The 110,843-nt window shown below is 43.6% G+C and overlaps 1 protein-coding gene across 1 annotated transcript; it reads left to right on the forward strand.

The window, feature by feature from the left end:
• Window positions 1-18,612: 18,612 nt before the first annotated feature.
• MBOAT1 (membrane bound glycerophospholipid O-acyltransferase 1) lies at window positions 18,613-83,797 on the forward strand. The gene is made up of 13 exons (XM_082479206.1): window positions 18,613-18,765; window positions 47,055-47,200; window positions 47,726-47,803; window positions 51,879-51,974; window positions 61,440-61,495; window positions 63,701-63,755; window positions 66,488-66,671; window positions 68,290-68,482; window positions 71,553-71,656; window positions 74,444-74,508; window positions 75,897-76,029; window positions 77,223-77,374; window positions 83,302-83,797. The coding sequence occupies exons 1-13, from the start codon at window positions 18,676-18,678 to the stop codon at window positions 83,432-83,434; spliced, it is 1,485 nt and encodes a 494-aa protein (XP_082335332.1). The 5' UTR covers window positions 18,613-18,675; the 3' UTR covers window positions 83,435-83,797.
• Window positions 83,798-110,843: the final 27,046 nt, after the last annotated feature.

Genomic DNA, 110,843 nt, shown 5'->3' on the forward strand with positions numbered 1-110,843 from the left:
ATTCATCTGATTTTGCAGCATTTCTAAGCTTGTGAGACAGATGGGAAACCTTAGGAGCTTGGAAACTTTGGAGACTGTTGCCCTGAGATTAGTGAGATTTTCATGAACTAGTCAACAACTTCATCAATATTGTATCAAATGTTCTGTCTCTTTGCATTCCAGGAAACACCATGGCTAAATATGCAATCTCTCAGAGATACAAGAAACCTCGCTTTTGAGGTAAAGGGCAGCAAAGACAACAGGATAATTGCGTACTCCTGATTTACCGAATGGGGCAGCACTACTGAAATACACAAAAAGCCTGTGGAGTGTTATAAAATGTGCTGCTTGAAGATTGCTTTCTTGATCTAAGGACTGCCAAAAGTCTCTGAAAGGATGCCATGCTGCAGAACAAAGAGCCAAGTATTGTGTGCGTGTGCTTGACATGTTCACATGCTGCTGATGGAGGATACTGGTGTTAAATTAGCAGAGAGTTGTAGAAGCAGAGAAGGCTTCTTACGCAGGTGGTTATGACCTGGTTATGCAGGTCAGTCCCCTGCTTGAAGCTGAACTATTTTCTGACTAGATCAAGTCAGATGGGACCTTGAAATGGAAGTGTCATGACAGACAGCAAGAACAATCCCCTGATTATCAGCTCCCCAATAACCAATTTGAGATTTTGTTTTTCTTCCAGATGCACTGGTCATAACCTTACCCATGCACACTTCCTCAGTTCACTGACAACTCTCTATTCTCTTCCAATTTATAAAGCCCTACTCACCTACCAAAAAAACTCCATGCAAAATAACAATAATCAAGCAAAAAGATATATATCCAAGTCTTCTCAACTGTTGCTCAGAATCCCCTTCTATCTATCGCCAGTCTACAATTGTTTTAAGTTATTGTGTACTTAGGGAAGCAAGAGTTGCTACTGAGAAAATACTTACAAACCTAATAACTAAGTGCAGTCAAGCTTTTTTAATAGCTAGGTTTCCGTAGTGGTGCTTATTTAGGCTGATTGTGATTTAAGGTTAAAAAAATCAGCTGTGCTAGTACAAGTATGAGGTCAGTGAGTAATCTGGTGAATACTGATGTCACAGGAATACCAGCAGAGTACGTTAATAAAGTCAACACTGAGCAATACAGCTTGCTTTTGCCTGCCATTGAGGCTCTCTGTCTAAAGCAGAGCTGTCTGTTTAAAGAGACTCTTCTTGTGCTCATTGAAATTATAACAACAACTTAAAACTGTTATTTCATCTGCTCACTTCCAGGCATCTGAAGATAGTCTTCGATAATGTTAAAATGAAGTTACCCTTCATACAGAGTTAACTGGTTACATCAAACCGATGCACAAGCATTAACGGTTTAAATTGGGATGTAAATGAAAGGAATAGCAGAAGTAACCTTGCTGTTAGCAGGCAGGGAATGGGATGCAGGCTAAGGAACAAAAATCACCCTCTGTTTCTGAGTTTCAATATTTCCACATCTTTTGTTTCAACAAGACCCATTTAGGTTCAGACGATGCATATCTTGAGATCTTTTGGCACCAGGTGTGCAACGTTAACCACCCGAGCAGGGTACATTCAGAAAGCAAGGGTTGGAAGGTGTTGGGAAGGGAGGTGTTTTTTCTTCTTTTTCCTTCCCTGTCCTGTGGAGGGGTGGTTGGTGGGGGAGGTGGGCCCAAAGAATGTAGGACACGGTGTGGGGGTGGATTAATTCAGTGTTCTGTACTCATAAACTCTTCTGTTGAGTAATTCTTTCCCCTGATTTTTGTCTAACTCACAGTTTTGCTGAGGAAGAGCTTAAGTTTTTTGTGCTACTGAATCATGTGGCATTGCACCTTAATACCTCTAGGTCTGAATTTAAAAAAATCGCCTAATTTGTGCCTTTTTCTGTAAGAAAGAGAGAAATAAACAGACACTTAGAAGCAAAAATCTCAAGTGAGGTGATCTGTCCAGAGACTTATGTGTTATTAAGAAATTGAAGAGCATCAGGGAACACTTCTGGTCATGGATTTATTTATTTATTTATTAACTTTTAAATTATTAGAACAGTTGCTGGCATGGTTTTGTCCAGTCTAACTACCATTCTCCCAAAACAGTTCTGGGCATAGTTCAGGAGTGGCTGTGGGCCCAGGACCATTCCTGGTAAATCACTTAAATGTGGCCACCCTGTTTTGGAGGATATTATAGGCTCCTAAATTTCACTGATATATCCTACTAGTTCACCCAATGACTTGTGTTTGATTAGAATACTAAACTGCAGTTCCTCGAAAGAAATTAAAATTTGATTTTAGTATAAAAAGAGATGGAACATTCCCCACTTCTTTTGAGAATTTTTTCCTCTTAATCATTTGAGCTTACTGACTGTTTCAAAGTACATGGCTCCAATTTCCAGACACTGATTATTATTTTTTTTCTATTAGCCTATGGTCATTCAGTACCTCCTTCTTCAGAAGATACATCTGTAATAAAACCTGATTTTTATAACAGATTGTGTTTTTCAGGTCTCTGTTCATAAGGCATTTTCTACGGTTCTATAATAAATAGTGCTGCTCTCTTCTGTATCAACACCCATTTTCAACATCCTTTTAAATAAGGATAGCTAATGCAGTTATGCAGACTTCTAATGTAGTCTTAGTTCTCAACTCCCTTCTGCATTATTTTCTAAGCCAAGCCAATTCGCAGCATTGCGCTTGGAGACTTTGCGCAGCTATAGTCTCCTGCAATTCCTCCCAAAGTCACAGCAGTCCATGGCAGACCACAGCCTATGCTGTAGGCAGAGCCTCTGTCTCTTGTGCAATTGTATGTTTGGCTACAATTTGTTTGAAAAGGTTCAGGTCATCCCAGAATGACTCAGATCACTGTGTACAAGTGCCTGTCGGCCCAAGTAACTCTAATTAGGCAAATCTGTGTTGTCCACAAATGTTATGGGAAGTGATATTTACAGCCTTGAAACAATTTTACTATGTTCATTTAATAACAACCACAAATATAATACAGATGCCAGATTAACAAGGCCCTGCAAAAGTATCTTTCTGTCAACAGCAATTAATTGACCTTTATTTCCTATTTTTTTAAATTTATTTAATTTTTATCCTACATTGGTTTGCTATCTCTTCATCCATTTTCCATTTATTAAACATTTCTTTGAATACGATCTATTTTGGTGTTAATATGGGATTTTTTTCTTTAAAAAAAAATATTCAGCATATATTTAAGGAGCTGCTACAAATCATGCTTAGTGATGACATTCAGGTTTCAGCATCATATTCTTTGGGACAGGTTTCTGTGAGTATGAAGTGGTTCCTCAAAACTAGAACTGAGCCACTTTCACTGTAAACTACAGGGGACAACATCAAAATGGAGCTATCTGGCAATGAAAATAGTATTTGAATATGCAGATAGTGTGGAGAAGCTTTTGCCTGTCAAATTCTGTATTCTCACCAAAGTCTTTTATAAAGTATCCATCTAATTCTAAAATGCAATGTATTAGAGAGAAAAAAAAACAAAACAGTTTAACCTAATTAGCAGTTGATGAATGTGACTTCCTGTAAATCTGGAATAAAGTCTGATTGTAAGTCTGGAGTAAAGTAGAAGTTAAAACTTTTATCCTCATCTGTTCTGATATATCAAACACAGAGCAGAGCCCTCCATGAAGTTCAAGGTTCTCAAGTTTCCTTAGGCCAAAGACATACACATAGTTTATAGAGTCAAAATAAACAATTAACACAGCTTTGAGAAAACAGCAAATCCATTTCTATTTGTTATTAGCTCAGCTGCTCAATTATTTGCTTCTCAGCATGCCTGCTAACCATCTAGAAGTTTCTGCCGTTATACTCTTGACATATACTCCTATAACATACAACATTCACTTCTAACTATTTACAATAGACTTTCCTCTTTAAACTTTAGCTGTTAAATAGGTTCTTGGAATATTTGCTTGGAATAATAAGCAATAAGTATTTTCAAATAAGTATTTTCTTGCTTTCCCTGTTCACAGTCTTGAATTCAGAAATGAAGTTCAAGTGCAAAAAGCCTTTCAGTTTTACTTTTCAGCAGTAAATAACTGCTGAAAGTTACAGAACTTTGCACTGTGTAGAATGCAAGCCAAACACAATCTTCAAGTATAGTCACATATTTAGGAAATAATTGCTGCATTTCCTTATACCTATGAAGCAGTAGCTGGGTTTTTCTTGTGCTCAGCCCTCTCAGGCTGAGGAACCCCAAAGATGGTGCCGGAAAATTGAAAGGTATTCAGTGATGCACAGGTCAGCCTCAGGCACATCCTGCAGAGGTAAAGGATCATTTGTTTATTTACAAGGAATATTCTTGCCAGTAAAACTACTGCAATTTGCAGATGGCAATGAGTATGTTATGCAACAAAGAGTTAGTACCTACCGAAAGGACCCCGCTTTTAGGACAGTGTGATTTTTGGATCCACAACTTGTTCAGAAACCTTAGTGAGCTGGAGTAACTTGACATCACCAAAAAATTTTTAATCATGTAATGGTTTTCATTTTCTTGTTTTCTTTCCATTACATCCCTTGGGAATATTAGGATTATCTGTGTGTTTTGCACTCTTTACCATATCCAAAAATGAAGATGGATGCTGTATCTGCAGGGATCTTAAATCAACAAATTTGGACTTTGTGATAGAATTTTTTTTTTTTATTTCATGACACTGGCATGTGTGAGAAACCAAAGGAACAGTTTGAGCAGGCAGTCAGTTCCTAATTATCTGCACGCAACCGGAGTTGAATTAAGCAGAGGCAAATTAGAATGGAAGTTGCAACATTAGGTCATGTTTTACCATCCTGTACTGCACAGGCTAGTTTTAGCCTTCCAAAAGTCTAGTGTAAAACTCTGGGATGCTGTTACCAACCTGCCCTTCCACTCCCATGCCCACAAAAACCTTGCAGGAGGAAAAAATACTGTGCAAAGCTGTTTTGCCAATGCGGAGAGGACAAATAGCTTTGCTTTTCTTTCCACCCCCGGTGTCAAATCTGCAGTGTAAGGCCATGTGGAAAAGCTGGCAAATCCAATGCAAAGGGGAAGCAGGGACTGCTGAGCAAGGAGACTCAGAGTTAATTTACTTTCAGCAGTATTAATTCTCTATTGCACCCTGTTGTTTTCTTCTGCATGTCACAGGAGTCAGAGTGCCTTGTAGGGAAAGTCAGGCCATGACAGCACAGTCACTGAATAAGCTCCTCTGTGGTGGCTGAGGAGAGGGCTTTGCATACATGGGGGTTTGGGACTGGAGTCCTGAGTGTTGCTCTTTTTCAGATACTGTCCCACTACATCTTCATTTCACTGATCCCACAGCCTGGGTGTGGAGAAGATCCTTCCTGTTGGTAGACACAGTAGAGCAGTGGAGCCAGAATCACTCTTGGTCTTTCTCAAGACAAACAACACTTGGATGCATCCCTCTATTTACATGTAAATGTAAACTGCAATCCTCCACGGTTTGAATTTAAATCAGAATCATTAAATTGCTCGGTTTCAGGACATCAGGGAGCTCTCCCTAAAAATGTCTGGCCAGGACCCTAAAATCAGTAGTGGCATTTGAAAAAAACCACATAGCTAGAATATATGTCGTCCATAATGGCACTCAGCAGTGAGCGAGAGCAGCGATCTATAGGATTTACCTGCAGCCTAGCTAGAGAAGGCAAATTCAGGTTAGATCTGAAGCCTAAATGTATCCCCATAGGGATAACTCAGGGAAGCAGCAGACTTCAATGGAAACTACCGGAGTTCAATAACCATGTAATGGCAATCTCCCTTACTGTCAACCTTGGCTGTGCATGGGATGGAAAAGGAGATCTTTCATTAACTGTATAGGAGGCTGTCACTACAGCAGATCTGTATCATACTCTGTCAAGTAGAATGCAATTTGTCAGTTCCTGTGTAGCAAATTATGATGATATCAATTTAAAATCATGTTTGCAAGCAGTCAGCTGGCAAGCGCATTGTATACTGGCCCATCTGTTACCACAGTAATTGGGTCATCCACTTCAGAAGCAGATATCTTGCCCATGTAGTGACAGAAGCAATGACCTCATATGAAGAAAGCCTGTATTGGACCAGGGATTCTAACAGTGGGATAGAAGGAAGAGAATATTCCTATAGAACCAACTGGAAACAGCAGACTCCCATTAGGCACGCGTTCAACTGAGGCTCTGGAGCAGGTCTAACTGCTCCTCAGAAATGATGCTGAAGGAAAACAAGGAAAAAGTTAACACTACAGAGGGGACTGCAACCTACCTAAAGAGAGGGTTGCCAGGACTAGCTGTCTTCCTGTCCAGCACTATAGACCACCAGCTTCATTACTTGTGCAAAGTAATTACAACTGCTCCAGCCAAGTCAGCCTCAACGAAGACATGGCTGAAGTGCTTCTATGCAAATGCACAGAGTATGGGGAACAAACAGGAGGAGCTAGAGATGTGTGCACGCCTCCAAGGCTACGATCTCATTGGCATCGTAGAAACATGGTGGGATGACTCCTACAACTGGAGTGTTGGCATGGCAGGCTGCAGGCTTTTCAGGAGAGACAGGCAAGGGAAATGAGGAGGTGGTGTTGCCTTATATGTCAAGGAGCAGCTGGAATGCATGGAGCTCAGCCTAGGGATGGATAAAGAGCCAACTGAGAGCCTATGGGTCAGGATTAAAGGGAAATCGGGAACAGGGGACATTACAGGGGGAGTCTGCTACAGGCCATCTGACCAAGAAGACCGAGCGGATGAAGCCCTCCATAGACAGATAGGGGCAGCATCACGTTCAGAGACCCTGGTCCTCATGGGTGACTTCAACCACCCTGACATCTATTGAAAGGGTAACACAGCCAGGCATAGGCAATCCAGGAGGTTCTTGGATTGCACTGACAACAACTTCCTTCTCCAAATGGTTGAGGAACCAACAAGGAGAGGAGCTATGCTGGACCTTGTCCTTACCAATAAGGAGGGGCTGGTAGACAGTGTCAAACTCAAGGGTAGCCTGCGTTGTAGTGACCATGAAATGGTCAAGTTCGAGATCCGCGAGGCAGTGAGGAAGGTGCGCAGCAGGCTGACCACCCTGGAGTTTGGGAGAGGTGACTTTGGCCTCTTGAAGAATATGCTTGGTATTGTGCCATGGGATGAAGCACTGGAGGGAAGAAGGGCCCAAGACAGTTGGTTAATATTCAAGGGTCACCTCCTCCAAGCTCAGGAGCAATGCATCCCTACAGAGAGGGAGGCAGGCAGAAAAGCCAGGAGGCCTGCATGGATGAACAAGGAGCTCCTGGACATGATCAAAAGGAAAAAGGAGGCCTATAGGGAGTGGAAACAGGGGCAGGCAGCCTGGGAGGAATACAGAGGAATAGTTCGGGCAGCCAGGGATCAGGTTAGACAAGCTAAAGCCCAGATAGAACTAAATCTGGCCAGGGACATTGAGACAACCAAAAAATCCTTCTTTAAGTATGTCAGTGAGAAAAGAAAGACGAGGGAAGATGTGAGCCCTCTCCGGAAGGAAATGCAAGAACTGGTTACCCAGGAGAGAGACAGAGCTGAGGTACTCAGTGACTTTTTTGCCTCAGTCTTCACTGCCAAGGACTGCAGCCACACTTCCCATGACACAAAATGCAAAGGTGAGGTTTGGGAAAATGAAGAACCGCCCACTGTAGGTGAAGATCAAGTGCGAGACCACCTGAGGAACCTGAAGGTGCACAAGTCCATGGAAGCGTTTGAGATACATCCGCGGGTCCTGAGGGAACTGGCAGATGAAGTCGCTAAGCCATTAGCCATCATATTTGAGAAGTCGAGGCGGTCTGGGAGGTTCCTGCCGACTGGAGGAGGGGAAGCATAACCCCTATTTTCAAAAAGGGAAATAAGGAAGACCTCAGGCACTACAGGCCAGTCAGTCTCACCTCTGTGCCTGGCAAGATCATGGAGCAGATCCTCCTGGAAAATCTGCTAAGGCACACAGAAAACAAGGAGGTGATTGGTGACAGCCAGCATGGCTTCACCAAGGGCAAGTCATGCCTGACAAATTTGGTGGCCTTCTACAAAGGGCTTACAGCAGCAGGGACAGGGGACAAGGGAAGAGCAACTGATGTCATCTACCTGGACCCGTGCAAAGCATTCAACACCGTCCCACATGATATCCTGGTCTCTAAATTGGAGAGACATGGATTCGACAAATGGACCACTAGGTGGATAAAGAACTGGCTGGATGGTTGCACTCAAAGAGTTGTGGTCAATGGTTCGATGTCCAAGTGGAGACCAGTGACGAGTGGCGTTCCTCAGGGGTCGGTACTGGGACCTGTACTGTTCAACATCTTTGTCAGCAACATGGACAGTGGGGTTGAGCACACCCTCAGCAAGTTTGCCGATGATACCAAGCTGTTTGGCAAGGTAGACACCCTGGAGGGGAGGGATGCCTTCCAGATGGACCTGGACAGGCTGCAGAGGTGGGCCCAAGCCAACCTCATGCAGTTCAACAAGGCCAAGTGCAAGGTCCTACATCTGGGTCGGGGCAATCCCAAGCACAAATACAGGCTGGGCGGGGAATGGCTGGAGAGCAGCCCTGAGGAGAAGGACCTGGGGTTGCTGATTGACGAGAAGCTCAACATGAGGCAGCAATGTGCGATCACAGCCCAGAAGGCCAAGTATATCCTGGGCTACATCAAAAGAAGTGTGGCCAGCAGGTCAAAGGCTGTGATTCTGCCCCTCTACTCCACTCTCATGAGATGCCACCTGGAGTACTGCATCCAGCTCGGGAGTCCCCAACATAAGAAGGACATGGACCTGCTGGAGCGCGTCCAGAGGAGGGTCATGAGGATGATCCAAGGGCTGGAGCACCTCTCCTATGAGGAGAGGCTGAAAGAGTTGGGACTGTTCAGCCTGGAGAAGGTTCTGGGTAGATCTTATTGCGGCCTTCCAGTACCTAAAGGGGGCCTACAGGAGAGCTGGGGAAGGACTTTTGACTAGGGCATGTAGTGATAGGACGAGGGGGAATGGCTTTAAACTGGAAGAGGGTAGGTTTAGATTAAACATTAGGAAGAAATTTTTCACTTTGAGGGTGGTGAGTCACTGGAACAGGTTGCTCAGAGAAGTTTGTTGAGGCCCCATCCCTGGAGGTGTTCAAGGTCAGGCTGGACATGGCCTTGGGCAACCTGGTCCTAGTGGGAGGTGTCCCTGCCTATGGCAGAGGGGTTAGAACTCGATGATCTTTAAGGTCCTTTCCAACCTAAACTATTCTATGGTTCTATGATTCAGCACCCTTCTATTAACACCAGGTACTGCCTATGTGAAAGAATGAAACTGGGAAGGTACTGGTGTATATTAAATTTTTAGGTTGGCAATTTTAATTTGGAGCTTCCTTTTTAATAGAAGTTAATAACAGAGTTGGTTTCTGATTTAAAGATAATCAGGTTTCTGTTTACAAAACCTACAAAGTTACAACTTCTATTTTACCTGTTCATGACAGGAGAATCAGGTCTTCCTTGACATTAAGTATTCATTTTTCCCCTTCTCTCTCTGTCTCTCAGGACAATTATCCATCAGAATAACTTTGCTAGGATTATACCTCTTCTCTATTCCTAACAATTTTAAAAGCTGGAGTACCTGCCTTCCTTAAAGCTAGGCTCTAGTCTGAACATGAAACAGTTGTTACAAAAAGCTTATGTTCCCTCATTAGAGTGGATTTTTTTTTTTTCAGTCTTTAAGCCCTGAACCTTTTAAGTTTCTCTTCTGAGACAAGCTCCATTACTAGGTGTACAGAATGAGTTTTTGAGAGTTCAGGTGTTCATGGTGCCTTGGCCACATCTGCAGTACAAAGTCAGGTAAGAGATTTTTGTAGTGAAACTCAACATCTTCTCACTGACACAGATGTACTGAAAATATGTACAACAAATTGAGAAACTGAGCAAAACTTGCCCCCAAATGTAAGGGAAGCATCTGATAGCTGAGTTAGAGATTAAGACCAAAAATACAAACATATTATCCGAATGAAGTCCAAAACTGATTCAGTGGAAAGAAAGCTAAAGTAGGAAGACAAAAGGAAAGTTGAATCCTAAAATGAAGCTTCATACATCGTATCTCCCACTAGTTCAGACTTTGTGACCACTAGGGTCACTACTGGCCTTATAGCCAGGGAATCTCCACTGCCAGCAATGGGTGAGTGGAACTTTCAGCTATCTCAGCCATTTCCATCACTTCTTTCACACTGGACTTTAAAATTCTCCAAAATAGTTAAGTGTCATCACTTGAACAAGACAACAGTTGCCGAAACTCATTAATGTTTGACTTAATCTAGCAGACTGCATCACTGCCGATCAATCCATTTCTTAGATGAGTGCCTGTAAAACATGCAGTGCAAAACATCCAGCAAAGACAAGCTCATCACTTTTCTGCCAGCTTGGGTAAAGGGCTTGCTGGTGGTGGTGAGGGAGCTGACTTTTGAAAGAGTAGCTAAATGGTAGGACTAAGGCAGACATTGCAGAGGCAAACATCTTTTCATTACATGGTGAGATCATGTTATCCGTGTAACATGATCCACGTATCCATGTAACCCTCAGTGCAAATGATCTTTGTGTACTCTTCTGTTGCACTGTTCTGATGGCACTTGGAGGCCCAGTTTTCCATGCATCTGCATCATCTTATCCTTGTGGGAAATGCATGCTGTGTTATGAGATTGGTCTAGTTGGACCACTAATAAAACTAAACACTTATTTGGTTGCCTGGCTTTACAGTAGGGCAGATGATTATATTTTATTTTCTTGCACTGCTAAGAAACCTGGAATTTGTTCACATACAGTCACTTAATACTGTAGGCATGGTAGTTTCTCTGAGCAGCTGCTGAGGCTGACAATGCTCAACTTCATCTAAATTGTTTTCCTTAACCAGGTCTCCTTTTTCCTACAGAAGCAGCCTCACACTTATGGGACAGCCAGAAGGTGTGCCAACAGTAAGTTCATCAAATATCTGCTGACAGATGTGATTCACAGGAGACTTAGAAGGTGAAGGTCTCAGTTTCTCTTCCTTGTAGTATCCACAACCTTTCTTTGATGATCCTGGCTTGAGGCAGTGACACGAACCGATCCACACAGGAGGGTCTGTTAAGGCACTGCCTTTAAAACAAACATCATCAATGTTTTACAGATCAGCCAGCAGGGGTCCTGCCTTTGCCAGTGATGAAAATACACTTAAAGGTCTCATTGTTAATTGGGTCATGTTCTTTCTGGTGGAGCTTATGGGGCATTGAATTCAGTCCTTTTCCCCATGCATATAAATATTATACTCATAATAATAATCACAGCAGTAATACATTTATTATGTTTATTATCACTGCACGAAGCAGCTGTATTCATGGAGGAAGACCCTATTTTGCTGGATGTTACACAAGCCCAGAATAAAGCAGGCGGCCCCAGCTGAAGGGGCTAATGATCTAAGTAGGAGGCAGGATTCAAAGCTGGATATAGACCAGCTGGCATAGGAGGCCAAGGAAACAATAAGACAGCACTAATCAGTGAATATGCTGTGATCTCAGCATAACAACCCTCTGTTGACAAGCTTTCAGTGGAAAAGCGTCGTCGTCGTGTCCCCCTCCACCTCCCCGCTTGAAACAATAAGAAAAAAAAGTTTTAAGAAGTAATTAAAAAGAGGATAGTATATTAATCTTGCATGTTTATTGGGGTCAACTCCTAATTGTAGAAGGGCAAGTTCAGAAAAAAAACCCAGGAGTGCTTGTTTGAAAATCTAACATAAGGGCAACGCTTGTCTTACGGTGGATGGACAGACAATGGGAACCTAGAAAAGGAAGAATGACACAAGACGGAGCAAAACAGAATATGCAAAAATAGGAGTGATATGTTCAAAGCGGTGAATTTGGGAAATACACTTTGCAGTAGCATTCTGATCGGACAAGTGTAAATTTACCAATGCTGCAGGAAAAAAAAAAACGTTTCAGTAATCAAAACAAGAGACAATGAGAGGCTGGATGAGATTTTAGCTGAGCATGCGTTGACTAGATCTCTACAGATACTCACTCAAATAGAGTAATGAAGTACTAATTTAAAGTAGAAAAAGGCAATTTCTATGAAACAAACAGATTTGAAAATCTTTACAATCCAGAATTTCTTGTATTTACATAATAAATATATTGGTCATCTTAAATCAGCTTCAAATCATACTTACCCGTAATTTCTTTTTTCCTTTGGACATTAATTGAAAAAGTCATGACTATCCACAACTAGAATACTCATACACACAATTAGACCTCTTTAACAGCGTACTGTAGGACAAAGTGTTCAGTTAGCCCTAGTGTTACTAGATATCTTATTCAGGCTACACATGTTGCAGAGCAGTGGAGTTAGCTAACTGTTATTTGATAGCAGTAGTGGACAAAAAACTTTGTAGATCTTGGCTTTCTAAATCCATGCAACAGTACTGAATGATTCCTGGAATGTAATTTAATCTTTTCCATGAGACTTTTAACTACAATTGAAAGGACTTTTTTGCTTATACAAGTTTAATTTTTCTTTATGTAAAATTGTAGTATTACACCTACAGCTTTAAAACCACTAGAATAACTTTCTGCTAACTGTAAGTCTTGACTGGTTTCAACATATTTTTTTTTCTCTGCCTATTATATTTACTGCAAAAAGTATTTCTGGGAAACAATTATGATATAAGGAATTGGAACTATTTGTCTAACTTTCTGGCAAAGTTAAAATGACTTTTCTCTGTGTTGTACAGTTTCCCCTCTAGATGGTAGAAGAGAACAAACTCTAAGGTACTTGCACTGTGAAGACTGGGATGATACAACAGAAAAACAAGTTGCCAGTGAAGTACAATGCAAAGAAGCTGGAAAGTCATGCTATATTAAGTTATCTTTGTGTTCTGTTTTCATTTAACACAGGTAAGAAGAGTTATGCTGGATACACTGATGGTTCCTAGTAAACTTAAACCTGGAATTTTGAAGGAATGTTACTATCAAAAACTTTTGTGCACTACAATTTGCCTTTACGACTGCTCCGCAAATCCTTTCTTAAGAATACAAACATAATTATTTAAATAGTTTTTCAATATAAAATATTATTTCAATACTCCTGGACATCTTCCATTTTCTTTATAAAATCCTTCCCTTGATTTCCTTAAATGTAATTGAATTGAAATCTCCACATGTCCAATAGTTACTGCCTGGGTCCTGAACTATTTCCATGAACCTTTACCTTTTTCATATTAGTTATGAGTAATTCTTATTAAACTTCAATTTTTGCAATTTCTCATTTTGTAAATCACTAAATGCCCTTCCACAGTTTTAGTTTCAAGCTGTATTACGCAGTCTTCTATATCTAAAAGTGAATGAAGAAGAGTAGACCTCACTAAAAGATCTGATATAAACCATCTTCTTTTGAATTCACTAGTAAATGGAAAAAAGAATTCTTCTATATTTACACATGCCTGCCATATGACCACTGGTTTTATTAAAGTCAAGAGATCCCTCTCAGCAGCATGAAAAGAAACAAGGCTGCAAAATTATCTCAAGGCTACACACAGGTGGCCTCATATCGGTAGAACAAATCACAAGCTATGAAGTATATATAAACCTCTGTTCATTGTCTTCCACTGTCTTTAATTTTGCATCAATAGATCCTGATTCTAATTCACTATTATTTTAAAATATTAAAATTCATTATCCAATGATCTCTGAAGCCTCCTTCAGCAGATAACGTTCTCTTTTGATACTGTTGAAGGCCATCAGTGCTACAACTTTACAGCCATGCAGATGTACAGATGTTACCTAGAAAAAAATTTCCAACCACTTTCTCAGTTGCTCAGCTTTGTTTCTTGCAATATTGTGTATCTTCTAGACCTGCAGTTCATCCACAGGCCACCATGGCCCCTCTGCCTAAGTTTCCAATGTCAAAAGGAATCAGGATTTAAAAACAAACCCATTCCCCTTCATTTTGAAGCAAAAGGAGCACAGGAATAATTTATAGCTCACCTCTGATGAGTTTCATTCACACAGATACTTTATGGGCACTTTCACATCTTTATTTCCTTAACTGCGGAATCAAATTCTTGGTTTCTCCCTCCTTTCCCCCTTTTCCAACCTTTTCTGGATTCTTCCAAAATTAGTATTGGCAAGGCCAGAGTTTAAAATACCTGTGCAATGATAAAAGGGACTTTTTAGTATCAGAGTAAAATTTCTATTGGTAAGATCATTCTAGTTGTCTTTGAACGTTGCTACGCTGTGCTTGGGTGCTGCGCTGGCAACCTTCATTCCTGCATTTCCTAACTATTAAATTACTGTCTCTGTGACTTCTCCACATTGTCCAGTGAACTGTCTTCTACTGTTTAAATCATAAAACAAAACCTTCCACTGAAGAGTAACACTCACCATATGGAACCATATCAATCAGGCAGGATCAGAAAATCACAGAGCGGGACTCCCATATGCAAACAGGTAGAAGCTGCAGAGCAAATGATGAAATGAGTAGACACCCAGGTAACGATGATATAATGGGGAAACTATAGCCATTGTACAGAAGTTATACATCACAAATCCATTAGCATTCTCTGAACACTGAGGGTGATCCTGTCAAGAAAGTATATTTGTATTTCCAGATTACTGGGGGTAAGGTTCTGCACCCACAGAAATAAAGTAATCAGAATAGTAGGGAATAGTCCCTCCTGGGAATAAATAATGCATGAGAATAAAAGTTGAATTGGAAATTAATACAAAGGAATCTGTCCTGTTGAACACATTAAGTTTTTAGAAAAGGACATGAGAAGACAAAGTTAGCAAGGATATGAAATAATCCAGGATAATCAAAGTTTCGTTATAGAGTTGCAACACATCAACAGATACAACTTCCACAGACCACATTCTTGTATTGTGGGGCAATTTAAAGACTGTTGATACTTAGTATTGATAAATGTAAACAGGAAAAAGCAACTCTTGATTATACATACACGTTAGGCTGGGGATGATGTTAGGAATTTTCGGTAAAGGACTACAGAACAAAACATTATGTTAACACATAAATCTACAGTGTCTCCCTTTCAAAAATAGAAACAGAAAAGGGTGAAAAGGAAGAACAAAGATAGCAATGACTTCCATATAATGAGAAATTACTAGACTCCTCAGTGAGAACAAGAGACAACCCAGGGTATACAAAGTTATGAATAGCATGGGGGAGGTGATTAAGCAATGATTACTCACTTATTTCTCACAGCACAAGAACAAGACAGCACCCAATGAAATTACAAGGCAGCTGCTTTAAGACAAATCAAAGGAAGTAGTTTTTCATATAGCACATAATTAAATAGCAGAACTCATGGGATATTGTGGTGGTAAAAAATATAAGTGAATTCAAAAATATTAGACATGTAACATAGGCCCATCAGTGGCTATTTAACATGATATTCCAGATGAAATTTCCATCTTGGGAAGTCCTGATGGCTAGAAGCTGGGAGAGTACAAAGTAAAAGGACTGCTCTGTATTTGCCATGTTTCTTGCATACCTTGCCTAAGCATCCACAATTGTCACTGTCAGAGAAAAGAGACCTAAATAACCTTTTGGTCTGACAGGTTATGGGTACTTTTACACCTTGTAGGTGGTCTTGCCAGTGGAGAAGGGGGCAACAGACAGTGACATACAATTTCCACGTGCAAATTAGTTTATAAATCAAATACGGCAGTGACACAAAGATACTCAGAATGGGTCCCTTCAAGCATGGTATGGTGTAGGAGAGCATTCTAGTCTAAGTGCAGTGTATCATGAATGTATCTTTGCTGAGCCAGTTTGGATCCAGCAGTGAGCTCAGTTGGATTTAGCCCTTTCAAATATCCCTTGGCACTATGCAGTGCCAGTTCAAGTGTCTCTTGTAACAGAGCTCCCCCTTCCAGGAGCACAGACTCTGCATAACGCACTGTGTTGCTGGCTCCATGCATCTGTACTACCCTGTAACCAAGCTAGAAAAGCTCCCCCAGAAGGATGTGCACCAAAGACTGCATTAAGGAGACATTAAACCAAGCTCTCCTGCTGACAGCTCAGGTTTGGAGGCAGAATCTACTTTCTCCTTGTTTTGGGATTATACCAGTGTTCCATGACTATAAGCTGACAGTATTTTGCTTATGTATTTCAAAGCTGCTCGATAAACAGGAAGAGGAGCACTGAAATCCTCAAATAGTAGTTTTCAACAATAATTTTTCTTTCCTCCCCTGTTGCCACTCTCAGCTTTTCCTGTCTCTCTCCCCAGTGCTTTCTCCTTAATATTATCTTGCCTTTCTTCTCAAACTTCTGTCCCACCCCCTTCTCACTAATACACTTCCCTCACCAATTCTGTCCTCCTAACCATAGCTCGCTTTGCTTCTGTTCCTTTATATCTGTAGCCAACTTTGCTCTAGTTCCCATCACCGGGCTTCTTGTGGTAACCCACTTCAGAATCGCCATCTTCCTCCTTCTTGTGCTCTCGCTCCTGGCTTTCTCCCTCTGTCCTTTTCTCCTTCCAGCTGTTTTCCGGAGCAGCTGTTTCCACCACCGCACAAAGCCCAGATGGCTGAGTACTGACTATAGAGAGACAGTCGTGTGGTATCCCACTCTACCCCTGGAGTGGCAGAAATAGATGGAGTCCAGTTACATGGCAGAAATGTGGAGGGCTGAAGAACTCTTATGGTCTTCAGAGATGTTATATGCTGACCCCCTAAGTCTCCACATGGATTATGTGTGGCTTTTTCCCCAGAATTCTGGCAGTTGGTTACTCTTGAGTAGTTTCACAAAGACAATGAAAGGCATTCCCTTGATTCCAGGAAAACTACCACATCTAAACTCGAACTCACTGTCCCAGAGGTACAAGATTTCCACAGTGAAAAAAAATCTTTGAGAATATCTGTAACGTGTGTGTAATAAATCTTTTTTATTCTGTTCCCAAAAGCAGGTCAATGGTTTTAGCCGAAGCTCAACAAGCAGCCCACTTGTGGTGGACACAGCCCATGGAAAGTTCCATCCAGATTGTTTTAGGCTGGCAATTTTAAACAACTGGAAAGAGGGACTTCTAATGGAAAATGTTAGGAACTCTTACGCATGGCTACCCATTCCTTCCAAACCGCTTACTTTCTCTATTTAGAGTGTGTGTATGTATATATATTTTTATATATATTCAGACTGCCACCACTAAAACAATACTATTAAGACAACATTGTTGCTGTAAAACTCCTTCCCTACTGAACAATTTTTGCCTGTGTTTTCCAGCACAGCACTCACTTGCATAGTATAAGCAGGATACTTTGAACACAGCATGCTATGGTTTTAAGCCACAACTACAGTTTCAGCTTCCAGAGTCAGCAATTATTTGAAGAAGAGAAAATGATGGGCCTATTAAAGAGACTGAAACCGAGCCCGTGCAAAACCTTTAGGGTATTTCAGGTTCTAAGCATGTCAGCAGCACGAGCTGAACAGAAAGCTTTGCAACGTTGCCCGAGCTCTCCTTGCAACACAATACTACATTGTCCAGGGCCAGCGTAAGAACCCTCCTCCTGCAGATAGATGATCTTGGCAGAAGTACCTTTTTAACGGCCGTATTTCACTTACAAGATAAACATATCACTTAAAACTCCTACTCCTTTTTCTTTTTCTTTTTTTTTTTTTCCCCCCTATCAAGGAAATGTTGCCATTTCCCCAAATCACATGCATCGTAGTTTCCAGAGATGCGAACCACAGGCTGAATGCTTGGTGACTCTCCGTTAAAAAAACGTTAGTACTTTTACGAGCAATGACCGAAAACAACCTACCTGTGTTAATAAAAAAAAAAAATTAAAAAATTATAAAACTTCTTACAACTGTTCGGGTTATGAAACTCCAGCTCCCCCCTGCTCGGGGCAGGTGTGAACCGGCACCTCGGCCCCGCTGGTGTCAGGAGGGAGTTAATGCTTCTGAGAAGCAGCTGGGGCAGGGGCACCACGCCGAGCTGCCACCGTCGGCCCCGTCCGTGGCTGACTGGCGGCCCGCCCGGCGCACCGTCAACCCGTCCCGCTGCCACTGCAGGCGGATGCCGCCCGCACCGGGCCCACTCGCTGCCGCCGCCCGCACCGGGCCCACTCGCCCACCACGCCCCGTGTGCCAGCCCCGCGCGCGCTCCGCTCCTCCCGCCACCGGCCCCGGCCCCGGCCACCGAGGCGTTAACCGCTCCGCCCCGCTTCCGCCCCCGCCCCGGGGCTGCCGGGGAACCCCCCGGAGAGGAGTTGTGGAGGGGACGCGCAGGATGTTTTTCACTTCCCGTAACAAACACGCCGCTGCTGCGGCGGAGGCGGGGGGGGGTGAGGGCTCCCTCAGGACAGAGCAGTTGCCTTTCAAATTCGAATCCGGCCGTTATAACGGGCCACCCCCGCGCCCGCCACCTGCACTACTCTTCCCTTCCCCCACCCCCCCGCCTCAGCTTCTCCCGGCGGCGACGGGAGGCGGCAGGTGAGGCCCCGGGGATGGATACTGCTCCCGGCTCCCCGCCCGCGGCGCCCGCCCCGCCCCCGGCCGTTGGCGGCGGCCCAGCCCGGCCCCGCCCCGCCGAGCGCCCCCTGCGGCCCGGCGGCCGGCGCGGCGCGGTGGGGCGCGGCGGGGCGGCGGCGGCCGGCTCACCCGGAGCGGAGCGGAGCGAGCCGGGCCGGGGGGTGTGTGGCCGGTGGGCGGCGGCGGCGGTGGTGGTGGTGGGGATGCAGCATGGCCGAGCCGCCCGGCGCCCCGCACCGCACCACCGGCTCCACCTTGCTGCACCCGCTGAGCGGGCTGCTGGGCATCCCGCTGGACCAGGTGAGGCTGCGCGTAGGGAAAGGGGGTGCCGAGGCGTGTGAGGAGGGCGCGCTTCTCTGGCAGTAGACGAGTATACCGTCGCTGTCACGCTTTGCATCTGCCAAAGAGCCCCGGAGGGGGGGGGGGGGCACCGTCCACCGCGGAAAACCTTGGGGTGGAAAGGGGTTTCGGCGAGGGAAGAGGAAGGCGCACGGCGGGGGCGGGCTGGGGTTGAGCCGCGCGGCTTTGCCGGGCTGGCTGGTTGCCGGTTACCGGGAGACCCCTCTGATTTTTCCCGGCAATGCCTGGCGCTCTTCGTCCTCTTGCAAGAAGTCTGCTGCTGGGTGCTGTGAGTCAGGGTGTCGAGGTAACTGTGGCGAAGTTTGAAAGGTTGGAGTAGCTCAGGTGCTTGTCCACCTCTGGTGAGGTGTTTGGGGGACGGGCACTGCGCGGGAGGGCGGCCGCAGCGTGCCTCCTAAGGAGTCATTACATTCGGGCACTGCTCCGGTGGCTACGGGTCTGTGGAAAGGCGGCACAGAAGTCTCTTTCAGCCTGGTGCGAGTGCCTGATGGCACTGCAGAGCACATGCGTGGAGATGCGTGAAGCGCGCAGGCCGGCGCACGAGAAAGCACTCTTATGGGCGAGCGAGTTCGTGTGAAATGCTTAACAGCTTACTGTATTTTTGGCTGTGGAGTTGTCTGGTTCCTTGTAGCCTCTCAGTTAAGCTGACCCCTAACAGGCAGATAACGTCCTTCCCGCACCGCCACCTTTTATTGCCTCTCAAGCCCGCGCGCACCTGCTGCCTCCCTGCGTTCTGTCAGCAAGGAGGAAGTTCGGTCTGGAAGTTTGCGCTGATCTCCACCGAACTGCTGGGAGGTTGAGCTGTGCTCCAAGAAAGCAGGGCAGCAGAGACGTGCTGGTAAAAATCAACAGAAGATTTGAGATTTATTTGCTTTCTTATGTTTGCAGAGTGGCCGGTGCTATGTGTCATTTTTTACTACTGTTTGTTTTTGAAGTTGAGTAAGAAATATGTCACTTTATAGATTAAACCCCTACATCTAACCATGCCAGTTTTTGCCTTTTATAAGAGAAGACAGGTTTTGATGCAAAAAAGAGATCTGTTGCTCAACGCTAAAACAGTCAAACAGTAAAGGCCTATAATTATCTATAAGCTATTAATTTAGGAGAAGGCACATGAATAGCGATAGTTTCTTTTTTGAGGTATTCTGTGCCATGATTGACGAATACGGGAGCACCAAAGGAACCAGGAATAGCAAACATTTACCATTCCAGCTTGTTTGTGATGCCATGGCATATGTACAGTGTTAGGCTGACTGGGTCACCGAACAATGAAGACTTGACAGACTGCAGTTTTTCTTTCTAAGCTTTCCAAAACTTGTCCTTCCATTCAGCCAAGGTGATACAAAGACGATGTATCCTGGGCTGCATCAAAAGAAGTGTGGCCAGCAGATCAAAGGAGGTGATTCTGCCCCTCTACTCCACTCTTGTGAGACCCCACCTGGAGTACTGCATCCAGCTCTGGAGTCCCCAACATAAGAAGGACCTGCTGGAGCGCGTCCAGAGGAGGGCCACGAGGATGATCTGAGGGCTGGAGCACCTCTCCTATGAGGAGAGGCTGAAAGAGTTGGGGCTGTTCAGCCTGCAGAAGAGAAGGCTCCGCGGAGATCTTATTGTGGCCTTCCAGTACCTAAAGGGGGCCTACAGGAGAGCTGGGGAAGGACTTTTGACTAGGGCATGTAGCGATAGGATGAGGGGGAATGGATTTAAACTAGAAGAGGGAGGTTTAGATTAAACATTAGGAAGAAGTTTTTCACTTTGAGGGTGGTGAGTCACTGGAACAGGTTGCCCAGAGAGGTTGTGGGTGCCCCATCCCTGGAGGTGTTTAAGGCCAGGCTGCATGTGGCCTTGGGCAACCTGGTCCTAGTGGGAGGTGTCCCTGCCTGTGGCAGAGGGGTTGGAACTCGATGATCTTCAAGGTCCTTTCCAACCTAAACCATTCTATGTTTCTATGATGTTGTCCATGGAGAAAATTCTCCCTGTGCTCTTCTGGGGCCTGAGGATGCTTCACTGCATCTGTTTACATGCTGTGTTCATCCCAGGACCCCAGTCTCATGGGTGCTGATGGTGGGCGCCTGCATGCCTGGTGGTTTGCATCTTAAGCCCAGACCAGTAAGCAGGGGAGGCATGCCTCAGGGTTGGTGGTGTGGCTGGGCTGTGCATGTGCAGGCATAAGCGCTGTCCCTGCAAATGACCCCACTGGCTCCAGCAGCTCTGAGCAGTGCTGGGCTGAGAGGAAACCCCCTTGCTGGGGTTCATCTCAGAACTGCAGCAAAGCTGTGCTGAAATGCAGCTTTCCTCACCTGAAAATCATCTCCTGCCCCCCCCCCCCCCCGATTAATTGTCCCTGTGAGATTATGCTATCAGCCGTTTAAAAAAGTCTCCCCCTCTTTCCTCACTGCAATGTCCTGGACCATGCCAAATAGTGATTGGGATGCCCTAATCAGCAATTTCTGCTGCCCTGAAGTAGGAAATACCCAGATCACTGCGTGGAAGCATTGTGCCACCGCTGTCCCCTCAAATGACATGAGTTTCATCTCCAGCCTGCAGTGCTTATGACCCCAGAAACAAAATAATAACACTTTCAACACTTTCACAGAGTTCTTTTGCCAGGTGGGTTGGTTACCTTCCTTATTAGAATGAGAGGTGGCTTTTGCTGAGGGGGAATAGAAAAGTTCAGTTGCTCCTCTGCACGGAACGGAGCTCTGTATATGAAAGACTATTTTGCTAGATACGAATCCCATGTGTAGCAGGGACTGGTTTTATACCAGTCCCTTATTGCAATGCTAACAGGCTCTCTATGCCTTCCATGTGGTGGCTAGGCTGCAACAGGGGAGATAATCTCTGGTTTGTTGCTGTATGTCAGCGTCCTCATGCTTGGCCTGTTGGATCGTGACAGCCTAAATCTCTCTCTGGTCTGTGTGGCTGGTGGTTGCCCATGGCTGGCCCTGAGCTTTCAGAAATGCTGAGAAGTGCCCAGAGAGTGAGAGACAAAGGCACACAGGTAGAGTTTAGACCCTCCAGATCACTGTGGTACGTGAAAGCTACGTGTGTCCGCCTCTGTTCAGTGCAGGAAGGACTTGTCCCTTCTTTTATAGAGATGGTTTTCCATGAGGTCTGTGCTATGAGAGAGATTTCAGTCAATGAGAAAGACAAGAAAAAAAGTTGAGCTGCTGGTCTGAAGAATAAATGTCATAATCTTTACCCTTTCATAGCAGTGGCAGAAAAGCTGGACCAATGGTAGGTGGAAAATGTTTTGTCATCTAATAAGCAGCTGTTGTATCACTCACCATAGGAAGCATGGATGAATATGAAAATGTCACTTTTCACATTGGTGGTTTTCTTAATTTTAAAAAATTACAACTTAGGTTTAAAAACAGTGCAGAATTACAGAGTGCAATTCCTAGTTGCGCTGTGTACCTGGCAGACTGTCACATTTTATTTAGTAGACAGTGTACTGCATGAAAACATTGAGATGTTTTCTGCTTTAGATGCTAAAATAATCCTGATTTCTCAGTGTGTGTTTGTGTGTCTCTTTAATGGATGAGTTATCTTTGAATTTAGCATTGAAATATTATTTTTTAAGAAGTGCTATATTCAGTAACAAAATTAATGAGCTTGAAAGAGGATGAAAAGACTCTCTGTGTTCAATTCATCATCATGTCCCAGGAAAGCAGACTTTGAAGTTTAGCTGACTTGGGTTCTAAAAATATCTGTCTAGGTCAATGACACACCTCCAGCAGCATTTGGAAAAGAGTTTTGGGTTGTTTTTTTTCTTGTCACATGCCCCAAATCGCTGATTCTGGAATGTCATCCATCCAGTATACTTATACAGTAAGGGTTGGCAAAGTATGTATTTTTTTGTCATATATGCCTGAAATCACCAATTTTGAGACATCATCCTCTAGCATAAATCAGTGAGATATGGTAAGTTAAAGATTAAACTTTTAATAGTGTAATTTCTGTAAATAGAGTGCATGTGTGTGTAAATACAGTGAAGAAATACGTATAGTATTTAAAAGTATATTAAAAGTAAGTTTAATGACATTGTTTATCCACATGGAGTTTTTACTTCCTAAGCCCTGGGCATCTCTAGAAGTAATTCAGATTAAAAGGGTTAAGACATTTAATTAAAAAAAGTTTCACTTCTTAAGGTTATTTTGCAGTACCTTTGATATCCGAGGTTACCTATTGCCTTAGAAGTAGCAGTCCAAATGCAAATCCTCAACTGCTGTACCACAAACCTTACATTTTAACAGGCTTTACCCTAACTTTTGTTAGACAGTACTAAGTTTGTTGATTGTCAGGGTAATACGTTCTGTGTTCAAGGGCTCTCTCTCTCTCTCAAAAAAAAAAAAAGAGTAATATGAGCATCTTCTCATGTTTATATCAGAGGGCTTTTAAATTAACTTAAGTGTTTTCATTGATGAGGCCAGACGTGTTTCCACAAAGGGGAAAAAATGTCCACATAAACTTAATTTTGGATGCTTACGGGACATGCCTCTGAATCTTGGGATAGTTGAAGTATTAGAGATGTCCTCCTACTATTCCTTCAGTTTGAATAGCTCTCTGCCCAAAGCATGCTGGTGAATTGGTTTTGAAAGGAGAAAGAAAAGAAAAAAGTATATGTATGTTTTTTCCTTTTGCCAAAAATCAACATGAATTCTGATCCCCAGATCAGGGGTTGTTTGTTCACATTTTTCAGCTCTTTTGCTGTTCAACTTCAGTTTTCCTTCTACACCTTCTGGTTTAGCTAGTCAGCAGATTTGTTAGTCCCAAGCCTCTTTGCATGGTTTTTCTAATCCACTTTTTGGGCAACGAGAAGCCAAATAAAAAATTAGCTTTCTAGGAACTCAACAGACTTAGGCTGGGAACTTTAAGGTTCCTTTAATGGTCATCAGTAGGGGCATTAGAAGAGGTAATGCTGAAGGAAAAAAAAAAAAATTGTTAGATATTGAAATGAGATAAATAAAGATGGAAGTTCATTGAAGACATAATTGTGAGTAGTATCTTGTTTTTACCTGAAAGAAGCTACTCTAAGGCAACAGCAACAGTCGTCCATGTTTGGTATGAACTATGCTACATTTTTATTCCCTAATGCCAGTCATTCTGCAGTTGAAAATTCAGTGTTTTCATTTTGAATTGCAGCAGTACTTGTCAGACTTAATGACTCCCTGCCTGACACCCTCAACTGCAAAAAATAACACTGTGTAACTTTTAGTTATTTGAGAAACAGTAAGCAAAAATGAAATTTGAAATCGACATCTTAAAACACGTTTATGGAGAGATATTACTTAGGTTGCCAAAACCAACTTCAGTTTTGATATTTTCTGACTTTTGAGTAGACAGATTTTGTAAAACTATCATCCTTAAGAGAAATCATTATCTTTTTACTACAATGCCATGAAGGACATAGCACTCAATTTAAAGAACAGAGGCATAGTCTTGCTGACCCTGTTTTAGGTCCCCAGTTAAACAGGTGCCTGCAAGCAGAGCAGTTCATAGTGCTCGTGGGCTGCACGGCTTCTCTGTGCATTTAGAACAAATCCACTCTCTAACTTGTTGCACCCACTTGTACAGCATCGAAAATTCTGTATGTTCTTGAGACAGAGGTATAGTACTTTCCAAAGATTAAGGCTGTCTCCAGAGCATTTCTTTCTGTTCAGGTCAGCTATTACTGCAGAACTGCAGTAATACACATTTTCATCTGCCTTGGAAACATATGCTGCCTTTTTCAACGTGTTCTCACTCAGTTTGGCACTGCAGTCTTGATCCTCATGGCTGATGGTTTGGTATTATGGGTGTAAATATTTCCACATCCCTCATGCCTTGAAAACAAAGTCTGTCCTATTAAGTTTTTCATTTGGCAAGGGACAAAAGTGCAACTGGAATCAGCCACTTGCAATTTTCCCCCTTTTAAGCAGTTTCCTTCTCATTTGTGTTAAATGAGATTCGGAAAAATAAACGTTAAAGTGCTGCATAAAGTTTCCTGAAACCTTCTCTGCACATTAATTACACCAGCACTGATTTAGTGGTGCTCTGCAGCTATTTTGAGACAATATAAAGTAGTGACGAAGACCCTTGGGCTCCAGCCTAGGGGTCTAGGCACCAAGCACAGAGCTGGCTCTGTGCTTTCAGGGGAGCCCCTAATGCTTAGGATTTACTACGTGTTGGCCAGCCTGGCACAATATTTAATGCCCTTGTGCTCCTTGGCTCCTGTTACCATTCACGAGAATGGGCAGCTCTCGAGGTAGACTTGCCAAACTGCAAGTGGTGCTAGTAATCCCTGGGCAGGGGAGGCTGCAGTACTGGGCTTGGCATCAGTGCAGAGGTGAATCCGGCCTTCTGCACTTGTCCAAAACTAAGTAAAAAGTCTGATGTCAACGGGCTGTGTTTCTCTTTAGAGTGAAAAAATCACTCTGTATGTGACCTAGTAGTTACAGGTAACCTTGAGGGTACCAAACCTCATCTCCTGGATGCTCAGGTAGTCTAGTGACTGTTCTTAAGGAGGGCTTCCTTAAACTCAGGCTTGCTCTTAAAAGTACAGCCTGTTGCATAAATTTCTACTGTCCTTTACTAATAGTGGGAGCGTTTATGTTAACATGTAGTTTGGATCAGGAGTGTGCTTTGGGAATGAATCTCTGGACTGTCCCCACTTAGCGCATTTTGTACATGAAGTGGCCCCAGAGCATCTGTGCAGGGTACCTTTCTGAGAATATGGAGCTGAAGGATGTGCCCCAGGAACCTGCAGTGCTTCGAATGCTACAGGGAACATAGCCGGCAGCACCAGATTCAGCTCCTCTGAAGTGAGACCCTCCAGACAGCAAGTTATGTCAATGTGAACTCCTCATCTTCAGCTGTTTTGCTCTTCAGACCCACTTCTGCTGTGCTGCACTACCTGGTAAGATAGCCATAGTGGAAATCTCTGACCTTCATTTGGTGGTTTCTTCAGAGCATAGCACTGGTCAGGCTTGTTTGGTCACTTCTGACAATGTGGAATCCAGTCTGTTCTGCATGGGGCTCAGCTGGGTCAGCCTGTCCTGTCCTGTTTCTGCCAATGGGAAGAATGGCACGTGGAGAAAAACGGCCAAGGGGAAGCCTTTCGGGTGGTCCCTCCCCAGAGCAAGGTGGGATTTGATCATTCTTCTTCTTATGATCTCGATTGGAAATGTTCATTTTCACCAGTCCTTTTTTCCCTGGCTTAAGGCATTTTAAACAGCTTTTGCAGAATCATAGGTGAGCACAAAAACAAAAGCACAAGCTATAGTTTCTGATATAAATGGGGTTTTTTTAGAACTTTTCTGGGGGACTATTTACAGTATGTTGTATCCTTAATGGAGTTGGGTGGGAAATAATTTTTTTACTGTGTTTTGGGCTTCCCTCATGATAAGAAAATTTCAAGCTTAAAAAAAAAAAAGAAATGTCAATAATGTGAGAAAGAAACCTCTTCCAAACATATTTTCGAATCAAATAAATTGAAACAACACCTGAGTGTGTGTATCTGCCTGATGAGTCCCAGACAAAAATCTGGCAATCCTATGGAATAGCGACTTTAAAGGTTATTTGTCAGTATCAGATTATATTCTGTGGTCTTCAGGTTCAGTGAGTGAGTCAGGCTGGGGATGTCTGGGAGGGAAAAAGGAGGCAAGAAAATACTCCTTTAGATCAGTCTTTTGGATTGCACACAGAATACTGAAAAACTAAAAATTTCAGGCCAAGAAAGAAACTTCAGCTGTTGGCTGTTGTGCACAGAATGAGCGTTTGCTTCTTCTACAGGCCCTGGTCTTGTGACAAAAGCTCTAATTGGACTTGAGCAATTTCTTCGTTTGTGGTTTCTTGTTCAAGTGCAGTTTGGCACTGGTATGCAGATAGGGCAGGAATGGGGAAGGCAAAATGACAAGGGAAAACCCAAGACGTTTGAGGACCCCCTGCTCCCGACATTTCTCAAATAACTTTCATGCTTGTTTTCATGCTTATGTATCAGTTTGATTTAAAACTTTTTTTTTTTAAAGGACCACTGAGTAGAAAAGATTTAATTATTAACTCTTATTCCTAGCTTAAATGACATTATAAACTGGTGAAAGTAGGTTTTTTCCTGTTATCAGTGCAAGGGAGTGTTAAAGAGTAGTACAGTATTGACTTTGTTTATCTCATGTGCGCACGCACAGAGGGGAGGTTCAAATCACTGACTCCTGCGATTTTCACTAAGTATTTATACCAGCAAATTCCAGCTGATAGATCAATGATTTATCTATTTGAGAGAAAGTTTTAGAATTACTTTGTCCACTCACAAGCAGAGTTTAAGTTGTCTTACATTTATACTTCTTACACTGCAGGATTTCTCAGGGTGTTTTGCCAACTGTGCTGTGTTGAACGTGAAAAACAAGTGTAGACAAAAGGTTTGGACGTAGTGACTAGGAAGTTAAAGGACTTACTCTTTGAATTAAATCCGGTTTTTGATGGTGGCGTTACACATCCACAGTGAGTTGTAGTCACTGTTAGCACCCACAGCTGTTTATGCCTTTGTGTGTATGTTTGTGTTTATGCTAATTCTCTTGAGGCAAAAAATTGTGGTCTGTAGTTGCCACAGCAACAATAACACTGCACTCAGTGTATGAGTGGGGTTTTCCTATTTTATACAAGTGTGTTGAAAGTGTAGGCATATTGCTGTGGTACCTTGTGAAATATGATAGACTCTTAAGAAAGGAAACGTTTGTTTTTTATTTAGACAATGTAACTTTGATTTAGTGTTACCTTTATTGCTACTTCTCTGCTAGGGTGCTAGTTCCCAATTGCAAACATAACATTGCAGAGAGGAAAATGGGCTCAGCAGTTTGGAGAAAGAAAGTTTTAGAGATGTTCTGCTGATGCTAACGAGCAAATAAAATGAGGATTAGAACAAAGAATGGTCCGGGGCAGAGGGAAATGTGTGACATAGTTATATTTTTGTCCCATTGTAGTTGCTCTTGTAAATCGAAAGATGACTAGCTCTTTGCTGTGAAACCAGAATGAAAATATGAACAAGATAAAAGAGGAAAAATTACAGGGCAGACTTCTTAAACATGCAAAAGCAAAGTGAAGGAATTGGATTTTTTGCTTTAGAAATGTGACTACTAAGAGGGATCATGGTGAAAGTATACGTGAGCAGCATAAATGAAATAATCTAGGACTTCTTCCTTTTTTCTCCCAGTGTTTCTCTGTGTGAAGAGAAAAATGTGATAACATTGGAAGGCTGCAGATTCAATGGCGATTAAAATGAAGGTCTTTTTCATGCAGTCCAGAACTGAACTGTGAAACCCATTTCAACAGGAGGCTGCTAAGGCCAAAAACTCGGCCAGAGACAGTGAGGACTTGGATGTTTATATGAAAAACATGAGTATTCAGAGTAAGATACTTAATAGCTTAAAAGGGAAAGCTTTTGGAAGTATATATTCTTTTGCTGGATCCTTTCGGGGCCTGTCCCCTCTGCAGGCGCCGGTTTCTGGCAGCTCTGCCTCTGGTGTTGCTGATGCTTTTGGGATCCCAAGTTGCTTCTGGCAGTCCCAAGGATGACTGCTCCCATTATGGGTGAGTGGGTCTGCTAGAGTTGTCATCTCTTCCCAGGGCTTGACTCTACACTGGATTTATTGCTTGAGTTTCTTCATATGGTGATATGGCAGGAAGCAGCAGATCTCTGTAGGGAAGATCAGCCAACACCCAAGAGAGTTTGCTTCTCCAGCATCCCACTTTCAAGGAGCCCAAGCTACAGCTATCCTTCTACCAGTTTATATAGAAAGTAATTGACCCTTTATATACTTTGCGATGTAATTCCTTCTTGCTTATCCTCTTACTTGTCTGGTCTGATTTTTAACTCTTGAGGTTGTTTATTTTTTTGTCCGTATGCTGAGCAGTTCCCCTCTGTTCAGTTCATGCTGCATATCTTTAACGCTATATTTGAGGGTTTCGTCATCTGCACATTCTCTTTGAAGAGGCTACACCAGCAGGTGACTGGTGTGGTCTGCCTTCATCCTTTGGTAGGGTTCTGAAGTCCCGATCAGTAGTCCGTTATCTAACTGTTTATCAATCATACATTTTACGTGCACCATTACCTCAATTGCCTAACTGTTTCAGTCAGGCTTCCTGTTTTTTTGGCCTGGATAGAATTGAGTCAGGGTTTAAATGATTATTAGGAGAAAATTCATTCTGTATCTGCCTCCTCTTTTTCCTTTTTCTCTGACACTTCAGTTTTTGACCATAGTCACTAATAAGGGCAACATACCAGACCAGTTTAGAAGACCCTAAATGGCAGGAGTCCCTGTGTTTCATGTGTCTAGGATTGGGTCTTTGCAATTGCTTGGACTGTTTCTACCTACGAGATGGTGGCCTCATTTATTTGCTGGCAGGTGGAACTACTGTCTTGTGCCCTGGAGAGACTTTGAGCAGTCAATATGGACCCAGGTCCCTGGTCATCCCCTTCCAAGTCTGCTCTCCCTGGTGTGGTATAAAGTACATGCTGCTAGTTGCTCGGGTGTCTTCCCCAGCGTCAGGGAAGCTGATACGCTACCACTCTGCACTTTAGTGCTACAGTAACAGTGGGAAAAAGTCCATCTGCATTTTGACATATCTTATGTTTGCTGAAAATCAAATCTGAAATGCTGTATCAAAGTGCTTCTGAGATAGCCAGATGTTAGTTGTATAAAACCTTGTGATAGAGAGAGAGATGGAAATAAATTTTGCAAGCCAGCTGTGCGGATCATGCAATGTCCTAATTCTTTTAAAGCATGTTTTTTTAGGCTGTATGTGTAAAGGGCTTGTTTGAAAGGGAAGTTACAATTATTTACGCAACTTAAAGGATTGTTGAATTTCTTTTCCCTGGCTATGTTCAAGTTCATAGGGTATTTTGAGAAGAACTCACTTGGAGTTTCTGGAATTTTGTTGCTGTATTTTGTTTCTTGGACAATAATTTGCCTGTCGCTGCATAGTAGGAGCATCACTGTAATCATTCTAAAATGTAAGGGCATTCTTTTCTTTTTTCCCAAACTGTTAAAGGGGAAAAAAAAAAAAGATTTATTCCTGTTGTCTAATGATTGGTGTCCTTTGTAAAGGAAAGCAAGTTAAGTTTATGCTCTTGCTGACTCGTAAGCATGGCAAGAATACACCGGGGAAAAAAATATAATACTGTGGCTAAGTAACACAAACGTGGGTGTTTTTTTTCCTCCTGATATGGCAGTTATCTTTAGAAAATATCAGTGTTATAACCCAAGGTTCTGCTGTACTGTATGCAAATAGTAGTATGGAACTCTAATGGGGGATATATGAAAAAAGCATCATGCTTTTAATGAGGCAAGGAAATTAAATCTTTTTTACTCAAATATACTGTAGTGCCAATGAAATTAATTTATAGCAAAATCCAAGTGTCTTTTCTCTTTTTTTTTGTTGTTTACTTTACATTTCTTTATGCTTATTCATCAACTGATACTTGCTTATGCTGTGTGTTTTCCTGTTAGTTTTTGTTTTGATTTGGTTGCTAAGTTTGAAAACTAGGATTTTATATTTTTTTTTGGAGGGGGTAACCCCTGGAATTCATTCAGGGCATGACTTTTTGGAAAGGTACTAATGATTTCCAGATATTTTAGTTTAGTGACGGTTGAGATGTTTGACTTGCGCCAAGTCCTGAGTGCTTGTCATCTCCAAGTTACTTGTGTCTGAAGTTAAGTGCCTAAAATTAGACATGCTCCAAAGTTTAGCTTCCAGAGATATTTGCTGTAGATGTAAGATGCTTGTAAAACAGGCATAACTAAACAGCTGGGGCTACGTTCTTGTCTTCTTGTGTGGTTCAAGATCAAAAATAAATGAGCATGAAGTGAGCGTGCTACAAATTCTGAGCAGAAATAAGGAAGGAAAACCCAGCCACAACAGGATATTGTCACTGTACACGTTTTATTGGTGGCTTCTCTTCCTGCCACAGTTTTGAAGGGATTAAAAATAAGTCTGCAGCCCACATGAATGAAGGTTAGATAAACATATTTGATATTAAACAGCATAAACCAATAATTTTACTTTTGAACTATAGAACAATAGGGAAGGACAATATTTTATGACTGTGAAATCTCATGATTGTGAAAGCGAGTATCTGAAGTTGGCAGTTACAGAGGCTTGCTAATTCTACACAGTCACTGTTATAGCAAAGGAATGAAACAAAGATAATTGTGCTTGAACTGGAAAAAAAAAAAACACAAAACAAAACATATGCATCTTTTTTCTTAATTTTTTAGCCTATCTCGAAAATTTGCTTGCCAGCAGAATCAAGGGCCACGGTGGAAATGGGGGACTCTGCAAGCAACCGCAGAATATAAAATCTTAATTGTTTATGGAAACAAAGAGAGTGAGTTACTAACTGTTATGTTTGCAAAGGTAATTGCCAAAATAAAAGCTGAAAGTGTCATTTTCCCAGTCAAATAAATGGCTTTGATTAAAGTTTACTATTAAAAAAGGAGGTTCTGCATATATTCTCTCCACTTGTGCCATGCTTTTTTTTTTCTCTTGTGAAAAAACTCTCAGTTGTGCATCTGCACGGGTTAAGCTGACTGAAAAGTAACTCTACAAAGCAAAAACATCTGAGCAGATTCACTACAGATTTTCCCTGGCGCTTACTGATGGCTTCCCAAAATCTTTGTGTATCCTCTTCTTCCTGTGAGGGAGTTCCATGTTGAAAGGTAGCTGGGAATATCTTCTGTACCTCTTTTAGCAAATTCTGTGGCTTTGTAGTGTTGGAAAGTGTATGGTGGCACCATGAGATCTGTGCCCTATATTTTGCTAGGTTGGAGCATGGGCAGAAGAACATAGATCTTCACCTCTCCATGTTGATGGACCCTGAAGTGATGTTTTTAAGCTCAACTGAAAGCATTTTCTTTGTTATTCACAAGGGTTTTCCTTCCCTTCTTCTGCAAGTGCTGTTACTGGGTGTTTTGGAGATGCAAAACTGCTTAGACAAGGAAGAGGACAGGAACTGAGGTTTGAAGCACCTGCTTGCAGAAGCAGGAAACCAAGTGTGTTTAACTACACCCATCGCATAGGAACATTGTTACCCTAAAACTCTTCCACACACATATCTGGCAGTAGGTATACTAGTTGTTTTTTTTTTTTTTTTCAGAAGTGCCTCCTGGTTGGCACTCTTTTTTGTTTGTTTTTCTCTCTTCTCCCCAGCTCTATTTCAGGCACTCGAAGTGGGCTTAGTTTCTTGCAGAGTACCAGTTTCTGGAATATGACACCAGTTTGTGTGGAAGGGTGCTGAGGGTGCTGGTAGTTCCACAGGTGAGCTCACCTGGTAAGAGAAGCTCAGGCATGGTCTCTGCCTGCCAGAAAGCCGTGTCCTCAGCACTTGCCAGAGTAGATGCAGCAACACAGACATTGCTCCCTCGGAAACACACAGGCACCTCAGGCTGCAGGGAGTGCCACAGCTTTGCACAGCTAGGAAGGGGTAGCAGTAATAACGGCTGTGTGAGGTGTGAGCAAGTGGATGATCTGCTGAGCCTGGTGGCAGAGCTCAGGGACGAAGTTGAGAGACTAAGGAATATCAGGGAGAGTGAGAAAGAAATAGACTTGGTGGACCCAGGCCTTGAGCTCCTTGAAAGAGAGACTGGGCCAGATACCAGGAAAAAAAAAGATCACAGGAATATCATCTTGCCCTGTAGGGCTGAAAGCACGGAAGGCAGTGGCCTATCGGAAAATGGTGAATAGAGGTGAGTCTCTGCTAGGCGTAGCAAGCGAACCCCCTCCTTCCCCACCTCCTCTCCCCTTGTACTACTGTACAACAGGTATGAGGCCCTGGGCACAGTAGAACAGCCAAAGGACAATGAGGTTGACAGTCCAAATACATCAGAGGAGCCACCAAGACCGGAAAGGCCTACTCACTGCATTAAGACTACCTCTACAAGGAAGAAAAGGAGGCTTATAGTCATGGAGGACTCAGCTCTGAGGGGGACAGAGGGTCTGATATGTAGGGCAGACCCCACTCTCGGGGAAGTCTGCTGCCTCCCTGGGGCATGGGTCAGGGACATCACAAAGAGACTCCCTAGCGTGGTGTGGCCCTTGGATTACTACCCACTGCTTCTGTTCCATGTAGGGGGCGACGAAAGTGCAAATTGAAGTGCAAAAATGATTAAAAGAGATATCAGGGCCATGGGACAGTCACTAGGGGGATCTGGAGCACAGGTTATTTTTTCGTCCCTACTTCCAGTTGCAGGCAATGACATTGAAAGAAACAGACGAGCTCAGTCTGTTAATATGTGGCTCCGTGGCTGGTGTCACTGCCACAGTTTGGGGTTTTTTGACAATGGAATGGCCTATGCAGCACCAGACCTGCTGGCAGCAGACAGGAGTTGTCTCACACAAAGGGGGAGAAGGTTTTTTGCCCAAAAGTTAGCAGGGCTTTATACTAGACTTGACGGGGGAAGAGGGTATTATCGTGTTTGCCTGTGACCAGCCAAGTGATGTTGTACCAAGGATAGAGGAATGGGGTGCTAGTCAAGGCCTGCAGCCGTTTGCTCAGAAATGTGCTGGCTATGCTGCAGCATGCTTAAAGTCATACGTAGATGAGCCAGGAGCTCCTGGACCAACAGGAGCCAATGGGGAGACACCTTTAATACACGACAAAGGAATTACAACTGCTCCAGCCAAGTCAGCCTCAACGAAGACATGGCTGAAGTGTCTCTATGCAAATGCACAGAGTATGGGGAACAAACAGGAGGAGCTAGAGATGTGTGCACGCCTCCAAGGCTGTGATCTCATTGGCATTGTAGAAACATGGTGGGATGACTCCTACAACTGGAGTGTTGGCATGGCAGACTGCAGGCTTTTCAGGAGAGACAGGCAAGGGAAATGAGGAGGTGGTGTTGCCTTATATGTCAACGAGCAGCTGGAATGCATGGAGCTCAGCCTAGGGATGGATAAAGAGCCAGTTGAGAGCCTATGGGTCAGGATTAAAGGGAAATTGGGAACAGGGGACATTACAGGGGGTTCTGCTAGAGGCCACCCAACCAAGAAGACTGAGCGGATGAAGCCCTCCATAGACAGATAGGGGCAGCATCACGTTCAGAGACCCTGGTCCTCATGGGTGACTTCAACCACCCCGACATCTGTTGGAAGGGTAACACAGCCAGGCATAGGCAATCCAGGAGGTTCTTGGATTGCATTGACAACAACTTCCTTCTCCAAATGGTTGAGGAGCCAATAGGAGAGGAGCTATGCTGGACCTTGTCCTTATCAACAAGGAGGGGCTGGTAGACAGTGTCAAACTCAAGGGTAGCCTGCGTTGTAGTGACCATGAAATGGTCAAGTTCGAGATCCGTGAGGCAGCGAGGAAGGTGTGCAGCAGGCTGACCACCCTGGAGTTTGGGAGAGCTGACTTTGGCCTCTTGAAGAATCTGCTTGGTGTGGTGCCATGGGATGAAGCGCTGGAGGGAAGAAGGGCCAAAGACAGTTGGTTAATATTCAAGGGTCACCTCCTCCAAGCTCAGTAGCGATGCATTCCTACAAAGAGGGAGGCAGGCAGAAAAGCCAGGAGGCCTGCATGGATGAACAAGGAGCTCCTGGACATGATCAGAAGGAAAAGGAGGCCTATAGGGAGTGGAAACAGGGGTTGGTAGCATGGGAGGAATACAGAGGAATAGTTCGGGCAGCCAGGGATCAAGTTAGACAAGCCAAAGCCCAGATAGAACTAAATCTGGCCAGGGACATTGAGACAACCAAAAAATCCTTCTTTAAGTATGTCAGTGAGAAAAGAAAGACGAGGGAAGATGTGAGCCCTCTCCAGAAGGAAAAGTAAGAACTGGTTACCCGGGAGAGAGACAGAGCTGAGGTACTCAGTGACTTTTTTGCCTCAGTCTTCACTGGCAAGGACTGCAGCCACACTTCCCATGACACAAAATGCAAAGGTGAGGTTTGGGAAAATGAAGAACCGCCCACTGTAGGTGAAGATCAAGTGCGAGACTACCTGAGGAACCTGAAGGTGCACAATTCCATGGGAGCGTTTGAGATACATCCGTGGGTCCTGAGGGAACTGGCAGATGAAGTCGCTAAGCCATTAGCCATCATATTTGAGAAGTCGAGGCGGTCTGGGAGGTTCCTGCCGACTGGAGAAGGGGAAGCATAACCCCTATTTTCAAAAAGGGAAATAAGGAAGACCTTGGGCACTACAGGCCAGTCAGTCTCACCTCTGTGCCTGGCAAGATCATGGAGCAGATCCTCCTGGAAAATCTGCTAAGGCACACAGAAAACAAGGAGGTGATTGGTGACAGCCAGCATGGCTTCACCAAGGGCAAGTCATGCCTGACAAATGTGGTGGCCTTCTACAAAGGGCTTACAGCAGCAGTGGACAAGGGAAGAGCAACTGATGTCATCTACCTGGACTTGTGCGAAGTGTTTGACACCATCTCACACGATATCCTGGTCTCTAAATTGGAGAGACATGGATTTGACAAGTGGACCACTAGGTGGATAAAGAACTGGCTGGACCGTCGCACTCAGAGTTGTGGTCAATGGTTCGATGTCCAAGTGGAGACCAGTGACGAGTGGCGTTCCTCAGGGGTCAGTACTGGGACCTGTACTGTTCAACGTCTTTGTTGGTGACATGGACAGTGGGGTAGAGTGCACCCTCAGCAAGTTTGCTGATGAAACCATGGTGTTTGGCGAGGTGGACACTCTGGAGGGGAGTTATGCCTTCCAGATGGACCTGGACAGAGGTGGGCCCAAGCCAACCTCATGAAGTTCAGCAAGGCCAAGTGCAAGGTCTTACATCTGGGTTGGGCAAGCACAAATAGAGGCTGGGTGGGGAATTGCTGGAGAGCAGCCCTGAGGAGAAGGACCTGGGGTTGCTGATTGACGAGAAGCTCAACATGAGGCAGCAATGTGCGATCACAGCCCAGAAGGCCAAGTATATCCTGGGCTGCATCAGAAGAAGTTGGCCAGCATGTCATAGGAGGTGATTCTGCCCCTCTACTCCACTCTCATGAGACGCCACCTGGAGTACTGCATCCAGCTCTGGAGTCCCCAACATAAGAAGGACATGGACCTGCTGGAGCGCGTCCAGAGGAGGGTCATGAGGATGATCCGAGGGCTGGAGCACCTCTCCTATGAGTAGAGGCTGAAAGAGTTGGGACTGTTCAGCCTGGAGAAGGTTCTGGGTAGATCTTATTGTGGCCTTCCAGTACCTAAAGGGGGCCTACAGGAGAGCTGAGAGGGCATGTAGTGATAGGACGAGGGGGAATGGCTTTAAACTGGAAGAGGGCAGGTTTAGATTAAACATTAGGTAGAAGTTTTTCACTTTGAGGGTGGTGAGTCACTGGAACAGGTTGCTCAGAGAAGTTGTGGGTGCCCCATCCCTGGAGGTGTTTAAGGCCAGGCTGGTTGTGGCCTTGGGCAACCTGGTCCTAGTGGGAGCTGTCCCTGCCTGTGGGAGTTGTCCCTGCCTATGGCAGGGGGGTTGGGACTCAGTGATCTTCAAGGTTGTTTCCAACCTAAACAATTATATGTTTCTATGATTCTGTGATTTTACGGTGTCTTTAAGTGGTAAACCAAAAAATGGAGCAGCAGGAACTGTGGGTAATTTTTGAAAATTTCATCTCTTATAACCAAATGGAAGTCCACTTTCATAGTCCAGAGTTGTCTTTTTGCTTCTGTTAAAGTTCATGCGTTTGGTATGGCTACCGTTCATCTTTGCCAGACTGCAGTGTGCTTTTCTACATCGAAATTTTCTCATCTAGATTACTCATATAGTAGAAGTACCTGCTTTAGGCTTGTGGTTTAGGATTAGATGAATTGCAACGTAGAATTGCTTTTCTTCCCCATCAACAATAAGAGAAATTTAGATGAACTAGCTCAGGTATTGACATCGGTGTTAGGGCAGATAAATTCTATCCCTTCCTCTAGCAAAGTCTGTGCATAAATTTTTAAAGCATGTCCTAATACACTAATTTTTACAGTGCTCTTGTTTTAAGCTACTATGAGCATGACAGTGTTCAAATACAGGATGTTCCAGATTTTCGATATGTAAGGGCCTAATAAATTGTTATATAATACCATTGTGATGTCTGAAAGGTTTAGTCTTCGATCAAGCCACTTAATTCCAAGGATAATGTTCCTAAATTTAATAGAGTGATGACAGTTTCTACAATAGGGGGAAAAACCCCCAACTTTCTTTTGGTTTAGACTGACTTGTGAAGTTGGCAGGTTTTTTTTCCCTTACTGATGTTTTTTTCTTTCTGTTGTGTGCACTTACTGGGATATCACTGGGATAATGTGAACAAAACTGCTCTCTTTGTATTGGTGTGTATTTTTAAGGACCACTGACATTTTTCTATAGAAAAGGAACTGAAAATAGAATTGCACAGACGTTGCAACAGCAATAATGGGGCAAGTTATTTTAGATGTGCCAGTTCGCATTCTAGTGAAGGATTGCACTTTAAGCCTACTGTTTTATTTTTAAATTGGTGAATATGTGCAGGCGTAAGGCCTTCTTCTGGCCTGGAAGTTAAGCATGTTTCTGAACTGGGACTTTAGAAACATTGTTATAAACATCCTGCCATTCCTACATTAGTGCAACTCCCATTGGTATTTGGAGAATATAGTTTACATTGAATATACGTACATATGTCTGTATTGTCTCCCTTCTTTGCATTTTGAATAAATGCACTATGTACTTATATCAGTTACATAAACAAAGTGAAAAGGTGCTTGACTTGCTGTGCTGTGGTGTAAGTTTTTGAAAACCAAACCTTTAAATCTGTGGGGAAAAAAAAAATGCAGATCTGTGTTGATGCTACTCTTAGTACTGCTACGTTGAAGTTATTTACTGAAGAATACAAAAGTAGAAACCAGACTGAAATCTCTGGAGCAGTTAGTGCTTGAGGCTGGTGAACTTGGGCTGGGTCATGCCTGATGAAACCTGTCTTGGTCCTGCTTCCTGACCCGCTGTCTGTGGTGGATGAGGTGGTGGTGTTAGAGAGCAGGGGCTTGGCAATGCTCTTGAGAGGTTGTGTGAAGATAATTGTTTGAGGTTTGGGAGCACTTGTCAGGTCTGAAAAGACCAGTTGGGAACAATACCTGTTATCCAAGAATTCATTTCTGAGAAGAAGAGGGGTTACTGGCGTATTTAACTAATGATTATGAAAACTAAGGATCCAAGCTACAGATAGTTGCCTGAGCCCTACAGTTGGCAAAGAAAGGGGGGGAAACAGTGCTGTGGTGTCCCTGGCACAGGAGATTCCTAGGGACTTTCAGAGGAGGCTTTGCAGGCACTTAAGTCTCAGCTTTGTTGTATTTTACTCTCCTGGAGTTGTTGTTTTCCTTGTTGGTATTCATCTTCACTTCATCATCTGCCTCCTAACTTTACAAATGCTTAAATTGGGTCTTCTGAGTGGACCCTGCGAGCAGAGATGGAGTGATGGAGTAATGTGATAAGGTCAGTCTGTTCCCTCTGCATCAGTATGAATCTATACATAAGCAAGGAGGGTAGGCGGTACAAGATGCCATCTTTCCTACAAGAAGTACAAGATCTCAGTGACTTCCTACTTTCTGTGGAAGCCTTTGGAAGAGCAAGGCTGGTATTCCTGGTGTTTTGGTTTTTTTTTTCTGTCAAGATTCCTGTTTGGATAATGACATTTCATTCCTTTTTTTCCGTTTCTCATTAAAATATCCTCTGTAGTCTGACCTGCCGGCTGCAGTTCTGCTTTTAGCCATGTCTGCTGTGTTATACCGTGTGATAGTATACCTGCACAGAGGTATCTCAAATTAATCTTTTTAAAGTACTCTTTTTTGGGTTAAAGGTACTGTAATTAGTGTGCTACCTCACTGCAGAGTAGTCTGAAGAAATGAGGCAGCTCTCCTAACAACCTAAAGGCATTCTGGTTTAAAAAAACCCACACAAATGACTAAAGGCTCCAGCTTGTTTGATTTTACTGCTGCTTCTAGTACAGGTAGGAATTAGTGCTGGCTATCTCAGGTACAAAGGAATTTTATCATGCTATGTTTTGGCATTACTCACTGAGAGAACCGTAATTATTGAGTTACAGGTAGTGGCAGGACATCGCTGCACATAAATGATCACTACTTAAACATCTGTTCGACATACAGAGTCATTACAGTTCAATGTAAGAGCTGTTGACAGCAAGCTAAAGCTTTTTTTGGATCAGGTCCACACGTTAAATTTATCAGCCGTCAAAGGTAAACGTATGGGTGTGTGACTTAGCATTATGATGTAGATTTGACTTCTCAAGCTTATTTTAGACTTAAATGTTTTTCTTTTAAAATTTGTGATGACTCAGAGTGTAATCTGCTCTATAGCTATATTTATGTGTGTCCTGCTGGTGATTATTCTGCTAGTGGCTTCACAGAGGTAATCCAGAAAGAACATCTGTTTCAAGTTTATAGTCTAAATCATGGAAGGATATTTGACCCCGTAAGTAGGAAAACAGCAGAATTTACCCAGGAAAACAGCACAACAGGCCAAAATACTGTCAATTTGGCGTATTCTACTTTACCAACTCCGTATTCCACATGCAACAGCAACAAAAAAGCCAGGGCTAATGAGAACTTAGTGCCGCTTCTGAAGAGGACAGTAATCTTAAATTAGTCATGCATATACACTTCCCTCTGTCTCCCATAACAGAAATTCTATTTTCAAACTTTTGCTTCTGCCCCCTCAAAATCTTCCATGGGACCCCAACCACACAAAGTCAGAGAAATGAGTAGTTTCAGTATAATATTGGAGATGTGACTTTTCAGTAGTTGTGTCAGTATTTCCCCAGTGTAAATTAATGTCTCCTCTCTGATCCGTGCTGTTTGCAATTCACAGTGCTTGGATATAGACATAAAATGCAGCATCTTGCAAGTGACAGTCAATTCTGATTTCTTCACAAATGGCCATTTGTGCTGGCTGTTGGTGCACTGAGTTCTGTGCAAAGCGATACCACTGTGGGCAGGGGAGCTGCACAGATGATGCTATGGGAATACTACTTTGTGGAAGCCTAAGTCAAAATTCTAGCAGTGGGAAAGTTGACATGGTTTCTGTGATATTGCCCTCTTTTTGGAGGTGTTTGCCACCTTCCTGTGTAGAGTTAAGTGATCTCTGCAGAGAATATTTGTCCTTATGGTTCATAAAAATAGTCTGTAAGATCAAAATATTTTGAAAAATTTCAGTTAAGTATCAGATATCTTTGAGATGATCTGATTAAAGAGTACTCCATCTCTCAGTCTTAACACACCCATTTTAAATATCACAATTTGGATGTTACGAAATGCTATCATAACAGCAGGTCTATTTTTTAACATCAAAGTAGAAATGTCTCCAACAAAGTGAACTTAAACATGTTATTTGCCAGGTGTTTTTGGTTATAAGTGCAAAATAATCTTTTAAACAGAGGAAACAAGTTATTGCACTTCTGTAGTTCTTGATTTATTCTTTGCAAGAAAGACACTGTCCTGGAAGGTGGGTCTGGTCTCTGGTAAAGCGGAATGTTTTATTATGGCATCCCTTTTCCAAAATACTGCCCGAGCACTGTTGGACTCCACAGACAGTGATTTGACTTGAGAAGGAGTTGGTGTTGCTCTCAGGAATTTCTATTAACATGGTTCTTTATGCTTTTCCAAATACTGAAAGCAGCTGTCTGGTGATCTGTGGTAAATTAGTGAATAGAGGAGAAATTCTAATTTGCCAGATAAAAACCCTGTAGCGGTTTGCTAAACTAATGCTCAGTAGCTCATTAGTAGATAGCAGCAAATCTGCTGAGTATCTTGACCATGGGCTATGACTTCATCTTTATACTGAGCCACTGTGGGAGGCCTCTGGTTGTACACTTTCTTTTGTTCAGCAGATGAAATGTAGATTTAAAGCCTTATTCTCTCATTCATCTGATAAGCGCAAGGCCTGGAATAAAAGTAGAGGTATCTTCTGCCATATCTGTAATCTGAGGACAGTCTGCATCATCTGCTGCCTGTTGAAGCAGGCGTGGACCTGGATGCTAGCTGGGAATATTCTGGCAGCACAGCTGTGCCATAACACTTGTACCTCTGTCTGTGAACATGTGGGAATGTGCAACATGCCTGCTTTTTGACCAAAGGTGTGTGTTGTGGGGGACACATCAGCGCCTTGTCATCAAACAAGTGACAAATTAGCAGTGTGATTTCTCATAGTGATTTTCATAGTGAATGAATTATAGCATTAATAGGAATTTTGCTTACAGAGGGCTGTCCAGTTGGGGTAATGGACTTAATTGCCATTTGGAGTTTGGGGAGAACTGTGTGGTCAATTTGTTATATCCTCCTAGATTTTTGGAAAGTGAGATCAGTTTTTCTGCTAGTATAAGGGAGGAAAAAAGTAGTAAAGGAAAAGCAAAGTATTTTTGTGGTCAAAATAGAATGCAGGATATTTCTTCCTGGTAGTTGACAATAAGGAAAATGTTAAAAGCACTAAAATAACAGACTACATGCTTAATCTTACTTATTATCTCTCCCTAGAGTATGATCTAGTAACCCTCAAATGTCTTAATATTACCATTTCTTTAAATAGGGAGATTTGCAGATGTGAGGCTTTGTGGGATAAGGGGAATTGAAAATTCCTGAAGCAGGTAGTTAGCAGCCTACCATGAACTATGGTGAGTGGGCACCAAGACTATTTGTGATGATTTGGTGGAAGGGTATAAAGCCAGGTTTTGCTGCTTCTTGTATTTTGTTTCCCATCCCAAGAACTTCTAGCTGGGAAAAGCACTTTCCACTTTCTCCTCGTAAGATTTTTGTGGGTTTTTTTCAGTCATTTTCCAGTGCACCAAACAACACGTTTACCTGTCTCCTTGTGGAAATGCACTATAGCTCTATGACTTTCCTGTTAGAGGAGTTTGACAAATTGCTACCTTTTTTTTTTTTTTTTAACCACCACCATGGAGCCAGTTTGCCCCTAGAACAAATGGTGATAATTGTTCCCACTCAGTGTTATTGGCAGTAGGCTCGTGTCCTCCAAATGCTGAGATTTTGAGACATGGATATTTAATACCAGGTGTTGGAACTTTTATTTTGCAACCTGCCAACTGGCTGTTGCCCTTAAAAGTACTCACCCACAGATGGTTAATGGGACCCAGTAAAAGACAGAGGAAAAAGTTTTATAGTTTTCCTCTGAGAATGGTTATGAAGAGATGACTTTTCCATGTAATGTGCCCTGCCTGTTGATGGAGATGACTGAAAAGATGACTCCAGACGCCTAGGAGTTAGTGTTTCCCCTTCCTACAGTACCACTCCAACATTTGCCAAATTAGTTTCACCTTACTAAAAATGGGAAAAGATGCAAAGGCTCGAGGCAGATGGAATTTATGTACTTTGAGGGCTTTGATTTGGGCATAATAGTATAGGGGTATCTTGAAACCATTATTTTTGGTTATTCTTGTGTCAGCATCCTAGGTGCTTGGTCCGTTGGTTTGACCTGATTGCTAGCTTTGTATAAAACTCAAATTTGCAGTCTAAACATCACTTTGAGTTATTGCTACTACAGAATTTGAATGGATAAAGGGAGGAACTTCCTTTTATTTTTTTTTTCTTGTTCATATCTGGTGTTTACATGCTCTGGATCCATCTGGCTTTTTAAAGTCCAGACTATTAGATATTAAAAGATTCCTTAACCAGACAACAATAACCATCAACCCAGTTGGGCTGGAGCTGTTCCAGGTTTTCTCTCCCTCCAAAAGTGCAGATATCTTGTTTCTGCATTGCAAGGCTGCCTTCAGCTGGCTGTGACTCAGATACATGTCTTCCAGATGTCGTTGCGGGATACTGTGATGAGACTGCCTTTCTGTCTTCCAGTATTTAATTATGGAAGATAGTATCTTGTTTTGGCAACATATCATGTGCTCTGATTCCTAATTTTATTACATCTTGCTAGGTCATGGAAGAAAATGACTGTAAAAAGCAAAGGTGTTTCTTTTCTGCTAGCAAAGTTGAAACCATATGTGAAAAAACTAATTGATAGATGTGACTAGCTAAAAACATGGGTTAAATGACTTATAACGGTGGGTCGGAATGAGAAGTATTAATTCTTGTATAATTTCTTTTTTATTTCTGGGTTATTTTTGTGTGGACACCATTCATCAATGTTCAAAAGCCTTCAATTTACTATTTGCAAAGTGTTTTTAGCAACAGTGGAAATAACCAAAAGGGTTATACCCTTTTTTCTTTGGGAAGGGAAGGCAGGAAAGTGTGACTGTTGCTTCACTTGTGATGCAGTACAACATTTCTTAAAATCTTAGGGATCTATTTACTTAGGCACCTTAAATATGTACAGTGAAGAATGAAATGAATGTTAAAGAGAATGCAGTAAAGTCACTGTCAGATGAACTGGCAGTCTTCGTGTGTATGCCTGTGAATGCTGCATGTGTTTAAAATGTTACATATAAATAACTAAATATAGGTGGTAGTCCTATGAAAAGCTGTGATATCCCTCTATTACTTTGTGCAGAACAGACCAGATCTGGTCTGGTACCAAAGTTAAAGTTTTAAATACAGAGTTCAGACTGCCAGGCAGAACAAATTTTCTCAGCATTTAGAAAGGAGCTCCCCAGTTTTACTGGTGTCTTGACATTTGTCTTACATTTCTCAAACCCAAGAAACAAACAACATCTCCCTCTCTTTGTGACAGGTTATAGTTAAAAGATTTGGCCTGTTTTATCCATGCTTTTGGCTTGGCTCAGGTAAAAGCAGAAGGGATTGATCTACAGAAGTATTCTGCAATTGCTTAGCACCTCTATAAGTCAGTCTTGCAGTAAACTATGTGCTGGACCTTGCAGTGAGCTCTGCACAGCTAAGTTTGATCTTCAGACTGAACCCCACAGAAATCAGAGGTGACCTTGGTGCATTCAGATTTTAAGTGCAGGCTTATAGGTGGAAAGATCAAAGAAGTATTCTCCAATACTGTTCCACAATGTTTTTGTCCAACAGGTACCAAATACCTCGTGGATGACAGAAAGGCTTTATCAGTAATTCTTGTATTTACCTGGCTTTTTTGTCCATTGGCATACCTCTCCCAACCCTTCTGCTGATGAATCCTTTAAAACCGATCATGTTGTCTGTAATGTGTATACACACACAAAAAAAAACCCTGAAAGCCTTAATGGTAGGTAAAGAAAAATAAATGAAGCATATTATGTTTAGGGGCAGTGCTGTCTGTCAGAAGAACTCGGCCATGGAGGAGAAGAACCTGGAAAGCTGCTGAAGAGCTATGGTGGCTACAGTTCAGAAGGGAGGACAAAGGCAAAAGCAGGAATGTCCTCAGCCAGTGAGAAAGAGACTTCTCTTTCTACATTTCAGACTGTATTTTTGTTTTATATCTGGGAGTCGATCTCCCAAGCAATGTATTGGGTGCAGCCTTCTCACTTCATTTATGGTATTGTGGTAGGTAATGTTCAAATGACACTCAAGAATCCTGATGTGTGTTTGTGCCTCTTCGACACCATCACTGTCATTTATGGATCCTGAAAAGGGAGGTTAATCTTTAGGTTTTTGAATCATATCTGTAACTTTTAATGTTGTGTTGTAGCCATTGCTCTGTAAGGTACTTACGAGCTTAATTCAGGACAAAAAGGGTAAATTAGTATTCTGAGATTATTGCTTGCTGAGTACATTGGGTCTGTGATGTTTGGCTGCTCTGCAGAAACAACCCTTGTAAATTGAAAGCTGATTGAAATGTAAGGCTAGCGTGTACTTCTGCTTTTATTCTGGTACAAGGTTTTACCCCAACTCTTGCAGAAACAGCACAGAGGATAAATGGTCTTGGTTAATTTGCCCAACAAAATGATGATGTGATAGTGACATGGTTGGTGTACCCATGATAACTTTAATCCAAGTAGCACAGGTGGTACATGCTCAGAGGAACTGATAGCATAGGCAAGCAACAGTGTATGGATGCAAGGCTGCTGTGCTGTCGTATATTGTATGTTAGCTTATGACAAAATTGCTGCTGCTTGCTTTCTGCTGCTGCTGGCATCACCTGCCCTAACTATGTAAATGCTATCACAAGTGTGTCTGCCATGGGATCTTGCACTTTCATTTTGCTGTGTGTGTGAACCTGTGAAGTCCCAGCATCTTTAACATCTCAAACTGAAGATACAAGAACTGGATGAAGGTAAAAAGCAAACGCTTGCTTATCTTGTTGGTTTTTACCGGTGTACAGCTTCCATGAGTGACACTGCACAGAAGGGGGTATTGTCTTTTAAACAATCAGCCACATCAGGTTTCTTGGAGTCTCTGCACTTTCCTTCTTTATACTGAATCAGAGGGGCTCTGCATGCCACGACGTTGAGCTGCACTGGATGTACTAGTATGACCCTAAGTGAGTGCAGGCTGAGGTGGGATTTAGGTTCACTGAATTGTCATTGATGAATTTGCATCCATCAGTCTTCGGAACTTGCTTTTAAAGGATGCAATCAGAGCAGCCCTGCGGGGGATGTCCTCTCTTCAGCCATTTCTGTGTTACCTCTGGCTGTGGAAGGAGGGGAGGGAGGGAGGAGTTAGTGTTTTGGGTTTAACTGTATGGTAGTAGACCAGATGAGAGTTTGGAATTTGTACTACAGCATCTGGGTTTTGTGAAACCAGTGCAATTTTGTTCTCTTACTTTTTCTGTCTTGCACGGAAAGTAAGAATTGTCTTACTTTAGTAAAGTGTAAAGTATTGTCATAATAAGACATTGCTAATTACTTGCTTTTTGGGTATAGTTCTATGATAAAGTCTGTTATAAATGCTAATTGCTTACAAGAAAAAGAAATAAATTGATATTCTCTGCTCCAAAGTACTAAAATCCAGCATATCTAAGTACTTAAATTATTGAGTTATTCTGTTGCATGGCTGCCTGCATCACTGAAATAAAGGAACTGCAGCAATGTAGGCAACAAACCTTTAATAAAAGCATTTGCTTGAACAGCACCCTGTTGGATATAGTCCACCAGAATAAAAGCAGTTTGGGGCTGTAGTGTCTTGTTAAACACATTGTAAATGTTTTTGACATGAAGCCTGGCTGAATCCAACCACCTCTGGGCAGCCAGCATGTCAGAGCATTTCCGAGTGAGATATATCATCCTGTCCTGGACTGATAGCTTCGGATAATCCTCTAACCCAAGTGATTGCTTAAATGTTGCAGCCTATTTAGTTTTGCTCAGTCTAGGATGACTTGCTGCTGGAGAGGTCAGGGTGATTTTTTTTTTTTTTTCTTAAATGACTGCAGCTGAATAAATGAATTTAACTCCAGCTGTCTAGGGTCCAGGTTGGTCTTACGGATGTCGTATCCTAATGCTGTATTGCTCTGTTAGAGACAGCTCCTGAGCTCTGTTGTTCCTCTGACTTCTTGGATTTTTACTGAGGCTGCCAAAGATATGGTGACTGGAAGAAGACAGCTTGGTGTTGGTTTTGCTCTGAGGACGCTGAAGCTTTTGCTTCTTGTCCTTGTGTCTGATAGGAGTAGGCTCTAGTCATGACTGATTGCCCTCCACACATACCTGTCTTGTGCTCCCACTGTCATTGCTACCTCCTTACAATAGGATCAGACCACTTCCCATGCTCTATAAAGACAAGCAGTAGCCAAAGAACAATTGAGAAGCGTTTTCCTTTGGCTGTCCACGTGATGGTAGAACAAAGTTGTTTTCTTTGCACTCTGGAACTGCAAAAAAATGGTAAGTTGAAAGGCCTGCTTGGAGGATGCTGTGGAATGGAGCATTTCAGCTAAGAAGGCTGTTGCTGTTCAGTTATTGCTTGTGAAACATCACATCAAGATTGTTGATTTTGCCCTTTTTTGGGGTTTGTGGAGAAAGTCAGGCACTGGAGCAATGCTTCAGAGTCCCAGTCTGCTTCAGGGCCTCTGCCTCCCACCAAGAGGACAGAGAAGGGGGTGATGTCCTCTGCACCTGGGTTGGGCTGTGGAGCAGAGCCCTGCCCCAGGAAGAGCGAGAACTGCCCAGAGCCCGCCCGTACCACGGGTAGCTGGAGCCTGCTCTTCCTCCTTTCTGAGTGTTTGGGTAGTTACATGCTTGTTTAATCCCTTCTGTTGTTGGCCAAGGAAAGTTACCGCTTGGGCTCACAAGTGAGAATGCTAAGAAACAAAGGATTCATTGGTGTCACTATTTCGGCCCCCTTCTCCTGGTCCCACTCTTTATTGTTCTGAGAATGGGGAGACTCCTTCCCCCCCTCCAAGAATCACAACCATTTTTTGTTTTGTTTGTCTTTTACAGATCAATTTTGTAGCCTGTCAACTGTTTGCACTTTTGGCTGCGTTTTGGTTTCGTATTTACTTGGGTCCCAGTCATGCCAGCTCTGCTGTTCGCCATGCATTTGCCACCCTCTTTGGAATATACTTTGCTGTCTTCTGCTTTGGGTGGTGAGTATTTAGTCACCATGTAGACAAGGCATGGGTAAAAATATTTCTAAACTTCATATCAGCTTTTCTGGATTACATCTTTTTAGTCTTAAGGCACTTTCTGTGTTATCCTAAAAAAAAATTCATAACCAGCATAACCATCCCAAACTCTCAAAGTAAAATGACCCATGAAAGTATTTTTAAGTGAAGTGTTTAATCTGTGATGTTTGTTCTGGACGTTAAAGCCACACCAGTCTGCTGTGAAGATACCTCTTTTTGGAAAAGATACATCCACTTTGAATGTGCACTTTGAGCTAGGCTGCTGTTTCTCTCAAACAAACACATTGACATATCTTGTCAATAAGTATTAATTTATGTTGGATATTCATGCTATAAAGATGTCATTGTGATAATCCATGTTTACTGATACCCTGATATGACATTGCATTTATGTCTTTTGCATGGAAAAATATTACCTTGCTCTGAACTGCCAGCCCTTCCAGGTCACATAGAAATTATCTAAATACTAACTTTGTTGTCTTCAAGGTATTCCATTCATCTTTTTGTCCTGGTGATGATGAACTATGGCATTATGAATATGGCAAGTATTCCCAACATCCACAGGTGAGCTGATGTGGCTGCAAGTCTGGGGCTGCCCTTCTGACAACTTCTCTCCTTTCATGGAGAAGCACGAGGGTTTTTTTAGGACCACCTTCTCTTCTTTCCTGCTTGCCTTTCCCAGTTACTTGCAGAAGCTTTGTTCATTCAATCACGGAAGCAGCTGTAATCTCAATTTGTGGTTTTTGCATTGATATATTGCATTTTCCTATGAAATTGCTGGCCTCAAAAGTTGGCTTTTGCAGGCTTAATAATTTATGCCTAAACTTCTGGTTTCTTAAACATAATGAGGTCATATTCTCCTTGGTCTTGTGTCCTTAAGGATCGCTTTTGATAATCCTTTATAATGTGTTTTCCCCCTTGCTGTTTGGCCTTTAGGTATTTTCCACTTATTCTTGAATTAGGTAGTTCAAATAAGGTCACTGTGGCAGCTTAACTTAGTGATCTACGAAATTAAGTCTTGCATTTGGTACTAGGCTTTGAGCTTGAAAAGGTAGAAAGTACCAGAAATGTCATTTCTTTGGAACAGAAGCTTATGGCATCATCATGAGAAGTTCTTGACCATGGAATCTCTTTTCTCTTTGCAAATATCTTAGAGGAAGGAAGACACCTAGACTCCTTCATCAAAGTGCTTTATCAAATGAGTGCTTTCATGGCCAAAACACAAAAAACGCTTTCATATGAAAATGAAAACTACATGGTAGTTATATCTGCTTCTTTCACGACTAGGAGGAGAGGGAGTTCACATGGAAGAACTCCTCTGCTCAGTCACTGAGCCTTCTTGTATGGGTACCATACTTTCTGTTAGAGTTCAGCATGTGGGAGTTATTTTAAAATTGTGTAGGTGGAGTCGTTTGCTTCCCATCAATCTGCACAAATAGGAATCTTTACTTATAAAACTGCTACTTTATAGCAGGCTAGAAGGACGAGCTGGCAGTTCTTTCTACTACTTTACTTTTGTGTTGGTCTCCTTAATAGCATGTGGTTAATGCTGTGGTTTGGTTTGGGTGTGTTGCAGGTGATTTTTGTCTCTACACTGTGTGGCTGTTTCTGTAGCTGCTTTTGAATGCTCATATCCACATCAGTCTGGGCTGGGGAATGGAAACACTTTCTTCGCTGGTCTTCAGGGCCAGGGCTGTCTGAGGATCTGATGCTCAGATAATCATCTCCCCTTCTTTATCACTTCCTGGGGCAGCCCCTCTCTAATATCCTAATGAGAACCATCACTTATGATTTCTCTAGGATTGTTTAGAAACGTGAACCATAAACAACAGGCCTGTCTATAGCAGTCACTAGCATTTTCCACCAGCAAGGTAGGTATTAATCAAGGAAGTTTTTTCCACCCCCTCACAGAGTGCAAAGCCTGGAAGTCCAGAGGTAATTAAAAAAAAAAAAAAGTAACTGGGCAATGTTTATGAAAGAAATGCCATCTAGAGACCAGGAGGAAAAGGTGCTAAAAATGTGTATTACTTGTCTCCTGATCATTGTCCCTGCCTGTCGCTTGGGAGAAATACAGGAGTTACTGATTCTAGATCAGAGGAACCAAGTCTACAGAGGGAATCATCCAATACCTACTTACGTCTTCCCAGAGAAGTTGAGGTGGTGGTAGGGAAATGGGCACAGGTTCAACAGGAAACCCGCTCACTCTTATTGTTTGACCAATTAGTCACAATGGGAAAAATAGCTGTATACTGCAACATAAATTAAGCTAGTTCATATAATGTCGCCCACTGCTGTGAGATAGTCATGTTTGATTTGAGTCAATGTGAAATAGCAATCCAAAATGCCGAAAAACCTTAGGAGGGCTGGGAGGATTGGGTTAGGACTTTTCTGTATTCCACTAGCTATAGCAGTGTGATTCAAAGTACATCCACATTATTAATTTTGGCAAAATAGCTGTGTATTCAAGCAGCTTGAGAATAAGCTTGAAAAATGCTAGTTTAAGGGCTAGACCTGTTCTTACTGACGGCTTGTAAGAGCACTGGATCCTTCGTACTAGGGCTCTAAGACTTGGCTTCCCTCCCCAAACACAAGTGGAATTGAACAAATGAAATAAAGAAACTACATAGTGTAACCTGCATGCTCCTTTCCCTGGTTATTTTCTGCTAGTTTGCTCTCTGGTGAAGCTGCCAGCCTTCAAGACCTATAAATGGACAAACTAATCCAGCATCAGAAATGCTCCCAGCTGCAGCAGCAATTCAGTATATCTCTCCCTGCTCGCCCCCCTTTCAATCTAGGTGATTTAAGCATTGAGGCTTATTTTAGCTGCTTTATCCTGTCTATCACCATTACATATCTGAGCTGGGTGACTTGGCTTTGGAGGGATGCTTGCCATTCTCCACTGATGAGAGGGAGTCCAAGGACCTCACTGAGGCTGGACTGGATGCCTGACCCAGATAAAATAAGACAAATTCTTTTCTAAATCTGAAGAAGCTGTCATGTCCCCTCAGTCTGCCTTTCATCCAGCTGTTTGCTGTGGGCCACGTGACCTGCAGGTTGCCTTGCAATCCATCAGTGTCACTCAGACTGCAGTATATTAGTCCCCAGGGAGGAAAAACTCATTTCTTTTAATGCCAGCCATGGTTTGACAAAGGCCTGGCTCATTTTCAGTCAGTTGCTGACTGTTCCTCTTGTCTGATTTCACCTTTAGTTCCCCACCATGATCAATCCTCCCATGGGTCTGGGGGGATGCTGCTTGGCAACGTGTGCTTACCAGCCTGCCTGACCTCCTGTGGCTCAGCTCTGCTGGGTGTGCAGGATGTGCAGTCTCATTCTGTAGTCTGTACATCTTTGCATCTTCTCCCCCAGGTGGCTAACTTCTCCTGATGCAGGGGACACCAGTAGACATGGTCCTGAGCTGTCTGTGTGATGAGAGTCTTTCATTCTGGTGTCCCAGCTTTCCATTGTACTGTCTAGTTTGCTTCATGTGTCAGTCTGTTTCCAAATATCCATCCGCTTCTTACCTCCCCAGTATCCTCTTCCTTGCTCAGGTAAATACAGGGAGAAGTTAGTAGTATGAAAGGCTGCATCTGCCCCACCTAGACACTGCAACACTTCCAGTCCTCAGACTGTTCAACTCTTAAGATAGAAAGAGTCATGCTACTGCCCTGCCTAATATAATTTTGTGATCATCTTGAAAACCAAAAGTTGTCACACTCCACTTAAGGAATGCTTCTTTGGTCAGACTTGATGATCTTAAAGGTCCTTTCCAACCTAAACGATTCTATGATTCTTCTGGAGTATGGTGTATTTCGGCATGTAGAGCTGAAAAGGTTAGGCTACATGTCATTATCTGCCTTTATCAAAAATCAGAAGAGAGAAGGAGCCAGGCTCTTTTCAATGGTTCCCAGTGACAGGACGAGGGGCAATGGGCACAAGTTAGAACACAGGAAGTTCCGTTCAAATACACGGAAACACTTCTTTACGGTGAGGGTGAGAGAGCACTGGCACAGGCTGCCCAGGGGGGTTGTGGAGTCCCCTTCTCTGGAGATTTTCAAGACCCGCCTGGATGCAGTCCTGAGTAATGTGCTCTAGGCAATCCGGCTTTAGCCGGGGAGTTGGACTAGATGATCTCTAGAGGTCCCTTCCAACTCTGAAACTCCGTGATTCCGTGAAAATACCTTAAACTTGAAATATTTTAGTTTCTGGTAGTTCTGAGAAAGAGTTGTACGTGTAAATAAAGAACATTTACAGATAAAAAAACAGTGGATAACTTCAGTGATGCACGTACAGTATCATCTGGTTTCAAATACTTGAGCCAGACAGAAATTTCAAAATAATATGTGAGGGTGGGAACTCTGAAATTGAAATGCACAACTTGAAGTGATTCTATTTCTTCTTTTTCTCTTTTCCCACCCCCAGTGTGAGGAGACACCTCCGTAATGCTTCAGCTGGGTACACAAAACCATCAGTCCTCTTTGAAAATTTCTGCCACATCTTGTAACATAGCTTCAGACTTGTTAACAACCTAATTTGCAAAATTCAAACTCTTCTCCTGAACAAGCCTAAACCCAATTTGAGTGATTCTGGTTCTTGTTGGTACTTGTGTTGGTAACTATGTTTTCTGTGTTATGTTTTTTAGGTACTCCTTTGTTGTAGCTATGGGATACCTCACGTTGTGCCACATAAGCCGAATATACATATTTCATTATGGTATTCTCACTACAGATTTTTCCGGGTGAGTGAGTCTGCAAGCTGAGTCCTGTGTCAATTACTATTAGTTCAATTCAGTACGTTTTAAGAATAATTTTTATGTTATCTGTTGAGCATCTGCAATTTTGTTTCCTTTAAGTTTTTTCTAAGACTTTTTTTTAAAGAAAAAGGAGTTTCCTTTAAAGAAAGGAATAAAGACCGTGTTTTTTTTGTTGTTGTTGTTTTGCATTGACTTCTCTTTTCTGCTGTTTTCATGCTAGGCACTGTCTGGTTAGGAAGGCAGAGCTTAGTTAGCTAGACTTCCACTTAAAGCAGCAGCCTGGAAGGATGAGTATACACAGTCAGTCGCTTGTGTTGGAGTAGTGTTTAATAGCCCTGGCCAGCAGCACGACTGGTCGGCTAGTGCTCTGGTCCCTGGTGGTCTGCCCTGAGAGGTGGGGTGGGCAGGTCTCCTCCCACCTTCCTAGGCACAGCCAGTGGCTCCCGATCATCCTGTCCCTCTGTTATGATTTATCGTGATGCGCCAACTGGGAAGGTGTTTCCCACCCCAGGCACTGCAGTGGGTGAGAAAGGAGGACTTGGGCAGGGGGAGCTGGGAGGTGGATGAGTGGGTAACCTGGGCAAAGAGACATGAGATCAGCTTTCACTCTCAACCGGTCTTATGGGTTCTCTCACAGGGACAGGTTGTGGCTGCTGTTTAAATAGCGCGACTTTTTATATGCCATGCATTTCTGTGGAACGGTGTTTCTCATACACACTGTAGTCTCTATTTGATTTCACTGAAGCTGTAGAGGATGCTTTGCAAAAATATAGACAGCTTACTCTATATACTTTGATTATGAAAGGAAAGTATACTTATACAGAATTTAGAAACAGTGTGCCAATCTGTATCCCACTTGTTTAATTGAATGTCTTGAATACAGAGTAATTAGTAACTTATTATGAAAAGCCTCTGTAAACTGGCACAGTAAGTTACAGATGCCTCTTCCAAACCTCTATCTTCTTGTAGGCAACTGGAGTTTTTTGCTGTCTGTGTGCATGTGTCTCTGTGTGAGGTGGTGATGGATTGAAGCATTTAATTAAATTGGAGGGGGGAAGTTCTTCTGAGACTTCTGAGTTTTCTTATTAGAGCAGGGGGCAGAAATGGGAGCTCATACATTTAAAGAAATTTAGTTCTATGATTTTTTGCGCAGTTCTTTTAATACACAAAAGCGTGTCCTGAAAGAGCATGACATACCAAGAAGCCTATAAATGGGATTGGAATGCTATAGCTCTGTGTGTCTGTGAGACAGAGAGAGAAATAGGAGAGAGCATTCTTTTCTGAATAGTGTGTTCAGAAATGCACTGTGAGGCGTATTAGCTGTCTCCTCTGAAGACATTTAATAAAGATCCAGCTGAGACTGGGGGTGGAAGAAGAGGAACGGTGGTTGTTTATATTATAGACTAGATAGCATTTTCTGCTCTTTTGATGAAAAGGGAGCTACTCTTATTTAATGATGAGTTTGAGGATAATAATGGTACTGAAAGAATAATACCTGAATTTACTGTGTTATTTGATTTTGTTCTGATGCTTCAAGATATAAACGAATTCCTAAACTTCAGTCAAACATAAAACTGCCAAGTAGTAGATAACCGGAAAATGTAGTATGGATATGAACTACATCTTCACGGTATATTTAAAAACTAAGAATAAATAAAAATATTGTAGTGGTATTAATAAAAATTTACTATCCAAATGGCTCAAACCCAGGTCAGCCTCATAAACCTGTCAAAATCTGTTTTCCTCAGCTTTATGCATGTACCTAAACAGACGTGATGACCCAGAGAGACAAAAATATACTCCCTGACAACAGTTTTACCATGTATGAAGAGCAACTGGACCTCCTCTTGCTTGTTCTCCCATGTTTGATGGTTCCACATCTATTGCATGGGGTAATAGGGAAGCATTCAAACAGGCTCCAGGCTGGAAGGATGGCCTTAGAGTTCTCCCTCAGGACTTCAGAAATAACTGAGACAGAATCGATGGAGCAACGTCCATCTCCCTCCAGCCTCGCATCCTTTTGGGCAAACATGGCTGGAGATACACACTGAGAAGGCAAAACAAAACCACTAGATTTGAGGGAATCTTTAAGAGGGAACAAAAAGTCTGTCATCTTCTGTCTTGTATTTGAGATCTCAGTATCCCATAAGTCTCTGGTGCTAGCCGATTGCAAGGAGGACGTTTTAATCCACAGCACATAGGCATGTAGCCAGTTCTAGTGCCATCAGCTTTCCAGTGTCGGTTCCATAAAGTGACAAGCCCAATGTTAAATGAGTGTTTCCCAATGTCAGTGCTAAAAGCCGGCATACCTCATTTGCTGTCTTGACCTGCTTTGTGCACTTAACAGTTTGCATGCATAACCCTTTTGATGTGTGCTTGCAAATGTATTTTTTTGTTCTTTAGTAATGGTTGTGCTATTTGTTTAGAGTCCCACCATTTTGAGAACACAGTTTATAAAAGGGAGGTAGAGATGGATGAAGAGCAAGGTAGCTTTTGAGTCATGTCTTAAGTAAAATAGAAAATCAAACTGTGACTCACTATTTCAGGGTTAAGAAGTAAGGAAACTTGTTCTGTATTGATGACTAGTTAATTCTTCTAACTCATGCAAAGGGTAGGTTTGGTCACTGACTCCCACAACCAAAACTGTACTCAAGCTGCTTGCAGCAATTGCTTGATTTAAGAGTGTTTCATGTATCGCATAGTACTTAGGTGAAAAATCCGTTTTTTAAACTATGAGCCAGGTTTTAATGAAAACCAGTTCCAATTTACTACACTTTAATTCTAATTGCTTTTTAAAAATTGTATATATATTTTATCAAAGTTCTTTCATTTGTATTATTTCACGAAAATGTGGTGACATAATTTGGGAATTTTCCCCTGACTAGTTTCTCAAATAAAACTATTCATTTTTGAACACTAATTGTAAAATAACTGAATGCCGTGCTTCTCCCTTAATTCAAATTCTCTCTGTTTGAGAGAAACACGCATATTTTATTTTGCTTGGTTTGCCATGGCATTTATACATTGTACCTAGGAATACTAAATCCTAACTCTTTCTCTCTCTTTTTCTCTCTTATTTCTTCTTCTTTATGCTAAGCGGATTATGCTGGTAAGTTGCCTGGTTTCTATACAACTTTATAAAAATGGTAATACTAACATAGTTTGGGTTCTTTTTTTCTTTGTATCACTGGCTTAGACCAAGTATAGTAATATCATGGCTTTAGGGAGAAATAGTTTAAAACAAATCAAGGGATCTTGATTGGGATTTTTGGAAACTAGTAATAGGTATGGTTTCAATCTAGCAAGCTACGTGAACAATTGCCATATGCATATAATCATCTGGATGGAATTCAGAGGAGCTCCTCATCCATATGAATTTGTGTCTGCTTTAATCTTCTGCTTGATTAAGACCATAGAGCTTTTTGGTTTCCTCTTTCAATTCTTGCAGTGTCTGAGCAAAATTTCTGAATATTGCAGCTCATTTGGTTAGGGAACGACTGTGCATATGTGAGTTTCTTGGTGCCATTCCTTACAGAAAAGAAACTCAGTTTGTGAAAATCATCACACACTGGCATTACTTTCAATGTTCTGTTGGTCTTAAAGAGACCTGAGCTGAATTGTCAGGGAGACTCAAGCAGTTTTCCTCCCTACAGATGTCAAATCTGTACCTCTTGTAAAAGTGTTTTGGTGGGCATCACTGTCCAGAAAGAATGGGCATCTTTACATGTTCCCTCTATCCCAAATGCAGAATAGAAGCAGCATTCGCAGCAAACTGCTTAGAAAGGGATAGTCCTTGAAAGTTCCCTCTCAAAAAGCCATATAAGCAGATACTTTAGTAAGAAGTGTCACTTCAGGCAGTGAATTTTTGTTGGGTGATTAGTGCTTTGTTATTGGGTTTTCCCCTCTCAGTGGCTTAGTATCAACCACAAAATAAAGGAATGAAGGTACAACAGCTGTTTTTTACAAGGAAAATACGTTTGTTGATGGAAGCAAACGTAGGTGTACTCTGTTACTGTGTTAAAACATAATCCAGAAATACTAACTGATCCTGCATGTTCAGTTGGTTGTTTTTATTTTCTTGTCTTTTAAATGTATGAAGTGCAATACGTTGCCTGCAGTGTATGTTCCAGCAGCTCTGGGTAACTTTGGTCCACAGCAGGTCCCCAGGGGCAGTACAGCACCGCACGTGCAGGGTGCATAAGGGGAAGTCAGTCAGTTCTCCGTGCCTGCTCACTGCTTGGCTGCTCCGCTGGGCTTTTGTCCACTTGAAACTGCACTGAGATCACTTACCAGTGGTTACACAGAAGCCCTGCGAGAGCTGCAGTGTGGGAATTAGCCAGAATTCAAGCAGGCAGTCGCTACTAGAGAGCTCCACAGATCTAGTGCATCCCAGAAGCATTCTCCAGAAGTAAATACTCTTTTAAGTGAAATGCTTCTATCATGAAGGCATAAGAAACGCTCTTTGGGAGCTTTCACCAAAAAACCCACATGAATTGAAGTTGCTTTGGAGGCATGATCTTGTTTAGTGAAGTATTTTTCCTCTGTGTGCTTCAGCACTTCTCTGTTTTGCTGTCAAAAGCAGAAGTAACAACCTGCTGCCAGTGAAGCCGTTGTGGCATCTCTGGCTCTGTAATCCCCTCGGCAGCATGTTTAATGTCGTAGCAGAGTGTGACTGTGTGAACTTCTCATCGTAGCTTCAGGGCTAAAGAGATAAACCTGAAATAAACGTTTGCTGTTTTGCACTCTTGTCTGCAATGAGCCTTTTGACTCCACCTCTTCTCTTAGTGAAATCAGGTCAGTGGAAACTATTTCTTGCAAGCGTGTGCCAGACTCCTCCATGGGATTACCAAAGGTCAGGCAGAGTCTGCTTGGTAAACGTCTTTTCTCTCATAAGCATCGAAGCATACTCAGTGCAGAAGCCTGTGATATGGGGGGGGAAGGGGGGGGGAATCCCCACAGCAGGCTACAAACTGATGCTGACATCTTTAGTTCCACTGGCCTGTGCCTCTGGGCTAATTTGTTTCACTGGGACAAGCCGTGTTTAAAAATGACATTTAACTGGTATGTTTTCATTTGGAAGGTTTAATTAGGGAGGGTAAAACCCTCTGTTCAGCGTTCTCTGTAAACTGTTTTATCTTTGTTGTCTTGTTTATATTTCAAGGCATCTAACTTAAGGTAAAGACAGTTTTGGGTTTGTTTTTTTATTTGTTGGCATTTCCTATTTCATACTGACTTCCAGGGGCAATTTCTTGATGTTTTGTTTTGGTTTTTCTTTTTTTTTTTCTTAAATTAGAAGTTGGTAACTACAGTTTAAGTGTAGGAGGTACGGTGCAGCTACAACCTGAGATTAAAATTGTAGCCAATATATAAAACATAGAGGGAAGGCAAAAAGTCACACCACAGGTAAATTGAATTATGTGTTTCTGTGCTAGTTTGTAACTGTAGTGCTTAGTAGGACGGGTGAAGAGGAGAGGATGTGGAATCACCACTCTGCATGACTTCAAGTCATTTAGGCTTTTTAAATGTGTTTTATTTCAAATGCTTCCTTCCTAGGGGTAGGTCTTCATGTTTCATCTGTAAATGCAAGTATAGTAGCTAGATTGTCTTTTTAAATTCAACCAAATATTTTGCCCCACTCCAATAATCTGTGCATCTCAAAATTTGGGAGAAAGAAAGATTATTGGAAGTTTTATAGTTTTGTTAATGTCCTTTCTTGTTTGTAGCACTACTGATTTTTTTACAGTAGAGTCTAAGATTTAAAATATTATCATGTTGGAAACAGTTGACTATATGTGATATAATGCTGTATTGACAATTCAATACTCTGGTTTTGCTGTTTTTTAATAATCAAAATTCACTAGTGTATTGAGGAAATTATGAAACTATTTTTCCCCCTAAATTAAATGTATTTTTCTTACCTAATATTTAATATTTCGAGACTTGCATCCTCACGCATTGCTCTGCAATTATGGGGGAACGGAGGACTATTTTTATTCTGAAGAAACAAAAACATTCTTAGACTTGCTCTGTGTGTGTGCGTGATGAGGAGAGATTGGTGAGTCCCCAGGGAGGAGTGGGACAGACACAGACACAGTGGGTGTGCAGAAGGTGGGGGGGCCTCCACATCCCAAAGGGGTGCCAGAAGGAGGGAGAGCTCCAGTACTGCCATTGTTTTGTTGTGCCCTTTCCTGCGGCGAAGGCTTGGTTTCCCAGTGAGATCAAGTCAGTGTGGGTAGATGGGTGAGGGAGCAGGAAGTTGCTCCCTGTTCACCTGAAACCTTGCTTACCCTTTGCGTGAAGCACTTAATGATATCTGATACTGATCTTGTGAAAGATTTAGAGGGTGTCATCCTGTTGCCACTGTACAGCAGGTTTCCACCTTCCCGGGTAGGGTATAAAAGAGAGATGTAAATGTGTAATGTGATGGTGGCAGGAGGGAGAACTGAAGGTATCTCGGATGCAATTTGTGGGTCTCCCTCCCACCCATGGTGTCAGCAGCAGCATTGTTGTGCTCCATGTCTCCTCTGGAGTTAGGATTTGAGGGAGGCAGACCATCCCTCTTTTCTGATTAAAATGCACGAGAGGCTGACTTGTTCTGCTGGGTTACAATGTGCCATCAATGAGGCGATGAATTCCTAATATAGATGAAAAGAACCTCTCTCTTCTCTGTGTTTATACATTGTATGACTTTAGTGCAGACTGCACTTCTGTTTCCCTTGGTTAATCAGCACATCGGGATTGTTTGCATTTTGGTTCTCTCTGGTTTACGGTGGGAGGCCCAATTTTCTAAGACAAGTGTCTAAACTTAGGCACTTAAAGGCATACGGTTTTGGCTCTGAGCCTGAGGTTTAAAGTTACCCACTTCAATATTGGCATAAAGCGCTTGCCATAAGAAACATATGCAACAAATTGAACCAATTTGAAACAAGTGTTAATATACAGCCATAAAACTAAAAGGTCAAGCACTGACAAAATAAAAATCTGTGTTTTGCAGTAGAACTGCTGGATTGCTGACAACCTCTGTCTTTCTTAAGGATTAAAAAAATCTGCTTTTTCATATGCTTAAAGGATTGGGATTTATGTATCTTTGAAAGCAAAGCTAAACTTTGTCTGAATGGGAAAATACTTTGAGGAATAGGATGTTGAAGATAATGGTGAAAACAGCTTATAAATAGCTTTTCTTGAAAGATGAATTGGAATAAAAAATGGAATGACTATTTCAAAACATTGGAGTTGCCTGAAAGGTGAAAAGTCATTGTTGAATTGAACCACTCCTTAGCTGTAATCAGTGGTCTAGATGACCCAAGGAGAGCTGCTCTACAAACCATTATGTTACAGTTGTATTCCAGACCTGTGTATATCTAAGCTTGTTCTCGATTTTATGTGCAAGCTTTTTTACTGACATTTCAAGTAGAGACTGCTGAAACCATAAAAATAGTTTCTGATTAAGAAATTGGCCGATACTGCATGTTCTCTCTTTTGGGGCAGAAAATGCAAATTACCCACGTAGAATTACATGCAGACTCTTGAAAAAGATCAGCTATATTTAGCATTAAAGAAAAGACCACTTAGGATGGATGTCTTTTTCCAGAATTCTTGTGTTTACCATGTTTAGCATATTAATTATCTTGAAAATCAGTTTGATTTGTCATAGTGGGATAATCAGATTGCAAACAGTTTATCTTAGCCATTGGATTTATATTTGATTGCAACCAGTAGCTTGATTTTAGTCACGAATGATTCAGAATATCTTGAAAATCTCAGCAGAACATGAATATTTGACTGTTATTTTAGACAGAGATATCATTGAATGTAACTTTTGCTCTTTTTTCTTATCTTGAGAAATCGGTGGGAAAAATGCAGTGCTCAAACTAAAAAAAAAGCCTTCAACTTTTTTACTTTCATTGGATTCAAGAAAATATATTACAATATTTAAAGTGAATAGCCATAATATTTGAAGTAATCATCTACATATCTTTAAAAAGTTCCACATGCCAGTCAAACTCTGTAAATAGCATGTACACAAACTTGGGTTTTAATTTCCACGTTGAAGACAACATTTGTGTTCAAGCAGAAACATCTGTATGGTTTATGTTAATAATTTATCACCAAATCGAGAAACAATCCATTGTATGAATCCTCAGAGAAGACAAATCTCTTCTGTGGAACTGGTTTTACATATAATCATCACAAATAAAGGTTAGAAAATAATGACGTATCCTCATCACCCATTACAACCTCCTAGCTATTGCAGTTGTGAAGGTCTTGTAAGTAGTGTGAGATCTGGGCACCATGCTGGTGTCCCCAGTGGCGGAGAGACAGGGAGAGGCAGCATTAGCAGGTGCTTGTCCCTCACTTTGCTTGCCATGGGTCCTTCCAGATTACAGATGTTCAGTGCCGGGTTTTGTGTTTAGGGCTCCACAGCCCTTAGAGGCTGTATGTGAACCACAATTAGCCCTGGAACCTCTTCCTATGAGGGACTGCTTAGTTGTCCCCATGGTTTTCCCCACATCTTTCTTCTTACATACCTCTGAATTCTCCTGGCTGTCCCCTTTACTCTCGTGGGGACCAGCTCCTGATGCCAGCAAGCTGAGTTTTACCTTTTTTTTGGTTCCTTAGCTACAGCATCTCACCTTTGCCTACAGTGCTAAGAAGCTCTGTAAAGCTGGATGCAGGAAGTATAAGCAGCTCTATTGAACATAGTGGCTATTCCTGTGCTGCTTGTTTGGTTGGCCCCAAAACTGGTAGGTTGTCGTAGCCTGTAAGTGTGGCTCAGGTACAGCTAGCTCATGTTTTGGGGAGGCTCCAGATCCCACATGCCCAAACACCCCTATTTGGGTGGTACATCTTGGACAGGCTGTCCACAAGGCAGTTACGTGGCCAAGCAGCAAGTGGGAAATCTGCTGTGCTGACAGCTATTCTGATATTTGCACATAGTCCTAATTGATAGGGCTATTCATGTAGGGAAATAAGCATGTGTATGTGCAGAGTTGACATTTTTATAGGGCACTGAGGAGACAGACAATAGGAGAGAAACAGTAAGGAGAGCCAGAGTTATGTTACAGCAGCATTGCTGTATTCTAGTGTTGTGTCGTACGGGGCTTGAATTTGGTCTTTGCCTGAAAGGAAGCTCAGTGGACTGCAGAAGCTGGTATTTCATAGTAGTGTGATTTCTTCTGAATTACAATTTGCACCGCTGCAGGATGGGGAGACATTAAATAAGGCTTTGTGCGCACTTAGCAATTAAAAATTCCAGTGCAAGTTACTGTGGGGTTGTTTTGAACCCAGGCAATTGTCTTATGCCTGAGTTCCTCCTTCAGTTTTAATTGGATGTTTTCCACTTGTTGCTAATACAGTTATGCCTTTTAAAGGGATAAAGACATTCAGTAGGAAAGTTGGGAGTAATTTGTTTTACAAGACATGTAACTGTTGTTCCTGTCTTTGTTATAGTCCGCTGATGATAATTACACAGAAGATCACAACACTTGCATGCCAGTTACATGACGGTAAGAAAAGGAATCTCTTCCCATGTCCTGAAGACAGCCTTTTTATTCCAGCACATTCTGTGGTTGAGTTATGGAGTGGATGAATGTAGTTCAGCAAGTTGCTCCAAATGAAGAAGAAAAATGCTTTGTGGAGGAAAACGAGAAACTTCAAGTTTTGATCAGTTCCCTAGGATCAAACTGTTTTTGCAGTAACGAAGACAACTGGTTTTGCCTTTGGGGGCTCTGCTTCCTTGGGGCCCAATTTGGATTTTAGCTAGTACCAGTATCCACTGTTCAGATGCTACAGTACGTTTCCATTAAGCTATCTGAAGCTGTTCTTGAGTTGTATCGAGTTGTATTTGATACATTAATGTCATTTATGCCATTAATGTCAGTGTAGCAAAAATATGCTATCACTGATATATTCAGTGATAATATACTCCATGAGTTGCGAGAGATGGAATTCAATAGCTTTTTCCCAGTGCAGGGACAAGCACAGTTGCAAACAAAATAGCATTGTCTTCAGTCTTGTGCTGCGCTGTGACAAAGAGCAGTATTATTTCCCAGTAAAATGCCCATGTCTAGTGCAGTGCAAAGGCTAGAAATGTCAATTGTCATCAGTACCGTTATTGCTCATGTCTCCTGATGTTGCAGTGTGAACTACTGATGGTCCGAGGCCCATTGCATTATAAGCTGTGGGTGACAAAATAAGTAGCCTGCTATAGAGTTGTTATGATCTAAGGTGCACACCACAGAGTGCAGGGTCTGGCATTGTTCGCAAGCCAAGTTTACACAAGTGGGTCTAATGCTTTTAGCTGGCTATAATGGGCGCAGCTTGAAGCTCAGCTAATTGACCTTGTCATTGACATTCATGTTGCTGGGGCTTCTCTGCTTCTGTTATTTAAACTAGCCAGCTCAGGTATCATTGTGTGCCACAGTGGTGTGCAGCCTAGATGCACACCTAGGATGTTGAAGGTAAACGAACAGGCAGAAAGGAAAAGATAGCAGCAGAGGCAGAAGCATTTTTAAGCATACCAGAAATCCTACAGATTAACGATGGTGGAAAAGGCTCATTACGCTGTGGACATCCATATATGAAGCGGTAGATATGGAGGCAGCTTGCAGTTCAGGCATCAGTGACAAATCTCTATTTGTAAAAATTTAACGCAGCTGCCCATAAATGGAAACAAAGAAAATACCCAGCCCTTTAAGTAATTAAGTGCTTAATTGTTTCCCTGGAACTCAAGCCCTCCCAGTATTTACAAACTGAAATAGTGGAGAGAGAATGGAAATGAGCAGCTTATCAGCAGTCTTTTTAGGAAATGTCTCTTGTGTATGTGTATTGGTAATTATGGCCAGTATGTTTAGAACAGTAGTGTTAATTGATGCCAAGCCCCTGATCTTGTGAAGATGTATATATGCATGCTCAGCACCAAGTGCTGTGACTCATCCCATGGTGAGTTGTTCCGCTGAAGCCAGTGGGACTCCTCACAGTATGTGCAGCTAAAGCTTCAGAGTGAAGGTTTTGAGATATTTGCTATGATCAACATCTGTTTACTCGCTGGCCATTATACGAGATTTTTTCATAGTTTTCCTGGGACAGCAAGTCTGTGCTCTACCTCTGGTCCCAAAGGTCTTGTGCACTCAACAGGAGGTCACCCTTCCAGTCTGGTCCATGTACAATTCCAGATTATTTCTGATGTGTGTGTTTAGGCTTGCTCCAGCAGCAGGCAGCCAGACTGCTCGTTCACACCAGTGGAGCTTCTGTTTCCTGAGAGCGTGTTTCTCTTCCACTGCCCACTCCTCCTGCTGTGAAATGCTCCATTTCTCACCAAGGAGCCAGCGGGAGGCTTGTTCTTAAATGAGCCAGTGGCTTCTGGGAACAGAGGTTTTTCCAGCCCAGGACTGTTAGCAGAGGCTGCCGGGGGTCGCTGCCAGTTGGTGGCATTGTGAGTTGCTTTGTGCATGTGTGAATGCTATGGCTGCTCTTCCTGAAAGTGTAGCAAGGGTGAGAACGGGGGAATGAGGTAAAGAGGTAGGGATGAACGTGAATATACTTGACCTAAAAGTTGGGAATTGAGCTGTATTACAACTGCCTGTGACAAAGAAATCTTGAAGCTTATGGCTTTAGAAAGTTATCTGTGGGATGCAAACAGAAGGCTTTTGGGGGTGGCTTTCACTGTTTGGCTTTTGGAAAGATCTAATGTGACTTTTCTTTCTCTCTAGGAATAGGGCGACAAGCTGAGGAGCTCACTGCTGAGCAAAATCGGCTTGCTGTAAAGTAAGAATTTAATTCCCCTAGTGATTTCAGTTTAATTGCATCCAAAGAAATGTAGGGTTTGGGTTTGTTTATTGTCTTTGTTGTTTTTACTTTGCAATGTCGGGACCAGCTTAGTGGCCTGGCCCTGAAAATGTTCCCTGCTTCTTCCCAGTCCATGATAAGCCAAAAGTTCTACCTGCTTTTTCTATTTGCTTGAGCCATTTTGTTTTTGTAATGCTGCTGTCAGTGCCCTCCTTACACAAACATAGCTTCTCTGCTGTATTCCTTATTTCTTCAATCCAGGACTTCTGCCTTTACCACCTTGTGCTGGTCAGCAAAGCGCTAAACTACTTGGCAGCTTCTCATTGACTTAAATATATGCTCCATGTGCAATGAAACTAGTTTTTGCTGAATCAACTCTTTTCTATGCAAGCTAAGACTGTACTGTACAGACTTTTTGGCTATTCCCTTCATCCTATCTGTGATATGTTATTTTTGCAAGTAGAATACTCCTCTGTCAGCAAAGCACTGTAAAAATCCATTTTGGTTTGACTCTGATACGTCAAGTACTGATTTTCTTTGCCATAATTATCAGACACAGAAATTTTATTTTTCCGGTCTCCCTCTGTAATGTTAATACTCCTAGTCCTTCATGGTATGTGACTAGTCTTCTCATTTTTCAGAGGAAGACAGCATGTTGATCGTATGTTTGAGCACCTTTTTTGTTTTTTTTTTTCTATCTTGTCTCTCAATACAAGTGCAGCATGCAGGTAAATTCTTTTACATCTTTTTAGAATAATTAGCTTTACAGAATTAGCCTTAGAACCATAATTACCTTTCACCATGAAGTGTTTGTTTAATGACAAGGAAATTATTTCCCTAATTTCCAAAGCAGAAGAGTCAGCCATCAGAAAATCTGCCTGTGAGCTTCTAAAAGTAAGAAGGGAGTAATTTCTTGACAAGCAAAAATCCTGTAGGGAGACTCCTATAACTTTTGCTGTGACCCATAGCTTTGTGTCTATTTTTAAAGCTCACAACATAATGTTTAATTGCACTGGGCCCTTGTGACCATATGATTAATTCTAGTCAAATTCTCACCAAACAGGCTTTTTTTTTTCTTGTACAGTAGATGAGCTCATAATAGAAAAGTGCATGCCAATAGCTCAAGTGTCGGTGGCAGACAAGTCATAACTGAAGAGTTTTAAATCCCCTTTGGTAATACAGCCTTTTGTCTTCCCTCCTGTTCTTGGTCTGTTTTTGTTTCTCACTCATCCTCTGTACATTCCTTCCTGCATTGCTCATGTCTCCCCACCCACCCATGTGCAGAATCTAAGTTGAAACTAATGACTTTAATCTTACTGTAGAGCTCAGAAATCCAAATCATGGACCTGATTTTGCTGAACAGAAAGATGAGCCTTGTCTCAAATTGTTCGCTGCATCTTTCTGTGAAATGCTTTCACCAGAGAACATATCATTCAGGCACTAACATCTACAATAACCACCAGGGTGAATGCAGAAAATCCTGGCTAAGCTATCTGTTTATTCAAACTAATTCTGCTTCAGAATAAAAGTAGGCAGCAGCAAATGTTTAACCGTTGCTTAGTTTTTCTGCTAGAAATTTATGTTTTGGCCTGAAAGAATTTTAAGTGGATTTTGGTTTATGTCTGTCCATCTGTGTCGTGATGGTAGAGCCCTGAAGCACTGTGCCCTAGTTTCTGTTCTCATCTGGGGAATCCTCATTTTCTTGAATGATGACTGTTAGCACATTCATGAAGAGCTCTATGTATCTCAGTGCAGAATTTGGATATTGGTGTTTTCTCCCACATAAATAAAGCAAGCCCAACAATTTACAAATTGCCGTAGTGGTGAGAGGCCTGTGCATCTTTCTTTTTCATCCTACTGACCCGTAGCAAGGGCAGAGGATCTTCTTCATTTTACATCTAATGTAAAACCCCCGAAGGAACTTGTGGGATATGCACTTGCAAAATGGAAAAAATGAACACGATGGACTTTCTTTGACTTTCATCTTCAGCTGTCTTTTGATTTATCTGTTTTTTTCCCTTAGTTCCTTTTCCTGTTCATGATGCAATACAGGCAATTACTTCCTTTATTTGCACAGTAGGACAGAGTGCCTCTTCATTCTCTATGTCTCGCATCACACTTCCCATTTCTCAAAAGCCTGAACTGAAGGGTGGGTAAGAGCTCCTCTCAGGCCTGAGAGTCCTGATCTTAAATGCTCCCTGCCCTGTGGTTTGCATAACAAGGCAGAGTACTGCATTGCACAGCTTGGTGAGACCAGTGTTACTCAGCTTGTGGTCTGCCAGCCGTTACTGGTCCCTGACATACGGGACAGATGTCCAAAACCAATTACCAGCTTCTCAGTCCTGGCCTGTTCAAAACGTGCAAGTCAATTTGTTTGAGAGTGGGTATTTAAATTTATGACTGTTTTTAACTAAAATGTTTCTAGCAATAAGATTACAACTTTACAAATCAGTAGCGTTCGTTCACCTGTAGCTTAAGGACCTCCAGGTTATCCTTGTTCTGACTGCCATCTGCCAGACATCACTGGGATATAAGAGAGGCTGTGCTTCATTTGCTCCAAAACAGATCTACTGAGCTTTCAGCTGGAGGGTGGCTGGTAGGAGAGAGTTGGAGACTGAGGCAGACAGTACAACAAAAAGCATTCATGTAACCCTTTGCTGTGTTTTACCTTGGTTTTTGTTTTTTTTTGTTTGTTTGTTTGATTTTCACAGGACAAGACCTTCTTTACTGGAGTATTTAAGCTATCTCCTCAATTTTATGAGCATCATAGCTGGGCCTTGCAGCAATTACAAGGATTATATAGCCTTCATTGAAGGAAGGCATGTGCACATGAAACTGTTAGAAGTGAACTGGAAGCAGAAGGGTTATGACAGGCTTCCTGATCCTTCTCCAACTGTAAGTTTTAAAATGACAAAGATTTATTGCAAAGGGCAGGAGAGTACAGCTTTGTACATGATTCTCATAATTAAAAACTAAGAAGAAAAACCATTTTTGGGTTGTCTTCCCAGTAACCATTACAGTGGGTTTTTTCTCTGAAGTGGCTGCTGTGTTTATCACAGGGTCAGGGGTGAAAGGGCTAGTGTCTTCCTCCTGAATTCCCCAAACGCATTTTGCTTGAAAAACAGGTCATTGGTTAATGGGTATCCTTTGTGCAGCGATGGGAATGGTCTGCAGGTTTTGACAATGATGAGTTGCAGTTCAGTTCCAGACAGAAGAGGAAATGTCAGGAAAAAAAAAAAAATCAAATATCACCCGTAGTGCAGGAGATGTTAGAAGTACAGGAATCACAGCTAACCAGAAACTTTAGCTTGTCCAGGTGCTTTGCAAGAGAATCTCACACTTTAAGATGACTTGGAGGTAATTTTTCACATACTATTAACGCAAATTTTATTTTATATATTTTTAATATTACGTAAACCTTAAAAAATGACCTTCTTGTAAGGCAGTATAACGTAGAATGAGAACCAGATTTCTCTCTCTTATCATAAGGTGACACTGAATGTGTAGCTTTGTGAGTGTGTGCGGAATGTCTCCTCTGAAGTTGAGTACGTGCCTATGCATATCTGATTCCTGTTGCACACAGTTGTATTTCTACTGACTTTAGCGGCATTACTTCTGATTTACATTAGTCTGACTGAGGTCAGAACAAGGCCTATATCATGTTAGATGCAAGTCAGCAGAGAATATTAAAATTTGCATTAAAGATAATTGCATATTAGTTTATTCCAGAATATGGAGAATATCTAAAAAAAGCATTTGGGATCAAAAAATGCATTGTTCTTTCAATAGTATTTTGCAGTTTTATTAGTCTTTTAAGAACATGAGTCAATTTTTACATGGTACCTAAGTGGCAGATATACCTTTTTAGCTATGGCTGTATCAAGGAGAGTTTACTCCTGATGTGTATTTGAAATTGAGCTTCAAACTACTGACATGATTGTCAGTAGTAGTATAGAGAAAGCTAGGGAGCTGTAACAGAAAACTGTGGCGTAGCAGATATCCTATATCACAAGAAGATATGCATGCTGTGGAAGATGTACACTTTTCGGACAAGTGATTTTTAGCAAGACCTCTGGATGGTAGGAGGACAGTAAGACCTACTCTTGTGCTGAATACCAATGCTTCCAGGAGGAATCCAGTCTTCAGTTCCAGGAGATGATAGTACAAATAGGGAAGATTTCTGCTTTCCATTGTAGGGTTTTGTTTGTTTGTTTTCTTTCTCATTTTAGGACGTCCACTAACTGATGTAGGAGTCTCTCATGAAGTTCATCACCAATTTTGACTTCTAATTGTCATTTGTACCTATCTATAGGTAGTTCAGTAAGCCAAATTAAACCAAAGCTTTGATTGTGGCCTTTTCTTTGTTACTGCTTCTAAATTAATTATTGTCAACTTTGTCACTGTTAACTTTATTGGTTCTTGAAGTGCATTGGTTTTACGTCATGAGCAGCCTTTTTCTTCCCCTTAAGCAAATGTTTCTAATGAATGTTTCATTGTTGTTTGTGCTTTTTAGGGAGCAGTGATGTACAAGCTGTGTATCACACTACTATCTCTCATTTTATTCTTGACACTTACCAAGAACTTTCCTATGGCATATATTATTGATAATGAATTTCTTGATAAAACACCCTTCTTGTCAAGACTTGGTTATCTGTATGTTGTAACACAGGCAGCAAAACCAAAGTATTACTTTGCATGGACGTTAGGTAAGTCTGCCTACATCACTTATTTTTGTGGGTAACTTATGTTCATTAATAGGGGAGTGGGTCTGAAACATTGCGGGAGGGGGGGAGGGGGATAAATTAGTCCCTGGACCTGTAGTTCACATGGGAGATGTACATGTGTTTCTGTAGGCAATGGACCCCACTGAAGTGGGGAGTTGTCAAAAGTTTTGAAAAATTTACATAAAATATCTTCTAGCTTGTCTGACATCCCCTGCTTCTGGAACCAAATCTGCTTTTCAGCTTCTTGCCAGTAAGGTCAATGTAACAATTTCTTCTTACTTAGAACTTTGTAATTGTACCAAAATAATTTTTACAGGAATTCTTAGGGAAAAAAAAAAAAGTTTGCCTCCTCTAAATCTTAATTTTTATGCTTTATTCATAATTTGCCACTTATATCGGTGGGGTTAGGAGGTTAAAATTTGTCACACTGGCTTAAGCTTTACAAGTACATTACAGTGCAAACAGACTTCCCTCTTCCTTTAGGGATATGTATCTGTATTAGAAAGCTGTAGTGCTTCTTGGGGGGCTGAAGTTAGGCTTTGCCTCTAAGGCGCTATGGGGTTCTGTATACACATTAGCTTTGGGTGGTCAAGAGAAAGGACTGGAGAACCATGGGGAAGGTGGGAAACAAAGGAGGTGATGGGAAGGACCCAAGAATCTCTTCAAGGAAAAGGAGAAGAGGAGGAAGAGGGCTCATAGAGAGAAGCAAACTTCTTTTACTGGGAGCCAGCTAGACTGGTGGTCAAAATAATCTTTTTGTATTTTACCTTCTTTGTTTTAGAAGTCACCTTTCCCATCTACGTGTGAGCAGTCAAATCCTTCTAGGCCAGGCTGAAAATTGAGAGACTGATTTTTTTTTTTTTGCTGGTGGTACAAGACTGTGTAGGGGAGATCCTGGAAGCCCAGCCAGCAATGCATACACCTGAAACTGAGAAGAGAGCCATTGAGATGGCATGGAAAGAGCCAGGGAAATTCATTGCAAGGCTATGATTAAACTGCTGGGAATAAAACTGACAGATTGAGGGAAGACAGCCAGGACTGGCACGTGTGGGGTGGGAAAGGCTTTGGGCTAAAGAATTGCTTGCTCAGAAACTTATTTTTGTGGGATCCACTGTTAAATTGTTGACTCCGTTTTTCCAGCATTATAGTCCATTATCAAAGACGTAAACTGAACTTGGATTTGTGACATGACTAAGCCCTAGAGGCTGTAGAAATATCTTATACATGAGGGGGTTCGGGAAAAGCATGCATTGCATACTGGAGGGTGAGGCCTCTACTAGTCACGTTGCAAATCCAGGCAGGAGAACAGCAGGCACTTTACCCTGTCGCAGTTTAGCTCCTGGCGGCATGGCCCAGGGCATTAGAAAAGTGCCTGCTGAAAAGGCCAATAAGCACTTCCTGTCCTCAGAAAAGGACAGGTGCGCTTTTGTGCTTGAGCCATGCTGCTGAATTCTGCCAGATCCATGGAAAGACAGAAAATTTGTCTTCTGCTGCATTAGCAATAATCATGGGAACGTGGCTGCAAAGCTTACTCAGAGCTGTCAATGAAACCAATTTGGGACCGAGCACCCGCATCCAAGGAGCTGTGAAAGCGATACACCAGAGCTGTTCAAATCAGCAGGGAAACCTCTGCTGGGCTTTGTGGAGGTTGGGGTTTTGTGATCAATTCAAGGGTGGACAGTTGCAATTCTTCTGCGCTTCACACCTTGCTCTGCAGGCGGCAGCTCAGGAAGTGAGTGGCTGACAGTTCTGCTGTATTATTATGTCCCTGGATTTTTGGTTTCTTGCTTTTGGCAAAGAAACACTAAGTGGTTCCTGCCACCCTTGGAGCAAGAAGCAGCAAATCCAGGAGTCCCCCTGCTCTGGGGTGACAGTTATGTGCAGCTCCAGTCTCTTTTTTTTTTTTATTGGGGAGAGAATGAAAAACTTGGAGACCTTTCTTTCCATCAGTAAAATCTAGCTCATTTAGAAAAGTGGAAAATAAAAGGGGAAGTTTCAGGTTAGAAAAGGTTGTGCATTTATTTATTTATTCTTAGTTTAGTTGCTTTTTAATTAGGTTCTCTCCCTGGTTTTGTGCATTAGGGCTTCTCCATGAGTTTGTGCTTGTACTCATAGCATTTACAAAGCAAAATCAGTTTGCATTATTGGCAAAGAAATGCTGACCTTTTTAAAGCATAACTTAACCAGGCTTGTATTTTGTAAATGATCTAGAAGGAAAAGTCTTACCTGCATTTTTTCTTTCCTTTTTCTTCCAGTAATCCTCAGTGTTGGCTACACCTAGTGATCCAGACATAATGAATCCCTTCTGTTTTCCTAGTACTCTGAGGCAGGATTTCTGTCAGGGGCATGTTAAAAAGCAGAATCTTGAAACTCAGTGATGAGGTGACTCCCAGGCAAGGCTGAGAGGGGAGGTAGTTGACCTGCGCCCTGGAAAAGAGCAAGAGTGCAGCGTGTCAAATGCCTACTGTTACCCAAGCTCTTATTTGCACTTAAAGTAAAGTCTGTAATTGAAGGTACCCAATATTTGATTTGTAGAGATGCTGAAGTACTTTAGTGAGGCACTGAGCAACAAGATTAGCAAAAGGCTTTGTCTGTGGAAGTCTGAATGAAAGTCTTAATTAAAACAACCATGTTGGAACTCTTAATAGAAGTGGTAAGCATGTCTTTGAGACACTAGAGTTTTTCTGAATTCTGGAAAATGGTGCGACATCCAGGTGCCTTTTTGAGGAAAATGCTCATTCATTTTATGGCACCTCTTGTATATCTATCTCAGATAACAAAGGCAAAATAATAGGAAAAGTGATTTCTATCTGCTTTTGTTTTATTATTTTATTTCTTCTGCCCAAGGAGTTGCTAGTCGTTCGTCTCAAGGAAATGACTCTTGTGTTGCCTTATAGCAATGCCCCTTTGCCAAGAGTAAGCCTCTCTTTGAATGAGAGGATGCTAATTGCTACAAAGCTGGCCTGAATGTGCATTTAGTGTCATACTGACTTGTAAGAAAACACGGCTCCTCCAGCAGTCTGATTTGACCCGTTTTGCTTTAACATTGCAGCAGATGCAGTCAACAATGCAGCTGGTTATGGATTCAGTGGAGTTGATGAAAGAGGCACTTTCCGCTGGGACCTGTTGTCCAATTTGAATATCTGGAACATTGAGGTGAGTTAAAAAAGTGGCTGCATTGGCATAGTTATAGAGAAATGGGCATAATAATGGGGAGAAGCTTTGCTGGAAGGAAAATAAGTCCCTGCCAGCGGGCTGACCCTCTTTAACATGAAGAGTATTTTATCTGTTGGGCAGATAAAAAGCATCTGTCACACAGGCTTCATCACACTCTGTATTCAGGTTGCATTTCTAAATAGTTTATAGAGAGCTAATAAATGATTAATCAGATGCTTAATAAATGAGCAGTCAATTACTGTAGATTGTGGCTGAGTTCAGCGGGTCAGTAAATTGCTCACAGCTATGATTCTTCACCATCTGTGGTGTACTCTGTTTATTTACTTCTAACAGTCTTCCACTTTTGTAACCCAGTTGAGATGGGTGGTGGTAGTGAAAGAGGCTGCCATAAGTGGGCATCGCACAAACGCTTGCAAGGGCTGGGTCCCTGCACATGCCTGGAGTGGCTCTTGTAAATGCAGAAAAGCAAGGGTCGGAGAGATAACAGGTAGAAACTGAGCAACCTGAATGGGAACTGGCAGAGCCCCAGAGAGCTTTGATGGCTGCTGATCTTGACCTCCATCCAGCAAACCACACTGTTTCTCAAAACATCTGTCACACGTGTTTCTCATGACTGCAGTATACTTTTAACATCCATTAGTCTTTTGAAAGCTATTTATGTTTGTTTCTCTAACGCAAAAGATGGCCAATGTAATTTGTTTGCCCCGAAGAGTATTTCATGAATGCCAGTGAGATGTGAAAATGTTTGTGTCTGAGACTGCTTTCTAAAGGCTTCTTTTCTTCAGAAATAGGAGGAGCTTCCCCCTGCAATTCTGTAGTTATGATTTTAAAAGAAAAAGCAGATGAAAATAAGTTGACTGCTTTATTGCTGAGTGATCTTTGAGTAAGTGAATGTGCTGTAATAGCTCTTCTCAAAAATGAGAGCCCCTGTAATTCTTCATTGAAAGATGCCAAAACTAGAAGTATCATTATACATTCTCTCTTTCTCAACATCCTTTCTCTGTCTCTTTTTTTTTTCCACCTTAATTAATCCTCATTGTACATCTCTCCTTGAGTAGTACAGAATACACAGCCCAGTAATGCTTTACACTCCTCGATGACAGCAGCACCCTAGATACCACTCTGAGATCTTGAATCAATATTTGATTCAGTTTGGGGCAGGAGATGATTCGTGCCCTGATGAGCTGAGGCAGTTTCTGCTTGAAGGAGGAAAGTGCAGTGTGGGCAATGCTCTTTAGTCAAGCCAAATTAAGGAAACAGGAGCCTTTGCTCCTCTCTACCTACTGAACTGTAGGCCCCTCAAAACTTTTTTCCTTTCCTCGTCGCATGGGCAATAGAGATCAGGGTGGAGAAATTATTTCCAGGAGCATAAACAGAGTTCTCTCCATTGATTTGATCATATGTGCAATGAGCAAAAGAGAGGCTACAGAGACCGTTACTTTGGGTAGGTCTTGAACTGTCACTTTATGCACCAACAATTCCAGGAGTTGAAGCTTAAGTGCGATTGTACAGTTCGTTTTCAGCAAGTATAGCCATCTGCATATGTAAAATTGCTTAAGAGTTGGGAACTTGAGTGCTAAATGCAGCTAAGAAATTACCTGATCTGTGGTAAAGATAAGCACATGGCAGGATTTGTGAGGGCATTAAAATTTGACAGGGCTAAACTCATGTGGGGGACTTCAAAGCCTTGGCAGCATGCATATTTTTACAGCCAGTGAATACTGTCTGTCTTGGTAATGTAACAGGGGAACTTAAAGGAGGCCAAAAGAGAGTGACAGTATTAGTTGGAAGAGAAATTGTATTTTTCTTGGCTTCTCTTGGTGCAGTAATGCAATTAAAATGTGGCAGTAGTGCATTGGGAATTGCTGATCATTTTAACTCTTTAAACACAGAGGATGAAGTGCAAGCCTTCAGGATTCTGTGTGGAAGTGCAAAAATATCTGCATTTTCCCCATGGAAAACTTTGCCTTTGATCCATCTTTTCAGTGTGCCCTTGCTTTCAGCTGATACGGGAAAATAATGTGGTTTCTCTGAATCATGTCTGTCTTGGTGAGGTCCTCGGAAGTTTCTGTCAGCAGGTGAGGAACAAGGAGGGGTGGGAATGGGGAACCACCAGAGGTGAAGTTGACCAGGATTAGGGGAACTGATACTGAGCGGAGTCCAGCAGTCCCCTAAAGCTGGGGGAGCTGGTACTGTGAGGAGGTACACGTGGTTCTCCCAGGACCCTGGACTTCACTCTGGTTTCTCAAGCTGGGCAGTGGGCTGAGAATTAGCTTCTAAATTTAATCCTATTTTTTTTTTGTCTGTGTTTTTCACTCTTTCCCCTTCCTTCTCCAAATAATAATGCATTTCTCTTCATTTTCATAACACTTTGTTTTCATAGCACTCTAGGGACATCCAGACTGTGTGATGGGTGGCAAGATATCTTTTCCAAAAATGAAGCTATTTATGAACTGAAGGGAAGGCCAAGCATTTAAAACAAGAAAGCTCTTCAGATTTCCTGTAATTTAAAAAATAACCAAATATAGTATTTCATTTTACAAAACAAAGTGAGATTTTACAGCAAGTGGCAAGTGTTAGTGGTGAGCAATCAGCATAGTTAATGTCTCTCCCAAAACATACTAGCGTAACGATGGGCTGTGGCACAGTCTTCACAACACTTAGCTACTAGAATAAATATTTTCCATGTATCTCCTCTCCGATTTAAAATGCAATTAGTATTTTACAAATTTCAGTGCTAACATTTCATGTGAACTTCTTTCTTAGACTGCGACAAGTTTTAAAATGTACATTGAAAACTGGAACATTCAGACAGCTGCCTGGCTAAAACGGTAAGAGTAATGAAACAGTAACATGCTTGTGAGACCCAAAAACTCTAGATGGCCTGGAAAAACACTTGACTGGTGAATCTCGTAAATGTATAGCCTCTTGTCTGTCTTTATTTCCTGTGTCTCTAATAGTTTCTGGAATACAAGGGTATTTGGTGCTGTAAAAGTTTTATTGCTGCAAATGTAAAATGCCCGCAGTTTATATATGAGCAGCAAAGCTATAAATGGACTGTTCAGATCTTCCATAATAAAATGGAATAGCATTTTGATGGCATCTCTTAGGCTGATGTTTGCCTCCATTATTCTTGCTATACTGTTTCACTCTGCTATGTTGTGTTTCCCTTGCGTACTACTACTGGAGGCAAGCCTTACGTCACTGGGATCCAGTTCAGCTAGAACTGGAGAGAAGTCGAAATCTTCAGAGCCCCATTGTAGTCCGGTTTGGAGTTACCAGAAGATGCTTGCTAGGGAGTCCCTGTTCAGGATGTGGAGAAGAAACTTCTTACAGCACTGAGAAGATCTGATTTTAACCCATGACTGTTAAGGCACTTACAAATTCTAGTATAAGTCCAAGTTTTGTAGATTAAACTGTCTCCTGTAACTTGTTACACTTTTTGGCATGACTAAAGCTCAGTATACAGTCAATGTGAGGTCTAAAATGTAGGTACAGATTTATTGTGGTTATCATACCTATTTTTGTTGTTAAATATATACATCTTAAAAGTCAATGTCTACTATTTTTCATGATTCAAATGATGTTCCTGATGAGAAGTGCATTATCTTGACTCCTTTCTTTGGAACACAGCATTTCAGTTAAACCTCAGATAGCCAGATAGACCAGTTGGTGTGTTCTTGAACTGATGTCATTCGCTTGCATCTTTGGAGTAGGATTTTGGGCTGCTAAGGTTAGTAGGAATCCCCTGTTTTGCAACAGCTTACGAAACTCACTGTTGTTCCCAGTGTCTGCCAGATAACAGTGCCTAAAAATACCTCTGTTCGTCAGTGAAGGGTGGGGTCGCATCTGTCCTTCGACTTGCTCTTGATCTGCCCTCAGAGTTTTGAAGGGTAGTGTCTGATTCCAGATAGAAGTATAGAGGTGGGAGAGAAGTCTTGCCTGTCCTTTGCCCCGTTATTTATTTAAATGCTATGAGCACGGGGAATATTTGTACAGGCGCTCTTTGGATACTCAGTGCATAAAAGCATGCTTCCTCTTTCCATCTAATGCTCCATGTAAATGAAGGGGGGGTGTCTCATGCCCTCATCTGTAACTAAGGAGAGATAAGACCATTAAGAAAACAGAATAAGACCCTAAAAACAGAGAAGGATTTGAAGTGCAGTGTCCATTGTTCAGTTGTATTCAGCTGCTTCTTGTTTTGTTTTTGTCTTTGCAGTGTTTGCTATGACAGAGCTCCCTGGTACCCTACAGCTTTAACGTTTATCCTGTCAGCCCTGTGGCATGGTATCTATCCTGGATATTATTTTACGTTTCTCACTGGAATCCTTATCACACTTGCAGCCAGAGCAGTATGTACCTTTCATTGTTGTCTTCTAAGGCCCATGCTAGATACTATCCAGCTGTCAACTGCAGCAACCACCCTGACGTGTTCAAGCAGCTTGTCCCTGCTGTGAGCCCTCTTTCACGCCTTTGTGGGCTTGATGTTCACTGAAACTTTGTACTGTATTGATGCTAATTGTAAAGTACCCCCAGCAGTTATAACCAGCACCAATTCTGCACATGCTGCAATGCTGTCCTTGGCTGTCAGAGGAAACGTTGCTTGTGAGTGTACAGGTGGTGGTGCCACCAGCTATGTCCATGCAGTCAGATTAGCTTGGGATTCAAGGTTAAGCTTGAGTCCAGACTTCTGCTAGGTCACGTTGCCTATATGCTGGCATGTGATAAGCTCTGGGTGCAATCTTTCTCAAGAAGCTGTTATGGGTTGAGCATTAGCCCAAACTTGAACTCTTTCATATGGATGCAATTGATGCAGTAAACTGGTCTCTGTGTTTATGGGCCGCATGCTGGGTAGAGTCACCAAAGACAGAACAGGTTTCATGTCTCACTGTTAAATTTATCACTGCTGATCTTTCGGCCTGAACAGGGCAGTTGTTCAGGGCTGGAAAGCACCACCATTGCTTTTCAGAGTTTGACTATGGATAGGTAACCAGGTCAATTTGGAAGGTCAGTTAAAACTAGTGATCAGTATTAACTGCTATGGCTAGAGCAGGTTGCTGAACATGTGGTCTTAACATGTGCTTTGCCTCTCGTTTATGAGGATTTCATAGATGTGAAGCTGAACCAAAATCTCTAGGGAACACCACACGCTTGCAGGTATATACACATATTTGTCCACTTAAAGTAACTTTGTTTCACCATTGATAACCAGTAAGAAGTCAAAACCAGGAGAGAGGAAGATCAAATCATAACAACTCCCCTCCCCAAAGATATTGTGCCAGAAATCCAGCATGAGAGTCTGCTGTCTGTCATAATCACAGAGGAAATTGGGGGACACTTCTCTGTTTGCTGCTGTGGGATTTTGGGTATGCCAGTCAAAACACTTCTGTCTTCCTGCTCTCAGTGCTTTCTAACTGGTGTATAAATTTTTCTGTAATACTAAAGCTGAGAATAAGTGGAGAGTCCTACATGGCAATGTGGCTGCATGACTGTGCCTAAGAAATGGATTTATATAATTTTCTGTTTACTTTTCCCTGACCTGCAGATAAGAAACAATTGCAGACATTACTTCCTCTCATCAGTGCCTCTCAAGATAGCCTACGACGTTGTTACCTGGGTTGTCACTCAACTGGCCGTGTGCTATACTGTTGCACCATTTGTTATGCTGGCTGTTGAGCCCACAATTAAATTTTACAAGTAAGTTCTCTTCTCTTGACTGTTATTCTCCAGACCAGCACAGTCTTTTATTAAATAACCCAAACCACACTGAAAAGCGGTTAATATTTCATCGAATTTGAAAGGAGTTCAAACAGGATGTTTAATAATGTGTAAGCGGTGATTTTTGCACTCCTGTAACTTAATGAGATAGCAATAATACCAAGGCAGAGCACTTCACTTCTACTTAATCTTTCTGTGTCCTTATGTGACTTTTCACATATTTGGTTTCCTTTTTCAAAACGGTCAAGTCTCAACCATTAGCAGTGGCCAAGGCTGGAGAGGTTAAGACTAACACGAGTTGGCAGTAGGAAGGACTCGATGAGAAAAGGCCATGTTTCCAGTTGCCAAATGCATAGAACAGGAGATGTGATCGGTCAGCAGGAGATAAGGAAGGTGCCTGGCAGAGCATTACTTCTTGAAATGAGTATGCTTTTCTTTTAGAATACTTCCATAGGCAGTGAATACTTCCCTAGATTCCTTAAAAGTAAGAAAACACTGGTGTTGCAGAGCATATTGGATATACTCTAATAAAAATAATTTGAAATAGAGAAGTTGAGAAAATAATTTGAAAATTGCTTTACTTTTCTTTCATTCTAAGTGAACTGTCAACATAGAGTAACAAGTTTTGTTTGAGAAGAAAGACAATTCCCTCCTCTAGCATAAAAGACACAAACCTGGTAGTCAAGATAGCTGCTGTCAGTAAGACTGTTTGAAGGGGGTTGAATTTTGACATTTTCTATTGCTGTTTCTTAAAACATTTGATTTCAACACAGAAAACTTACCATATAAAAATGACTCCAAATCATTCTTAGATTTGGTAAGATGCTTTCCCAACTACCTTGTTAATATCTATTTCTTTCTGTCTTTCAAGACAAAAGTAGTAAAGAGCAATCAGAACAAAATAAAGGAGAGAAAAGACTAAAATATTAAACTGGTTTATAAATTTGCCCTCTAAGGGAAATTGGTTCCCTTTGTGCTACAAAAGGCCATTCTATGTAGTAAATATTAATGTAATTCTGTGAGATTACATTGCTAACATCAAAACTACAGAAACAAATATGTATAAGGAACTTGCTAGCACTATGCCAGCATCCATGAAAGCAGAAATGTTACTTTTACCGAAGTTCTGAATAAAGAAAATTATTTTCCACCCTTGCTCCAAGTTGGGTCATCACCTTAATATTATTTGCCCTTGTGACTTCGGACGTAGTTAACACTTAAATTTAGAGACTGTTAAGCAAGGAAATTTGGAGCACTGCACACCAAGCAGTGGTCTTAAGCACCTTACAAGGATATTAGAGCTATGGTAAGAAGCATGAATGAAACCACAGAAAGGTGCATCTCTCTGGTTAAGAGCTGGACCCTACTGCTCCCAAACACGGTCCTCCCCAAACTGCCAGAGTATTTTTTTATTTCTATTCAATCTTGCATACACCGAATTATTTGTCATAAAAATACCTGATATTGAACAAGATATCATAGAATGGTTTAGGTTGGAAGGGACCTTAAAGATCATCGAGTTCCAACACCCCTGCCACGGGCAAGGACACCTTCCACTAGACCGGGTCGCTCAAAGCCTCATCCAGCCTGGCCTTAAACACCTCCAGGGATGGGGCCTCCACAACTTTCCTGGGCAACCTGTTCCAGTGCTTCACCACCCTCAGAGTGAAAAAGTTTTTCCTAATATCTAATCTAAATCTACCCTATTCCAGTTTGAAGCCATTATACATGCCCTTGTAAAAAATCCCTCTCCAGCCTTCTTGTAGGCTCCCTTCAGATACTGGAAGGCTGCTATAAGATCTCCACGGAGCCTTCTCTTCTCCAGGCTGAACAGCCCGAACTCTCTCAGCCTCTCGTCATAGGAGAGGTGCTCCAGCCCTTGGATCATCCTCGTGGCCCTCCTCTGGACGCGCTCCAGCAGGTCCATGTCCTTCTTATGTTGGGGATTCCGGAGCTGGATGCAGTATTCCAGGTGGGGTCTGACGAGAGCGGAGTAGAGGGGCAGAATCACCTCCTTTGACCTGCTGGCCACACTTCTGATGCAGCCCAGGATATACTTGGCCTTCTGGGCTGCGAACGCACATTGCTGTCTCATGTTGAGCTTCTTGTCAATCACCTTCTCCTCAGGGCTGCTCTCCAGCCATTCCATGCCCAGCCTCTATTTGTGCTTGCCCAACCCAGATGTAAGACCTTGCACTTGGCCTTGTTAAACTTCATGAAGTTGGCGTGGGCCCACCACTGCAGCCTGTCCAGGTCCCTCTGGAAGGCATACCTCCCCTCCAGCGTGTCTACCTTGCCAAACAGCTTGATATCTTCGGCAAACTTGCTGAGGGTGTGCTCAACCTAACTGTCCATGTCACCAACAAAGATGTTGAACAGTATAGGTCCCAGTACTGACCCCTGAGGAACTCCATTCGTCACTGGTCTCCACTTGGACATCAAGCCACTGACCGCAACTCTTTGAGTGTCACCGTCCAGCCAGTTCTTTATCCACCTAGAGGTCCACTTGTCAAATCCATGTCTCTCCAATTTAGAGACCAGGATATCGTGTGAGACGGTGTTGAACGGTTTGCACGAGTCCAGGTAGATGACATCGGTTGCTCTTCCCTTGTCCACTGCTGCTGTAAGCCCTTTGTAGAAGGCCACCAAATTTGTCAGGCATGACTTGCCCTTGGTGAAGCCATGCTGGCTGTCACCAATCACCTCCTTGTTTTCTGTGTGCCTTAGCTATTTCCAGGAGGATCTGCTCCATGATCTTGCCAGGCACAGAGGTGAGACTGACTGGCCTGTAGTGCCCGAGGTCTTCCTTATTTCCCTTTTTGAAAATAAGGGTTATGTTTCCCCTTTTCCAGTCGGCAGGAACCTCACCAGACCACCACGACTTCTCAAATATAATGGCTAATGGCTTAGCGACTTCATCTGCCAGTTCCCTCAGGACCCGCGGATGTATCTCAAACGCTTCCATGGACTTGTGCACCTTCAGGTTCCTCAGGTGGTCTCGCACTTGATCTTTACCTACAGTGGGCGGTTCTTCATTTTCCCAAACCTCACCTTTGCATTTTGTGTCATGGGAAGTGTGGCTGCAGTCCTTGGCAGTGAAGACTGAGGCAAAAAAGTCACTGAGTACCTCAGCTCTGTCTCTCTCCTGGGTAACCAGTTCTTGCATTTCCTTCCGGAGAGGGCTCACATCTTCCCTCGTCTTTCTTTTCTCACTGACATACTTAAAGAAGGATTTTTTGGTTGTCTCAATGTCCCTGGCCAGATTTAGTTCTATCTGGGCTTTGGCTTGTCTAACCTGATCCCTGGCTGCCCGAACTATTCCTCTGTAGACCTCCCAGGCTGTCTGCCCCTGTTTCCACTCCCTATAGGCCTCCTTTTTCCTTTTGATCATGTCCAGGAGCTCCTTGTTCATCCATGCAGGCCTCCTGGCTTTTCTGCCTGCCTCCCTCTCTGTAGGGATGCATCGCTCCTGAGCTTGGAGGAGGTGACCCTTGAATATTAACCAACTTTCTTGGGCCCTTCTTCCCTCCAGCGCTTCATCCCATGGCACCATACCAAGCAGATTCTTCAAGAGGCCAAAGTCAGCTCTCCCAAACTCCAGGGTGGTCAGCCTGCTGCGCACCTTCCTCACTGCCTCGCAGATCTCGAACTTGACCATTTCATGGTCACTACAACCCAGGCTACCCTTGAGTTTGACACTGTCTACCAGCCCCTCCTTATTGGTAAGGACAAGGTCCAGCATAGCTCCTCTCCTCGTTGGTTCCTCAACCACTTGGAGAAGGTTGTCAGTGCAATCCAAGAACCTCCGGGGTTGCCTATGCCTGGCTGTGTTACCCTTTCAATAGATGTCAGGGTGGTTGAAGTCACCCATGAGGACCAGGGTCTCTGAACGTGATGCTGCCCCTATCTGTCTATGGAGGGCTTCATCCGCTCGGTCTTCTTGGTCAGATGGCCTGTAGCAGACCCCCACTGTAATGTTCTCTGTTCCCGATTTCCCTTTAATCCTGACCCATAGGCTCTCAGTTGGCTCTTTATCCATCCCTAGGCTGAGCTCCATGCATTCCAGCTGCTCGTTGACATATAAGGCAACACCGCCTCCTCATTTCCCTTGCCTGTCTCTCCTGAAGAGCCTGCAGCCTGCCATGCCAACACTCCAGTTGTAGGAGTCATCCCACCATGTTTCTACGATGCCAATGAGATCGTAGCCTTGGAGGCATGCACACATCTCTAGCTCCTCCTGTTTGTTCCCCATGCTACATGCATTCACATAGAGACACTTCAGCCATGTCTTCATGAGTATCTCAGCTTTCTCCATGTCGTGGGTGACCAGGTCTTCTGTTTCCTTCCTGAGTGGGCCCATGTTTTCCCTAGTCTGCCTTTTGTCATTGAGATACCTATAGAAGGCTTTCTTGTTGCCCCTGTTGCCCCTGGCCAGATTTACCTCTATCTGGGCTTTAGCTTTCCTAACCTGATCCCTGGCTGCTTGGACAGTTTCTCTGTATACCTCTCACGCTACCTGTCCTTGCTTCCACCCTCTGTAGGCTTCCTTTTTCTGTTTGGGATTGTCCAAGAGCTCCTTGTACATCCATGCAAGCCTCCTGGCATCTTTGCCTGATTTCTTCTTTGTCAGTATGCATTGCTCCTGACCTTGGAGAAGGTGGTCCTTGAATACTAGCCAGCTTTCTTGGGCCCCTCTTCCTTCCAGGGCTTTATCCCACTGTGCTCCAGCAAGCAGATCCCTGAAGAGGCTAAAGTCTGCTCTCCTGAATTCCAGGGTAGCAAGCTTACTATGCCCCCTCCTTGCCACCCTAAGGATCTCAACCTTCACCATCTCGTGGTCACTGCAGCCAAGGCTGCCCTTGGGTGTGACATTCCCCACCAGCCCCTCCCTGTTGGTGAGAACAAGGTCCAGCATGGCCCCTCTCCTTGTTGGTTCCTCTATCATTTGGAGAAGGAAGTTATCGTCAACGTGTATCGCAAACTGCCTGGATTGCTTATGCCCTGCTGTGTTGTCCTTCCAACAGATATTGAGGCGGTTGAAGTCCCCCATTAGGACCAGTGCTTGCAAATGTGAGTCTGCTCCTATCTGTCTATAGAGGGCCTCATCCACTCAGTCTTCCTGGTCAGGTGGCCTGTAGCAGACCTCCACTGTAATATCACCTGTCTGTGCCCTCCCTTTAATCTTGACCCATAAGCTCTCGGTCAGCTCCTCATCCATCCCCAGGTAGAACTCCGTGCACTCCAGCTGGTCCTTGACATAGAGGGCAACACCCCCTCCTCGTGTCCCCTGCCTGTCCTTCCTGAAGAGCCTGCATCCGTCCATTTCAACACTCCAATGATAGGAGCCATCACTCAAATTAAGATATCTCTGAGTAGTTGCCTTCAGAAACACAACCCTTCTGTAAACATCATTACCTGACCTACCCCAGTTAAAAGTTGAGTGTTCTGGTTTATTTCAGTTCTCAGTGCTTGGAACAATTATTTTTCTTTCTGTCACTTTTTATTTTGTAATTTTTTTTAAACTTGTATGAGTTTTATGTCCTATGCTGGAAGGATGTTTCTTCAGAAAGTAGCCTTGTATATTTTAACATTAGAAGAGTTATGGGCTGAATAAATCTAGGGTTGAATTACAGGGGTTTATCTGAGCTGTTAGACTTTGGATTCTGGAGTTTGCTGATTGATTCCTTGCCTCATTAACATCCACGGCAACATTTTCATCGATGCCAGTGGATACCACATGCATGGGCTGTGTGAAATTCATGGGTGTGTTTTTGTACTTTCTAGGTCAGGTTCATACTTTCTGCGTTTATCCCTTAGCACTAAGTTCTGCGTGGACTTACTGAGGTTGCACAGTTCATGCTTTTACCGATAAAAACGTAACATTCTCTTTCTGCTTTTGTTCCCAGGTCTATGTATTTTCATATGCACATTCTAAGCATCCTGGTGTTACTCGTCTTACCAATCAGACCTCAAGCCGACTCCATAAGGAAGCCTCAGAATCAGGCCATGCAGAACTCTGTTAAAAGCAAAGACAAATGATGCCTCCAAAGAAAATAGCTGACATTGGGAAATTGAACTGTCACATCAGAAACAAACACAGAAGAAGAAAAATGGGTGGGATGAGGGTCAAAATAGAAGACAAGTGGCATTTCTATTGGTTATCTTAAAACCTTACTGGACAAGGCAGAAAAGAGCCTGAATGACTGTATTTCAAATTTTTCCAGTTAAGAGAGATTTTACAGGCAACGTTTACAGGCTTAAGGGGCATTTTGATTTTTTTAGTAAATATTTTTATGAAGTGTTTTTATATATTTAAACTTTTTCACAGAGATAGGCATTTTTGCTCTTTTACAGAAATATATGATTATTAATCAGTAACCTTGTGATTGGAGGGACAGGAAGCAGCTAGTACCAGCTGCCTGATAGCCTGGCGCTGTGGGCAGCTGGCCCGAGAAGCTTTGCATCTCTTGGCTATGGAGAGAGATGGTGCAAGTAGAAAACTACAGGCATGGGATTGCTCAAGGTGCTGGTGCTGACTTCTGCCCTCTTAAGGGAGAAGAGGGAGCAGAGCCTTCCCCGGCAATCCCCAGAGCAGGGACTGCAGCCTGAGCTTGGCAGCAAGTGTTTCACATCCTTTCAATGTGACACCTGCTGGTAATGAGGGCAAGACAGGTCCCTTGGGAATAGGTACCTGGGAGCACTGGCAACTGGCTAGGCCAAAATTGAAAGCCAAGAAAAAGCAAAATGAAAAAAAACCCCACCCTTTAGAGTAAAAGAAGGGACATACACCCTGTGTTGTCCTTCTCTAATGACGCGGCTGGTGCTTATTGCTACATCAGCCTTACTTTGCAGTTTTAGAGTGATGCTGCACTTCCATTTCAGTATCAAAATAACTGAGGAGCCATGCAGGCTTAGTGTTTTAAAGCTCACAGTTATGGGTTAAATCTGAAAAAAGTTTGTAATGGGTCAGACTGTTCTACTCAAAAACATCCTGTCTTATGGAGGGATTACTTTCCAGCAGGATAACACTAATATGAAACCCGAACGGTAATTATCATAGTCATAATAAATCATTCTCTACAAAATATTGTGATGTGATATGATCATCACAAGAGTCAAGACCAAGTCCTTGTATAATCTTGACATGTGTGACTTAGCCTGTTGATTCAAGTTTCCCTGCTTGTAAAGTCCTTGGCTTACAGGGATGTTTTGAGGCTTAATTTCTAAGAGCTTGTGCATTGAGATAACCCGCTGCAAAATGCTGTGTCAGGTTTTTTTATTTCATTTTTTTAAAATCCACCAATAAAACAGGTTGGTATGACACATGAAAACCAACTACAACATTTTTTTAAATGACTGTTTTCCAGGAATGTTTATCAGGATTTTGTAGAAGCAGTTCCCTTGTTAAAGTATTGGTATTGCTTGATGATCATTTAACTGACGTGTGATTGAGCAAAGAATCTGCTGCTTACTGCATTCTGATTTTTGTGTCAGATTAAAATTTGGGAAGATTAATGTTTTGGGAAGAAACAAATTGGTGAAACCAACATGAGTTCCAAAAAAGTTTGATTTTTTTTTTTCTCTTCTCTGGTGGGAAGTTATTGTCCTGTGACCAACTCATGATTTAGAGCATAGTTCATGGAAGAGTTTATTTGGTAATTTATTTTGAAGGTGAGATGGGATTAAAAGGTTCATCCGAATAAACAAACTGCTTTGCGTCACTGCCTGGCATTATTAATCACAAACATCTAATGTGAAAACAAGTGAGTGGGTGTGAGATCCGTCACACTTGTGAGGGGAGACATTCATGGATTTTACAGAGCAGCTGGCCTTTACATCCTGCTCCTGCTGAAATGGAGACAAGATGACGCCCGTTCATTTTTCATGGCAGCTTTGTCCTTAACTTAGCCACTCTTTACTTGTCCTCATGTGTATGTTCTTGTGGCACCGGCCTCAGTTGCATCTTGGGTATCTAGCGTTTCCCTTGAAGTCTGTCTGTGCCAGCTTTGTTTCTTGTGGGAGAGAACCAGGGCGCATCCCCAGGGAGGACGGGGGCTTGGGCGCTGCTGCCCGTGGGATCCCGTGGGCTGATGCCAGCCTGCATTTACCTCCCAGAAACTGGAATGAATCGCTGTGAGCGCTGGCAGAGCCGGCGTAACACGCATCAACTCCGGGCTTCGGCAAGCCTGCAGAAGGCTTATGTTTCCAGCAGGTTGGCTTTAGCGCCTGCTTTGGAAAATAAATGCACTCAAAGAGGGTTGTGGGTTTGTAGTTGCTGCTCTGTGCCCTGAGATCTGCCTGTACAGCCTGTGCCCTGGTCGGCAGTCTTTCCCAAACTGTGCATTCAAGAGAGGACGGATATTATCAGTGGGGTTACTTTTCTAGTAAGTGGAACTTGCTTAACTCTAATGCCATCAACTTCTGTTGTAGTTTCAGCTTCTTACAATGTGATGAATTAGTCAGGGCTAGTGAGCAAACTCCTATTCTCCTGTCATGTTGTCTTCTCAGCCTGAACCTCTCCCTGAAAACAGGAACCCTGGGCTTGAATGAGAACTGGTCATGTGGATTTAATATGATATGTTATGAGAATTAAAATTGAAATTGTCTTTTTGAAACGTTGCATTTGCAGGGAAGCTTGCTGCTTGAATTAGTGTTAAAGCTGGGGGTGGTGGTGGGAGAAGGAAATTATCTAAAATCTTTGCTGTACTGCATTACCATGGGGTAGGCAGCTTAACTAGCCAAACATGTCAGCCCAGCAAAGCTAACACAGACTGGATTTAAATAACTGTAAAATTTTCCTTTGAAAAAAGGCTGTTAGCTTTGGTACTACCTTTCTCAATCCATTGTACTGAGTCCTCCTCTTCTTCTTCTCAGCAGGAGAAAATTTGGTTTTATAGAAAGACTGCAAAAAGCCACTACTATTTAGAGGAGACTCGTGATAGTAGTGTGCATCTACTTTGTACAGGAGTGCATCACTCTTAAAACCCAAAGTAGAAATTCAGGTGATAAAAGTGTGATGTTGGGAGCTCAAGTATTGGCCTTGAATTACATGGTCTCTACCTGGAATACTGTAATTTGAGGATGTACTTCAGTGATTAAAATACGTGATTGTGATTACCAACATGTTATTAGTCTCTAATCCCTCTCTGGGTTCCTTGTGCTGCAAAAAGCTGAGGAGATGAAGCTTTTAGAGAGATTTGAAGACACAATTTTGATGGTTCGTAAGAGAGAAATATGGGCCTATCAGACAAAATGAAAAAGGCAGACTGTACTGGATGACAAAGGTTGTATTTTAAATATAGGAATACCAAAAAGACAGCACCACCATCACCCCCTTGGATTGAAGGCAAATTCTAGCTGCTATTTTTCATCACATTTGGCTGCATTAAAATGGAACTAGAAGTTGAGACGTACTTAAAAGAGAGGACTGGTTGAAGAATAAAACTTCATTTCAGCTTAACTATGGGTCTGGTATTTAAAGAAGCAACAGCTCAGCAATTTCCTCAGTGGACTGGAAGCACTAAGACTCTTTTACTGTCCTGTGAGCTGTCCCCTCCTTGAATGCATTCCTGCATGTCCCCTTGGAGCATGCCAAGCAACGGAGGCAGCACAGAAGTAGGATACAAGGTGGGCAGATATTTTTCCTCCCTTTTTGGCTGCTCTGTTCTGCATGCATACACTGCACATAGCTGGGATTTTTGCATCACTTAAAATGAGGCAGGCGGGCACAAAGGCCATCGATTTTTACTCTTTTGGTAGGTGTTTGCACAAACCTGCACTTACCTCTCTGTTTGCGCATGTAAAAGCAGGCTCAGCAAAGTAGATCTGGATCCTGTCGTAGAAATACAGGTTGAAATCCTGACATCCAAGGAAGTCTAGTGATAAAATTCCTATCAGCGAGGTCAGTGTCTGTGATATTTAAAGCCTTTATCTCCTTATCCCTAAACTGGGGTCTTTAAAAGAATATTCTGCTGGCTGCAGTAGTAAAAGGACAAAATGGAAACTTGCCTTTAACGTTTAAGAGTGCGTTACAAGGAATGCCTATAGTCCACATGTTGCTGACAGAGGAAGAGCATGTCTCTCCTCATCCTTGCCCAAGACAAAGTGACATGCATGGCTGCATATTGAAATATCAAATCTCCTTTGAGGTACCATTCTCTTTCCTTATGTCACTGAACTGATGTACTTCAGCTTTCAAGGGCCAGAGGCGTTCCACTGCCATACAAAGTGGGAAGCCTTGCCCGACATCTCAGCGTGAGTATGAATGCACAGTGTGCTCCTTAAAAACGTATTCTTTTGTGCAGCATCGGCCCACTGCTCCCTTTCTTCTTAGAGATAACAGTAATAATATGCATGAAGCGTTTGGATTTGCTCTGGGTGGAAACAGCAGCCCTTTTGAGTGCTGATGTGACATGAAGTGGCAGCGCATTTGCTGGGTTCCATTTACGAGTGGTGCCCTCTGTGGGCGACTGGACCTCAGCAAACGCTCAAGTGAAGACTGAGGCGTGCTGAGGGGGGGATGCTGCGAAGGCGAAGGTTTTGCAGCGGTGCAACCGCGCTAGCTGCAGGACAGCTGGTGGTTTTCGCATGTGCGATAACAAATGTGCTTTGCTTTGGGGCAGGAGAGCAAGAGAAATTGATGACCTCGGTAGACCGGAAAGAAATATTATTACGGGAGGAACTGCTGCCTTGTTGGTAGAAAAGATGGTGTTTATATGCCTTAAGGATTTGGGGTACGCTTTTGTTCACCTAAATCAAATAAGGTCTGTGGAAGGGAACCACAGGATGGGGGAAAATCGGTTCTGAGAAGTGCCCCAAGACGGCCCTCAGGACCCGATTTATTGTCTGTCCCTAGAGCCGCTCTGAAAGTGAGACCCCAGGTTTGCCTGGAGGCTTTTCTTCTGCAGCATGGTTCCCTGCACACCTGGATGAGGGGCCGTGCAGTTTGCCTGCGAGGCCCTGGCAGGACTGGCAGGCAGCAGGTCCAGGAGCACCCCATGCTCACAGTTGGTTTTCCCGATTCCTCTGTCAGATGCTGTACAGGTAAATACTGTGCCCAGTGGTACTGGGAAAAGAGTTTGGAGTATATCGAGGCCGAACCAGTCATGGTGGGATAGGGTGAAAGGAAACACTGCCAGGGCCCAAACATGCTAAGCAACTCTTGCCTTGTTCAGGGATGGAAACTGGTACCCCTCTTCATCAGCAACATCTGCAGATGGTGACATTGTCACTGCTCTGAGACGCATGGATTTCTCTTTGATCATATTTATTCTTGCCTTGATGGCTTCTGTATTAGCGCACTTCAGTTTTTCTGCTTTAATTATTTTATTTGCGTTTGAGAAAGACAGTGTTAGGTGGCTATTTTAAGTCTGGTCAGGGAGATACACAAATAAAGGCAACCTCAAAAGATGTGGTGAATAATGTGAGTTAGAGGAATAGGTAACATGAACACATTCTAGGTCTGAGTTGATTTACCTGTCTGTGACTGATGTGGGTTTTTTTGCCTGACTACTCCTAAATGACACCTTCCAGAGTGCAGCAGATGGTTCAGGTTTCCCCTGGAGGTACCTCGGGATGCAGCTTGGACAAAAAAGCCCATTTCTGACACCCACAGGACCCCCAGCTGGCCTGGTCCATGGTCCTCCAGGGCAGCCGGGTAAGGGGCTGCCTGGGATGCTTCGGGGCAGCTTGGGGTGCCGTGTGCCTCCTTCTTCGCCCACCTTGTGAACACTCATGCGATCCACGGAGTGCATGTGAGAGAGAGAGACTGCTTGCAACTTCAGCCCTCAATGTGCAAACCTGGGTGCAGGGCCCCGCAGGTACTTGAAATTATAGACAATCCTCACACCAATCGTGAGCAGAAAGACAGATTGCTTTGGGCAGCAGACAGCAAAGATAATTGCGTAGGTGGGGACTGGAGGTACAGAGAGATTGTGACAAGGGACCGTGAGCAGGCAGCTTGTGCCCCAAGAAGGAGCAAAAGGCAGCTTTCCAAAGTGCCAGCCTACGGCTTCTCGTCTCTGCCGCCAGAGATGGTGTCAAGGTTTGCCTGCTGCTTTTGGAGGAGTCCGCGCTGGACCCAGCACTGGTGGGGCTGGATGCAGCCCTGTGGGAATAACTGTCTGCCGCAGCATAACCGCAGGAGCTGCATGGCATTGACGGAGGAGGCTGCAGCCTCGTTAGCTGCCTCGCTCGCCGGGTATATGTGTGTGCCCAATTGCCAGTCCTGAGCGTTTCAAATCCCGGGCTGGACCCTCCCGTGCTTCCCCCCAGGCCAACGAAATCAAAGATACTCTTGAAATACGAAATGTCATCAAGAATCTTTAGTGTCTTTATATTCGCCTTCTGATCTTGGCGCCTTTGAAGGCTGTGCATTCAAGCTGTTCCCAGCTGTGAAGGCCAGAAAGGCTTTTGGAAACCGCGGCTGTCAATAAGACCGTTTCCACGCTGCGCCCAGTCCCCCGACGTGTTTTGCAAACGACGCAAAGCCACGACGGGCACGAGAGCCGCGACGGGCACAGGAGCTCTCCTCCCTCCTCGCTCCCTCCTGCCCAGAGGGTCGGCTGGCAGGAGGGACAGTGGCAGGAACTGCCCAGAGGATGGGAAGCGGCATTATCGGCGGCTTTCAGAGAGCTGGCTTCTGCGGAGCGGTTTTGTTTGCAGCCAGCCACATGGTCCCAGCGGCGTGCTATTGGCCTGCCTCAATTAGGCTTCTTGACTGATGGCCAGTTTAATGAGCCTATGTACAGAGGGTCATTCAACATGGCAATTATACCTATAAATCTATTTGCAGCAGGGCTCAAATAACCTTTTGCGCACAGTTCTTCATAAAATGACTGTCTGATTAATTAACATTAATTTATCCACTGTATGGAACCAGATGCAGTCTGTATGAAAGCCTCCGCTCTGATGTGCAGGCGCTGTGTGAACCGGGAGGATTTGGGGATGGGAATGGCTCTGATGTTGTTTAAAGCCTCTCTCTCAGATTTTTTCCCCCTCCTCTTTCTTCCTCTCTCTCTCTCACTCTCTCTCTGGTCCCAGTTGATTAACATTCCAGGGCAGCATCATATAACAGGGGGCAAAATTCAATTAATTGAATATGAAATATTTATAACCCTACTCTATGTGTCTATCAGAGAAGGGTCCTTAATAGATCTTCTCATTAGCATGGACTGGTGACTCACTTCTCTGCTTTCACAGTCATTTGGAATTAAAATCCAATTAATCTAATGTCCCTGTGAATATTATTAAACTATTTGAAAAACTGCATAGAAGAGATATGAGGCAGGGGGTGAGGGGCTAAGAGAAGAAGAGGGAATATGTCTCGAGCTCATGAAGATTCATTTCTTCTCTGTTAAACACGTAGTCTGGAAAGACTAATTCCCTGTTTTCTGGAAAGTGGATAGCTAATTCTTAATAGCAAAAGCCTGAGAGTGGACAAATAACTTGCTTTCTACAAGCAGAACTGTGTCATCTTTGAACAGGCAAAGAAATGCCCTTACCTCCTCCCACCTTTCAGGTTGCTCCTACTTCTTGGGTGCTAATATTAGCGTGAACCAGTGGACAGATTTACACAAGGTATTTAGGCACCACAAGATGATTTCGGGGCTCGTTCCCAGCTCTTCAGCAGCACTGAGCTGCCCTAGGCGGCGGGGCTGGCTCTGTGGCCAGAGACCCCAGCTGCCCATCCCGGGGCCCGGGAGGGCACCGCGTGTCCCTCCTGACCCTTGCAAGGAATTTCCCTTCGCGTGGGAAGGGGAGCGTGGGGAGAGGTGGGGTGAGACTGTACCCTCCTGGAGTCAAAGCAGTCAGAGCACGTAGATCCCCGGGCTGGGGAGCCCTCCTGGACTGCCTCGTACAGACGCAGCCTAGAGGACTATTTAATTGTTAAATATCTCTGTCTCTTCAGTGGATAGGGCACTGACCTGAAACTCAGCGAGGAGGGATCTTAACCATGAATTTCACATGCGAACTTTGAACAGGAGGCAAGTTTCTAAATTGAATATTCCCCTAATGGGAATGACTTGAGGACAAAATCCTTTAATGACTCAAAGGAATTCAGAGACCGCTGCAAGAGCGTGTAAGTCAGGAGATAAATATTTCTGAGCTAGAAGAATATTCTGGATATCCAGATACAAAATGTTCCTCTTCTATTTTAAAAGCAATAAATTAAAAGATCTATCCACAAAGTTCTTTCTGGTGCTGTTTGCTATTTTTTTTTAGGTGGAAGTAACCTATTTCTTTGGACACTGCCCCTTACTTTTGTTTTTTGTTTTTTGTTTTTTTTTTTTCTCTGTTAGAAGCTTAGTCCAAGCATTACCCCAGAACATAAATACACATTAAGATACAACTACTATACATCCCAATGCCTTTATGAAGCCTTATGAAGCCAGATTTTAGAGAGGCTCAACCCGTGGGAGACACTGCGTAGTAATGATGCTGTACGGACCGCAAAGCAGAAGCAAGGGATACTCGTGCGTATTGGGCAGTGGTCAGGCTCAGTCACTCCTTTCCTTCAGCATGTCTGGAGTTTTTGTCACCCCTGTATCGACCGGTTCCGATTTATTTATTGTATCTAGTGAACTGCAGACTGCGCCTCTGTGGTACAGTGAAGTACAGCAGGCAGATCTCAGCTGCTCTGGACTCGATGCAGCAAATAAATCACAGGTGAACACATGTATTTTTAATTTACTGGGGGAAATCTATGCCTAATGTGCCCCCTTCCCCATTATTGTAACCCTAAAAGTCATCTAGATCTTTTTAAAGTAGCTTAATTTACTAGTAATGAAAATCTCATCGGCAGTTTGGTTTGGTGCACTGAGGAGCTGAAACCAGACCCAGCAGAAACATATTCCCATTCCCAGTAAATCTGAACGAGAAGCCTCTTAATTCAAACCACAGCTTTTCAGGGAGCAGAAGGCAAGAATTGAAATCTTAACCCTCTTCGCTCTGGAGAAACCACTGTACCTGAAACGTGGTGGCACCTCACAGGACAAACCCAGAGCGCCCTGAAGGTGTACCGTTGGTCTGCAAAAAGCTGCTGTGTGGGCTTGACAGCATTTCATACCTGTTCTGTCTGTCTGTCTATCAATCTATATTTATTTATTGCTGCTGACCTGCTATGGTGGATATAGGGAGGTGGCTGAATCTGAACTACAGGCTTAAAATTTTATTATCTAAGGCTCTAATCGGGTTTGCTTTTGATGTTAGAAGAGATTGATTGTGGCAAAACTCTTGACTCCAATCAAATTAAGAGAAGAAACAAGTTTTTCTTTTCTGTAAGTCTGTTCTTTTTCTGCAGCTGGTTGCCAGACATTGTCCCCAGTTTATTCTTATTCCCTCTTCCATCCTAGCCGGAGATATATGTGGCAGCTCTTCTCAGTCACTTCCCTCTCCCTTTGTCTGTTTTTTATGGTCTATGTCCTAGCTTAGGCTCCAAGCCCCAGTGGTCAGGGACAAATAGTCTTGATTGCCCCTTTCCCTGGGATCTTTGCAGCAGGAAAATGGAGAGAAAGGCAACATAAAATGCACTTGTTCTTTGTCGTGAAGATTGCGCTCCCACTTTGTGCTGGTATTAAATGGCTGCTGCTGATGAAGGGCGGTGGCAAATCAAATCTCTGGGTCTTTTTTTCCAATCTTCTGTAGTCCCCTGCACACTTCGGGCGCTGTATTAATCATTATAATTTCTTCCACATATTGCCACTTTGTCTGTGAGCTTCCTTTGAGCAGTGTTTTCTGTTTTGTGCTCTCTTCCAGCAGGCTCCAGCTTTTCTGGAAGCGGCTGCCTGAGCTCTTTCCCAGGGCGAGGGTATGCCAGCCAGTGCATCAATCCACTTTTGTTTTCATTATGCCAGCTTCCTGCGAAGTTTTCAGATTAATTTTAATGCCTCCTTCAATTTTAAGGCCTATAAAAAGACCTCGGTTCTGCCTACCTTGGTGAACTGGGACCTGTTCAGGAATCCGGAGGATGCTTTTGCCTTGGTGCCAGGGATAACCGTTTCCCCCGACTGCATTCAGCGGGTTCTGGCACTGTCAGTCTGAAAACATCCGGCCCCTTCCCCAGCACCCCCCGGGTCAGAGGATGGAGCTGTGCCTCAGATGTCGCACCCCTGCCCCGTGCTGTGCTGGGTCGGGCAATCCCAGCGGGGCAATCCTCAGCCTCCCACCCGCATCCCAGTGCTCGGCCGGCTTGTCGGAGGCGGGGGTGTTCCACAGAAGCCCAAGTGAAGCTGGGGGGCAGCGCTGAGGCTGAAGTGACAAGTGACTTGGGTTTCCTATGCAAGGTCAAAAAAACCAAAAATTGAATAGAGGGTTTGGTCTGTGTCTGGCCTTCAAGTCAAAAGGGTACGGCTTATTTATGTTAGCTTTAAATGAACTGGCTCTGCAGCAACGTAGAGTCATAGAAATGTTTAAGCTGGAAAAGACCTTTAAGATCATCGAGTCCATGGGCCTTGGCATGGGCTCAGAGTTGGCGGAGGCAAAGGGGAATGAGGACATCCTTGTACCCGTGAAAGCTGTCCGTGTTGCATGCTAAGTCAGGGGTCTGTGACTTGTGGATGCCTGTGGGTCTGCGGACAACTGCCAAGAACTCTGCGAGGAAAAGGCAAACCTGATGTTAGCCTTACATTTGTGATTTAGCCATCTTCACCGCCAGTGGAAAAACGTTTAGTGGCCTACAGATAGAAAGAAAAAAAAGCTCACCGTGGGGCAAGATGCCAGATCGCACTGGGTAACCTCTTTTCTGCTTTTCGCTCAGCTCTCTGCTGAGCATCTTTAACAGCTCTCCTGTCTGATGAAAGAAAGGATGCGCCTGGAAAGCATTTATCTTGCTTGCAATGGGTTGCTAAGTCTGTGCTTCCAACGGACACCCTCTTCCTTTCTAAGAGCTGTCTCACGGTGACAGGACTTGGGGGGACCAACCAGGCTGCAGAGAAGTAACTGTCCCGTGCCTCCGGAGTCACAGGTCTACGTCAGTGGAGAGTGGCCATGAGCTGCCATAAGGCACAATGGAGCCAAACAAAATGCAGCCCCTTTGCATCGGTGGGAGGTCACAGAAGCAGCACAACTGGGGTGGGGGGGAACCTCTGGAGGTCAGATGGTCCAGTTACCCCTTGCTGCCGCTTGGGGCTGACATGGGGATGGGGGGAAAAGAGTAAAATATTAATGGAAGGGTCCCACAGCCATCTTTCTGTGCCTGGTTCTCCCTTGTTCACACCAGTAAGGGACTCTGCTGCTGAAGTCGGCAAAGTGGCACTGCCAGAGCGTGGGTGGCGGGTGGAAAACACCGGAGGACAGACTCCCATCTTTCCCCTGTTCCCAAGTACCTTTCACAGTTCAGGTGTTTAAAATAACAGAAAGGGAAGAAACATCTAAAAACTTTTTATTCACAACAAAGAAAGAGCAAAACCTGCCAGTTTTCCTATCGGCTAAAGCCTGGTGGTCTCAACTCAGACCTGACCTGGTGCATCAGGAGGCTTTCCCCAGCCAGGTGGTGAAAGAAGCTCCTCTGCCAGTGCCCACTGAGTACTCCACAGCCTCAGATAAGGCTGAGACCTGGGTGACTGAGAGACAGCCTCCTTAATATTTTTTTTCCTTCCCAGCATCAGGCTGCAAACAAAAATACCTTTTCAGCCCTCGTATTATTACCCATATGGATGGCACCTTTAGTGCGTGCTATTCATTGCTATAATAGCTGCACCTGTGTATAGCACACGCGCTGGATCTGCGGCAGCTGTGGACTGTAATTGCAAAATATTATTTTCTGTTTCTCCCCTGAAAGCTTTTTTTTCTCTCTTCTTCTTCTTGTTGTTGCCGTGAAGGTCCGTTTGTAATGACTGCAGACCTCTTTCTTTCTGCAGGGCTCCCTCTTCCTATTACACCTATTTTCTATATGCTGGAGTTCTTCAAAGAGCACCCCTGTGAGCGCCTGTGTCGTCGCACGTGGGCGTGCGCCCGGCAGCCTCCACACGCGTGTCCGGTGGCGCCCGGGGCGGACGAGGCGCTTGCTGCTGGACCCGGTGCTGTGTGGTCAGCCGAGGGGCCAGCCTGTGCCCCTCATCGCCCCCGCTCTGGGCCGTGGGCCTTCACGCAGGTTGGCATGGAGGCTCCGAGATGATTAATTCATTTGTTCCTTGAATATTCTGCCCCTGGGTGCCGGCATTACTGGGAATCAATTTAGTACTTTCGGGCCTGGATTAATGCAAGTGCCGATGGAGCATGCACAGGAGGAAGGAGGGGGATGGAGTTGGGGGAGCGGGGAGGGTATCCAGAACACAGCTAGCAACTCTTAAAAATGAAAAACACATAGGCGGAGTGCTCTAAAAAAAAAAAAAAAATAAAAAGGATTTGTTCATTTGTTTTTCAGTCCTCTCAGCTATCGTGCTAAATTCAGTTCACGGAAAGGCAACCAGCTAGTCACTGTTTCAGGTTGTGCTTTATAAATCAAGGCTGTAGCGAGGAATTTGAAATGTATGTTGACGCTGGCTGTTCTCTTACCTCCTGCTGTAATGAATTCATGTCTGCAGACAACAGACACAATTATTATGGAAATTACACACACACACACACTCAGAGGAAAACAGGGTGGGTTGTTTTTTTTTTTTTCAGAGCTCTTGCTTTACCGCTCCTACTCCAGGCCTCCAGCACCTGACCGGGCTGTCACGGCGGGTGGCAGGATTGTTGTCCACCTTCTCAGGCAGCCGCTGGAGGACATCACCCGTGGTCCACCCTGTGCAGCTGGGTGTAGAGCGGGGGGTGCCACCCTTAGTGCTCCCACCCCGGTGTCCTAAGGCAGAAGCGTGAAAGCCGTGTGTCCAGCTCGGGGCTTGACAGCAGAGCAGCGGCGTGGGAAATAACCGGGCATCCACCCATCACTCCTAGGACAATTAAATTAAATAAATAAAACCGAATCCAAACGCTACGCGTTCAAGCACAAAGCGGGATACGGTGGCGAAGGGAATCAAACAGCGAGCGAACAGGACCGATGTGCCAAAAAGTTGAGCGGTCCAGGGCCCCTTCCCTGGACCCCCCCTGCCCCGCATCCCGCTGCATTCTCTCCGGGGCTGCGACCCCTCGGCAAAATCCGACTTTTCCAGTCTTACGTCAGAATGAAGCTTTCAGGCGTAATAACACACACCCCCCCCGCCGTAGATTTCGACGCTACCCCACCCCAATTAATACTTTGATGAAACGTGATTTATAAATCAAGGCTGTAGCGCAACGGGGTGCCCCGGCGGCGGGACTGGCACCGGTGCCGGTAGGTGGCAGTGCTCCCTCAAGAATTTAATTCTCCTTAATCTGAGGCAAATCGCATTTCGTTTCTCCTCCAGCCCCAAAGACAAAGTTATGCAGCTTTTTTTAAAAAAAAAAAACTCAGGTTGTGTTTTGTTTTGTTCTGTTTTATTTTTTTCCCTTCCTTTTGCATAAGTGTTGGGGGTTTTTTGTTTTGTTTTGTTTTGTTTTGTGTGGGGTTTTTTTATATTTTTTTTTTTTCATATTTTATTTCCACAATATTATGGGGTCCTCGTTGCTTGCTCTTTGTCAGTGCCCCGAAGGTTAAGGCAAGGGCAGGAGTGCAGTGGAGGTGTTTCAATGAGGCAGAAAAAAAAAGTCTCACCAGAAAACCTGTCCCTGTAACGATACATCTGAGGGCTGCGTACAAACCCTCCTCGAATGCCACAGCTTCATGAGAGTCGCTGTACCAGGAGCTAGAAAATGTTATGTTGTCTTCTTTAAGGGTAGTTTATATGGAAGTTTCCTGAATTCAAACTTTTTTGGGCCGTGTGCATACGTGAAAGCTGTTGTGCAAGTGGAAGGGAGGTAGCGAAGGGGCTGGATGGTGGCATGGTGTGAAGGGTGGTTTGTAATGTTAGATGCGTTTCATGGCTACCTCTATCTCTGACGCGAAAATGCTGGTGAGGAGCATTTGCAAATGTTGCCTTTTCTCTCAGGTCCTTTGAAAGCATCACCCAAAGTCCACTCTGGACATTTTCCTGAAGAGGCCAAACACCTGCGAGAGGCAAGGCTGAGTGTTCATCACCAGCTAACCTCCACCTAGTGCCTTGTCTTTTTCCTCCCATTACGAAATTAGCGCTTATGGCAGTGGCAGTACGGGGAGCCCCAAAGAGAAAAGCCCCCTGCGCACAAAGCCGGCGCAGCAGCATGGGTGGCTTCTCTCACACCGGAGCAGAGCACGCACCGCTCACCTCTAGAAGCACCCAAGACCGGCATGCGAGATTTTCATACCGTCCATCCCTTGGGATGCTTGGACACCATTTTGAGCCCGCCAGCATGGGTGTTAGTTAATATTACCTGCCTCAGGCATTAGACCGGGGCCATGAATTGCTTCCAAAGAGGCTGCGACGTTTGGGGAGTAGCTTGCCAGGCTGAAACTGTTAACATTTCACAGAGGTGACGGGTTCCCACCTAGTCTTGTTCATCACCCTGCCCCTCGGCCTTCCCGGCTTCTTGGCTTTGAAAGAATTTTCTAAACGGACAGGACAATGCTGAGAAATCTTCCTTGTGGTGGGGAACAGCTTCGTCTGGATTTCGAAAACGATAATAAGTCTTTGAACTATCTCTTATTGCTGCTCACCTTGCTCTGCGCGCTGGGTAATTCAGTTAGGGGGAGCCAGAAACAGAGAATTCTATTTCCCTTGAAAATGTTTGTTGTTGTTTTGTTGGGTTTGGGGGTGTTTTTTTTTGTTTTTTTTTTTAAATATATTTCCTAATTAAGAAGTTAATTGCAAGGCAGAGCGAAGCATCGGGTGTAAGCTGGCTTTACCAGTGGGTTTGTGTGACCGTCGCTTTTTTGTGCCTTTATTTCCGAGAGGAAATGTTAAAGGATGGATAAGGAGTACAGAGTTTGATCATGATACAGCAGTTCTTACCTCCACGTCGCCGGCTAAAACCAGCTGAGGGCTGCGTAGATAGCTGTTACCATCTGTCGGTTGTGAAATGATTTGATAGTTTCAAGTTGTGTTTCTATGGGAAGAATTTCTATTTAACAAGAAAACACCAGTGAAACAGACGCTCTTGCTAATCGCTAGCGAGGCCAGAGATTGAATAGATGATGGAAACTGAATTTCTTTGTCATCTAGCTCTTGTCAACACTGCGTGAAAAATAGAGCAGGCCTCGAATCGGGAAAACAGCTTCATGAAATTTTGAACTTTCAAAGTTATTTTCATTGTGCAGGGACCAGAATGGACTTTTTTTATTTCTTGTGAAATAGGCCATGGCATGCTCTAATGAAATTTGTTAGCAGAATAACTCTTGACATACTTGATGTACTGAAAGCAAAGTTTTTTTCATAGAGCAAAACTGCTCGGTAGTAACTTTGGTGCTAATTTTGTTAAAAATTATGACAAATTTTTGCAAAAAGAAGGGAAAATCCTGAAAAGTGACATTTTTTCCCACTAAAATGTATTTAATGCAAAAATTCTCTATTGTTCCCAGGTGAAAAATGTGTCCCAGCCATTACTGAATGTTCATTCAAAGCCAGGTTTGGGCTGTCTAAGCGAGTTTTTTTGCATGTAATAATTAGTAGCGACACTGGAAATCAGATCTTCAGATGACGTTCATTTGAACTCCCCGCAGTCGCCTGTCTTTGAACATTTTTCCAGATTTTGAAGTGCTTACACCTTTTTTTTTTTCTTTTTTATTATTTTTTTCATTACAGCCATGCCAGCAGACTTGAGCGAGGATTAAGATCCTGTTGTGAGCAGTGTTGCACAAGCACGTAGCAAGATCCAGTTGCTGCCCCAAAGAATTTTATAATCAATATAATGAAGGCAGACGACATTTGGGAATGGAAGCAGGCAAATGGAGACAGAGGAACATGTCCAAAGTCAAGGCTGGGATGAAATCCAGATTTCCAGTGTCCTTGTCCAGGGCCTGACTCACGACTGGCTCAGGCTTTCCCACCCTGACCCCTTCTTCAGCATTTTCCAGTTGGGTGGACTTTTCCTCTGGCCTTCCCTCGCATTACACACCACCTTTTGGGGAGCCACCTCCTCCACCGTCAGACCTGAGAGGAGATGGCTAAGAGGAGAGGTCAGATGTCAGAGGGGATGGCTCAGCGGCTGGCTTGCCCAGCTCCAAGCCCTATGGCCAGCAGTTGCCGGAGCCAGATGCTTCAGGGGGATAGAGAAGAAACCCACAGCAGGCAGTTATGAAATGGTTTACCCCTGGGAAAGTTTCCTTTGAACTGCTGTCAATTAAAGGATGAGTTGTGGCCTCCAGCACTGCCTTTTTTGGTTTTTTTTTTTTAATATTTACTGTTTAAATTCTAGATGTTCTTGTTACCCAGACTTGTTTATGCTTGGTCTGCCTGATTTAAGCTAAAACAGCTCCTCAGGGCAGAGTTCTGGTCTTCTTACGTTTGTAAATTACCATGTCCCCCCTAAAACCATGCAGATTGTAATAAATAAAATAACAGTGCTGGGTCCTTCTGGATTTAACCAGCCATTCCCAATCTTTCCTTCTCTTTTTGGTGTTGGGTAGATACACTGTTTGGGTTGAAACTATCTTCATCCCAGATTTTAAAACAAAAGAAAATTGCACTCAAAGAGAACCAAATCCGGGTCATAGAGATGAGGACCATCTTTGGGATGTCCGTACCTTTGTTTCTGCAGCCTTTTTCAGTTGAGTGCCTGAGGCACCAAAAATTCCTCGGCAGAGAAATTCAGTATGAGGAGTCAGACCCTTCGCTGGAATAAGGCAGGCTGCTTCCCCAGTGGTGAGGGGGACTTCAGGGGACAGCACCTTGGGGGCTGCTCCAGGGCCACCTGCCAGACAAGACTGATTTGGGGGATGGCTTGTGAAGTGGCATGAGCCCATCAGGACAGAGCTCCGGCGAGGCCACAGCTGTCCTCCTGCCCGCTCCTGGCACGGCGGTCAGGCAGGCTGAAACCAGTGTGTGGTGGGAGAGGTGGATAACTCAGCTCCTCCCCACACTGGGCAAAGGAGGTGTAGCTCATATAGGGTCTTTCCCAAGCTGGTATTTCGGATGACTTTGATACCACCTATCCTGGAGCTTGCAGGGCTTTTCCCTAAAGTCTGTTAACTGCTCCAGAAAGTGCCACTAAACCTGATTTGTGCAAGCACTTACCGCAAATTTCTTGCAAAATGTGCTCGATAAGGCTTAGTGGACACGCTAACGCGTTGTGCATGCTGAGAGCGGAAACAGCCACCACTGCTTTTGAAAAGCAGGAGGTACCACAGCATCTGCTAGACTTGTGGTCCTGGTGCAAGGTGCACTAAACATCAAGAAGGGTTTGGCACCTTTATCGTAACCCCTCTGGACCATACACCTCCACCACGATATTGTGGATGGCTTTTTCTCAGGGCAGGACAAAGAGAAAAGGTTTTTCAGGGCAAGATTAATTTATTTGATGTGGTAGTTTGAGCTAGATTTCACTGTGCTTGTCTAAATGTTGCCAACCTAGCTGTGAAGTAATCGAGGAAACCGCATTACAGCTACACAAATGTTGTGAATTATAAAAAAAAAAACCAAACCACCACCCAAATCCAACTCTCTCTGGTCCCGCCTTACTGAGAAAAATGAAGATAAACAAAACCTCATGTGAACTCTGGCCTAACCCTTGTCCCCAGGTCTGGCTGAGATTGAAGATGAGTCATGTACTGCAGCACGATGGCGAAAATGAGCATCTGGATTGGGTTTCCAGCATGCAAAAGCCACACTGTGCACACCACGGTCCTACGTGCTGAAGTAGGACGAAACATTGATTTTTTTTCAACAAGTGGATTGCTAGAGCTCTTATGCGTCTTCCTTCACCCCTTTGCCTCTCCTACAGCCCCACAGACCAAACTGGGAGAGGTTGAGCAGAGGAGCTCCTACCCCGACGCGTGCCAGCCTCCATCCTCAGAGAGAAGCTACCGTGCTGCCGGTCTGCCTGGGAGTAGTGCTCAGATGCAAGCCTTCACCACAGATGGCTGAAACTGAATTTTCACTTCACTGGATGTGTTATTTCTACCCTGTTTGAACCAGAAATATGTTTGTTTAAATATTTTCTCTGAAATTTCACTTTTGGAAATCTGCCTTGTAGCTTTTCAGAACTAGTTCACTTGGTGATTTGTTTAATTTGGGAGCTAATTACTACAGTTTTATGGCATTCCTTGGTGTCAGTCATGAGGACTGTCCTGGTGTAATACAAATAGTACAAAACCCAAAATGAACCACCTAAAACCATTTTGACATTACATTCTCAAATCTCATTTCAAAACTCCAAAATCTGACCTCAAAATGCCAACGTGAACTTTAATGATACTGTAGTATCTTTTTAATAGGACTTCTATTGAGATCATGACTAAAAAGATTAAACTGGGTAAAGCCTCTAGTTTTTCATTAGAAATTCACTCTTCAATTCTGTCGCCACTGTCCTGCGCCTGCAGCAGAGCCGCTTATGGCAGGTACATGTATGTCTCCATCAGAGGCTTTTGCCTGAGTCTTAGAGAAAAGTTCAAGGCAGCATCCTGTTAAGAGTTTGATTTAATGCCACAGTGAATTTATCTTATTGTGTCTTTATTTTCTCAGATCTATCTGGGCTCTGGCTCTTCTCATTAGGAGTAAATGCTCAGAAACTGTGTAAGTTGCTGCCTACTTAAGCATCATACCTGCCTGAGCCAAGCCAAGAGGGATTTATGATGTCAATATTAAGTATGATATATTAACATGTAGATATGGTGATGGAGAGGATCAAGAGAGGGCTCCTGCTTTATTACCACGTCCCTTTCATCACTCCTTCTGAGATGAGCATGGAAAGAGCTGAAGGAGGGGGCTAGAAGAAGACAAGGTTAGGATACAGGGCAGCTAGCCTCTAGGTTTAATGTTGAATATGGCGAATTTTGAGGTCACTTTAATTTCTGGTGGTGGCGAGTTCCACGCCACATAAATCACAGGTCTGTGGGAGACCGGCCGGGTGCTGCTGTCAGGAGGAGATGGATGGCTGGTGGGGAGAGGTGGCCTCTCAGGTGAGCCCGGCTGGGAGGCTTAAACCGCTCTCTGGCTGCACTGAAGAGTCTGCATCCCGCTAGCAGAATGAAGGCAGATGTTTGTTCCCAGATGTGCTGCTCTGCTTCACATCAATGCATAGCTTCATTTTTTTTTTGTGTAACAGCAGAAGGCATCAAAACTGTGCCCAACTCGCTCACCCTGGGGGTAAGCAATAAGCCATCACGGGCCAGTGAGAAGCACTTTGCTTTGTACCTGCTGTTTCTTATCTCCCAGTGCTCAACCCAGTCTCCAGGGTGGCAAGGGTGGACACCAACTGCCCGAGCGGGCACTGCCAGGGAGAGGAGGATGGCTGAGGCCAAACAAGCCTCTCCCGGTGGGTGGCTGATGCCGCCAATGTCCTGGCTGGATGCACACGGGAAAAACACCCAGCCACTAACACCCCATCCCTCTGGAGACCCACCACACCTCCTGTCTGACTGGCACCCAGAAACCCTTCTCCTGACCCCATCAAAAGCTGGGGTAAACCCTGGGATGTCTGGGTCTTGCAGGTAGCCCGCATGGCTCGCAGACAGCACTGTCGCTGGCCTTTCGCATGAGTCTCCTTGTCACGGGACAGCAGCAGGGTGGCAGGGCTGTATTTCACACCGTCACACCCCTGGTTGTCCCCTCCTAATTCCGAACTCCTTGCCCTGTGCTGAGCAGAATAGCAGAGTGAAGATAATGATTCTCATTTATATCAGTTAAGGTCTCAGCCCACTCTGGAATTTACTTCATTAGGACTGTAGGCTGAATTTGTTTTCATTTCTCCTACCCTAGTGCCTTGCTGCAGTGTAAGTGAAGCATCTCTTTTTAGTGTACTGAAGTACCAAAGTTGTCTCTTCTCATTTCTTTCAACCTTCTTCAGCTTTCTCTTCCTCCCCTTTCCACTGCTCCTTCCCGTTATCCCTTTTGCAAGTTGTTTACCCGCTATGGCCCAGCCTCTGATGCTGGGTATCATCTGGATTTATCAGCCACTAGCGATGAAGAGGCAGCAGGCAGGGACACCAGCTGCACGTGGTACGTCACTTGGCCCGTGGGTCACTGCAGGGGACGGGTGATTCTCCCTCTTCCCCCAGCTATAGCAGGTCAGAAGATGCGCTTCAGCATGCAGGGGGTGAGAGGTGCTGAGGAAGGACCGAAAGTTCCTGCTGCCTCTGGGGCCAGGAATAAAAAAGCAGGAGGGGCAAGAACCAAAATTTAAAAAGGAGGGAAGCAGATGGGGACACCGGGAAGGGAGATCATGGCCCAGCGCCTTTGGCTGAGAGAGGTGAATCTGTGCGTGGTGCGATGCAGCTGTGCGTACCCTACCCTGATACGGTCAAAAGTGGTACTTCATGTCCAGCCCCATCCCCCCTCCGACCAGGGGCTGGGACAGGACTGCTCTTTGAGAAGGTGTCCTGTCCAAAAGGAGGCCGGGTCCTTCCCTCCCCCTTACTCCAACTTGTGCCTTTGAAGGAGGAAAAGGAAGCAAAACGAAACTTTTTAAGTGCTCTTTTAAGGGTTGCTGCCATGGGACCTGTTTTCAGGGAAGGGGAACACGGTGGTGAGGTTACTGCCAGGCTCACCAGGTTTAGCCTGATTTCTGCCATGAGGCTGATACCTCCTCCCCTTCATTTTCATCCAAGCCCCAGTGCTCCCTCTGCTGGGAAAAGTAAAGAGGTGAAAACCAACATAAAATAGGCAGAAATGGCCTGAAAAGTGTTAACACGATATTGCACTTTCCACTCCGTCACACACCTGCATAGCCATAGCTGCAGCAAGGTCATGGCCACTGACTGCCTGTGGACATACACAGATAGGGATTTTTTTTTTTTTTAATAGGCTTTCCTGTGAGTCTATGCTTTAAGAGAGATGTAGGGCCTTCTTTCATTGCAGCATGGCTTTAGTACACCTTGTCTGGCCCCTTTGTTTGCCCTTAGCATGGGACTTTTTCTGAAGCCTGACCCTAAACTCAGGGTGCTGGGGACTGATGGCTCAGCACACCCCTCAATTCTTGCTCTTACACGTCATATAAGACCCTTGGAAGCTCCCTAGAGGCGAAGAATTCCTTCACTGGGGGTAACCCCACGGTACAGATTGCCCTTTTCATGTAGAACCAGCGCTGCATTCTAACGCTAAAAATACCCCTTTTGAATAAGCGCAACGGCAAGGTTTAAATGTGTGTGCTTTTGTGGTCCACAAGCCTGTGTCTGCATGCGTGCTATCAATGGATGGGGAGAAAGTGCCCACCAAGCTCTTCATCTGTTTTGGAGGTGGTGGCAGCACATTTGCTTCTATAGAGAGCTTTATAGACTTGTTTCCCATCAATGGGCAGCCCTGACTGCATTAATTCCTTCCATTGAAACAAATGAGTCTGTGGCTGGATCTGACTGCATGGCTTTCAAGGGAATTCATTCTGTATCTTTCATGTTAGTGATATCTGTGAAAAACAGGAAACTGTTTTCCCATCTCATTCACATAATAGATAAGATGAGAAATTAGCTGCTGGATGAGCATCCTGGGGGCTGTTCATTTTGTCACAATAAATAAGGCTCTGCTGCTTCTGCTGCCTCCTGTGTGCACGCACCACACACACACACACACGTGCACCCACCCACACAAGTGCGTGCACGCTCACACTCACACTGTCTCTCTCTCAGAATCAACTTCTCACCTGAGAGCAGCTCTGCCTCATTGCTGTAGACTCCCTGATTTGAAAAGGTTTTCCTCTGTCAACTTCTTTGCTCTCTTGCTTCATCCCACAGCTGCTGCCTGCGGAGTGCCTGGGCTCCCCACGGCTGGCTGCGTGCACCCTCAAACGAGGAAGGTTTGGGTGGGGAGTGTTATTTTCACCAGCACAACACGGTAGATAACCCCTCCTGCTTGCTACTCTTCCCCCTTCCACGTCCAGGGGCAGGGACCAGACAGGAGCCCCGACGTGCCACTGCGGTGAGCTGAGGGTGCGCCCTGGCCAGTGTCCCCCTGGGATGGCCTTCACAGCTTGACAGCAATGAGTTTTCTCCAGCCTGATGAGGGCCAAACTGTCCTTCTGCCCTGCTTCCTCCATAGGCAGTGATCAGCGCCACGGCCGGGTACCACTGTAACCCACGGGTGACACGGAGCACAAGCTTTCCATTGAAATTCATTTTTTCCACCACCTTATGTTTTGCCCACTTTGGGATAGTAAAATGAAGCCAACATCAGGCAGAATTAATCATGTTCAAGAGCTGCAGTTAATGTTTAGGATGAAACAAAAGTATTCCCAGGAGGATGCTGGAGAAGGAGAGGGTGCTTTTGCCCTCCGAGTTATCTTTCCGCAGACCCGGGTTAGGGGGAAGCTCACAGCCTTGGAGCAAATTTTAAAAAAGGAAAGTGTAGTCAAAGCAGAGGTGGCTTTTTTTTTGTTTTGTTTAATGTTTAGAAAACTAAAGAAAAGGAAATCAATTATGAGGCCTACCTGAATTTTATTTCCTCACCAAAAACCAAATTACTCAGCAAACTTATCGCTTGCTATTGCAGGCCTTGGTATTAAAGAAAACAATCAGGCCAGCAGGATTAATCTCTGACAGCTGCCTTATCTTTAACTTGCACCTTTGTTATTTTCTGATGAGCTTCTCTTTTTTTGCTGCCACGTTGTACCATACCTCACTGGTTCCTTTCATTTTATCATCAGGCAGGAGCGGAGGACCTTTCAGTTTATTAAAAAACCTTTATTTGTGAAGAACAAAGAGGGGGGAAAAAAGGCAAACAATGAGGTCAGACAATCTCCTTCTTGCCAGGAGTCACTCACCTGTTATTTAGAGTGTTATCAGTTAGAGGAGACTTGCATCATTGAAAATCAGTCCCTGACAGCATACTCTGTTAATGCGCACCCCCCCACGCACACACACACCCCGCCCCCACGTACGTGGAACGCACACAAAAGCCCCTTATGATTGACTCGTACCAACCTCCAGACATGGTCCTCTTCCGCTAAGGCTATAATATTTTCACCGGGGGAAGTCCATTTTTGTTCTGGCCTGGGTGCGGCGGTCAGCGTCTGTGGAGTACGGCTTTGACAAGTCTGGCTGCACGAGGCTACCTGCTACAAACAGCATCCTCTGCCCCCCAGGAAAGCCTCCTGTCCTAACCTGCCTTCTGCTCTCCTGGAAGCTAGAGAGACCCAACGTGACTTTGAGATTCGCTCTCAAACAATAGCCTTTCTCTTCTGCTGGGGTTGTTCATGTGCCTCTCCAATTAAGCTTCGCTAACGAGGTTGACTCATGTAGCACCCAAAATTACTTTGTCAGGTAGGAACACGTTGTTTCCCAACGGCAGTCCTCAGTGTTGTGCACACGCTGATCCCCTCGGTGCAGGATGTGCCTCCTGCCTTTGTCCTGCAGGTGGGTGTTGCTGCGGAGGTCTTCACAGAAGCTTGTAGGAGCAATATGAGCTCTGATTGCAAAACGTAGAGCTGGTTTCCTGCTCTTGACATAACAAGTCCAGCTTGCAGTGGTTTTTTGCTTCCCTTCCTCCCATCAAGTTCCTGACTTGTAGGACATGAGCTCATAAATGAGTGAGTTCAAGTTAGTGGCATCACATTGGTCCCAGAGTGCTGAGAGCCGCACCTATAAAAACAGAGTTATAAAAACCAGACCTGTTTCTGCAGTTTGAAGAGCAACCCAACTTTGAAGCTGTCTTTAAGGAAGAACTTGTTGAAGACTTTGAGATAATTGGTGACTATGTTATGAAGGTGGCAATGGATTATGTGCGCAGTAAGTTCATTGTACTCATTGCTCATCTTGATGTGGGTATTAGGCATATGTCAGTACCATTTATATGGTGTGGGTGAGCTGGGGGGTACTTGCAATGTATGCGTTTCCTACAGGCTTACGGTCATGGTGGAGAAAGTGTCTCGTGAAGGAAGGAACAGATCTAGTGTGGGATGAAGGCTCTGTTGCAAATGTGTCATGAGACAGTTTTAAACAAGACTGAGAGCCAGACAGGTGATATTTGAAGTCCTTTTAAATCGTCCCTGTGTATTTGAAGGCTAGCCAAAGACTATGTGTGTGTTGCAAGAGCTGTGGAGTTAATGCCACAGAGAATTTTTCAGTGTTTAAAAAGAGCTAACAAGAGAATCAAGGGAAAAAGAACAACCAACCCATAAATAATCATAGTGAAACGGTGTTGCTCAACCTCTACAGGAATTAAAATGGCCTGAAACACAAATGTGTGAACCTATGGATACATACATTTACCTTACTGTGTGTGACCACAGACATAGTCATGTGTATGATGATAGAAGACATGATGATCTAGCAGTATAAATGCTTTACTGGCAGGAGTTTATATTGGTCGGCTGTAAATCATGCTGCCAAGAGTGGTGCATGCCATTCTTGTCCGTTGCCTCTCCTCCGAACCAGAGGGGGAAGCAGATGGTATAAAACTGTTTCTTCCAGCACTATGCCAATCCCCATCCTAGGAAAAAACACCCCTCTGCTGCCTGTTTGAGACAGCTTTCAGCCCCCTTGACACCACTGGAGAGCAAAACTCCCCCAACAAAGCTTTTCCACAGGTGAAGAAAGCACAGTTCCAAAGGGCTGACACCTCCTGGTTAGATGCTTTGGGCAGCTGGGTTTCTCTCCTTTCCTGGGTCTTGGGGTGAGTTCTGCAGTGTGTTTTGTCCATAGTTTTGTCCTGTGAGCTCTAGGCAAGAAGTCTTCTCTGCCACACACGGCTAGAGAAACCGAAGGTCTACAATTGTCATCGCATACCCAAAAGCGACCATGAGTTGTGGCTGGTTTAGTAAATAGAAATATACACAGATCTCTAGCTAGAAGGAATATAATTGTCCAAAAAAGGAATAGATGCGTTTCCAGACTGTGCATATACACAAAGAAATGCTTTTTGCGATCGTGATCTGTTTACCTATGTGTGTATATATGTACATACATATGCCTTTAGACAGAATCAGCTATATCATCGGAGACCGTTGGTTATTTTCAGCAGTCTGCCTCTCTTCTTTCTAGGTGTTTTCATTTCTTCTCTGGAAGCATTATTCAGTTTGACGGCTCAGTTCAAATCTGCAATGTACGAATCCAGCTGAAAAGAACCTGAGAAAATGAGCAGAGACAGCCACACAAAGAGAGCGTGGGGGGGGTGACGGGGACGGGGACTAAAATCAGAAGAAAAAGAAAAGTAGGATAATTCTTTGACACAGGGGTCTTTGGGACCTAATGCAGTTGTGGCTTGTTATTGTACTTCACGCTTTCTTGTTGTTGGTTGTTTATTCTTTCAGGTTTTTTTTCTGACAGTGGTCAGTGTCTCTGTCCTTTCCTCTCTAGACCAACGGCAGTCACATATTGCACTGAACTCTCAATAGGAGCTTGAAGGACACGTCAGGCCACAGGAACCCCCTCACAAAGGAACTAATCGGTGGCATCCCACAACATGAGCTACGGGAGGTAACCTGACTTACTCCCTTTCCTTTGGCCTTAATTCTTTCCAGTGCAGCAATACTCTACTCTTGCCTTTCTTTCCCTGGCTCTCCAATAAACAGCACTGGCCTGAAGCAATTGTAATTATTTATTTGATTTCACTTATGCTGTGCACAATCTTAGATTGCATTAGCTACAGTTAAAATAAAAACAAATCAAAACTCATATCCCCTACTGAATTATACTGCCATGACAACAATGAAAGTAAAAGTGTCCTCATCAAAACCTCCCTTCTTAGCCCACCCCAATATATTAAACCAAAGCTTAACAAAAGAGACAAGTTTCGCAACGTGCCCTGAAGGTTCACCACACAAGGAAGCGGATTCAAGAGCTGTGGGCCTTCTTCCGCTGAGAAAAAAAGCCATTTCCAAATGTGCTGCTCCGGGGACTGTCAGTTCAAATGCCTCGGCTCATCTCAGCGGTGGACCCAGCCTTCGCAGGCAGAGGTAGTCTCTGGGGGACGGGCAGGTTCGAATCGCAAGGAGATTTAGAAACTAAGGCCTGAATTGCACCTGGAAATGAACTGAAAATTGGCGCAGCCTGTGTACCATCTGCGCTCTATGGTTTGTGTCTGAAATGTGGATATGTAAGCAGGCAGCTGCATGCTGCAATTAGCTGAAGTTTCTGAGTGGTCCTCAGACGTAGTGCTGAGCAGACCACATGGCAGCGATCCAGTCTGGAGATGAGAAAAGCACAGACAATGGCGACACAGTCCAACAGGACAAGAGGTTGAAATCTCCTCACCAAGCAGATAGGAGAAGGGAAATAAACACTCGTAGCTCCTGCTGCCGCTGGAACATTCAAAAGCATCTGGAAATCCAGGAGGCCTTCTCCAGCCGGGCAGCAAAGGGCAAGGCTTCCCTCCATCCAGACGGCGAGCAACACTTTTGCCATCTCCCCCAATTATTTCCTGCCACCATTATCATTTTGATTTCATGTGCAGTCAGCTCTTGTCTTCCAAAACCTGGATTTGGATTGAGCCTGAGAAAGCCAAATGTCTGCAAAACCTGAAGTCCTATGAAATAGGAGTCACAGAGCTGAACATCACGAGCATTTTGATGGCGTTGTTTTCCAGCACTGTGATGGGTCCTTTGCGAGTATCACAAGCCATCTGTGGAAAAAGCAATTAAATAACCCTCTAATAACCCAAAATACATGCAATAGTTTAGTCACATGTCAGAACCCTTTGACCATAACCTAGGTGGGTGCAGAATATAAGTGCTCTGAGGCATAAGCCTCTCTCTAAAGTTTGCCGCATAGGTGGTGGTCTCCTTGCTGCAGTGAACAAAACCTATTTGAGGCCTGCTAGGTTTTATCACATCCAGGATTCAGAAGTGTGATGAATTTTAGCCCTAGTTACAGAAGCAAGGAAGACTGCAGAGACTTTTTGGAGGGAATTTTTGGGAGAAAAATGATGGCTCAAAGTGGGATGCCGAGGTTGGAGTGTTACCGTTGGCCAAGAGTCGCACAGGTCTGAGAGTCCAAGTATACCGTGCCATGAGTGTTTGATGTATGGGAGGGATGCCAAACAGACTGATTAAATTACAAGATGACAACTGCATTATCGTGAACCCAATGGGTGTGACCTGCCCCTGCACTACTTGGATTTTAGGCTGGTGGAACTCTTCTGAAGTGACTTCTCTCTGCTGAGGCATCCTGGAGCAATGCATTCCCCTGGAGCTGTGTGACGGTGCAGCTGGTGTCATTTCTTAAAGCACAGACAGCAATCACACTTCTCAGGGGGAATAAGAAAAATCACTACACCTCAGAGTTTAGACAACAATGTAACCCAATGGCAGCCATTCATTGACTAAAGGAGTTCTATCATTAAAACAACGAACACGTGGAAACTCAGACAAATTCACATGGGGAGCAGATTCCAGTTTTACGAGAATGATTGCATGTCAGGAGTGGTAATGTAGAAATCCACCGTGTTATATCACCCAAGTGTGAAGGGTTTGGTTTAAAGTTATATTTACT

Source organism: Vanellus vanellus, assembly GCF_965231255.1.
Source record: "Vanellus vanellus genome assembly, chromosome: 2".
Taxonomy (NCBI): domain Eukaryota; kingdom Metazoa; phylum Chordata; class Aves; order Charadriiformes; family Charadriidae; genus Vanellus; species Vanellus vanellus.

Bases quoted from the DNA above. Each gene is read 5' to 3' on its own strand.
- MBOAT1 (XM_082479206.1), top strand. From the start codon at position 18,676: ATGGCCGAGCCGCCCGGCGCCCCGCACCGCACCACCGGCTCCACCTTG. The intron at 18,766-47,054 runs GTGAGGCTGCGC...TGTCTTTTACAG, and splicing joins TGGGCATCCCGCTGGACCAG to ATCAATTTTGTAGCCTGTCA. The intron at 61,496-63,700 runs GTAAGAAAAGGA...CTTTCTCTCTAG, and splicing joins TGCATGCCAGTTACATGACG to GAATAGGGCGACAAGCTGAG.